This window comes from Protomyctophum parallelum (genome assembly GCF_964188405.1).
Source record: "Protomyctophum parallelum genome assembly, chromosome: 8".
Classification (NCBI taxonomy): domain Eukaryota; kingdom Metazoa; phylum Chordata; class Actinopteri; order Myctophiformes; family Myctophidae; genus Protomyctophum; species Protomyctophum parallelum.
This window is the reverse complement of record NC_139703.1, coordinates 9,006,721-9,150,899: the sequence shown is the minus strand read 5'-3', so window position 1 is coordinate 9,150,899 and position 144,179 is coordinate 9,006,721. Positions and strand designations below refer to the sequence as shown.

Sequence of the window (144,179 nt, the reverse complement as noted above, 5' to 3'; positions counted from 1 at the left end):
GGCCCGGGGGGGGGGGGGGAATCAGGGGGGGGGGGGGGGGGGAATTTTCCCAGGATGACAGATTATAGAGCCCGTCTCACTCAGACGGGCGATCAGGATGAAGCCATGCACGCTTACTCCTGTTTTTAAAATAGCCACTGAATAGAATCACATCACAATCACATCACATCACACATCACAATCACACCACACCACACACAAAAGCTGTGTTTAAGCATGGTTGCAACTGCAAGCACCATTGGGTGGATCATGTAGCAGATGTCTGAAATAAGCACGGCTGGTAAATATTTCTGCAGAGATACACTGGGAAACACTGCGGCGCAATCAAACAACCATCTGTCTGTGTTCTTGTTCTTCACACATACAATTACGCATGCGCCCACGCACGCACCCATGCACACGCACGCACGCACGCACGCACGCACACACACACACACACACACACACACACACACACACACACACACACACACACACACACACACACACACACACACACACAAGCACGCACGCATGTACACACACACACACACACACACACACACACACAATCACAAGTCAAGAGCATGCTTTTGTTACGAGGGCAATCTTCTACTTAAGGCATACAGTATACTGTATGTAAAAAGAGAGACAAATAATTGCAATTGCTCAGAAATCAAGCATATACTGTAGCACCACCAGCATTTCCACTTGAGAGCATACAGTAAGCATTACAGATGCTAGATGTTTTATCTATTAAATCACATAATATAATTATTATTATATTAGTACAAAGTGAGTATAAGACTGTGCTGTAATGAGTGCTCATTACTCTCTCCCATAGCCAGAAGCAGGTGTTATTAATCATGCACACTAATATGTAGGCCTAATGTTGTAAACACAGAATGTTCCCTCCACCATGTGTCAGACGGCGAAACACCCGCCTATATGCACAGCCACTCCAGAACATGCTCTTGAACCCACCAGGCTCCAAAACACGAATTGGACAGAACATTTCTCCACAGTCCACACTACTGTCCGAGTGCAGGAACAGCCTACCTACCAGAGCATGTAGTAGATTCCATCACAGACAATGGCCTTCAAGCCTTTAAACGCAGAGTTCATAGACATCTCCTGGGCTGACCACCCCTCACACTGACTGTTGAGCTGCAGTGAATCGTATGATTGGCCAGTGGATATTTTATATATTATCTTACTTGGCTATTGTTCACAATTGCATTGAATACAGAAAAGATGTAGTGGAGAAACATGTATAAGTCTATAAGAATACATTGGCCACAAGATGAAACCAGGGGTCATCTCCATGCTGGCTTTTTTCCCTTTTTTTGCCACAGACATACAAAATGAGACAATAATATTAGAAGAAATACCTAATACCTGGTATCCAGCTTACCATACAGTAGGTCCCATAATAGTTTCAAATAGGGGAATACCGATACCAGTGTTGTGAACTCATGCTGTGTTTATAGCAGACTCCTCACTCACATGTGCACTTGCAGTTTGGGCAACTCAAAAACAAACTCCACATGCCCCAACATTTTATTTACCTGGCTGACATAGTGTCAACCCCTTATCCCTGTGTCGGATCGGTGGCTAGACTGGCATATTCACCGATACCGATATGACAAATAAGGGCCTATCCGATACTTTTCCCGATACCGATACAGTATCAGGACATCTCTAGTTTAAAATGTACAAAATATTATTTAGATAAACTGTTGTTTAGGCTATGATTCATTGTTTACCCATCTCTTGAGGCTCTGCACGGTTCTCTCCGCGGTCTATGTGATTATTTTAACCCATTCTGAACGGGAAGGGAACCCATTTCGGTGTTAGTATCATGTTATGCTTTAGCTATTGAAAAATAGCAGATCTACAAGCTCATAGCGCGCCACCGAGTGGCGCGCTACGAGCTTGTGGGTCTGCTTTTTTTTTTTTTATCGAAGAACGACTGACATTTTTTTAATCTGATCTCAGGTCAGAATGGGTTAATCAGACCAGTGTGTGTCCAGTGGAAACCTCGTATGAATCTGATCTCAGGTCAGAATGGGCTAGAGCCCAATAAACAAGTCCAAGTCGCTGTGGATGAAATGCCTAAATGATGCTAATTATAAAACAGTCTGTGACGTCGTAGCCCGGAGTCCCACTGTGATTAAGCCAGCTGGGTGAATGGCGGTGCCAAGTCAAATATGTGTGTGTCATCTTCTGAGACGCTCCTCATCCGGCCTGCGCAGGGCTGAGCTGGGAGTGAGAGCTGCACGTCGTCAGAATAATCCCAATAATGCAGGGCGCTGTATCGTTTTGGCAACACATCTAGATAATATCCACGGTCAGGTGGGCGGTATTATCTCTCGCAAGCAAGTCACGTATTTTACCATGCAGTACACGAGCCTCCAACCAGGATTAAACCACGCATTGTGAGGGGGTGGAGGGGAAGCGGGGGTGGGGGAATGCTGATTCATTCGCTCTGCAATCTCCTTTCATGATTGGCTGGCATTATGAATGGCATTATGATGATGAGCACAACAGTGGCTTGGCACCGCAGACACAAACACCGCCTATTATGGGCAAGTATGAATGTGTGCCGTGCACGCAAACAGAAGCATGATCTCCAACTATTTATGCAGAGAAAGAATTAAAGTCTGCAAGGGAAAAGGCAACCGGTACAATAATCAATTCCGTTCTTTTTGCTTCATTCATTGCCTACTCAGTAAAACCGTCCTTTTGACTGAGAGTATGTTGACATGGACCAGAAACCCTTGTTTTCATCTCTGCTCCATATCCTTGATTCTCTGACTGTGGAAGTAAGAGGAGCCAAGGTCAGTTCACCGTGTTGTTGCTTGGCCTGACTGGCGGATGGCTGGCCACGGGCACCAGGCAGTGGCCTGTGGCTTCAGGCTGTCAGCGGTGCCACGTGGAGGCTGCCCGCGAGGTGCGAGGTGCAAGGCATTGTCTCCGGCTGTCTCGTGACATGCTCGTGTGCGTGCATGGGAGCAGAGGTCTGGTGACTCACTGCAAATGTGGTTTATTTATAGCGCATAGTTTCATCCTGTCACTCTGGCTCAACTCCCACCGTGCACAGCAGGAGAGGACACCCCTCGGAAAGGTGGGGGGACAGGACAACATTACAGTAACACGGCCACAGACGTGACAGCACACAATAGGACTTGAAATGACCAGACAATGGAGGGCATATGGGCGGTTGAGCACATGAGGCATGAAGAGAAGGGCAAGAGAGGAGAGATGTAGGGCAAATGTAATGAACACACTGCACAGAGAAGCAGCGGAATGTTGCTGGAAGTTTGCAAAAAGTAAGGGAATTGCAGCACAAGTGAGTGGTGTGGGAAAGAACTAAACAAATCACAAGTCAGGGGATATAGACAGATGGTTAGGTTATTCCAGACATCATTGGACTAAATACATGGTACATGGAATGGATGCAAACAGTTCAAGGCGAGGATGATAAGGGATATTCCTCTAGCGAAGCAGCTTACACGATTGATTGGAAGGATTGATGTGGAGAAACTGTTTGTTTTTGATTCTGGCATCATTCACAGACTTAAATGTGTCTCCTCAATGTAGTCCAAAAGTCCAACCAAATACAGGCCTGTATTCTGTGACCGTAGTATAGTAAATAAAAATATTACGCACGCACGCACGTGACGCACACACATGACGCACGCACGCACGCACGTGACACATGCACGCACGCACACACATACACAAACAAACACTATAAGGTCATTGAGTCAAATGCCTAATGAAATGGTAAGTGAAGCATTTATATAGCAGCTTTATCCAAAGCTTTACAATGTGCCCATTCATACACACACACACACACACACACACACACTCTCTCTCTCTCGCTCTCTCTCTCTCTCTCTTTCCAGGAACCAAATTGCTCATCAGGATCAGTTAGGGCCGAGGTCTGTATCTTGCTCAAGGTTGAAATCTGTGTGTCACAGCCCTCATCTTCTTTAAAAGTGCCCTTGAGAGGGTTGTGCGTGCGTGCGTGCGTGCGTGCGTGCATGCGTGCGTGCGTGCGTGCATGTGTAATCCTCCCACTGCTACTATTTCCCTGGGCTTTAGCTGTATGAGGAAATGATGCAGATTGAATACTGGTTGAAATAAATGTACACTGATAGGTTTCTAAATTTACATATATCTATACAATATCTGGTTGTCATCGTTAATCATTTTGCATTCCCTGGTGAACACAGATCATGTCATAACATGTCCATTCATCACATGGAGTGACCTTCTGTCACATTGAAGTATATTTGAATCTACCACCCCTTCCCACCACCCGTGCACCCACAGACGCACGCATTGTCAACAGCATTTATTAATGCTATCGATACCGATAACCGATATTTACCGATGTCGAATATGTTAATAATACTTTAACAAGTTAAAATGTATTCCAACTTGTTGACTCTTTTTGAAAGCTTATACCCAGAAAACACTGAGTGAATCTGCAGCCTTCAACATCACAAAATGCATTTTCAGCTTTTGCATTTGTAGAATCAGCCTAGGTCTTAATGGGGATGGGAACCCCTTTTGGTGTTTTAAGGATTATGTTATAGTTTAGCTATTGAAAAATAGCAGATCTACAAGCTTGTTGAAAGATTGTGACACGAATCTTTGAATATATATTCTTTCAGAGCCAACATTTTTAACTCAAATCTTTGCTTCTGGGGGGTCCCTGGAAAAACATATTTCCAGATGGGGATCCGTGGCCAAATGCAGATAATTCTGGGGGTCCTTGACATGGAAAAGGTTGAGCACCATGCACTGACATACAAACATAGGGTTTTCAGAAAACTGTTAGAAGCCATTTTTTTAGAATCAGCATCAGGTCTAAATGAATGCAAGATTAAAATGTTTTAGAAGCAGTGATCTAGAAGCCTCCCTGTGGTCAGTTACCACTGAAGCTCCAGTGAAGATGGATGCTGAACATTGGACATGTCATGAAGGTCGGCATTGACAGCCCAGGAAAGCGTCTAATAGGCTGGTTGATATCAATGGTGTAAGTGTGGATAATGGAAGGTAGCGCCGTCTCTGAGTCATGTGCTCCGAGCTCCTGGTGACTGAGCATCCTCTCTCACATGGGGAGAGAGAGAGATGCATGACAGGAAAAATACAGTCATTCAGCTGAAAATTCAACGCACACAGTAGTAGGCACTGTAGTGTGGTGTGTGCATGTGTGTGTGTGTGTGTGTGTGTGTGTGTGTGTGCGTGTGCGTGCATGCGTGTGTACGTGCGTGCTGCACTGCTGACTGCATCACATGCCACAAAGCAACCCATTCCCAATCCCATTCCACTGACAGACAGGACTTCTGAGCACATACAGCAGGGTAGCGGCTTAATAATGATAAAACCTCTCCACCCACAGTTGCATTGAACACAAAGAAGTCAAAAGCACTATGGCTTCAGTAAATCAATCTGAGTGTCACTGCTGCCACAATTATGTTGTGATTATTTTTTAGTTTATGTTCCTTATTCCTTATGTGATTTATTTGCCCAATTTAATTTGGTTTTGAGTTAACAACTGTGCCAGAAGAGCCAATGTGAAAAGAGGAAATGTTTCATTTATGCCGGAACGCTATATATTATAGTGGCTTTATCACCGTGGTGGCATGACATCATGTTGTAGTTTTCAGTGGTCACCTTATCACCTAAAACTGAGGTATGAATAGGACTTTAGTGTTACGGTTCATTCATAGTCTGGATTTTCGGTGGTGAGGTGACCACCGAACTACAACATGACGTCACGAGCCACGGTGAAGAGTAAACGACCGCCACCGCCAGACTATCCAGACTATGAATGAGCCTTTACACTTCTGTGCTGCTGAGCCAGCCTGACGGCGTGCCGCGGGTTCGACTCCAGATCCCGCCGACGGCCTTTGCTGCGTGTCTTCCCCCTGCATCTCTCTCCCCATTTCCTGTCAAATTACTTTCAACCTATCAATAAAGGCAGAAAAAGCCAAAAATATATATCGTAAAATATCGGGCGGCAACTTCCTTTTCCCTCAAACCGATTTTTCTCAATAAAAAGCTACAGGCTACGAGAGCTTTTATTGTTATTCTTCCGGTTTGAGGGAAAAGGAAGTTCCGTTTGATTGTTCCTGACTTTACATGACGTAACGATATCATCCGCTCCCGACCGGACTATACAGAGACCAGGCTTTCCTCCGAGGTGGTGGAAAGCCTGGTGAGGCGAGGCTAGGCCCCACCAGGCTAATGCAGCAGTGCCAGTGAGGCGTGTTTGTATTTTCTTTGTGTTGTTTTATTTATTGTTCGATATTTGTTATATTTCTGTAGCCTATGTTTATTCTAACCTGAATGTTTGTGTTTATGCTTTCGTTTTGTTACTAGTTTGACATTGGATTATGTGTGTCTCAAACATCGGCCCATCTCAGAATACCAAGATCTTGCAATAATGTAGGCTAATGCAAGTAATGAACAAGTAGTGGCATGCCATGATTTGTGACAAACACTCCTCTTGCTAAAAATGCATTGCTCTCAAAGGGACATTAATCCCAAATGGACGGCTGCTGTATCTAAGATAAGTATGGGATTTGAAACCAAACGCCTGGAGTAAGGATATTTTATACCTTGAACAGGTCATGATGGGGAATGGCCCTGCCTGGCTATAGCAGGTCGCTCAATAATCTAATGTAATAAAAGAAACGGTCAATCAAGCCTCCAGACCAGACACAGGCTTATATGTCTTTCTAGTCTTGCGATTTGACCATGATATTAGATTCTTAGAACAAAGTCACTGTAGGGGGCTTCATTTTTGTGTGCATTGGCCCACGGCGTGAAACCCAATAATTCACTTATTGTTTTCTTTTCATTCCTGCAGAGGTAAACCAATACCTGCCGGCCAGGAGACCAGGAGAGGGGTATAGCCGTATAGCGTATTATAAGATAAGTTGATCAAATTGAAGAGGAGCTGAGTGAATCACTGTGCCCACTTAGCTGTCCATTAACTCTCACATGACCATCATGGAAGTAGCATGCAGACTTGAGTTAGCACTAGGATATCAATCAACAACAATCCTGCCACATAATGAAAGTGGGATTCTGAAAGATCATATAGAGATAGAGTAATCGGTTTACTATAAGTCGTCCGTTGCAGAAACTGAAACAGCCAATGATTTGGATTAAGAAATAAAACACTGAAGTGATATCCAATGTGATTGCAACATTGTAGGATGGATTCTCGCCCACTTCACTTGTTGCATACTATTAAATCCATATAGAATCTGTAACAACTAACACGATCTATAATTGCATTACACATGTGGCCACCCACAACAAGCACACTGCACACACAACAACTTATACTTTTGTATGCGTGAAAAACACAAGCTTTTATGTTCAAAATACCAGATCAAGAGCTCAGAATGCCAACTCCGGCTGAGACCGGATCAGTCTTTTGAGAATGTAATCAGTGCACTGGAGTGGAGTGAGGTCAGACTTGCAAGCAAGTATAGAGAATTAAATATATGCAGCACAGACAGAGCATAACTGATCATTTCAGCTTATCAAGCACTGCATGCAGCAGTCAGTTCAGTTCCACCTGCTTGCCATAAGTCCCCATGTGAAGGAGACTCCTTAGAAGAAGATCTGTTTTTTCTTTTTTCTTTTTCAGCCCATGGATTCCCTGAAGGCTGAATCGAGCAACTAACTGGCAGACAGGAGGACTATATCCTCATGATGACAAATTGACAATGTTAACGCATGCATTTTTAATGGTCTCATTCATTGCTTCCACAATTAACAGTGGTGTTTGTTTGATGGCCTGTTCCGCCTTCATAAAGCACCTGAACAGTGAGAATGAGTCATGGCTCATGGCCAATGGGGGAGGCTTTAGCTATGGGTGAGTGGCCATACTCCATAGTATTCATCATCCATTTTACAACTGGCAGTGACCGGGGAATGGGGGATATATAACCATGTATGGAGTTCTTTGAACATTATACATTACAGCACAAAAAGGAAAAAAAATCAGTAGCCTAAGTAGGCCACTATAATCATTATATTGTACAAAAGATCCTCAACATCAGATTGATGATCGTGAGATCGTCCTAAATGGACATTCCAGTCGACACCTGTATCCAAGCAGTTAAGTGGTAGGCTACGCTACGCACCATCATCAATTGCATAATGTAAAATTAAATTCTAGGCTACATCCTCCTACCCTACAAGCCGGGATTCAAGCATCTTATGCATGCATGGGCAGCTGGCTCTGAGCCTCGGAGACGGGCCAATGGACAGGGTGCAACAGGGTGCCACCGTGCCAGACTCATTAGCTGTATTATTGTGAAAACGATGTAATTTCTACCCGTTCGTTCCAACGAGGCTTGAAAGATGAACGCCGGCTATTTTGCCGCTCGGCAGTGATCAAACAATAGCTGTCAACGCATTTTGTTCCACAAATGATATAGGAGGACGCTTGTGTTATATATCTGGCTATTTGCCTCGCCTCGATCTCCACCAACCTATAGCCTATACCTGGCTGGCATCGGGGGACATCACCTTGATCGAGCTTGACTGAAACCGTTATCTAGCATGCCTTTTGCTTTCATGCACAACGCAACCGTTTTCCACCTAGGCTTTTACATTTCTCCGTTCCTTGGAGAGAAAAAAAAGAGATTCAAAAGTTTTGCATTTAGCTAAAACGCGAGATGTTCAGCCGATGACGTTAAAAGCTGACCCAATCGTGCACGAGAAGAACCATATCGGAGATCGGGTCGAGTTTATAACGGCGGATCTATATATTCTTACCAGGTCTGTCTGTCTTTCCTCCCCAAACTCCAAATATCTCCACACGGATGATGATGATGATGATGATGATGGATCTCCTCTCTGGTTCTTACTTGGGCTCGGTGCGCCTCCACTCCTCTCAGCGCCACGACGGGGTCCACTCCGTTCCGTTCCGCTCCGCGTTCCCTGCTCTAAATTGCAGTGTAAATGTCATGTGTGTTCTTCACCAAATTGTCCTCATCATAATCTGTTCAAAGTGGGACGTCGAGGCGAGGAGGGGTCCAGGTTCCGCCTCCCGTATGGAGCTACGATCCAATCAATGTATTCTGTCGTTACAGTAGGCTATAGTCGCGCGCACAGGCAGCTCTCGTATTATCTGACACGCGCCCTACTATAGTAGTAACCTTCATCCCAGATTCCCAGGCAGTGTCGTTTATTTATTTTGACCGTTATAGTTTTTTTTTTTTGTAATGGTTCAGCGCAATAAAATACAATTTCAAATTCGTTCACTTCACTTCAGTTTAGTTCACATTCACAATTTTCCTATTTTTTGTACATTTTTTATTTGTGTATATGGCTATATGATCGTCTCGTGCGTGCATACAGGCTTGATACACGTGCCAGTCTAGACAAAGGGAATGACACTCACACACTACTATATAGTCGTATATCTTATGCAACGCACTGCATGCGGTCACACAGGACAAAACAGACAATGCACGTCCGATGAATTAATACATCGAACGGAATCAACGGATCCAATATGTGTTGCCACTGACAGGCAATCATTCAGCAATCAAATCAGCTGCTGCTGCTGTGCTGTCACCTATATATATATGCCATCCATCCATGCGTCACAAAGACCACCCTCCCTGTTTACGCACGTAAAGCACCCGTTTCTAGGTCATTGGCTGGAGCTGTTTTGATGTCACACTCACACCGCACGACACGAGGACGGTATATTATATATCTCCCGTCCCTTTATCTATATCTCAGAGTTATTATAGGCCATCTAAACTGGTTTGTAAAAAATAAATAAATAAATGTTTAATTCAAATTTGATTCCTTTGTTCGAATCATAATTTATGCTTAATCTCTTTGTTATAAATATATTTTACAACAGACCCTCACCTCTCTCTCTCGCGCGCGCACGCGCGCGCGCGCGCGCACACACACACACACACACACACACACACACACACTCACACACACACACACACACACACACACTGTAAATCTATTCTGTATGATGTATCATCATTTACATATATCATGTAAAATCTACAGTACTGTATGGATGGAATAGGTTAGCGGTATATGTGCATGCAGTAGTAGTAGTAGTAGTAGGGTATGAATGTTTTGGGGTATGAATTCAAAGCAGATCGAGACATTCTAATCTTTCCCCCAATTTCTTTGATCATAGCGTTGACCTTCCAGTACATGGAGCTAGGGGTTAGCCACCTGTCAGTTTCCTTTGAAGAGAGTAGAGAGTGAACCTCATCTTGGATGTAGAAGCACAGCATCTGCACAGAGGAGCTGACCCAGTGCATGGGGAATGGCTGCCCAGGGGGGAGGCATGAAGGGTTATGTATGGTTCAGAGATCACCACCAGCGGAGCCCCACAGAGGACATGATGACACAGACAAGACACCTCCTTCTTGTCCATTTCAATCTCACAGGTTGTTTTACTAGTGAAAATGTCCCGATTAGGGCTGCAAATCTTTGGGTGTCCCTCGATTCGATTCAGATTCTTGGGGTCACGATTCGATTCAAAATCGAATTCTAAAGCATTTTCTTTCCAGATTCAAAACTATTCTCTATTCAAAATGATTCTCGATTCAATACTACAATACAGCTGTGCTGAACTGAAGTGACTTGAAAATGACTGAAGACATGATGGTTATTGTGATTATAGGGTAAGCTTACATTTCATAACACAAACACCATGTAACTCCTGTAACTGAAAGCAGGAAAAGAATAATATATATATATATATATCGATTTTTGGAAATTATGAATTGATTTTGAATCGTTCATAGAGGGAATCTCGATTCTAATTCGAATCGATTTGTTGGGACACCCCTAGTCCCGATACTGTATCAGTATCGGAAAAGTATCGGATCGATCGGCCCTTATTTGGTCATATCGGTATCTGCGAATATGTCAGTCTAACCACAGATCTGACACAGGGGTAAGGGTAAGGGGTTGACACTATGGCAGGTAAATACAATGTTGGGGCATGTGGAGTTTGCTTTCGAGTTGCCCAAACTGCAAGTGCACATTTGAGTGAGGAGTCTGCTATAAACACAACAAAATATATAGCTATAAACACTATTCCCAGTCGGTGGACTTCAAAATAAGATATTTTTTCTTTTTGTATTATTATAAATATTATTCTCTGGTATCGGTATTCGGTATCGGTTAACACAGAAATTGTGGTATCGGGATCGGATCGGAAACGAAAAAAGTGTATCGAGACACCCCTACTGCTAATATAGCCAATAGTCATGAGAAGGAAGAGATGAGGAAGTAAGAAATCTGTCAAACTAAAGAGGCGACACGTTCACACTTGAAAATAGCATACATCTGGTTTCAGACATGAGAAACCGACTCAAACTCAAAACTGTATACAGGACAGGCTAGAACAGGATGAACAACTAGTGAATCCAAACAACTATATTTTAAGAAATGGCACAGAGAATACATTTGTGATATAAATATACTACATACCGTAACAACCTTTATTTTTTTCTTCTTCTTTTGTGATATTTTCTTTCATGTCAGGATCATTAGACTAACCCATCTCCAGGACTCCCTCCCCAGTCAGCCAGCCAGCCAGCCAGCCAGCCAGCCAGCCAGCCAGTCAGTCAGTCAGTTTGAATGAATGAAAGTCGAATTATGTGCAGGATGTAATTTGTATAATGCGAGTGGACTTCATTTATCTGACGAAACTGTTTTTGAATACCGTATTCATTTTTTTAAAGAAAAAAAAACCTCTCATAAGTGTGCCAGTGATAACCCTCCCCTGTGCCAAGGTTGCCTAACCCTAGTTTAAAATGAAGATAATTGCAAATGTAGGAAGTGGGATTAGTGAAGCAAGAGGGAAATGTATTCAGTATATAAGATAATTCATAGATATTATTTGACACCGACTATAGATTACTTAAAATGGGAATAGCGGATAACAATACATTTGGAAATGCAAGAATAAATTGGCACATGTATATATGCATATGATATGGGACTGTCGCATACCCTTTCTGGTGTAAGGTACTTTCCTTGAGAAATGGGTGGGATTCACATTGCCCAGGGATCCGCAGCTATCTGTCTATTAGGGGACAGGATTGTTGTCCCTGCCATATCTAAAAATGATGTCACTGTTATAAAAGTTGGACTTGTTAAGTTGTTACAGCTGCCAGAATACTGCTGCGTAATTGGAAGGTCCCTAGAACACCTGGGCTTAAAGCAGGGGTTCCCAAACTTTTTCATGTCAAGGACCCCCAAATTGACACTAATTAGCCCTGCGGACCCCCATTTGAAACGATATATGCCAGGGACCCCCATAAGAGAAGATGTTTACGGCTCTAGCAGTGATTCTCAACCCGTTCAAGGACCCCCCCAGTTTGACATGCATTAGTCTACAGACCCCCATTTAATGGCATTTCTATCTCTGGGACCCCCAATTTATATTGTAAAATCAATGTTATTTTAACTCTGAGAAATGGAACCATTTGGTTCCATTTGTCCACTCTCAGAGTTTGGTTCCAGTTTGGTTCCAAACTATCATTTAGCTGGGGACCCCCTGGAACTCCCTCAGGTACCCCTGGGGGTCCCCAGACGCCACTGGCTTAAAGAATGGAATGAAGACATGTTTAAAATCACATCATATGAATATATGTTGGGCAGGGTGAATGGGGAAAGAGACATGGGACGAATTTTGGATGTACATGAATCATGAACATGAATGAATGATTTTTTTTCTCTTATTTTTTTCTTCTTTTGTTGTTTTGTTTCTTGCTGCTGCTGCTGCATTGTATTGTACTAAACTGATATGTACCATTTTGGAAAATAAACAAACTTTTGAATAATAAAAAAAACAAAAGATGAAGATAATTAATTACTTATTCGGTCTTAACCCATCAAAACAAATATTCTTCAAAGCTGGCCTCAGTCTTTTTTGTAGGAAGAGCATCTCTGCCAAGGAGCTTTCCCCTCAAGCAGGGAGATGGGCAACCTCCCGTGTCCCCTCGGCCCGTATGGACACAACCATCCCCATAATGAGAGGTGAAGATGGAGAATACATTCCATCACAGATCACTAAGCCCATTCAGTTTGTTCTGCTGGAAGATGCTGTGATCCAAGTCAATTAAGGCCAACACCCCATAATGGCCCAGTGGTCTCGGCAAGTTGGGGAGAGAGGCAAATTCCCTCTTTCATTATCACGAGCACGGTCGCAAGGTCCCACCATGCTGTGGACAATTTGTGGGGTTATGCAATTGTTCGGGATTTGAGCTACATTTTGGTGAGAATTGGCTGCAGTGCATAATGTGGGGAACTCATCATTCCTGTGGAACATAATAAGCACTAACGCTGGTAACACGTGACACTGTCTGTGGTGTTTTGACGGATATGACTCACACGTACCATTACTGTAGGTGTTGAAGAAAATAACTTCTAAGAAGTTGTTTTCTTCTTTGCTGAGGTGGTCGTGTTTGGCAAAAAAGTTGAAAGTTGTGATTATTCCGTAATAATTATGGTGATGATAACACAAACAAGAAATTTATTTATTAGTGTTCAGAGTTATTTTCAACTATTTCCTTTTTTTGTATGTGTTTTTTTGCGGCTTTCCATTTTATTTTATATTTTTAATAGAGAGACAGACAGTAGGCTGGCAGGAAATGAGGGAGAGAGATGGGGGAGTCGAACCCGCGGCACACTGCCAGACTCTGACTATCGGCCAAGGTGCCTGGACCACTGAGCCACGGCCCAGGCTTCAACTACTTCTATGTTTCTTAGGTGAATATGTATAATCTTGGATTTTCCATGTATTACTTTACATTTTAGTCTTGGACAACATCATATTGAAATAAATCAATATAAATCTTGATTGATATGTTAATAATAACATTCAATTCCATAATAATAATGACTCAATAATTCATGTGGAAGCAGCGCACTTGTGTGAATATGAAAGGTATTGTATAATTCTGTAAAATGTCTCTGATCAACAGACCGTATTACATTATGCTATGCATGGCCATAAAGTATGACACGGTGTTGTTTTGTAACATTTCCAGTGATGTTTTGATTGACATCAGTCAGGGAATGATCCTTGTGGATGCCTTAATTGGACCTTTTGTTTTCTTTCATTTTTATCCCACGATTTTGTAACCCCTCAATTATCTAATGTGATCCTGGCCTCTACACACCCTCCGCCAACCTGGGGAGAGCAACAGACTTGAACTCATGCTTCCTTCATGCATGAGTGTCCAAGTCGCTCCTTACACCTGACAGGGGGGAGTTTCCCTGGTTGGACGTAGCGCGTGGAAGGAACACGTTATTCCAACCAGTTCCTTTCCCCTCCATCAGGCGCCCCGGCTGGCCAGGGGGAGGTAGTTTAGAGACCAGGATTACTGCATATCTTTTGTGAGGGTACCTACCCTCAGAACATGCAAACTCCACACAGAAAGGCCCTTTCGCCAACGCCGCCTCGAGTATGGGCACTGACGACGCAAAGGAAAGGACAGCCGCCAGCGCCCACAGCGTCCCGAGCGGGAATGGAACCCAGGACCTTCTAGCTGTGAGGCGACAGCACTATAACGACTGTGCCACCGTGACCCCCAATTGGAGCTTTTTGAGCCACCCACATACAAGACAGCCAGCGATTACTCACTTACTGCATGTGTGCTGTATTAGTCCAACGTCAATAACATTCACAGTCATTTTTAACCTCCTGAAATACAAGTCAAGAATGTTTCCAACGTACTGTACGTGTCATGGCAGAGCATTTGGAGCACTTGGTGAGGCAAACGACAGGATGCAACACAATGAAGCTATATAGCGCTTGTGACTTTTTCTTACATAACGCGAAACGAGTCAGACGTGACCACAGCAATGAGGTTCTGAAGTCTCTATCAAGAGGAGACATCTGCCATACCGCTAAGATGCTTGTTTGTTATTCTCCCCGGACTTCAATCATCGGAGAACGTTTGTACAGGACAAGTTCACAAAGCACCCCCTCTCACACACATAAACATACATGAGGACCGCCTGGCCCATTCTCCTCTTTTGCCATCAGAGAACCTACGATGTGTACTGGTAGGCCTATATATACACCCCCCTGAGCATTGTTCCTCGCTGTGGGAGGAATTCCTTGAAGGAACGGCCAGGTGCCTCTCCTCTCCAGGAGAGAGTGGCCAGAGGAACAGGGCCCCAAAAAGGGAGGGTGGGAGATGACTATGGACATCAAATATCATTCACGGCCATTGCCGAAAAATGCAAAAGACAAAATCTCAGACATACCATGGATAGTTCTGAATAAATGTTGTAGTGGCCTAAAACGGATGTTACCAAACCGGTAAGGCATGCCATGTCTCAAAATGTCTCTGCAGTCTTTGAGGATTAAAAGACACTCATGTCAGTTATTTTGTGTTACTGATTTAAGTTATAATAGGTAGCATGATGCATTTGATTGATCTGACCCTTTCGATTACTTTGTCTCAAAAAGCTTAAGAATGAATGGTTAAACATCAAATGTACTGTCTGGCAATAGGATTCTGTAGGTGTGCTCCACCCTTGTCTGTAACTATCTTTGTTTCATCCGTACTACGGTACTGCTATGAATTAAATAGTTTTGAACATTGCTGGCCTATAATATCCTACCTGACCTGTCGGAGACTTGTGCTCCGAGGAGCATGGGTGGCTGGTATCAATGGGCGAGTGGGGCTCAGACCTCCCTCCCTACCTTATGGAGTAGAGATGAGAAACTATTATAATATATATCTTTAGAAGAGATACTTTTATATGCTGGTTAAAGCAGCAATAGCATCAAATAGTTAAAAGAAAAAAATCAATTAAATTTAAATTAAAATAATTGTGCGTGTGTGTTTTCAACAAGTCATCCCTTTTTCCAGTAAAACAGGAATCTGAAAATCCTGTTATAGCAATAAATTCCCAACCATTCCACGTAGGCCCACTCATGAGAAATCCGGCACTGCAAATTCACTGGATTGCTCTCACCTAGCCTGTATGACCCCACTAACCCCACTATGACCCCACCATGCAAGAGGATTCAGTGCATTGCACTCACCTAGCCTGTATGACCCCACTAACCCCACTATGACCCCACTAACCCCACTATGACCCCACTAACCCCACTATGACCCCACTAACCCCACTATGACCCCACTAACCCCACTATGACCCCACTAACCCCACTATGACCCCACTAACCCCACTATGACCCCACTAACCCCACTATGACCCCACTAACCCCACTATGACCCCACTAACCCCACTATGACCCCACTAACCCCACTATGACCCCACTAACCCCACTATGCAAGAGGATTCAGTGCATTGCTCTCACCTAGCCTGTACAGCTAGTATAGCCTATATAGTAGATGGGTAAAGCTTCATACTGTAAAGTACTACACATTGATCTCAATCCATCCAATTATTGTTAATGTCCTGAGGTACTGTAGCTACAGTATGGTCAAAATGATAGGGTAGGGTCACGTGACAAAACCGAGAACTCTCAAGTAGCAACTAGCAATCTCCCGTACAACAGAAATGAACTCCTCATAGTTCCGCTAAACAGCTTTGAATCAGCAAACAATTAGGGAGAGAGTGTGTGTGTGTGTGTGTGTGTGTGTGTGTGTGTGTGTGTGTGTGTGTGTGTGTGTGTGTGTGTGTGCACGTGTGCGTGCGTATGATGGTTAGAGGAATGACAGCTGCTGTGTGTTCAATAGTATTATACTTTTTATTTTTGTAAGAGCACTTTCAAAGGCTGTGTTGTTGACTTTAAAATATATTTATAAAAATGTTGTGTTTGGCCTTGTGTTTGTTGGCTAATAATGAGCAAGAGAAGCAGACAGCTAATCAACCTGAACAAGCATGCTCAAATGTTATTAAGTTAGAGGGACAAATATCTGCAATATTTGTTTGAGGGATCAAACAAAGAATTCTGATGGAATACTCCTGAAATACCTCGTTTTATGAATCCGAAAAATTCACAATATAGCTAAACCCTTTCTAAATGAACGTTGTCTGCTGTATGTTCTTCTGCGGTTATTAACTTCAGCTGTCCTCTGTTTGGACAGCTGGCCCAAGCATTAAAGGACTTGCTTGCATAAGTCGAGTGTATTGCCGCCAGTGTGCGTTATTCTGTTTGTCGTGCATCTCTCCTGAGAGTCGTCTTAGAGGTACTTCAAATCCAAGAGGAAAAGTAAAACAAACATTTCAACAGTGACTGCATGTGCAGCTTGACAAAATCTGCTTGGCAGTGTACGTATATGGCCACAATGTTTCATGTTTACATAAAACTTAAAAGTTAGGACTTTTTAGGAAAACAGTTTGTCCAGATAATGCTCCATGATCCAAAGTCATGGTCAAATTAATTGGATATTTCTGCTGAAGGAGACTGAGAGCTTGTCAGATCATGGATAGGCTATATTAGCAACAGAAGTATGGCGAATTGGAAAGTTCTCATGAGGAGCAACTCGATGCCCTGTTCCAGTTTACCCACATGGATATTTTTACTGCATAGCTGTCATATTGCTACGTCTGAAAATCAGTACAATCAGAGAGGTTATACAGTACCGCTACACTGTGAAATCCTTGGTGTTCATTTAGAGTGTATAGTGTACACATTTTACCAAATGGACCTGTAAGGGTACACTCTCAGAGGTTTAAACAACAAACTGATTATTTAATTTTTTTTTATCCCACGATCTTTGTAACCAATTTTTCACCCAGTGCCAATTGCCTATGAAGCTGTAATCCTGGCCGCTACTCGACAGGTTGAGCTCTGCAGGATCATTGCAGTTCACCAGACCGGGAATTGGCCTTTGTAATTTGTATGGATCCACGTCACTGACACTGTAACAAACCAAGAGACAGCTAGCAATTACTGCTAGAGTGTTGTCTAGGTAGCGTGTCATCTTGGAGTGAAAAAAACTTTCCTGTGGTTGACATGTATCAAGTATGCTGTTTTAAGGGCCCACGTTGGTGGACTTGAAATCATGGGTTGTCGATCTGCAAGGGGTGTAGATTCTCACGCCCAAAACTTTCTTTCTTCTAGCTCACAAAACCACAAGTAGGCTAAACAGAGCTATAGGCTACATCTCATTGCAGTCTTCAAAGATCAGTTAACAGTAATCTGAATAAATTCAGACCTCATGCCATATAGTCTAGTTTGTTTTTAATAGTTAGTGAAGTCAGTGCATGAGCTTTTGATGTTTGAAAACGTCTCATCATGCAGTTCTGTGGATCAGCGGAAGTGCAGATCAGCAGAATTAACTCCTGTTCAGATTGCAGCTGTTCATGCACAAGGGATAAATGTCTATCAACCACATAATCTGAAATATTATTTATTTATTGTATAATGATGGGAATGGATGACGATGATAACAATAGTAGCTGTGTGCACTCTGTTATAGTAGGTCAATCACACAGTTTCTAGTAAAGCTGATGTTTTATCAGTCTCCCAACAGAGTAAGCATTTACAACGCACTTTTATTTTTACGGTAAATAGACGATCTGCAAGTTCACATCACATGACATCGCGACACATGAGCTTATACATCTGCTATTTTTGAGACCTTCTCCTTAAAGAAGGTTGAGCCCAAAGGGGAACGAAGGTAACCTTAACCTGACTCTGCCAGATGGGGGCGGTATTGAGTAACCATGTTCCCCAAGACTGTGAAACAAAAGTGTGTAGCAAGCTTCTTGGATCTGGCAGCGTCAGGTTAGAAGGAAGGCCCTATACGTTCAAGTATAAATTAAGTACTGGTGCATGGTGGGAGCTCGTGCTCGTCCTGCACAAGTGCTAACATTTTTAAGTGGTGCAACCACTCCAAGGAACAGCAATGTCCGTGTTCACCTATGTGCCTATGTGTTGGTTAATGAGCACCAGTATATGACTATGAGTACCAGTAGGGGAGATGTTGTGCCAGAAACAGAGAGAGGGATAGTGCTGAACTGTTGCCTGCTAATGAGAGAGAGAGAGAGAGAGATGAGGGGGGAGGGGGGGAATTGCAACACTCAGTTCACACGGGTGTGATTTTTACAGAAGGAGGAGAGTCATATGATGACTCTGATGAAGACCGCATAGGTCGAAACGTTAGTCTTTTTATATATACTAGCAGCTAATACAATGCTTAAAATGTCTGTGCTGCTCCAGTGTCCTCTCCTTCTTCCTTGTTCCTGTGATGCACCGGACCAGCCGTTCCAGGCTTGAGGCGTGTTGGTAGACTCCCTTTGTTGCTAATATCTTTACCTTTAAACTAATAGAGCCGACCTGCTTGCTCTGGGGATGAATTGAATCTTGACCATCAGGTCAAAATGTGTGTCTAGATGAGACTTGACCTTTGACCTGTCTAGATGAGACATGACCTTTGACATGCGCAATCAAAATGTCTCAATAGAAGAGCAGGGAGACAAAATACAAGTTGTACTAACATACTCTATCATACAGATTGGACAAAATGTAAAATGTATTCATAAAATAATAAGTTACAGTTACTTTAAGTCTATAGTCTGAAGACATTGCCGTACGCATGATAACATTTATTCAGTACAGTTTGGATCAGTCTGAACACCCACACGGCATTAGGTGAGAACTGGCGCATCCATGACTACCAACAGCAAATGAAAATAATGTGGGTGTGCTCGCTTGCCAGAGAGCCGACTAAAAACACAACAAATGGTCTAATAATGGCATGGCTTCCCTGTGCAATCTGTAGCTATAGCAAGTGACGAGGTGTATAGTTTGTGAACGTCATATGAGGTCACCCCAAAACAGCAAACAACTACTGTATTGTCGTTGACAGATTTGAAAAGAAAAAAAAAAGGCTACTGAGTTTCTTGTCCTGCTGGCTGCATGCACAAGACAGTTGATGCCTATTTGTGAAGTGGCATGCGAGTTTAGCTAAGGCCTATGGACATGTCACACAATTTGGGGCGACAGACCGGCTCTAATTGACACAATCCGTGGCCTAGCTGTGTACTTGGAATCCAGTCGGGGGGACAGGCTATGACCTCAGGCTATGATGTATCTTTGACAACCAGCCAGTCACTTTCATTGTTAAATATTTCAAAAAAATATGAAATGTGATTATTATTTCTTTTTTTCTTTTTAGCAAGACAAGGTAATTACATTTACCTTAATGTAATTTAATTTTACCTTATTTAATACTGGATTTATACAATGTTTTTCTCCTGGTGACTTTTATAGGCCAGTCATTATCCATCACTGTACCAAATATAATGGATACTGCCCCCTGGTGATCCAATTATCACATCACACACAGAGGTCACTCAAGTCAACCACTTTGTAGTTTGCACACAGAGATAAAACACTGCTCGATGACACATCTGTCAGTTTGCATGATAAAAGTCCAATCTTCCCAGTAGCAGCAGTGCCAGTCAAGACTTGTGGTGTAGTAGGCCGTAGTTTATCATCAAGGAGTAATAATTAGCCCACGGACACCCCATTTGAAAAGATATGCTGTTTAATTTCAAGGACCCCCAGTTTGACATGCATTAGTCTACGGACCCCTTTTTTTTATATATATATTTTTTATCCCACGATTTTGTAACCCATTTTTCACCCCTGTGTCAATCATCTAATGTGATCCTGGGCTCTACACACCCTCCACCAACCTAGTCCCCATATATGGGGAACAAGGGGTGGGCAACGGACTTGAACTCATGCTTCCTTCATGCCTGAGTGTCTAAGTTGCTCCTTTACACCTGACAGGGGGGAATTTCCCTGGTTGGACGTAGTGCGTGGAAGGAACACGTTATTCCAACCAGTTCCTTTCCCCTCCATCAGGCACCCCGGCTGGCCAGGGGGAGGCAGTTTAGTGACCAGGATTACTGCATGTTTTTTGTGAGGGTACCTACCCTAGGGGACACGGGGAGAACATGCAAACTCCACACAGAAGGGTCAACTTGGTTCCAAACTATCATTTAGATTGGGACCCCCTGGAACTCCCTCAAGGACCCCTAGGGGTCCCCGGACCCCACTTTGGGAACCACTGGTTATAGACTGCCACAACCATGGCAACATATTCCACAAATGTGACCAACTGTTTTACTTTGTAAATCTGTGACGTGACAATAAAGCTATAATTCTGTTGATGATGGTCAATGAAAAAAGGTTTGCAGAGGATGGACGTTGCATCATGGTGAATCCAAACAAATCAACATAATCAACCATAGGATAACATAGTACAGGGGTGGAAAACTTTGACGATGGAGAGGGCCACTATATTTCCACATGCACTCACTCCAGAGGGCCGCATTGCATATTACTGTAGCAAAAATAGCCGATCTACGAGTTCAAAACGTGACACATTTTGAGCTTGTAGATCAGCTATTTTTGCTATATTTTAATTGAAATCCTGAATAATCTTTTGCTATTCTTGAATTGGAATCCTGAAAAGTAACCTTTTTATTTCATTTCAAATGCATTTAGTTATAGTTAACTTTTTGAACTAAATACATTGGACATAAAAAATAATTAATATTAGTAATTAGCTGAAATCAATACTGTATCAGTATTCCGATATTAACCCATGAGGGCCACATTAAGTGCACGGGGCCGCATGTGGGCCCCGGGCACCCAAACATGAAAGATTTTCTAATGGTATTTATGAGTGGGACAGTTCAGAAACATATGAGCCCATTGGTCTGTCTGTGCCCGAGGCTGAAGCAGGGGCTCAGGCTGGGGGATAAGGACAGGTTTCATAACGGGGGGTACCGCCTGATCCCTCCCCTCCAGGACCGATTTAGACCCTGTGTGGGTCCACATCTCAAAAGGGATAGATTAATGTGTGGAGACCGACCATGACACAAATTGTAATGAGCAGCTTTAAGAGATCCGACGATGACTAAATGGGGTCGGCGGTGACTCAGGGGTAGAGTGGCCGGATGGTAACCGCAAGGTTCCCAGTTCGAAACCGGACTCCCACAGTGTTAGTGTCGAAGAGTCCTTGAGCAAGACACTGAATCCCCTAATTGCTCCTGATGTGCTGGTTGGTGCCTTGCATGGTTTCTGCCGCCATCAGTGTATGAATGTATGTGAATGGGTGAATGTAATGCACAATCTATGTAAAGCGCCTTGGATAAAGAGTAAGATGCTATATAAATGCACCATTTATGTACCATTTCAGAAACATGATTGCGAATAGGCCCCATTGAAAGTAACCACAATTATATCTCAATAAAGAAAATTATCAGATATGTTAGAAATTCAATATTTCTGCAATATCAGCTATTGGAATAACTTGGAACAACCCAGGTTACAGTATGCACTTGTAAACAAATGAGATATTGTATTCTTATTGATTCTAAGTAACACAACAAAAACCTTGAGCAGTGGAAATCAATTGTATTTATATATAACCTTTATTTACCCAGGAAATCACACTGAGATTAAAAACCTTTTTTACAAGTGATACCTTTCCAAAACAAGGTCAAAGCAGACAGCATACTATACAACAATAAAAGTATAGAACAAGTACATAAAAAAAACCCTCAAAAGGATAAAATACATTTTAAGTGACACAGCCACTTTTAAAGGGTACAGCATATCTGCCTTTTAAAGTCAGGGACCTTTCCCACATACAAGCATGAGTTTTGCCTGCAAATCATTTCATGACGATTGACCATTTGGTCTCTTTATTTTATGCACACAAGACTACAGTAACTTTTGTCTTCAGTGTACTGTGCAATTATAGATGTCCTACAAGCACAGGAGGGCGTCGGCATACTTCTAAATGTGAACCCAAACCCTCCTGTACATTGACTACTCCTTCTAGAAATCTGCTGGCCAACTTCTAAAATTCAGAATGAAGTCATTTCATTGACTAGTCAGTCTGTACCCTGCAATATAAGATTCCACGGTTGTGCAATATTACATAGTTATACTTTTGTTTGTCTTGGGTTTTCACTTTTTTAAAGGACCACTTTCATACCATTATAGTATTTGGTTCTCACTAATGCTCACTAGGACAGCAACATGTGCATCTACTCATTGTGTCTCAGAGAAGGGCTGTGAACCATTCAGAAACATGCCCCCATCAGAAGGTCAGCAGGTTTGGCCATTTCAAACTAAGATATTAAACTTTCTATTTAAATGAATGTAGGAACAATGGCTTCCATTGCAGCATGCCAACTTTCCATAAAGCGAAAAGCTCTAGTTTCTATTAGCTTGGAATCCCCAGATGTCTTGATGGTTTCTGAACCGTCCACAGCTCACCAATGAGATGCAGAGCGAGTTGATAGAAAATGTTATAATAATATGGACATTAATGAAAAACACACATATGAACGTTTAGAAATGGGCGAATTGCTCCGTTAAGCTTCCCGGTAAATCCAGGCTTCTATTGTTGGCCAAAGGCCATTGAGCAGCTAGACTGGAACAGTTCAATGTGTTGTTCAAGGGAACTTAAAGGGCTGGTACTGTTTAATAGTACATTATTATTACTCTTATATACACACACACACACACACCAGAGAAAACATCATGAGCACAATGTTTATCTTTACTATAACAACAGAGGAGAGCTCAAAGGATCACATTAGTATTCTGTACAAATAACCATAGTCAGTGTACATGGTCCACTGTACAAAAGAGAAGAAAAAAAGAAAAACTTAAATTTATATACAATGAGAAAATAGAAATACATACTTGAGCCATAGAGAAAAGAAATATATTCACAGTATCATCAGTGTCTGTTATTTCATTGATTTTTCCTATGGCAATCATTTGTGAAACTGTACACCTCCCCCCCCCCTCCCCTCCCCTCCCCACATCCCATCCCTCTCCTTCTCTCAGGCATATTCATTCGATTTCAGTGAAGCGTGCAAACATGGCTTTCCGGACAGCGTCCTTGTAGGTGTCGGATGCCGAGAGCTCATACGAACTTCCTTTGATTCCCAGGCCTGTGCCCTTGGTCCTTAACGAGGCCTGGAGCGAGATGGGAAGACGGTTATTAGAAGAGGTAGGTTTGGCGTAGGTTTGACATGGGTAGACCCCCCGACCCCCCCCCCCAACCTCTAGCAAGTTGTGGATAATACAGTGTTCATTGCCTCGACTAAAACTACAGACAAATTAAATGAAAACTAAACTAATGATGACTAAAACCAAATAAATTGACAATTGTGTAAAAAAAAAAAAACTAGACTAAAATGTTAGGGAGGGACTAGTGGAGAAGAGATCCAGTAGAACGAAGACAAGTCATTTTATGATTTTCAGATGACCAAAACTTTATATTTTATTCAAAATCTGCTGTCAAAATGAACACGGTCAACTCACTGCGATGGGAGCGGTGATGCCTTGCTGGTGACGTCCCAGACCTTTGCCCTCCTGCCAGCCCATGGCCTGCAGCATCTTGTTCCCAATGTTATCGCTGGTCAGACCGTCTTTGGTGGGCTGCTCATAGTTTCTGTGTGAAAATCATTGTTATTATCGCTGGTCAGACAGTCTTTGGTGGGCTGCTCATAGTTTGTGTGCGCAAATTAAGATTCCATACCGTGAACAAACGTCAGCTGTGTTGGCAAATATTGTCAAAGCCCCTTTGGATATTGTAGATTGCATGGTCCGATTGATGTCCGGAAGTTAACCAACGTTCATGACATTAATCGGACCATGATCTTCAAAGACCCATCACTGCACGGCGTTTGCAACAGTATCCTTTCAGAGATGATTAACGTTTACTGATGCGGCGTTCTATAATAGTGCTAATAATGTTCAAGATAAGGAAATACATTTTGTGACTGACCAAATTTAGCATTTCGAATATTTGGGGACCCCCAGGCGTCCTTGAGGGGGTTCCAAGGGGTCCCCAGCTAAATGACTGATAGCTAGGAAGGAACTAAAGGAAAATACTCTAACAGTGTACAAATCAGTGGTGTTTCCAGGAATTACATTTTGGGCAGGCAAGATGTGTTCATTGTCGTCGTCCCCGCACACATCAGTAGCACTAAAGGTTTTCAAAGAGATATACCTGCCAGACAGTAGGATACAAAGGCTGAAAGGCATGCATTTACATTCCAATGGGTGATTGAGGGTCGCACTCTATACGCGCAACGGCCAATAAGCTGTCCACTAATAGTTCTCAGGTCTTGTTTTTGGCCAGGCAGAAAATGGATTTGGACAGGCGGACACCTGTCCTCGCCTTATTGTAGATACGCCTCTGGTACAAATGGACCGTTACAGCTCCATTTGTACGCAGAATTGAATAGCCCAATGCATATCAAACTGGGGGGGGTTCTTTAACCCATTCTGACCTGAGATCAGATTCATACGAGGTTTCCACTGGACACACACTGGTCTGATGAACCCATTCTGACCTGAGATCAGATTCTAAAAATGTCAGTCGTTCTTTGATTTTTCAAAAATAGCAGACCTACAAGCTCGTATCGCGCCACTCGGTGGCGCGATATGAGCTTGTAGATCTGCTATTTTTAAATAGCTAAAGCATAACATGATGCCAACACCAAAATGGGTGCCCGGTCAGAATGGGTTAAATGAAAAAGGTCGTGATTCACTGTCTTACACTGTGGGAGTGGGAGGCTGGTAGAATTTCTTCTTTTTAGGAGCGGGTGGTTCAGGAACACCGTACTTCTCCCTTCTCTCTGCAGCTCGGTCTCTGTACTTCAGCTGTAGGCAAATGGAAAACAAGCGTGAAATAATGATCTTATTAAGCATCCCATCGACCTCGCAGACGAAGAAGAACAGATTTGGATCAAAATACCTCCGTCCTTTCCAACTCCTCCAGCTCGGCTTCCGATAGCTTAGATCGCCGCTGAATTTCCAGGTTTTGCTGAAACAATTAACAGCGACAGATTAAATTCTCTTAACAACGTGACCACAGAGAATTGTAAAATGGCCAATTTTAAGTGTGCAGCATTGCAAAAGTCCCGTCTCAAGGGACTAATCCCGTGCCAAGGGACTGTCGGACGTACACCCCTAGCAGATGGCAGATCCCAAAATATGCACACAGTGACGGTGTCGCTCAGATTCAGTGCCCTACTGTACCTTGTGTAGGTCGGAGAGCTGCTGGTGTCGCAGAAGGGCCTCTTTGTTAGGGAACTGCCTCCGACAGAGCAGACACGCCATCTTTGTCCAGTCGGTCAGAGTGGCAGTTTCCTCCTCCGTCTGCTCTGAGCCGGCACCTTCCTCTGGGTCACTGTCCCCGTTGTAGGCTGCGACCAGGCCACTCTGCTGCATTTACAAATACATGAACACATTTAAAGTTATTTCAAACGATTCACTCTGGGAAATAAACATCTACCTCATGAATACATGTACAATTTAGGGCATTCACTTCTAGTCATTTCTACTAGTTGCCTAGTGCTGTCTTTCATAGTCCGTCGCCTCACCTTTGCTGCCAATTCTTGTTGTTCTATGATCTTCATGTGCTCATGCATAAAGGCCTGCACCTCAAAGCCGCCATTTTGCTGAAATAACAGAAGTCGTGTCATAGAATGCATAGAAATGTTAACATGTACCGGGTTCCAGGATATACTGTATGTGTTCACGGGCTATCAGATAATACAGTAGAGCTAACCTGGAGGCCATCAAAGTCCTGTTACTATATCAACTTTCCGAACAAACATTTAAGAGTTGTTAATAAGCCAACAAAAACATTTCAAACAATTGGAGTTTCTGACTCTCTCCACACACAAACAAATGAGTGGTGTTCTCTTCTAGTCACAGAATCGCAGGTCTGTTTGTGTACACACACTCCCTCCCCACTCCCCTCTGTGGCTACATTAATTTAAGCACTTTCAACCCGGTGTCCCCATTAGGGGAACGACCTCTCCTTTCCATTTTAAAGTTTATCTCCCGTGGTCAGCAGAGCACCTCCCTACTCTTGGTGTGCACTCCTACCCTCTTTGTTTGCAATGTCACTGCAGGTGAAAGTTTCACAAAAATATAAAAGATAAATCAGCAAGCTCATGTTATGGGATGTTGTGATGTGTTGTGAGCTTGCAGATCTGCTATTACACATTTGTCCTATGACAAAAGTACTGCCCGGGAAAGCATCCGTGTCATTTTAGATTTTAGCGTTGGCTATAAATCTATAAAGTGTGAAAACTACTGAATTAGAATCCATTTGTAGAATGTGTCTTAATGGGTTATGGATTAAGCACCTTTTTCTCAAACAGGGTGGTGAAGCCTGCGTCTGCTGCAGCAGACTCTCTGCCCTCCTCCTCCCTGGACTGTCCCAACGCCGGCTGGAAGCTACTCTTGAAGCTTTGAGTTTCCTTTTGCTTGTTCAAGGTCTTCGCCCAGCGTTCCATGTCTTTAGCGATCTAATGGGGGAATAAAACGGGGAATGCCAGAATTTATCTCCAAAAGCTCTTCAAACCCGAGAGCACAAAACAACAACAACAAGCGAGTTAAAACGTTTCCCGTGACTGACCTGCTGCGCAGACTTGCTCTTTGGTTTCTCTTTCTTCTCCTTGGGCTCCTTGTTAGCCGCGGTGGCTGAAGTGGCGGCGCTAGCTGAAGTGCCCGCTGCGGAGGCCTGCTCCGCGCCCATGTCGGGGGCAGGGACATACATGTGTTGCTCGCTGTCCCAGTACAGGTACTGCTGAGTCTGGGAGTTGTAGTAGTACTATTGACAACAACAAGGTAATGTTGGAGGATTAAAATGGCTTCAAGTAGAACTGAAACGCAACTGAAAACAAATAAAATAAAAACAAACGCATAAAAGGCCATACTTGGCTGTTAGCATCATAGTACAGCCCCGTCTGTGGATCATAGTAGTAACCAGAAGACTCATCGTACTGGTAAGTGGATGTGTCAGGGGCAGCTGGTGACAAAACAGAGCAGTACGTGCATGAAATCATTTCATCCATTCACTGTAATGTTCTATCCTGTGGATACAACTATTGTGTGGTCAACTCGTCTTACCAGATGTGTTTCCATCAGCCGAGGATGCCGCCAGTGCCGCGGTGCCGGCCTGCAGCGCCACGTCTATTTCCCCGACAAATTGGTGCGCCTGAGGGGAGGAGAACAAGACAGAAGACAAATCGGTGGGCATGGCTTTGCCTTTGAGGTTAGTCCAAGTGCCCTTTATTTGTATAGCACGCTACAGGAGTTGATCCAAGACGTTTTCCAGTCGAGGGAAGACAGCATCAATATCAAGAAACAGTGTGGGCTCAAGTAGCTCTCTATTTGATGATGTTGTATTGACCCACATGACGTCCCCCCTTCCCTCCGTGTTCCTATTGGTTGACCCACATGTCTTTAAGTCTAGTTTGAGTCTAGTGCTATTGATGAAGCATCTACCTGTATCGCAGACTGGCCGATAAGGAGTGGCTGGTAAACCTGGGCAGGCAGAACCCCTGAGACTGCTGGGATCACTCCTGGAGCAGCTGTGTGGACAGGAACAATTATTTGTTGTAATAGTAATAGATGTCATAGATGGGTTTCATTTAGCACGTCGTTCAACACAATGACCATTACTAGTTTCTACTATAGTACCTCCTAACAGTCCGTCTCCTATGACCGGTGCCAATGCTTCGGGCTGCTGGGGCCACAGCTGATAGGTCTGTAGGAGAAAGTATGAAGCCGCTGATTAAACGTTATGCAATTCCATTTAAAAATCATTCATGTGACGCGGACATGATTTTTTTCACTGACCTGTGTACACTGAGCATAGTTGTCCTGCATGGAGTCAGAGGTGGCGCCTAAGCCCTGCTGCAACTACAAGGTAGAAACTTATATGAGGAATAATAAAGTGCAGGTCAAACCTCTAAGGTCAGGTGCTTAGTAGAAACATATATGATCTGTAAACTGTACTGTAAAGTACTGTATTAGTCGCATTCCAACCGTATTGAAGAATACGGTTGAAATGTCACAAATAAACAAGGGAGCTTTCATTTCAGGTGTTTTTTCACTTTTTGAACAGCATACCAGAAGCTATCAACAAAGCAATATTAGCAAAATACTACAAAGAGTTTTGATGTTAAAGACGCCATGCGGCATCAGCTCCTGAAAAACCATCATTTTACTGAAGAAAAGGATGAAAGACACCACTCCACAAGCTGTACCTGGCTGGATGACCACTGAGCAGCAGCGATGGCTGTGCTGGCAACAGATAGAGCATTGGCTCTGATCCCGTCAGCCTGCACCGAGTCTCTGTGAGGGAAGGGAACAGGGGAACAGGGGTTGAATCAAGGGGTTGTATCAAAAGTCAAAACGTGACGCTACTAGTGTATACAGTAGAATTTGCGGTGTTATTAGTGAAGCTTCGTGTGGGACCAATTTGTTTGAAGTACATCAGTAACTGAAAAAGGGGGTTTAATTATAAGTAGCCGATGAATGTGTCACATAAAAGTAGAGGGAGGGCAGAATCCATTTGTACCGGCCGGCCCGTCGGTCGGTCGGTGCGATAGGTCGGCCGGTCCGTGGATAGGTCGGCCGGTCGTTTGATATGTCGGCCGGTCCGTGGATATGTCGGCCATTCGGCCATTTCTCAACCGTTTTGGATGGGGGTGGGCTCTTTGGAATCGTGTCGCCCACCCGGGGGCGTCTTTGGGGGTCTCAAGGTTCGGGGACCCTCAAGGACCTCCAGGGACCCCCAAATGGTAACTCTGTCATTCCTCTAGCGTTTTGGACGGGGGTGGGCTCATTTGAATCGTGTTGCCCCCCTGGGGGCGTCTTTGGGGGTCTCAAGGTTCGGGGACCCCCAGGGACCCCCAAATGGTAACTGTCATTTCTCTACCGTTTTGGACGGGGGTGGGCTCATTTGAATCGTGTCGCCCCCCTGGGGGCGTCTTTGGGGGTCTCAAGATTCGGGGACCCTCAAGGACCTCCAGGGACCCCCAAATGGTAACTCTGTCATTCCTCTACCGTTTTGGACGGGGGTGGGCTCATTTGAATCGTGTCGCCCCCCTGGGGGCGTCTTTGGGGGTCTCAAGGTTCGGGGACCCCCAGGGACCCCCCCATGGTAACTATCAATTCTCAACCGTTTTGGACAGGGGTTGGTTGGAATCGTGTTGCCTCTCTGGGTGCATTATCGGGGTTTAGGAGGTTCGGGGACCCCCACATGGTAACTCTTGACATTTTCATGATAGATCTTTATTGATGGGAGGGAGACAGAGAACCATTTATATTGATCTGCATATTCTTCTTACTATAGCTCTCTCTCACACACTTTTCAGATATCACTTGATATGGACATTTAACCAAGCTATTTCCCGATTCACACGATTCAAATGAGCCCACCCCGTCCAAAACGGTAGAGGAATGACAGTTACCATTTGGGGGTCCCTGGGGGTCCCCGAACCTTGAGACCCCCAAAGACGCCCCCAGGGGGGCGACACGATTCAAATGAGCCCACCCCCGTCCAAAACGGTAGAGAAATGACAGAGTTACCATTTCGGTACAAAAACAAACCGACCTATCCACGGACCGGCCGACATATCAAACGACCGGCCGACCTATCGACCTACCGGTCGACGGGCCGGCCGGTACAAATGGATTCTGAACTTGCTGGAGGAGTACCGGTAGCCAAACATTTACATTTATGAATATCTCTTTTATAATATTGTCCCAATATAATATAATCCCAAAATTCAAGGTAATGGAATAACACTGTGTCTTCCACAACGATTGTATATGGGATATATTTGCACGACATCGGTGTACAATAAAGAAATACCGTAATTACTCCCCCTCATGGGAGGGGGGGGGAAGACGAATGCAAATCTGACCTGAACTGGAGGATAATTACAGTATGTTTACAATGACTCACTTCCTGGCGCTCTTGGCATAATCCACACCAATCGTCTTTCCGTCGAGTTTTAAAGGTGGCTGGAGGCTTTGGAGAATAGTGAGGAGCTGAGAAGCCTCCTAGTACACACACACACACAGGGATTTGAAGACACTTAATCTCAGATATGCATGCATTGTAGGTCCAGCCTCCTCAAAGAAAACGTCATTATTATGACACTTTCACAACAAACGTGTACATACCAACGGAGATGAGAGCTGAACAAAGGCGAAGCCTCGATTCTGTCTCGTCTGCTTGTCTTTAATGAGGCGGATGTTGCCAGCAGACAGGTTAGCATAGGGTGCCAGCAATATCAGAATGGCATCGACCGTCGAATGAGGGGCAACATTTCTCAAGATAATTGCTGGAAATTATGAGAGAATTGGGAAAGATTTGAGGATCTCTTCAGGTACAATACATGAAATATAAGATCCGTATATTTGCGTACCGGTATGTGAAAAGCGGCACTCACTGTCGCCGTTATAATCCCCTGCATGTTGAGCCTCTGAATTCACACCGCCTGCAGTTGGACCAGCAGGGTCCCCCTCTGTGTTCAGTAGCAAAATGTGTTCTTCAAGAACAGTGCAGAAACACTTGGATTAATTTGACAAGCAGCAACCATCATGTCAAATGCCTGGATTATTTGATGTATTACTTGGCTTTGTTGAAGTAAAACATTCAGTGAAAGATTCTTATAGACAAACAGTACTATTTTTAATCTTCGATTCCCATCTTTACAGGACTGTTAAAATACTTACCAGTTTTGACAGCTCCACATCTGAAACACTTCAACCTCTTCCGGAAATTGTACAGGCCACACTGTAAACAATATCAGTTTTTCCTGTTAGTTACAAATTTAACAAATGTGTTGACAACGTGACTTTTGAAATGCAGTGGTGGGGGGGGGGGGGTCACACAGCAGTTTTCATGAAACTCACAGCATTGCAGAGCCAGTTTTCAAACTTCTGTCTCCTGTTGCTGTAATGCATGGCTATGCTTTTTCCTTGGACGATCAACTTGTTGTTCTGCGAACAGTCAAAAAGACGCAAGTTATTTCCACTTCCAGGAATGCCACGTCAAAATTGGCAGGTTGAGGTCCAGCCACTATGCCCACCCAACGAGTGAGCACAACTGGAACGGGAAAAGAGTGGCTACTAGGCGGCGTACGCTCATTTACGGTAGCCTCACTCAGTGAATACAGGGAGCAGTAGCCGAACGGGTGATAGAAGGAAATTCAGAGAAAGAAAAGAGAGCTGTAGGTCTGTGTATGAGGGGGGGTTGAGTGCTCAAAACAAAATAAAAAGCTACTGGTATTGTGTGTTTCGGACCGGAGTGCTGCCAGCTCGTCCTTGATCAAATCCCGTCTTCGGTTTTTAAATGGGGATGAGCAAAGAGAAGAGGAACCGAGCTGGAGCAGAGTGTGCTATGAAACCCTAAGAGCAGTCGTGACTATAAAAACAAAAACAAAAAAGGACCACTTGGGCAACTCAGATATAACAAAAAATCCACAAATTGAACTGAGCCGTTAAATGGCCCATGTGTTGAATGGCTATTAAATACATCGAACAGTCCCAGAATGACGTCAACAGATATCAGAGGATATGGCTCAGATATCAAGTTTTTAAATTACAACTTAGAATACTGTCCTTTAGTTCTGTAAATTGCTTTTTTTTTCTCCTTTCAAAACTCTCAAAAGATCAGTTGAATCTGTTATTTGGGGGCTCTAATCTCCAAGACAAATTTTAGACTTGGTGATTGTTGAGGCAACCTGATTGGTCTCCATCCATCGGGTAGCATCTTGCAAGTGATAAAACTCCACGAAGGCGAAACCTCTGCTTATACCTAGAGACAGCATTCAAATATAGACGGGAGGTGTGTTAGTTAGAATGCTTTGGACAACATTCAAACTCTGTCACAGTCGGCTGTATAGTGAGTCCAATTCAAATTAACAACCGAAGTAGGTTGGCAACCTTTATCGAAACATGATAAATTTCACAAAAACAAAGACTACACATTAGGGCTGCACGATTATGACTACAATATTATCCAGGTTATTTCTTGTTTAACCCATTAAAACCGGGAAAGAATCAATATAGATTTGATTTGATACTTTGGCTATTCAAAAACAGCAGATATACAAGCTCATGGTGCGTCACTAAGTGACTTTGTGCCTGAGCTTGTACAGTAGATCTGCTATCTTTGAAAAATGGTGAAAATGTGCAAATCTTTGAATATACATTTAGAGCTAACATTTTTAACTAAAATCTTTGCTTATCGAGGTCCCTGAAACAAAATATTTTCAGATGGGGGTCGGCAGCTAAATACATAATTTTAGGGGTCCATGAAATGAAAAGGTTTGAGCACCATAGATAGATTTTTTTTTTTTGATTTATAAGATATTTGTAGAATCGGCCTCAGGTCTTAATGGGTTAATGACAATTATTGATGATGATGACAATTTGTGGTGGGTAAAATATGCTTTATCGTTTCCTGCATTTGTTGCCCTTACTGGTGTCATATCTTTGGTCAAATCAGAAGTAATGCCCTCTGGATTTATTGTGCCCCTGTCAGCTTGATGGACGTGGAGATGGGTTGTATAATGTTCTGGTTAACATGTGTGATGGTGACGAGACAAAGGCAAGGTGCAACAGTGAAACAAAGGCGTTTAAATTAATTTTCCCAGGTCCGCGAAGCACGACTATACAACTGAAAGCTATCACGATTTGTGATTAATTGTGCAGCCCTACTACAAAGTCAACAACTACCTTCTTAGTACTATATCCTAAATCACATAAACGTATATATATATATATCGGGCACAAAAGGGATGCTATAGCTGACAGCTGTAGAATGGGAAATTATGTCATAGCGGTGATAGATAGATAGGGCAGGCAGGTTGCATGGTGCGAGTATGGAGTAATATGGATATGAAATGGGAGATGCCCCGGCCTCTTGAACCACGCCACTCACCAGTCCTTTTCTTCATCAAGCGGATGTCCACAGGTTGGGGGCCCTGCAGCTGCTCAAGTGCAGTCCGGATCTGAACCAAAGAGATCAAGAGGTTCAATCCAATTTGTTAACCCATTCTGACCGGGCACCCATTTTGGTGTCAGCATCATGTTATGCTTTAGCTATTTAAAAATAGCAGATCTACAAGCTCATATCGCGCCACCGAGTGGCGCGATACGAGCTTGTAGGTCTGCTATTTTTGAAAAATCGAAGAGCGACTAACATTTTTAGAATCTGATCTCAGGTCAGAATGGGTTCATCAGACCAGTGTGTGTCCGGCGGAAACCTCGTATGAATCTGATCTCAGGTCAGAATGGGTTAAAGAAATACATTGCCATTGCCTCAGTCTTATTTATACAATTATAATTGAAATAAGGCTTGGCCAACATACCTCATCCTCTGTGACATGGAGAGATAGACCTCTGAGCATAATAGTCTTGCTCTCCTCCTCGTCCTGCTCCATCTTGTAGTCCTGGTCTGGATCTCCATCATATTCATCGTCCGACCGCTCACTGGAATGTCGCTTTCGCCCCCTCTGTAGCGTCATGCATAGAAATACAATCTGCGTTGTCACAGCCACACAAGAACGACACGATAATAGGGTGTTCCGTGCTCTTTCACCAGCTTCGAATGTCATCAACCGATAATCACCAGTAGGTTACTTATCAATGACTGCCTTTATACTGGGAGCCTACTGGGAGCCTACTGGCTGCGATTAGGAAACACGGAAGTGAAACTGTATACTTGGCCGGTTGAGACTGATATAAGACTGATATGAGGTTAGGGGACTTACGTGGCCGGTTAAGACTGATATGAGGTTAGGGGACTTACATGGCCGGTTAAGACTGATATGAGGTTAGGGGATTTACGTGGCCGGTTAAGACTGATATGAGGTTAGGGGACTTACGTGGCCGGTTAAGACTCTGTTAGACTGAGGTTAGGGTTAGATTTAGTCCGACAACACAACCAACTAATCGCAGCCAGTAGGCCCCCTGTATATATGCAGTAGGTTGATAAGATTGTCTCGATAAGTAACCTCGATAAGTAAATACAATCTGCATTGTCACAATCCACAAGAATGATGTCCAAATAATAGGGTGTTCAGTGCTCTTTCCAGAGGTCTATAACTTAAATAACATAGATATCCTCCTCAAACAGCCGTTATTCACTGACCTGCTCAGGACTATCTCGAGTCTCTCGACCTCTCCGTGCATGATCAAATCTCTCTCTGTGCCTTTCATCGCCCCAGCGTCGATCACAGTCCCTCTCTGCATCGCGGTTCCTTCTCTCATGCCTGTCTGGATTATTGTCTCTAGGCCCATCTGATCCTGATCCTCCATATCTTCCGCTCCGTTCCCCACGAGTCAGTCTGCAATAAGGCCAACATGCAGAGAACAGAGACTTCCATGGGAACATGTTGTCTCCCAGTAACTTATGTTTAGCACCAAAATACTTGATACACTAGAGGCGAATGCCTATTACTAATAGCATATTCTTACCTTTTATCTCTCATTTGCACCGCAGAAAATACTAGTTCCGTCAAATAATTCTGAAAAAAAGAATAAGAATTCCTTAGATTTTCAGAGTCTTTTACAGCAATATAAGAGGTATTTGCCCAATTTTTGCCCCCCAATTTTTGCCCCCCAATATTTGCCCCCCCCCCCCCCCCCCCCCTACAGCTACATTTAACCAACTACTAAGAAATAATGAAATCGTGTAATAGACAAATTATACATAGATAATGTACTGACTATTTCTGATAGGTTTCACTCTCTCCACTGTCCCACCAACCATGATGGATTCATAATCACCCGTCCCTACTACCGTAAGAAATGATTTAAATGGTGGCCCCGCCGCGACCAATATTTTGCGGCCCTTGACCTTACATTTTTCACTAGTCACGAACATATGTTTATAGGCATGTTTAACAGCATTATAGACCAACCGATGATATAGTTACTAACTTGCTCTGTTTACATTTATACAATCAGCATAGTAGTTTAGCGTTAGCTCACTAACGTGAACTAAACCATGCAGCCAGGCTTTACCACGAAAGCACCGATATTATAAAAGACAGACACTCCTGTGCCGTTTCACGACTTACCAGTAAAGAGTGAAGTCCACAGTTATTAGTTAACTAACCAACGTGCATCAAACAGTGTGTTCGCGGAACAACAACAACATGGTAAAGTAACTAGTAACTAACAGCGGTGACATTAGCTAAGAAGGCTAGCTGCCTAGCTTGCTGGCTGCTCATTTCCTCTCTCTGTACCAGTGGCCCATCCCATCCCCCATTGGGTGAGGGAAATACGTCATAAATTTCCTTTATCACGTTGTTGTTACAATATATATAATATATACAATATATATATATATATATATATATATATATATATATATATATATATATATATATATATATATATATATATATATATATATATAAACCTTTATTTATATAGCACCTTTCAAAACGAGGTTACAAAGTGCTTTACAGAAAAATAAGAACAAATTCAGTGCACACCATAAACAACAGTTGACAACAAATAAAGAACAGGCAATGCACAGAAATGCAGTAGGAGTAGGACATATATATATTCTTTTTTTAAGAGTGTCTAAAACTCTTCGAGAGAGTCATAATTATGACTCTGGTTCATTCTGGTTGTTACTTGTTAGTTGTTACTATTTAAAGCCTGTTTAATACACAAGTCTGGCAATGTGGATTGTGGTGTGGTCCGTGTGTAGGATAATGGGTATGCGAATGTGTGAAAAAATTAAATAATACATTAGTTGCCATTTATTTTCCTTTCAGTCAGTCAGTCAAAGTGTAGATGTATTTGTTTATCAAAGGACAAGGACATTGATTGATTGAAATATTTATTAACAGTTTGCAGAATTACAGTACATTTCAAGCACAAACTCAATTTAAAAGACTGTTAACTGTGAGTGGACGACCCAATTAAGCATTACACTTGTTTACAAGAGGGTCCACCATGTTCAATTCATCAAAACATTTAGAGACGTACAAATAGACACTTCCATATAAAGAACAGAACAGGAATTCATCATAAAGGAAGCAAAAAAGAAGTGAGGGGAAAGAGGGGGGGGGCGATGGCAATTTAGCTTTGTAACGAAAATGAATATTGGATATGGTTTGCTCCTTGGATATAATTAGTGGACATTCCATCACCACCAGGCGGCGCTGTACTTCTCTCAGCCAGTTGGATGCGGGCTTTATGGGCGCCAGGCTGGAGAAGGCTCCGTCTTTTGAGCTAATTTAGAATTTCCTGTCTGAGAGCTAGCTAATTTAAGACATCCGGTTGCCTTTGTCGTGTAAATTCAACAAGTACACTCATCTAAACTGGACTAAAATAGACAAAGTAACGAAGAGTATAGACGGTAAACTCTTAGACGGTCGGATGAGGAAAATCACGCAGGCAGAGAGATGAGCTGAATATCCATCGATGTATTTATTTGCAGTAAGTCAGACAAAGACAGAGGGCTTTCCGCGGCCCTTGAGTTGAGCCGCGGAGCCCAGGGCACATGACCGTACGGTCACACTGCCCCCAACAAGACTAACTCAACATTGTATTTACAGACATATATATAGTTTTCATCAAACAGTTGAGTTCTGGGAGGGGTTGGGATTTAACATAAAGATCAACAACGTGCATAGGAATAGCAGATGGCTGCTACGTGTGTTTTGATTCACACCTGAGAGAAGCTTCAAAGGAGTAATGAACAATGCAGAGTACTTGACTGAGTGATTGCTTTCAAACTTGCAGACAGACAGACTAGACAATCAACTTAGAGTTGATTATAGCATGCTATAGTACAGAATTATCGAGTCCAGATACGACACCTTCAGAATAAAATAAGGTTATTTAATTCATAATTATTACATTACATTATTAGTATTATTATTACATTACAGTTATTGTAAAGACACACATTATGTTTCTGTGTACAAATAAGTAATTAAATAACATCAAAAAGTTATCTAAATGGATAAATGCTATTCACTGGAGTGAATATTCTATTATATTCTAAAAACGACTTATAAATCCTAAAGCCTTGTTTATACTTCACTGTGCAACGGTCCTATGCTGGACAATAGCAGATATGCAAACTCACAGCACATCTCATTCAAGACACTGAACTTGCAGATCTGCCATTTTTGAACACACTATAAAGTTAACCATTTATCATGCTGCTCTACGTGGCACTGCATTCTGTGACATTAAACCAAATGGCATTTTCCACTCTATGACACTACTGTTCTACATTTTTGTCTAATAAAATAGGCTATTAATTTAATCAATCAAACTGCATTAACTAACAGAGATACTACTAACCAAGCTATCCATGTCAACATGCTCTATAGGAGTCTCAATAACAGGTATAAGTAACGTTTAATGTTTAGTAATGTTTAATGTAGCAGAAGAGGCCATTCATTGAACAGAGTTTTGCACAATTTTAACATCCCAGATCGATTGAAATATGAATCTACTGTGCTGTGCTACACCATGATATATTAAGAGTACAATAACATTCCATTGTGAATAAAAACCTATTAACCACAGTGTAATGCTAAAGGTTTCATCACAGGGCTGTCTGCTTCATGTAATATCATTAAAAGTGTTGTTGGTGACAGTTATATGAGTTGGAAGCATTAAGACCCATTTTAACCCTCAATGGCTTCCTTTCTGACAAATAACGTTATTGTAAAAAAAAAAAAAAGATTCACGCGTTCATATGTAGCTATTTTGCATTAGAAGCGGATGGGACCAAGGGACCCGGATGTAACGTAGGGGCAATATGACTACAATATGACTACAATAGATCTCGCGGGCGTGGCCTCACACCGGAAGGAAGTGCCGCCGCCCTCAAATACGGAAGAGACGCGTGGAGGTAGGTTTGGTCAGTGTTTGTTTGGAACGTGCCACGTCACCATCGCGGGTCCGTCTTCGGAGCAAGTAAGTGATTAAATGTTATTTAATACTTAACGCTGTTGTTGTTTGTGTGTTCAAACGTCTATCACTTGAAGTTACTTGTTATGATGTTTATATATGATGTTTGTACGAAACTGTAAAACAGTGTTTCAGTAGCCGAATGGTTAGTGTCGAAGGTTTATAAACAACTTAGCCCTCCAAGCAGAACCCAAATGCTACTGAAGTTTCTGACATTTGTTCGACCCAGTGCATTGGGTCCTGTTCCTCGTCGTCCATGCCACCTGATTAAAACATTTACTGGCTCATGTTTACATGTTAAAACGCCTCCCCGCGGTCTTTGACGATATTCTTCAGTATGAGGCTTTCTGAATATGTAAAGTATAAGTACACATACATACCTTTGCGAATATCTCCTGTGGCGCGGAAGCCGTTAAGTATTTTTAATATATGTTTGCCCGATTTGGAAGCTTGGATTCTTCTTGTTTATTGACACCTCATTGTACCGCCTATCTGGCTAGCTAGTGGCGCTATAGCTATGACACAGCAGATCAGAGGCAGGGACGTAGCCTCACAAGCCAACCGCACACCGGGAGGCGGTACAATAAACGGTAAACAAACAAGAAGAAATAAAGCGACCAAATCGGTCAAACAAAGATTAAAAATACTTAACGGCTTCCGCGCCACAGGAGATATTCGCACCGGGATGTATAGCTACTTAAAGTTACCGAATTCAGAATAACTCAAGGAAAATAATGGCGTCACATGCCGCGGGGCCTATTTTAGAGAGAATCTCCACATCCGCATTTAGGAATTTCCATACGAAAATACAGTAGCGAGCAGGGACCCAACGTAAAACTCAACAAAATATCAAAAAAGTTTTACGTAGGGTCCCGAAAGGGGCTATAAACAACTATGCCCGGCCTCAATGTTTACTAACCGTCGACAGTACCCACTCGACTACCGAAACACGGCTTTAAAGAGTAGTATTTACATATCTAAACACAACAAGTAACTTCAAAAGTGATAACATGTTTGAGCCACGGACCACCATTTCACATTAATAGACTCTCACAATGGTGGTCAGTGGCTCAAATGGGTCTGAGAGACTAGATGGCCTCAAATGGTGGTCCGTGGCTCAAACGCTGAATAAATAATCGACTAGAGGTGAAAATAGTATTGTTTGGTAGGTAAAAGGACAAACATTCTGTGAAAATTGGCACGAAGCAACAAACATTCTTTGAAATTGGTGGGAAACGATCCCGGGCACTCATGTTAACAAAGCTCAGTCACTAACCACTATGCTACAATCAGCATTATATAATCAAAGGATCAAAAGTAGCAATCTTCTACATTCTCTAATTGTGTAGTTTTTTTGGAAATTAAGCAGATGCTTAACAACAATTGAACTATTGAGAGTGTAAAGATCTACTATTGGGGTCAATTTGGTTACCTAAATTAAATTGCTCTGTATTGTGACAGTAATCATTGCTATAGTGTGTGTTCAGTAACAGTGTTAAATAGCTCTATAGTGTGACAGTAATCATTGCTATAGTGTGTGTTCAGTAACAGTGTTAAATAGCTCTATATTGTGACAGTAATCATTGCTATAGTGTGTGTGTTCAGTAACAGTGTTAAATAGCTCTATATTGTGACAGTAATCATTGCTATAGTGTGTGTGTTCAGTAACAGTGTTAAATAGCTCTATATTGTGACAGTAATCATTGCTATAGTGTGTGTTCAGTAACAGTGTTAAATAGCTCTATAGTGTGACAGTAATCATTGCTATAGTGTGTGTTCAGTAACTTGCAACACAGCAGCCAAGTATATGCAGAACACATATACACGCATTTGACATAACACAAACAACAAGACAATTTACATACATAAAGACATGAAGAAAAGAGCAATATCCACCGCTTAGATTATCCTGTGGCTACTACAACTCCTGATTAAACCCTTTTCTATTTATTAAAGAGCTGGAGAGACAGGAATATTCCTGTTACTGAACACACACTATAGCAATTATTACTGTCACAATAACTTTGTACTTTTGCTACTGATGTTTGTGTGCAACATTTGAGCTGGTGTCAAGTCACCTTAATTCAAGTGATAGATTATATACAGGGGCATGCCATATGGTCTACCTGCACAGCCTTTGTGATTACTGGTAGATCACGATGTACCTTTTGGGCACCCCTGCAATACAGGATTCCTGTCCAGAATTGTTTTTTATTAAATATAGAGGGTTTAAGTGTAGGGTTTGTCATGTTGGTGTTCTCTATAACTTTTCGTCCTGGGCATGACGTTAAACTGTCCAGTGTAACTCCAAGTTACATGGGGTGGGTATGGTTTGAGAGTTTGTGATGCTCAGTTCTTTTTTTGCGTCTCGGTTCCTCAGGTGGAAGCTGCATAGTTGGGTTTTTGATGGGTTGGGTTTCAAGTGGCTGGTCGTTTGTTTAGATATTGAAAAGGAGGGGGGCGAGCGCGCTACCTTGTGGGAGGCCGTTCTTTTCGGCTTTCCATTTACTCCTCTGGTCATTTAACTGAACATAGAAGCGCCTGTTGTTGAGGAGGCTTTTCCTGACCATTGTGCAGTGTTGGACAGTGTCGTAGGCAGCAGAGAGATCTCTGAATGCTGCTCCAGTTATTTGTTTCCCCTCAAACCCATCCTCAATGTGTTGGGTGAGGTTGAGCTCTGTCCAGCACAGGAGCGGCTGGGACGGAAACCAGCTTGGTCTTTAGTCAGCTTGGTATCTGAGTGGCAACAAGGCGTTGGAGTAGCAGCTTCTCATATAGCCTTGTAGGTGATGCAGAGGGAAATGGGTCGGTAGCTCTTTGTGGATAATGGGTCTATGCCAGGTTTAGGGATTGCAACCACGTTGGCCTTTTCCCAGACAGAAGGGATGGTTTTCTGTGCTATGCATGTGTTCAGCATCCCCACAAGCCAGGTCTTTGCGTTGGGTCCCAGGTGCTGTAACATTTCTGCCAGTAGGTCATCAATCCCTGCTGCTTTTCCGGGTTTCAACTTTCCCATTGCAGTTTCAAGTTCTTCTAGGTCGAAGGGTTTGGTTTGAGGGCTGGCTGATTGTGGTTGGTCTGATACCACTGTGCGATGGTATTCTCCTGTGGGTCGGTGGCGGTCTTGGTCACAACTGGTGGCCAACAGTTGTAACCAACACCGCCACCGACCCACATAGAATACCATCGCACAGTGGTATCAGACCAACCACAATCAGCCAGCCCTCAAACCAAACCCTTCGACTTAGAAGAACGTGAAACTGCAATGGGAAAGTTGAAACCCGGAAAAGCAGCAGGGATTGATGGCATACTGGCAGAAATGATACAGCACCTGGGACCTATCGCAAGGACCTGGCTTGTGGGGATGCTGAACACATGCATAGCACAGAAAACCATCCCTTCTGTTTGGAAAAAGGCTGGAGTAGTTGCAATCCCTAAACCTGGCAAAGACCCATTATCCCCGAAGAGCTACCGACCCATTTCCCTCCTCTGCATCACCTACAAGCTCTATGAGAGGCACTACAATTTCTGAACAGACTATATTTACATCAATATGTCTGGGTCCCCACCTACTCACTCAGGGTTGACGTGTCACACCTGCAGTGATGGGAGGGGCACCAAAATGTGGTATTTTGATTGTTTAATGGGGGCACTCCCTTAGTATAAAAGTGTATGTTTTGTGTACACATGACCTGATGAAGATCAAATGGATCGAAACGCTGTCAGTATTTCAACAAAGAACGTCTTTCTTATACCTGTGGTGTGCGGGCTCCATCCAATACCTACACCAGTTGTGATGCAACAGAGTTTGCTGTGACCGTTGTGAATTATGGGTGGTGTGGTTTTTGCCAAGACGGTGGATTGTGGCCCATGCCTTCCTGCTGTTATTTGACATGTTGGTGTTCTCTATATCTTTTCGTCCTGGGCATGACGTTAAACTGTTCCGTTCGAGAGGACCAGCGACCCTCGAATGTAAACGGCCACGAAAGGAAATTATGTGTGTGTGAGGTGTTCTCTATAGGTTGGGTTTCAGGTGGTTGTATTGTAGTAGCTTGACATTTCTTGGAGGGCACTTTCAAGGACAGACTCAATCTTCTGGAAGTCTGCTTGTTGGGTCGTAATGCAGAGGTTGTCGGCGTAGATGAAACGCTGGCATTAGGCATTGGGTAGTGGCTGGTCGTTTGTGTAGATATTGAAAAGGAGGGGGGCGAGCACGCTACCTTGTTGGAGGCCGTTCTTTTGGGCTTTCCATTTACTCCTCTGGTCATTTAACTGGACATAGAAGCGCCTGTTGTTGAGGAGGCTTTTCCTGACCATTGTGCGGTGTTGGACAGTGTCGTAGGCAGCAGAGAGATCTCTGAATGCTGCTCCAGTTATTTGTTTCCCCTCAAACCCATCCTCAATGTGTTGGGTGAGGTTGAGCTCTGTCCAGCACAGGAGCGGCTGGGACGGAAACCAGCTTGGTCTTTAGTCAGCTTGGTATCTATGAGTGGCAACAAGGCGTTGGAGTAGCAGCTTCTCATATAGCCTTGTAGGTGATGCAGAGGGAAATGGGTCGGTAGCTCTTTGTGGATAATGGGTCTTTGCCAGGTTTAGGGATTGCAACCACTTTGGCCTTTTCCCAGACAGAAGGGATGGTTTTCTGTGCTATGCATGTGTTCAGCATCCCCACAAGCCAGGTCTTTGCGTTGGGTCCCAGGTGCTGTAACATTTCTGCCAGTAGGTCATCAATCCCTGCTGCTTTTCCGGGTTTCAACTTTCCCATTGCAGTTTCAAGTTCTTCTAGGTCGAAGGGTTTGGTTTGAGGGCTGGCTGATTGTGGTTGGTCTGATACCACTGTGCGATGGTATTCTCCTGTGGGTCGGTGGCGGTCTTGGTCACAACTGGTGGCCAACAGTTGTAACCAACACCGCCACCGACCCACATAGAATACCATCGCACAGTGGTATCAGACCAACCACAATCAGCCAGCCCTCAAACCAAACCCTTCGACTTAGAAGAACGTGAAACTGCAATGGGAAAGTTGAAACCCGGAAAAGCAGCAGGGATTGATGGCATACTGGCAGAAATGATACAGCACCTGGGACCTATCGCAAGGACCTGGCTTGTGGGGATGCTGAACACATGCATAGCACAGAAAACCATCCCTTCTGTTTGGAAAAAGGCTGGAGTAGTTGCAATCCCTAAACCTGGCAAAGACCCATTATCCCCGAAGAGCTACCGACCCATTTCCCTCCTCTGCATCACCTACAAGCTCTATGAGAGGCACTACAATTTCTGAACAGACTATATTTACATCAATATGTCTGGGTCCCCACCTACTCACTCAGGGTTGACGTGTCACACCTGCAGTGATGGGAGGGGCACCAAAATGTGGTATTTTGATTGTTTAATGGGGGCACTCCCTTAGTATAAAAGTGTATGTTTTGTGTACACATGACCTGATGAAGATCAAATGGATCGAAACGCTGTCAGTATTTCAACAAAGAACGTCTTTCTTATACCTGTGGTGTGCGGGCTCCATCCAATACCTACACCAGTTGTGATGCAACAGAGTTTGCTGTGACCGTTGTGAATTATGGGTGGTGTGGTTTTTGCCAAGACGGTGGATTGTGGCCCATGCCTTCCTGCTGTTATTTGACATGTTGGTGTTCTCTATATCTTTTCGTCCTGGGCATGACGTTAAACTGTTCCGTTCGAGAGGACCAGCGACCCTCGAATGTAAACGGCCACGAAAAGAAATTATGTGTGTGTGAGGTGTTCTCTATAGGTTGGGTTTCAGGTGGTTGTATTGTAGTAGCTTGACATTTCTTGGAGGGCACTTTCAAGGACAGACTCAATCTTCTGGAAGTCTGCTTGTTGGGTCGTAATGCAGAGGTTGTCGGCGTAGATGAAACGCTGGCATTAGGCATTGGGTAGTGGCTGGTCGTTTGTGTAGATATTGAAAAGGAGGGGGGCGAGCACGCTACCTTGTTGGAGGCCGTTCTTTTGGGCTTTCCATTTACTCCTCTGGTCATTTAACTGGACATAGAAGCGCCTGTTGTTGAGGAGGCTTTTCCTGACCATTGTGCGGTGTTGGACAGTGTCGTAGGCAGCAGAGAGATCTCTGAATGCTGCTCCAGTTATTTGTTTCCCCTCAAACCCATCCTCAATGTGTTGGGTGAGGTTGAGCTCTGTCCAGCACAGGAGCGGCTGGGACGGAAACCAGCTTGGTCTTTAGTCAGCTTGGTATCTATGAGTGGCAACAAGGCGTTGGAGTAGCAGCTTCTCATATAGCCTTGTAGGTGATGCAGAGGGAAATGGGTCGGTAGCTCTTTGTGGATAATGGGTCTTTGCCAGGTTTAGGGATTGCAACCACTTTGGCCTTTTCCCAGACAGAAGGGATGGTTTTCTGTGCTATGCATGTGTTCAGCATCCCCACAAGCCAGGTCTTTGCGTTGGGTCCCAGGTGCTGTAACATTTCTGCCAGTAGGTCATCAATCCCTGCTGCTTTTCCGGGTTTCAACTTTCCCATTGCAGTTTCAAGTTCTTCTAGGTCGAAGGGTTTGGTTTGAGGGCTGGCTGATTGTGGTTGGTCTGATACCACTGTGCGATGGTATTCTCCTGTGGGTCGGTGGCGGTCTTGGTCACAACTGGTGGCCAACAGTTGTAACCAACACCGCCACCGACCCACATAGAATACCATCGCACAGTGGTATCAGACCAACCACAATCAGCCAGCCCTCAAACCAAACCCTTCGACTTAGAAGAACGTGAAACTGCAATGGGAAAGTTGAAACCCGGAAAAGCAGCAGGGATTGATGGCATACTGGCAGAAATGATACAGCACCTGGGACCTATCGCAAGGACCTGGCTTGTGGGGATGCTGAACACATGCATAGCACAGAAAACCATCCCTTCTGTTTGGAAAAAGGCTGGAGTAGTTGCAATCCCTAAACCTGGCAAAGACCCATTATCCCCGAAGAGCTACCGACCCATTTCCCTCCTCTGCATCACCTACAAGCTCTATGAGAGGCACTACAATTTCTGAACAGACTATATTTACATCAATATGTCTGGGTCCCCACCTACTCACTCAGGGTTGACGTGTCACACCTGCAGTGATGGGAGGGGCACCAAAATGTGGTATTTTGATTGTTTAATGGGGGCACTCCCTTAGTATAAAAGTGTATGTTTTGTGTACACATGACCTGATGAAGATCAAATGGATCGAAACGCTGTCAGTATTTCAACAAAGAACGTCTTTCTTATACCTGTGGTGTGCGGGCTCCATCCAATACCTACACCAGTTGTGATGCAACAGAGTTTGCTGTGACCGTTGTGAATTATGGGTGGTGTGGTTTTTGCCAAGACGGTGGATTGTGGCCCATGCCTTCCTGCTGTTATTTGACATGTTGGTGTTCTCTATATCTTTTCGTCCTGGGCATGACGTTAAACTGTTCCGTTCGAGAGGACCAGCGACCCTCGAATGTAAACGGCCACGAAAGGAAATTATGTGTGTGTGAGGTGTTCTCTATAGGTTGGGTTTCAGGTGGTTGTATTGTAGTAGCTTGACATTTCTTGGAGGGCACTTTCAAGGACAGACTCAATCTTCTGGAAGTCTGCTTGTTGGGTCGTAATGCAGAGGTTGTCGGCGTAGATGAAACGCTGGCATTAGGCATTGGGTAGTGGCTGGTCGTTTGTGTAGATATTGAAAAGGAGGGGGGCGAGCACGCTACCTTGTTGGAGGCCGTTCTTTTGGGCTTTCCATTTACTCCTCTGGTCATTTAACTGGACATAGAAGCGCCTGTTGTTGAGGAGGCTTTTCCTGACCATTGTGCGGTGTTGGACAGTGTCGTAGGCAGCAGAGAGATCTCTGAATGCTGCTCCAGTTATTTGTTTCCCCTCAAACCCATCCTCAATGTGTTGGGTGAGGTTGAGCTCTGTCCAGCACAGGAGCGGCTGGGACGGAAACCAGCTTGGTCTTTAGTCAGCTTGGTATCTATGAGTGGCAACAAGGCGTTGGAGTAGCAGCTTCTCATATAGCCTTGTAGGTGATGCAGAGGGAAATGGGTCGGTAGCTCTTTGTGGATAATGGGTCTTTGCCAGGTTTAGGGATTGCAACCACTTTGGCCTTTTCCCAGACAGAAGGGATGGTTTTCTGTGCTATGCATGTGTTCAGCATCCCCACAAGCCAGGTCTTTGCGTTGGGTCCCAGGTGCTGTAACATTTCTGCCAGTAGGTCATCAATCCCTGCTGCTTTTCCGGGTTTCAACTTTCCCATTGCAGTTTCAAGTTCTTCTAGGTCGAAGGGTTTGGTTTGAGGGCTGGCTGATTGTGGTTGGTCTGATACCACTGTGCGATGGTATTCTCCTGTGGGTCGGTGGGGGTCTTGGTCACAACTGGTGGCCAACAGTTGTAACCAACACCGCCACCGACCCACATAGAATACCATCGCACAGTGGTATCAGACCAACCACAATCAGCCAGCCCTCAAACCAAACCCTTCGACTTAGAAGAACGTGAAACTGCAATGGGAAAGTTGAAACCCGGAAAAGCAGCAGGGATTGATGGCATACTTGCAGAAATGATACAGCACCTGGGACCTATCGCAAGGACCTGGCTTGTGGGGATGCTGAACACATGCATAGCACAGAAAACCATCCCTTCTGTTTGGAAAAAGGCTGGAGTAGTTGCAATCCCTAAACCTGGCAAAGACCCATTATCCCCGAAGAGCTACCGACCCATTTCCCTCCTCTGCATCACGTCTTTCTTATACCTGTGGTGTGCGGGCTCCATCCAATACCTACACCAGTTGTGATGCAACAGAGTTTGCTGTGACCGTTGTGAATTATGGGTGGTGTGGTCTTTGCCAAGACGGTGGATTGTGGCCCATGCCTTCCTGCTGTTATTTGTCATTATGGTGTTCTCTATATCTTTTCGTCCTGGGCATGACGTTAAACTGTTCCGTTCGAGAGGACCGGCGACCCTCGAATGTAAACGGCCACGAAAGGAAACTGTGTGTGTGAGGTGTTCTCTATCATTTCATTCCAGACTTCACTGTCTATCTCCTGTGTTTTCCATTCATCTTGAGCGTTACACAGTCGTCTGATGTGCGGGGGGAGGTGCCGGCTAGCGCATAAAGGCACGGACGGGACAGGTGTTGTCTTGACCCATCCCGTGATGATGCGACAGGTGTCATTTAGGGCTGTGTCGACCAATTTGGTGTGACGTGATCGGCTCCAGCTTGAGCAGGCATACTCTGCTGTAGAGAAAGACAGGGCCATGGCAGTTGCACGGATTGTTTGTGGGTCTGCGCCCCACTTGGGAGTTCACTAGTTTTCACAGGATGTTATTGTGGGTGTTGACCGTGGCTTTTGTGTTCTCCAGGTGTTTTTTTGAAGAAGAGTGTCCTGTCCAGTGTAACTCCAAGATACATGGGGTGGGTATGGTTGGAGAGTTTGTGACCATCCCAAGTGACGCTCAGTTCTTTTCTCGCGTCTCGGTTCCTCAGGTGGAAGCTGCATAGTTGGGTTTGTGTGTCTTTCTTTTTCTGTCTTTCTTTCTTCGGACGGAGATCAAGGTAGACGCCATAGGAAGTCTCAACACTAGCCGATGCCCCTAGAGATCCATCCCAAAGCTTCCCTCAGGGAGCACAGCAAGCCAGCTAGCCAGCAAGCCTGCCCAGTCAGCCAACGCAGCCAGTCAGCTCCGCCAGTCAGCCAGTGTAGAAAGTCAGGCTGCCAAGCCAGAGCATATCAGCCCTTGCAGTCAGCCATTGCAGCCATACCAGCCTTGCTCAGTCAGCTCAGCCAGGCCTCTCTTGAGGCCTGGCTCTCTGTCTGCCTGGCCCGGTCTGCCCTGCCCTGCCTTGCAGCAACAGAACCAGCCTTTCTGGAAAGCCAGCCAGCTCAGAATGCGAGCTGAGCAAGCCAGTGCAGCAGCAAGCCCAGACTAGGTTACCGCAGCCTTACTGTGCAGCCACAGCCACTCAGTCTAGACCAGCAGGAGCTGGCCAGGCTCCAACCCTTGCAGCGCAGCCTTAGGCCGGACAGTCCCCCTGCCTGCACTTTGTTGCCTTCCTGGCCTGTCTGCCTGCCTAGGCGCCTCGGTCTTCCTGTCTGTCTGCCTTGGCCTGCCAGTCTGAAACTGGTTTAGACTAACTGCGTGCTTGCCAGCTGCGCTGGCTTGCTGAGCTCGTATTCTGAGCTGGCTGGCTTGCCAGCAAGGCTGGTTCTGTTGCTGCAAGGCAGGGCGGGGCAGACCGGGCCAGGCAGACAGAGAGCCAGGCCTCGAGAGAGGCCTGGCTGAGCTGACTGAGCAAGGCTGGTATGGCTACAATGGTTGACTGCAAGGGCTGATGTGCGCTGGCTTGGCAGCCTGACTTTCTACACTGGCTGACTGGCGGAGCTGGCTGGCTGCGTTGGCTGACTGGGCGGGCTTGCTGGCTAGCTGGCTTGCTGGACTCCCTGAGGGAAGCTTTGGGATGGATCTCTAGGGGCATCGGCTTGTGTTGAGCCTTCCAACGGCGTCTACCTTGATCTTCGTCCTAAGAAAGAAAGACAGAAAAAGAAACACACACACAAACTCAACTATGCAGCTTCCACATGAGGAAGGCAGGCAGGCACGCAGGCAGGCACAAGCTGCCTGCGTGCTTGCTTCGCCCTCCAGTTGCTGCTCCAGTTATTTGTTTTCCCTCAAACCCATCCTCAATGTGTTGGGTGAGGTTGAGCTCTGTCCAGCGAAGGACGGGACGGAAACCAGCTTGGTCTTTAGTCAGCTTGGTGTCTATGAGTGGTATGAGGCGTTGGAGTAGCAGCCTCTCTTGTAGGTGATGCAGAGGAGGGAAATGGGTCGGTAGCTCTTTGAGGATGATGGGTCTTTGCCAGGTTTGGGGATTGCAACCACTTTGGCTTTTCTCCAGACAGAAGGGATGGTTTTCTGTGCCATGCATGTGTTCAGCATCCCCACGAGCCAGGTCTTTGCGTTAGGTTCCAGGTGCTGTATAATTTCTGCCAGTATGTCATCAATCCCTGCTGCTTTTCCGGGTTTCAACTTTCCCATTGCAGTTTTGAGTTCTTCTAGGTCGAAGGGTTTGGTTTGAGGGCTGGCTGATTGTGGTTGGTCTGATACCACTGTGCGATGGTATTCTCCTGTGGGTCGTGGCGGTGTTGGTTACGACTGTTGGCCACCAGTTGTGATGCAACAGAGTTCGCTGTGACCGTTGTGAATTATGGGTGGCTCCCTGAGGTCCTTGATCGCCATTGGGTCCAACAGTGGTCATTGAAGCGTGCACACACATGCACACATGCACCTACACACACAGGGGCACATGCGTATGCACACCTGGACCTTTAAATGAACAACAACACAAAAACTAAGGCACTGGTGTCGGACTTCTGGTTTACCGGAACGGGGTTCAACTCCCTGCAGTGCCCTGCTCAATGTGTTGTATTTCATTCATTGGTCCATGGTCTCAGGTCATTGAGCGGCGCGCTATAGTGTGCGATTCTTCATCATTGTTGAGGATTTTTTAAAGGTGAAAATCAAGGAAAAGCAAAAGGCTATAGTCCATGGTCACGGACCGCATACTGGTCAAGGTCATTTATACTGGTGAAGATCATTTACTAGTCTTCTAAAGGTCATTTATACTGGTGAAGATCATTTACTAGTCTTCTAAAGGTCATTTATACTGGTCAAGGTCAATTACTAGTCTCATGAAGGTAATTTATACTGGTCACAGTCATATACTGGTCACGGTCATTTCTACTGGTGAAGGTCATTTATACTGGTCAAGGTCATTTGTACTTGTCAAGGTCATTTATACTGGTCAAGGTCATTTACTAGTCTTATTGAAGGTAATTTATACTGCTCAAGGTCATTGATATTGGTCAAGGTCATTAAGTGGCACGCTATAGTGCGCGATTCTTCATCATTGTTGAGGATTTGAAAAAAGGTTAAATTGCAGAAAAGCGAAAGGCTAAAGTCCATGGTCACGGAGGGCATACTATCGTATGTTGTTTTTCTTTTTTTTGGTGGTGTGCGGGCTCCATCCAATAACTACACCAGTTGTGATGCAATAGAGTTTGCTGTGACCGTTGTGAATTATGGGTGGTGTGGTCTTTGCCAAGACGGTGGATTGTGGCCCATGCCTTCCTGCTGTTATTTGTCATGTTGGTGTTCTCTATATCTTTTCGTCCTGGGCATGACGTTAAACTGTTCCGTTCGAGAGGACCGGCGACCCTCGAATGTAAACAGGTGTTGGGACAGGGTCAGGTGTTGTCTTGATGCATCCTATGATGATGCCACAGGTGTCATTTAGGGCTGTGTCGACCAATTTGGTGTGACGGGATAGGCTTGTAGGTGATGCAGAGGAGGGAAATGGGTCGGTAGCTCTTTGGGGATAATGGGTCTTTGCCAGGTTTAGGGATTGCAACCACTTTGGCCTTTTTCCAGACAGAAGGGATGGTTTTCTGTGCTATGCATGTGTTCAGCATCCCCACAAGCCAGGTCTTTCCGTTAGGTCCCAGGTGCTGTATCATTTCTGCTAGTAGGTCATCAATCCCTGCTGCTTTTCCGGGTTTCAACTTTCCCATTGCAGTTTCACGTTCTTCTAGGTCGAAGGGTTTGGTTTGAAGGCTGGCTGATTGTGGTTGGTCTGATACCACTGTGCGATGGTATTCTCCTGTGGGTTGGTGGCGGTCTTGGTCACAACTGGTGGCCAACAGTTGTAACCAACACCGCCACCGACCCACATAGAATACCATCGCACAGTGGTATCAGACCAACCATAATCAGCCATCACTCAAACCAAACCCTTCGACCTAGAAGAACTTGAAACTGCAATGGGAAAGTTGAAACCCGGAAAAGCAGCAGGGATTGATGACCTACTGGCAGAAATGATACAGCACCTGGGACCTAACTCAAGGCCCTGGCTTGTGGGGATGCTGAACACATGCACAGCACAGAAAACCACCCCTTCTGTCTGGAAAAAGGCCAAAGTGGTTGCAATCCCTAAACCTGGCAAAGACCCATTATCCCCGAAGAGCTACCGACCCATTTCCCTCCTCTGCATCACGTCTTTCTTATACCTGTGGTGTGCGGGCTCCATCCAATACCTACACTAGTTGTGATGCAACAGAATTTGCTGTGACCGTTGTGAATTATGGGTGGTGTGGTCTTTGCCAAGACGGTGGATTGTGGCCCATGCCTTCCTGCTGTTATTTGTCATTTGTCATTATGGTGTTCTCTATATCTTTTCGTCCTGGGCATGACGTTAAACTGTTCCGTTTGAGAGGACCGGCGACCCTCGAATGTAAACAGCCACGAAAGGAAACTGTGTGTGTGAGGTGTTCTCTATCATTTCATTCCAGACTTCACTGTCTATCTCCTGTGTTTTCCATTCATCTTGAGCGTTACACAGTCGTCTGATGTGCGGGGGGAGGTGCCGGCTAGCGCATAAAGGCACGGACGGGACAGGTGTTTTCTTGACCCATCCCGTGATGATGCGACAGGTGTCATTTAGGGCTGTGTCGACCAATTTGGTGTGACGTGATCGGCTCCAGCTTGAGCAGGAATACTCTGCTGTAGAGAAAGACAGGGCCATGGCAGTTGCACGGATTGTTTGTGGGTCTGCGCCCCACTTGGGAGTTCACTAGTTTTCACAGGATGTTATTGTGGGTTTTGACCGTGGCTTTTGTGTTCTCCAGGTGTTTTTTTGAAGAAGAGTGTCCTGTCCAGTGTAACTCCAAGATACATGGGGTGGGTATGGTTGGAGAGTTTGTGACCATCCCAAGTGACGCTCAGTTCTTTTCTCGCGTCTCGGTTCCTCAGGTGGAAGCTGCATAGTTGGGTTTGTGTGTCTTTCTTTTTCTGTCTTTCTTTCTTAGGACGGAGATCAAGGTAGACGCCATAGGAAGGCTCAACACTAGCCGATGCCCCTAGAGATCCATCCAAAAGCTTCCCTCAGGGAGCACAGCAAGCCAGCTAGCCAGCAAGCCTGCCCAGTCAGCCAACGCAGCCAGTCAGCTCCGCCAGTCAGCCAGTGTAGAAAGTCAGGCTGCCAAGCCAGAGCATATCAGCCCTTGCAGTCAGCCATTGCAGCCATACCAGCCTTGCTCAGTCAGCTCAGCCAGGCCTCTCTTGAGGCCTGGCTCTCTGTCTGCCTGGCCCGGTCTGCCCTGCCCTGCCTTGCAGCAACAGAACCAGCCTTTCTGGAAAGCCAGCCAGCTCAGAATGCGAGCTGAGCAAGCCAGTGCAGCAGCAAGCCCAGACTAGGTTACCGCAGCCTTACTGTGCAGCCACAGCCACTCAGTCTAGACCAGCAGGAGCTGGCCAGGCTCCAACCCTTGCAGCGCAGCCTTAGGCCGGACAGTCCCCCTGCCTGCACTTTGTTGCCTTCCTGGCCTGTCTGCCTGCCTAGGCGCCTCGGTCTTCCTGTCTGTCTGCCTTGGCCTGCCAGTCTGAAACTGGTTTAGACTAACTGCGTGCTTGCCAGCTGCGCTGGCTTGCTGAGCTCGTATTCTGAGCTGGCTGGCTTGCCAGCAAGGCTGGTTCTGTTGCTGCAAGGCAGGGCGGGGCAGACCGGGCCAGGCAGACAGAGAGCCAGGCCTCGAGAGAGGCCTGGCTGAGCTGACTGAGCAAGGCTGGTATGGCTACAATGGTTGACTGCAAGGGCTGATCTGCGCTGGCTTGGCAGCCTGACTTTCTACACTGGCTGACTGGCGGAGCTGGCTGGCTGCGTTGGCTGACTGGGCGGGCTTGCTGGCTAGCTGGCTTGCTGGACTCCCTGAGGGAAGCTTTGGGATGGATCTCTAGGGGCATCGGCTTGTGTTGAGCCTTCCAACGGCGTCTACCTTGATCTTCGTCCTAAGAAAGAAAGACAGAAAAAGAAACACACACACAAACTCAACTATGCAGCTTCCACATGAGGAAGGCAGGCAGGCACGCAGGCAGGCACAAGCTGCCTGCGTGCTTGCTTCGCCCTCCAGTTGCTGCTCCAGTTATTTGTTTTCCCTCAAACCCATCCTCAATGTGTTGGGTGAGGTTGAGCTCTGTCCAGCACAGGACGGGACGGAAACCAGCTTGGTCTTTAGTCAGCTTGGTGTCTATGAGTGGTATGAGGCGTTGGAGTAGCAGCCTCTCTTGTAGGTGATGCAGAGGAGGGAAATGGGTCGGTAGCTCTTTGAGGATGATGGGTCTTTGCCAGGTTTGGGGATTGCAACCACTTTGGCTTTTCTCCAGACAGAAGGGATGGTTTTCTGTGCCATGCATGTGTTCAGCATCCCCACGAGCCAGGTCTTTGCGTTAGGTTCCAGGTGCTGTATAATTTCTGCCAGTATGTCATCAATCCCTGCTGCTTTTCCGGGTTTCAACTTTCCCATTGCAGTTTTGAGTTCTTCTAGGTCGAAGGGTTTGGTTTGAGGGCTGGCTGATTGTGGTTGGTCTGATACCACTGTGCGATGGTATTCTCCTGTGGGTCGTGGCGGTGTTGGTTACGACTGTTGGCCACCAGTTGTGATGCAACAGAGTTCGCTGTGACCGTTGTGAATTATGGGTGGCTCCCTGAGGTCCTTGATCGCCATTGGGTCCAACAGTGGTCATTGAAGCGTGCACACACATGCACACATGCACCTACACACACAGGGGCACATGCGTATGCACACCTGGACCTTTAAATGAACAACAACACAAAAACTAAGGCACTGGTGTCGGACTTCTGGTTTACCGGAACGGGGTTCAACTCCCTGCAGTGCCCTGCTCAATGTGTTGTATTTCATTCATTGGTCCATGGTCTCAGGTCATTGAGCGGCACGCTATAGTGTGCGATTCTTCATCATTGTTGAGGATTTTTTAAAGGTGAAAATCAAGGAAAAGCAAAAGGCTATAGTCCATGGTCACGGACCGCATACTGGTCAAGGTCATTTATACTGGTGAAGATCATTTACTAGTCTTCTAAAGGTCATTTATACTGGTGAAGATCATTTACTAGTCTTCTAAAGGTCATTTATACTGGTCAAGGTCATTTACTAGTCTCATGAAGGTAATTTATACTGGTCAGTCATATACTGGTCACGGTCATTTATACTGGTCAAGGTCATTTGTACTTGTCAAGGTCATTTATACTGGTCAAGGTCATTTACTAGTCTTATTGAAGGTCATTTATACTGCTCAAGGTTATTGATCAATATCAATGACCTTGATGACCCCAAGGTCATTAAGTGGCATGCTATAGTGCGCGATTCTTCATCATTGTTCACGATTTGAAAAAAGGTTAAATCGCGGAAAAGCGAAAGGCTATAGTCCATAGTCTCGGAGGGCATACAAAAATGTGTGGTGCTATACAGGCCGTTCTGGAAAATTTGGGACAGAGGTTCATCGTTGGCATCCAGGGAGTGTGTGTGCAAAATTTGGCATCGACCGGGTTAATGGTGCTGGAGATTAGCTGTTAACAAACTGACGGACACACACACACACACACACTCACTCAGAGTGCAAAACATACTCTATCCCCATGGCTTTGGCCTGGTGCCATACCGTTATTAATTATTGCCTACAATGTCAATTGTGAAATTACTTTACCGTTGCAATGCAAAATTTACATTTCAACGAATGGACCTCGTAAAACAAAACAAAAACCAAGGCACTGGTTGTGGTACTTCTGGTTTACCGGAATGGGGTTCAACTCCCTGCAGTGCTCTGCTCAATTTGTTGTATTTACATGGTTCATTTTTATTTTCTGCTCATTGTGTTGCCTTTTCATAGATAACCCCCAGGTTCTTTAATGTGTTTGCACTCCCTACAGTTAGGTTACCAAGTCTATTTATTTATTATTTCTGTTCACTAGAACTAGAACCAATTACCAAAGTAGGCTTTCTAATGACACAACTCGCCTTTGTTTTTATGTGTAGCAAAAACGTTCTTTTTATTTACGCCAAAGAGTAGAGGCTGGTCTGCATTCATGCGAGCGGGGAAGTTTAGAGTAACATAGCTCTAAATGAAACGCATTAGAGCTATGGACCAGAGCTAGTAGTCATAGCACTTCATGGTATATGCATAGTTTATATAGTTTCATTATAGATATATTAAACAGAGAGGACTGGAGTCAATTGGGTTATATTATGTTTAACACTAATTTGAAGCTGTCAAAATCTGACAGACTTCTGGCGGCCATGGCCACGCCCACCTTTTGGTAACGCCCACTTTCGGCCAAGCCCACAAAAAGGACCCCCCATGTCATTTGCCAGGCAGGCTCCACTCTCAGACAGATATTTGGCTCCGTCTTATGAGCTAATTTAGAACTTCCTGTCTGAGAGCTAGCTAATTTAAGACATCCGGTTGCCTTCAGAATAAAATAAGGTTATTTAATTTGTTAATTAAATAATTGTCAATGCCCCAAGGCACAGCACTTTTTTGAGCGTTGACCTCAGTAGAAGGTCTGCTGCCGTGAATTTTACACCTCTCCCACTTAGCGGAGAGTGGGGTGTGGTACAGGACATCTCCCCGAACGCGTGGGTATACTGCATCTACAAGTAGTACAAGATAAATTGAAACCATTGACACCTACTTCGATGGTTCAGTTGTCATCTATGCCGGGGAATTTAGCAGCTCTCATTCAAGCGTTTTTTCAAAATCCAGGTCACACATTTGATTGCAAAACAATCTGTGGTGTCACTCAACAACTAGTGAATAGCATCTTACTTGGCCTTAGGAATGCACAATGACCCATTAGATTTTATACACAAACTAGTAGTTTGGTTGAGTATGTGTGGTGTCCACACAGTTGTTCAAGCAAAACATACAGACATCTGTACATTCTGTGCCTGGACAGTTGAAAGCAATTAACAGAACAATAACGGAGGACAATTTGGAAGAAGATGATGATGATGTGGTTTTATGCAATGAAAGTCTAAATGACAATATGTGTGAAGCTATACCATTACCAATTCTAACATTTCTACAACAGACATCTGCTATCAAAAAATGTCACACACGGCTTGAAGAAGCAGCAGCGCAGGACTCAACATTTAGACGGAAACTTGAGAAATTCAATCTAGCCAACACATCAGTGTCATTAGTGTCTCAGAAATGTTCTAGGACAGAAGTATGCACCATATTAAACAGCTTTGTAGAATACACACTTCGGTCTCCTTTCCTTGGAGATGACCTGCTTTGCCTGAAAAGTCTTAGTCTGTATAGTTGTACTCAATGTGGTGACAAGGCCTTACCATCTACAAAGAACATGTCACAATTCATAGTGCAGCCACTTGACGTGTCACAAAAAGGCATCTTAGACACTATTGCACAAATATTACCTGCTCAATCTGAACAATGTGAAACATGTCAGCAGGAAAAGAGCTTATCAACATATGAAGTAATTAACAGCCCACAGACCTTACTTCTCCTGTTAAGAGCTGGCACAAAAAATCCAAAAACGTTCAATTTATCCTGTCTGTACCACCAAAATGAGTATGCTTTGACCAGTATGTGTGTATTTTTCGACAGGCCACCATATGCGTCATTGTACATCCTTAAAGATCATAAATGGCATATCTGGACAAATGAATCGAATGACACAGCAGGCTATACCTTTGAGCTGATGCAAAGAACATCCGCTCGACAGCACACAAAGACAGTAGTCACAAGTAGTTTCTATGTCGTGTCATACGAGAAAATAAACAGTCGAGAAATAATCAAGTTTCGTCAGGACAAACAAATGCATAAATGCACAGACAGATGCAATCAACGCACACAAGTGACACCCATTCCAAAGCTAGAGGTAACTCCTTGACCTGACTTAGCTTGCGTAGAGAAAGTGATTTCATGTCAATGCCCCAAGGCACAGCACTTTTTTGAGCGTTGACCCCAGTAGAAGGTCTGCTGCTGTGAATTTTACACCTCTCTCTCTTAGCGGAGAGTGGGGTGTGGTAGAGGACATCTCCCCGAACACGTGGGTATGTCCAGATAGTTGCCTCGCGGAGGCCTCTTTGTCCAGTGTCCATTCTGGGTCCGGAAACGGTACTTTTTGTCAGCATTGACCCCAGTATAAGGTCTGCTGCTGTGAATTTTACACCTCTCCCGCTTAGCAGAGAGTGTGGTGTGGTAGAGGACATCTCCCCGAACGCGTGGGTATGTCCAGATAGTTGCCTCGCGGAGGCCTCTTTGTCCAGTGTCCATTCTGGGTCCGGAAACTGTACTTTTTTCAGCGTTGACCACAGTAGAAGGTCTGCTGCTGTGAATTTTACACCTCTCCCGCTTAGCGGAGAGTGGGGTGTGGTACAGGACATCTCCCCGAACGCGTGGGTATGTCCAGATAGTTGCCTCGCGGAGCCGTCTTTTGTCCAGTGTCCATTCTGGGTCCGGAAACGGTACTTTTTGTCAGCCTTGACCCCAGTAGAAGGTCTGCTGCTGTGAATTTTACACCTCTCCCGCTTAGCGGAGAGTGTGGTGTGGTAGAGGACATCTCCCCGAACGTGTGGGTATGTCCAGATAGTTGCCTCGCGGAGGCCTCTTTGTCCAGTGTCCATTCTGGGTCCGGAAACGGTACTTTTTGTCAGCATTGACCCCAGTAGAAGGTCTGCTGCTGTGAATTTTACACCTCTCCCGCTTAGCGGAGAGTGGGGTGTGGTACAGGACATCTCCCCGAACGCGTGGGTATGTCCAGATAGTTGCCTCGCGGAGCCGTCTTTTGTCCAGTGTCCATTCTGGGTCCGGAAACGGTACTTTTTGTCAGCCTTGACCCCAGTAGAAGGTCTGCTGCTGTGAATTTTACACCTCTCCCGCTTAGCGGAGAGTGTGGTGTGGTAGAGGACATCTCCCCGAACGTGTGGGTATGTCCAGATAGTTGCCTCGCGGAGGCCTCTTTGTCCAGTGTCCATTCTGGGTCCGGAAACGGTACTTTTTGTCAGCATTGACCCCAGTAGAAGGTCTGCTGCTGTGAATTTTACACCTCTCCCGCTTAGCGGAGAGTGTGGTGTGGTAGAGGACATCTCCCCGAACGTGTGGGTATGTCCAGATAGTTGCCTCGCGGAGGCCTCTTTGTCCAGTGTCCATTCTGGGTCCGGAAACGGTACTTTTTTCAGCGTTGACCACAGTAGAAGGTCTGCTGCTGTGAATTTTACACCTCTCCCGCTTAGCGGAGAGTGGGGTGTGGTACAGGACATCTCCCCGAACGCGTGGGTATGTCCAGATAGTTGCCTCGCGGAGCCGTCTTTTGTCCAGTGTCCATTCTGGGTCCGGAAACGGTACTTTTTGTCAGCCTTGACCCCAGTAGAAGGTCTGCTACTGTGAATTTTACACCTCTCCCGCTTAGCGGAGAGTGGGGTGTGGTATAGGACATCTCCCCGAACGCGTGGGTATGTCCAGATAGTTGCCTTGCGGAGGCCTCTTTGTCCAGTGTCCATTCTGGGTCCGGAAACGGTACTTTTTGTCAGCATTGACCCCAGTAGAAGGTCTGCTGCTGTGAATTTTACACCTCTCCCGCTTAGCGGAGAGTGTGGTGTGGTAGAGGACATCTCCCCGAACGTGTGGGTATGTCCAGATAGTTGCCTCGCGGAGGCCTCTTTGTCCAGTGTCCATTCTGGGTCCGGAAACGGTACTTTTTTCAGCGTTGACCACAGTAGAAGGTCTGCTGCTGTGAATTTTACACCTCTCCCGCTTAGCGGAGAGTGGGGTGTGGTACAGGACATCTCCCCGAACGCGTGGGTATGTCCAGATAGTTGCCTCGCGGAGCCGTCTTTTGTCCAGTGTCCATTCTGGGTCCGGAAACGGTACTTTTTGTCAGCCTTGACCCCAGTAGAAGGTCTGCTACTGTGAATTTTACACCTCTCCCGCTTAGCGGAGAGTGGGGTGTGGTATAGGACATCTCCCCGAACGCGTGGGTATGTCCAGATAGTTGCCTTGCGGAGCCGTCTTTTGTCCAGTGTCCACTTTATAAAGTCCATGCACTCCAGTGAATAGCATTTATCCATTTAGATAACTTTATTATTATTATTATAAGGATTTAATTACTTATTCTTACACAGAAACATAATGTGTGTCTTATAGCATCATATAGCATCATTTAAATGCTTAATTTGTAGTTTTAATGTGCAAATTAAACTTTTTTTCAATACTCTAGAGGGTACTCTTATTTTGAAGAGATCGTCCACCGGAAGTCTTAAATTAGCTCACTAGATTAGCTCACTAGACGCTGCCGCTGGAGAACCGTCAGAAAATGTGCTTCCCTCATCATCATTCCTTTCCTCCTCCCCCCCTACCATTATAACTCTATGCCCCCCTACACTACAGTACAGGCTAGCTTCATCACCATGATCACAATGGCTGTAGCTGCTAATACCATCTGGTCCATATAGCCTTTTAGCCGTTCATTACACACTGCTGCTGATAGTATTATTAATATCTCCACATTCTGCTGCCTGCTACACCACGGAGATTAAAAAGGAAGAAATTGGTCCTCAACGCTTCCAGAATCCTGTGTGTGGTAAGAGACGAGACTGACTCAACGATCAACCTGCAACACACAATAATGCCAATGAAGCAAAGCAAGCTAGCCCATGTTGGCTAACTATGATTAGCCTGCTGCTGCAAACAATGAAAAATACATTTTTTTTGGTGTGCAATTAATGCTAACCATGCAGCCTTTATTCATCCCAATGCTTGGAAGAAACAACGCTTTCTATGTGCAGAACAATGTTATATATATGTGCTAATTTTACCAACATGACAAGAAATGTGATAATTTGCTGTCTGATATTTGATCTTGTAAACAAGTCATATTGAAACAGTAATTGTCACTTTGGAACAGCATAATTGCACCCCGTTCCATTGTTTTACATACTCTATTACTGCACAGAAATTAGGCGTTTTAAGTGGTTACCAATGGTTACAGGGTGAAGTGAGAAACATCCTGGTAGCCAACTAGCTATAGCTAACCGAGAGAGCCCATCCTTCTATTTCTACGAACGACATCGCCGTGTGTTCAGCCTTATACAGTACTGTAACAACACATTGATTCCGTTATAACCTTATAACTTATATCCATTAACGGCGATCAATAAATTAATAAGCTCAGAAAACAGGCGAACTACTTGGGTAATACCATGGGATTGTCATGGGCTGTTCCCTCAGTTTAGGGAACACACTGAGGGAACATACATATAGCTAGCTAATCTATGCTCCCTCCACACTCACTCATACACCTAGTTTTGGGCCCAAACTCTTAATCATTACTCTGTATAAGTTATGAATGAATAGTTATTATTTACTCAATATTAGATTTCTGATCAGAGATTGCTAGGCAAGAATCAGAATTATTATTGTCACATCACAGCCAGGTTTACATATGTAAAACAGTTGGTGTTACGAAGGCTTTCACGTTTATCTATAACAAAAAACATTGCATGGATGCAACTGGGACGTATCCGGGGTGATCAAGTCCCGATTTGCGTCCCAGTAACTACCCTCGATCAATCCCATTGGGGAAAGACCATGGCCACACAATCTGTTGGAACTACTCCAGAACTACTCTGCCAGGGCTGGGAGGTACGCTTCTGGCACATGGAAGGACTAGGCTCTGTGGGTTGACTCCTGTCGGGGCCCCTCCTACGTCTCACCAGGTCCACTCCTGCTCTCACCAGGCCCAGGACCAGACGAGCAAGAAGGTGATGCTACAGGCTCCGCTTTCGGCTTGAATGGCCCTCCTAAAGGCCTCACCGAGGGTTTCTGGGGCTTCCTCCTCACGGAGGACACAGGCTGGGGCACTAACCCATACTGCTCACCCGGGTGCCGTCTACATTCCGGCTGTCACTGTCTGAACGTACCATTAGAGATGACGACACATCACTCTGACATCACCAGGATGACGTTAGTATAAAAGGGGCAAACCTCCCCTAATCTAACAGATTCCAACCAACGCACTGAGGAATCTCCAACTTCTTCTCAGCACAGGACACTGGACATTGGACGCTGGACAGGACAGGACACAGACCTCTTCAAGACTGTACTTTCAGACAGTAGAGGAACACCTCAACCCAGATATGGACTAGGGTATCTGGCCATACAACCCAGATACCTCTGTACCGTACACCACTCATACACAAGCACATACCCCAAGGTATCTGGGCCTTACCTCTACTAGCTTCCTTAGACCATCTTCTGAACCACACGAGTTAAAGACATCCCGGTTTAAGTTCTAATCGGACACGACTGTGGCTGGTCCTAATCCTAGGCTTTGAATAACAGTCCTTTCTAGTAGTATTTTTCAGTGGGTGAAAATCGTTTTTGTGCAAGCTCCATCGATTTTGTCATTTCCATAAGAGAAAGGGAAGAGAGGGAGAAATCAATAAAAACAAATGATCAGAATCAAATCTACATATTTACTCTGACAAACGCACACAGGCTACAGAGTTTGTATTTACAGTGTATGTGTGGGTGGATTAATCTCGTTCATTCTTTCTTTCTCTCATGCAGAGTGCAGACCTCTCACATTGTTTTTTTCTACTTTCATTGTTAGGTCTGACAAGTTATGGCTGAGCCGGAGCTTCTGCTGGACTCCAATATTCGACTCTGGGTGGTGCTGCCCATTGTCTTTATTACATTCCTTGTTGGGGTCATTCGGCATTATGTGTCCATTCTTCTTCAAAGTGACAAGAAGTTGACATTAGAACAGGTGTCTGACAGGTATGCTAATCGACTACAATGTACAACATGCAAATTACGTAGTACTGGAGAGATCACAATGTCTTAAAAACACATTTATTTATTTATTTCAATATCCAGCCAGGTGCTGATCAGGAGCAGAATTCTCAGAGAAAATGGGAAATACATTCCCAAACAGGTAATTTTTCTGGATGAATTCAAATTACATTGCACTTCATTTAAATTTATTTTCTCCAAGTATTTCAAATATACAGTAAGTCCTGTACAGTGAAGTCAAGAACTGGATTTCTTATGTTATATTCATTTTTGTTACTGTATTTATTACTTTGTTATTTTATGTCTTTCCATTTTAGTCTTTCTTGATGAGGAAGTTCTACTTCAATAATCAAGAAGATGGATTCTTCAAGAAGACCAAAAGAAATGTCGTCCCTCCCTCTCCAATGACAGGTAATATTCTTTCTGGTTATCATGAAAAACTCAAACATTTCTTATAGCCTGGCTCCAGCTCTGAATCGCTAGTCACGCCAATTAAAACTAATACATGAATAATTAAGTGAAACAAACTGAAAATTCAGGCTGAGTGTCAAGCTAAAACATTTCTCCTAACAGTGTGGAACCAGACCTGTCTTACCCACCCTAGTATCCCAGATGCATTAGCAGTTCTAACCAGTGTGCTTGACTTTTGTTGTGACTATGTGTTTGAAGTCGGTCGGTCAGAAGGCCCTCGAGTTCTGCGCAAGACACACACACGCACACACACACACACACACACACACACACACACGTCACACACACACACACACACACACACACTTGCATTTAGATATACATTTATATCATATAGCCTACTTTATAATGATATACATCACCTGCTGCTACACAGCACACACGCAAAAAATGTCAGTCACCACTTCGTTACACCCGTAAATCGGTGATGTGACAATAAAGATTACTCTTCTGATCATCCAATAACTATACTGCTGAGTCTGACATACTGTATACTATGTCAGCATAAATGGGACAGTTGACATTTGAAACGGCGGTTGTGTTGGTTAAGGAAGCGCAGCAGATTTCATGTGTGTGTGTGTGTGTGTGTTATCTGACTCATGATAACCTGGTTTAACAATCTAAATGTCTGGAACAAGAACTGACTCGGCAGCATTCTGAACGTGGCATGCAACATCTGTGATACTGTCCAGATGCCTCTTTGCCCACATGACGTCTTTGTCCGGCCCGCTTATTAGGAAGTCTTGGACTATCCATGATGGTAACAAGACAACTCACCCCGTTTCTGTTTTCCTCCCAGAATTTTCCCCATTGAGGGGTGGGAGAGGCTGGACAGCAGACGGCTGGACTTTGAATTTCTCTAACTATAAACTTTCATGACAGCAGACAGCAGACAAGTAGAAATATAATTTATGAAAAGCTACTACAGTGAAGTCTGTTCACAGAAGTTGTTGTAGGATATGTGGGGATTATCTGACGAGGTACCATTTGAGTGGGCAAAACCTTACATAATACTAAATAATACTAAATTGTTTATAGGGTCAATATAAGTAAATAAATATAAATAATATAGCCTTTCCACAGGAGTATCTTTTTATATTTTTCCAAAAAGAATACAAACAGGCAACAGCCAATAGCATATTACAAAGTTATCCCCCTCACTGGTGAAAATTCCGGTTGGAAAAACGTGCAAGCACCGGCAACTCACCTGGTGAACTCACCGGGTGAGTTGTCCAGTATTCTCCATGATAAACTCTAGTGTAAACGACTTTGTTACAGCTTCATCCATCAGGTCACAGCTTCAGAACTCCAGGGAATTGTTTCAATTGATAGTAAAGACGTGCACACGACGGTTTCCTCAATCCGGCTCCCGTTGGATTTCTGCAATGGTTTCAACTCGTTTGCCTCTCATAGTTTTGTTTTAACCGCCGGCTTTAAAAAAGAAAAAAGAAAAACAACACTTGAGGCAAAAAACTGCTGATCTACAGGCTCACACAACACACTGTTGTTGAGTTGGTATATTTGTTATTTTCTACGAATGTTACCCCCAGAATAGGGATGCTAGCATTAAAGTGCATAAAGCCATGAGGTTCATGAGTTTGATCCCGGGCTCACCCAGAGTTAGTGTCCAAGTGTCCTCCTTGAGCAAGATGCTGAACGCCTAATTGCTCCCGATGTGCAGGTTGGTGCCTTGCATGGTTTCCTCCACCATTGGTGTATGAACGTGTGCCTACGGTATGTAAAGAGCTTTGGATAAAAGCACTATATAAATGCACTGTTTACCATTTATTTACACAGATCCCAGTATGCTGACAGACATGATGAAAGGCAATGTGACCAATGTGCTCCCTATGATCCTTATTGGAGGCTGGATCAATTGGACCTTTTCAGGATTTGTAACAAGTAATGTCCTTGTATACATATACTTTTATTGTTATTATTATTATTATTATTATTCACTTATACCTCTATAAATGTCATCAACTAGTTTGGACTGCTGCTTGAATATGACCAAATGATTCCTATGAGGGGGAAACCAAATTGTTTTACTGTAGCACATTAGAACGTTAATTTTATAATTAAGTTAATTTGTAAATTCAACAGAGGTGGTTTGTAATACTTCAGAACAGTGCAGTAGTTGGTGAATGCAAAATGTCAGTACATTCCTAACAAATCTGTATAGAATGTACCAATACCAATTATGTTTTTTATACTGTTGAGGTATGCAATGTATCAAATTGCAATGTGTGTCAAGCTGATCGCATTTTCTTTGTTCTACACAGCCAAAGTTCCCTTCCCTCTCACTCTACGCTTCAAGCCCATGTTGCAACAAGGAATAGAACTGCTCTCCCTGGATGCGTCTTGGTAAAAAATAACACGTTATCTAATGGCTATCTGTCTGTCTATCTACTGTATACACACACACACGCACGCACGCACGCACGCACACACAATGTAATGACCTACATACTTATTTGGTATTGTATTGTGTGTGCATTGTTCTAGGGTAAGCTCGGCATCGTGGTATTTCTTGAATGTCTTTGGACTGCGGAGCATGTATTCATTAATCCTTGGACAAGATAATGGTAATTCTTATCTAATTTCCATCATGTTTTTTTGTCCCCTTGGGTGTATAGTAACATGGGCACAGTTAAAGCTAATGGTGCCGTACCGTCGTCCTGTGCGCAATGACATGCATGCCTATTTTGATGCATTCTAAACTGATTACATACAGTGCTTGCTGTTTTAAGTGTTGTTATTCATGGTTTTGTGGAAATACATTTTTCTTCTTTAATTAATATTGACATTGTTCGGTCTGAAAAGGAACATGTAATGCTAATGTTATTATACTGTGACCGGCAAACCTCAGAACACCACTGATTTATAATTCCAAGGTAATTACCCAATTTTGGGCGGGAACCTCTTTTGGTGTTTTAAGCATTATGTTATACTTTAGCTATTGAAAAATTGCAGATCTACAAGCTCATAACGCGGCACCGAGTGCCACGCTATGAACTTGTAGGTCTGCTATTTTTGAAAAATTGTGAAAATATGCCGCAAATCTTTGAATATATATTCTTTCAAAGCGAACGTTTTTAACTCAAATCTTTGCTTCGGGGGGGGGGGGGGGGGGGGGGGGGTCCCTGGAACTACATATTTTCAGATGGGGGTCAGCGGCCAATTACATATATTTTTGAGGGTCCTTGACATGAAAATGTTTGAAAACCACTGAAACAACCCAGAAAACTGTTGGTTGACATAATTCCCCGCCCACAGGTGCTGACCAGTCCCGGATCATGCAGGAGCAGATGAGTGGTGCAGCCATGGCAATGCCTGCAGATACAAATAAAGCCTTCAAGGTATAACGTATATTTTATCTTTAGGTTTTAGGGTAAGCAACAAGGATTTACCGGTAGTTAAAAAATATCTTTCTTTTATTGATTTCTTTCTTAATGTTTTGTCATTTTAGGCTGAGTGGGAGGCGCTGGAACTAACTGACCACCAGTGGGCTCTGGATAGTGTTGAAGAGGAGTTGATGAGCAGGGAACTGGACTTTGACGGAATGTTTAGCAAGGATTTGCCAACTGGCATGTTCTGATAGACTGTGACTAATATGAGCCTTCGGTTTGATTGTGGTTCATTGCAAGGTGGGGTCTCTTTTTGAGACGAATTGTGTAGAAATGAGGCTAATCCTTTCACGATATGCAAAGTTTACACTCACTCATACAATCGTCCTCGCGTTTAAGCATCAGGTCAGGTCTGCTTGCAATGAAATTTCAGCTAAACTATATACACTGGTTCTGTTGTCTATTAGGAGACATAACAAGTTAGAAGGCATAACTTTGACAATTTGACAAAAGTATCATGGAAAAGTAAAACAAAATGAAAGACATATTTTTTGCTTGTTGGAATGCATTATCAATAGCTTGTATTTATATGCTACCGTTACTATTAACATGCCATTAGGTGATGAGCTATACAGTATGTGAACTAGTGTTTTCTATTTTAACTCATGCTCTTTTATGGGTTATTACCGTTGTATTCAGATGTCTTGTAAAAAAAACAAGATACAATTACTGTCATTTTACATAGCTGTGTTTATGAAAGTGATGATTATTTCATTGCACTTCCACAATCCTTCCATCAGTCCCGTGTCAGTTCATAAACAGAGCAGCTGCTTCATGTCACCCGATTGACTGATGGACCTGTACTTAAAACTTGCTGGGTTCTGGCAAAGGAAAATGTGTAGTTGTTACAGTTATTGTGTTTTTGAAATATTTATTTAGACAGTTTATTTTGTAACTATTCCCTGTGTTTTGTATAAAGTCTTGTTTGACTACATAATACTGTTTTACCTTTAATTTCAGTGCACCTTCGTTCACATGATTATTCATATCTTCATCTGACTGGGTGGAACTCAGAAACTCTTTATATATAGAACATATTCCAAATGTTTTAAAAGTCAAGGTCTAGTAGTCATATTGTCTTCATCGTTTTCATGTCCCGTATTTGGCTGGTGCCCCAGGGCACTCATGCGATGCCTTATGTGGATAATCCTGCCCTTTGTCTCGGGAACCATAAGAACCATACATTGCTGTGTGCAATAGGACGTTCCTTTCAGTGCTTCGGTGTGCTTGATAATACATTTTAGCTGCAACTTAAAGCAACATTTGTTTTTTGTGATCAACCTTTTTCTTTAAAACATGAATAAAAAGGAACCCCGGTTTAGCACAGACATTACAGGAGGGGGAAACAACGGTGATGTATACGTATAACAATACATGTTTCTTTTTCTTGCAAAACAAACTTTTGTTTGTTTGTGAACCCCCCCTGTCTTGCTGTGGATCTACGGTGGAGGTCACAGCTATGGGCTAGTCTAGTGCACAGTATGTGTATTATGTATTGACAAGCATTGCAGTTCTGTTGATTGCTATGCATAAACTATAGGAAGTATGAACTATATGCGCTGCATGGTGTCTGTGTTGTATAACCTAAAGTGGGCATAAGTCAACTCCACAGTTTTTTACAAGCCAACAGGTGTTTACAATAGGTGCCACTAGAGAGTGCCATTGGATTTTACAGCCAGACCAGATCTATGTACATAGATGCATATCTGTGTATATTACCGGTACATGGATTTTTATACACTGTATGTATATGTGTGTGTGTGTGTGTGTGTGTGTACAGAGTCTCTCACACACACACACACACACACACACACACACACACAGGCCCCTTTTCCACCGGTTGGTGCCCAATGGGAACCGGTTCAGTTCTTTTTGGTTTTTAGTCCATGAGCCAGAGCACCAAAATTGAAACGTTAATCATGAATTGAGTGGAGCAAAACTATACCTATATTAGATTATTGTCACCATGACATTTTCCCCAATTGAGTACTTACACAAAGTCAATGATTTATAGTATTACAAATTTAACATTTTTAAATATGCAAATAGGAAAATATGCTAAATAATCGAAAATAGGATAAAGCTACTACTGTGGAAGGGTTATCATGTATAATTTACTTGTATTGATCCTATAAACAATTTAATATAAGGTATAGTTTTCCCACCAATTTTGGAGCTCTGGCTCATGGACTAAAAACCAAAAAGAACTGAACCGGTTCACATTGGGAACCAACCGGTGGAAAAGGGGTCACAGAGGAGGCGGAGGAGGAGGACGTGACAAATTGATGATGATTAAGCCTATGACACAAAGTATGGATGCAAAGCACACCTAGGATTCCATGCGCGGGCCGCGGACAAAAGCCGCTGTCTGCCAGCGTCTCTTCCAGGTTTTTAGACAGTTGGTGGATGGAAATTAAGCTCCACTCATGTGGCAGATTGCCGCGTCGACCAGATTCCCGGAAAAGCTTGCCCCAGTGGCATTCTGCTGCGTGGGTGGAGCTTCATTTCCATCCACCAGCTGTCTACAAACCACACAGAGGCGCCGGCAGACAGCGGCTGTTGGCCGTGCATGGAATCCTATAGGTGTGCCTGCGCTGTATGGCAGCCCCCTAGTACCTCCCTCTTCACATTCAATAGATCATGTGATCTTTTGTGGACAGATGTAATTTCATGGGGTCTATAGGACTATAGTATAAACAAAGAAATCACCATACATTTTTGTTAAAAATACATAAAAGCCACTTGTTCGAATGCCCCCACCCCCCTGTCAAAAATTGCTAAAACGAAAGAAAGCAGCAAATCGAAAGAAATTAACACTCATCTTTTACTAACCTAAAACATGACCCTTGGTTGGGAAAAAACAAAGTTGTCCTTTAAGTAAAACATTTAAAGTACTTTTTCCAAAACTAGAAAAGACTTGTTGAGCAACACATGCATCACACAACACAAAATCACACCTGTGTGAAGTGAGTGGTGCAACTCTGTGTGGGGGTCTTCTTCTTCTTTCGGGTTTAATGGCGGTTGGCATGCCTATAAAGGTGCATTACCACCACCAACTGGAATTGTGTGTAAACTTTGTATCGAAAATAAAATTTAATAAATCAAACCCCCAACTAGCTCCCCTTCAGTTATTATTAAATTAAAACAGCGCTCAGCAACTCGCTTAAGGGAGATTGCGCCCTCTGGCGTGATCACAGAAGCATTACATCATACACTCACAAACAATGTAATTGGTTGGGTATGACCACATGGGCGCCTGACCCCTCCCTCTCTCACAGGTATCAGGCGCGTCCTACCATGTTGTCGCCATTCTATTGAATCTTCTCACGTGAGAAGGAGCATGCTACAAAGTCTAGAGCTTTCTTAAGTAACGTTTACCGGACAAGAGGGGATCTTGGCACCACAAACAACACTGAGAACAGCTTCTACTTTGCGGTTTACGAAAACGAACTACTACTACTACTACACTAATTTCGTGGCTTTGGGAAATTGCTCGAATTAGTTCTACTACTATCACTTGGAGACGGGGAACGTTGCCATTTGATAGCCCAGCAACGGCAGCGGCCTGCGAAGAGCCATGTCTGATGCTGTTCCTGCATCCAAATCGGCGTCCCGGCGTCGTCGACGGAAGGCTAAATCCGACGCCGCGGCCCCGGTTCCACAGAAGCACTGTGAGAACTGTCCGAGATGGATGTCTGGGGAGGACGCACACGAGGAATGCGTGAAGTGCCTCGGTTTAGAGCATGCCGTGGACGCCGTCCACAATCCTGGGCAATGCTCTATCTGCACCGACATCCCCAAGCCCCGGTTAGCCCGTAGGCTAGTCAGGGCTGAAGCCTGCTTCACGTCACGCAGTGAGGCCTGGCTTCGCGACCACGTGCGGGACATGGAGGGGCTCGCAAAGGAGCGTGAGAGGCACGCTCGCTCCCCTTCCCGCTACTCTGAAAGTGACTACGCTGACCCTCCTACCGCCGAGGGAACCGGTCGAGCAAGCACTGAAGCCTCGGCCGCAGTCCCCGACGATGGAGCAGCGGACCTCGACCACTCCCCCCCCCGCCAGCGAGCGAGGCCCTCGGAGGGCCCGCCAAAGCCGAAGAGGAGACAACCCGACGCCGCTCACGACGCAGGGGAGTCCATGGGAGAGGAGGAGGAGGGCGAGGACGACGGCGAGAGTTCAGGCTCCACGTGTAACAGATCCGACTGCTCGGGGTCTGACACGGGATCCTCTGACTCCGACGGTGACGAGGAGGCGGCGGAGGCCGCGTCTCGGGAAGAGAAGCGGCTCAGAGCTACCCTCCTGGCCGGAATGGAGGGGCGCTCCGCAGCTAAAACTAACACCGCACCTCCGACTGACACCGCGGCTAAGCCACGAGCCGAGGCTACGGCCCCCACCGAAGCACAACCCCCGAGTGCGCCACTAGCCATGGACGCCTCCAGTCTCATGGAGGTTTTCAAAAAAGCCACGGTGAGGTGCAAGCTGAAATGGCCTGCTGAGGAAGCCCCACAAGTGGCGGAGGACGGCACATTGTGGGACGAACTCAACGACGAGGAAGAAAAACCTCGCCAGAGACAGCTGCTCCCGCTAGCCAAAGGCTTCGATCGCATACTCGGGCTATCCTGGCAAGCCCCCAGCTCTTTCACTTTCCCCCCCGAACATAAAAGAGACCTGGACTGCGCAGGAATGAAAGACGCCGGTTTGGAGGCCGTGCCGCCGATGGATAAAAGAGTGGCTAGACATCTCCTCCGCGGGAAAATAGCGTCTCAAAAGGAGGACCCTACATTTGTCCTCCCCATCGACAAGGACATGTCCGCTGTCGCTAAGAAGACATACAAGTCCCTGACCAAGACGGCCAAGGCCATGAACGCAATATCCCTACTCCAGGGATCGGCCACCTACATTCTGAAGAAAGTAGGAGACGCTCCGACACCGGACAACATGGCAGAGCTGAGACGCATTCATAAAGAAATCATGCGCCTCACTAAGTACAACGTTGGTCTGACTGGCCAGGCCATGGCTGGCATCGTCATCCTAGAAAGGTTCCGTTGGCTCAACTATTCTCCGCAGCTCACCACAGCAGAGAGGAACGTTATTCTGGATCAGCCGCTGGTCCAGGACAACCTGTTCTCGGGGACCATGGCCAACCTGACGGCCCGCCTGGAGACGGATAAGACCAAGGACGAGGCGCTCGACGCCTACCTCCCTACGGAGCCCAAGAAGCCGCCTTTCAAATCGCCTGCTGGCCGGACTTACGACCGCGACAAGAAGAGGTCATACGATCGTGAGTCCAGACCCGTCTTCAAGGCCCCCGAGGCGGGAAGGGCCCCCTCTACATCAGCGGGTCGCCACAGGCCCAACAAGAAGGACAAGGGCTTCAGAAAGCCGTCGGCCTCACCGGGCGCCGGGCAGCAGCGCCGCGGAGGAGGCAATAAGCAGGCTGGCAACAGCCAGCAGCGTAAATAACAATCAGCGGCGCCTCCGGGGGACAACGGACGATGTCTCCCATCTACCCCACGTTCTGGGCACGGGACTCTGCGGAGTAGCCACGGGCTTCACGCCGCCGGAGAGAAAAAAGAGAAGGTTGACAGAACAGGACGTTTTAGCGAAAAATGTCGCGTGTCATGCACTTTTCCACAGTGTTGTTGTTGCAAATGTTCCAAGGGTAACTATGCAGAATACTGTATTCCCTCCTGCTCCCGTAAATACAATAAAGATTTGTGTGAAACGAAAAATGTTGTATCATTGCCAGAACATGAAGGGTATGAGTCTACTGCACGGTTGTACGCTAAAGCGTCCCGCGACAGTAGAACAAAGCATAGTCTCGGCGACAAGGCTTTCGAGCCTTGTTGCTGTTCGACGGGGCCACCACGCCAAAATTTATCCCGAGGCTTCAGTAGCAAGGCCTTTGGGCCTTGTTGCTGTTCGACGGGGCCGCCACGGCAAAATTTATCCCGAGGCTTCAGTAGCAAGGCCTTTGGGCCTTGTCGCTGGCCTCAGCCCAGTAGAGGGCAGCAACCTTCCACGGACGTTCTCCGATCGAGGGAAGCTAGGGAAAAACCCCGCCCGGCCGTTGGAGGGCGCCACTCTACCACAAAGCGGTACAGTGACGCTGAGCCCGCTTGCTCGGTGCTTTCCAAAATGGGAAGAATGCAGAGCACACCCCTGGGTCCTAAAGACCATTTTGAAAGGCTACAAACTGCAATTCTCCGCGGAGCCTCCCACGTTCGAGAAAATAATTTTCTCTCAAGCGAATGGGCAGGCAGCCGTCATCCTACGGGAGGAAATACTCTCCTTATTGGACAAAAGAGCTATTCAAGAAGTGACGCCGGACCAGAGCATGAACGGATTCTACTCGAGGTATTTTCTGGTGAAAAAGAAAGGGGGGGGCATGCGTCCTATACTGGACTTACGTGCTCTAAACAAATACCTCAAGAGATTCCGTTTCAAGATGTTGACAAATGCGGCGCTGTTGCGCATGATGCGTCAGGGAGACTATTACACCAGTATAGACCTCAAGGACGCTTATTTCCACATTCCAATCTACCCACCACACAGGAAGTTCCTGCGTTTCGGGTACGAGGGACGGGTTTACGAATACCTAGTCCTACCTTTTGGAATGTCCCTGAGTCCCAGGGTTTTCGTGAAATGCACGCAAGCAGCAATTGCCCCCCTGAGACAGCGGGGGATCCGCATTGCATGTTACATAGACGACTGGGTCACCATGTCGGACTCACAACAACAGGCGGAACTACACACCGAATGGGTGGTGAGTCACCTTATTTCATTGGGTTTCAACATAAATTACGAGAAGAGCGTATTAATGCCGACGAGGTCTATAGACTTCATAGGCATGACACTGAACTCGGTATCGTTCACAGCTCGCCTGTCAGAGGAGAGAGTGAACTCAGTCATGGCGTGTGCTTCACTGTTCCGAGTGGGACGCAGGGTCCCGTTCCGGACGTGCAAAAGGATGGCTGGTCTCATGGCGGCGGCCTTAACCGTTATACGGCTAGGCAGGTTATACATGAGACCCTTTCAGAGATGGATGCGGTCACTGAGGATACCGGAGCACCATCAACATCGTTCAGTCATAGTACAACGAGAATGTACTTTGGCTCTACTACGGTGGAAAGACAGGTGTTTTCTTTCCGAGGGCGTGACCATGGGTCTAGTAGTCTCGAGGAAGATAATCACCACGGACGCCAGCCTGATGGGCTGGGGGGCCACCCACGAAGGCAGAGCTGCCAGGGGGGTGTGGCACGCCAGTCAGAAGGCGGCGCACATAAACTATTTGGAGCTGATGGCGGTTTTTCTGGCCCTACGACACCTCGAACCGCTGATCAGAGGGTGTCATGTCCTGGTGAGGACAGACAACACAACGACCATGTGCTACATAAACAAGCAGGGCGGACTTCGGTCCGACACGCTGCATGCACTGGCTCATCGGCTGACGCTATGGTGTCACAAACGACTGAGGTCGGTCAGAGCCTCCCATGTCCCGGGGGTTCAGAACCTGGGGGCGGACCTTCTGTCCAGGGGCGGGTACCACTACGCAGAGTGGTCCCTGCACGACGCAGTAGCTGCTCAGATCTGGGACAGGTTCGGTCTGCCACGGGTGGACCTTTTTGCCTCGGAGGGGAACGCGAAGTGTCCGCTGTTCTTCTCCATAGCAGGCACGCCGCCTCTGGGCCTGGATGCTCTGTCACACGATTGGCCCAGGGGACGGCTGTATGCTTTCCCCCCTCTGTCACTGATCCCTCCCCTCCTGGAGAGGGTGAGGACCGAGGGTCTGTCGGTGATTCTGGTGGCGCCAGCATGGGGCTCGTGGAGGTCAGAGATTACTCCTCTACTATACGACCACCCGTGGCAGCTTCCGCTACGCAGGGATCTCCTGACGCAGGCGGGAGGAGAGATATTTCATCCCCGACCAGAGGACCTAGACCTGTGGGTCTGGCCCGTGAGCGGATGAATCTCGATGCCGAGGGCCTTCCTCAGAGTGTTATCGACACTATTCAGAGCGCTAGAGCCCAGTCAACTAGGACAGCCTATGATGGGAAGTGGCGCGCATTTGAGGAGTGGTGTTTACGGGAACGGGCGGTCCCTTTTCAGGCGTCGGTAAGAGTCATTTTGACTTTTCTCCAGAGCTTGATGGACAAGGGATTGGCTTTCAGCACTATAAAAGTGTACTTGGCGGCCATTTCGGCCTGCCACGTCGGTTTTGACAATGACACCGCCTGGAAACACCCTTTAGTGCGTAGGTTCATGACTGGGGCTTCCCGCCTCCTTCAAGTACCTAAGTCAGTGGTCCCTACGTGGGATTTGGCTCTGGTGTTGGACTCCCTGTCCAGGCCACCTTTTGAACCGTTGGAGACAGTGGGACTGCAGTTCCTGTCTTTAAAGACGGCACTGCTGTTGGCACTGGTGACTGCTAAGAGGGTCAGTGACATCCACGCTTTCTCGGTGAGCGAGGAGTGTGCTCGGTTCTCTGATAATAGGACGAGGGTGGTCCTCCGGACGAACCCTGCATTCGTGCCCAAGAACCAACTGGCCGATCGCGTGCCAGTGGACTTGGTGGAATTCTGTCCGCCTCCTTTTGCCTCTGTGGAGGATGAGAGGAGACATACTCTGTGCCCGGTAAGGGCTCTGAGAGTCTATATGGATAGGACAGCGACTGACAGGAAGACGACACAACTGTTTGTCTCCTGGGGCCCCAGATCTTTGGGAAAGGCTGTATCCAAAGTGAGGATTTCACAATGGATAGTGGAAGCTATAGAGCGGTCGTACTCGAGTAAAGGGCTGCAGCCTCCACTGAGGGTGAGGGCGCATTCTACTCGTGGCATGGCGACATCCTGGGCCCTTTGTAAGGGGGTTTCCATTCAGGATGTGTGTACCGCAGCAAGTTGGGGGTCCTCTTCAACTTTTGCGACCTTTTACAGACTGGATGTGACAGCAGCGCCAGTGGCGCGTGCGGTCTTGAGTGTAGCTTCTTAGTAGGAACAAGAGTCCCTTGTTTCCTCAGGCTCTAGGTTCAGTTTTTCCTCTCTCCCTCTCGCCGTAGGCAAGGGGATGTGCTGATAATCTCGTTCTATGGAACTATGATGGACTGTCAGAACCTGGAGGGATGTGTTGACACTCCGATGACCTTTGACGTGTTGATGACCGTCAGGAGGTTTTTTGATGTGAGAGGTAGATCTTCTACTCTCATATACCTTGCAAACAGTGGGTCTGGACCCTTACGACTCTGGGTCTGGACTTTGTGATAACAAGAAGGGAGTGCATTATGTCTCCCTTAAGCGAGTTGCTGAGCGCTGTTTTAATTTAATAATAACTGGTGGTTACGAACGTAACCCAGGTTATTTAAATAAAACTAGCGAAGCAACTCGCAAAAACGCCCTTCTTGTGAGCATGCCTCATGAGAAGTTTCAATGTTATCTTGGAATGGCGACAACATGGTAGGACGCGCCTGATACCTGTGAGAGAGGGAGGGGTCAGGCGCCCATGTGGTCATACCCAACCAATTACATTGTTTGTGAGTGTATGATGTAATGCTTCTGTGATCACGCCAGAGGGCGCAATCTCCCTTAAGCGAGTTGCTTCGCTAGTTTTATTTAAATAACCTGGGTTACGTTCGTAACCACCAGTTTCTGTCCATTCCCTACATCCCAGACCCTAAGGCCTGAGATGGTTGTGCCGAGAAATCCTCTCTCAGCACACCGTCCAGATCTTCCCCAGTAACATCCACCACACCCAAGAATCTTCTGGCTGCTTCCAGCACCATCTTTATTCTTTCCGACTTCCTTGTGATTTCGACAGCACAGTTTATCACCATAGCTATCAAAGCCAGGAACCGGGTCTTATCCATACATATACAGATGCCATGTCCATTTTCCCTTCCCTCTTTTTCTGTTTCCCTCTTTTCATTGTGCTTCTCCATCTCCACTCTCTTTACCACCTCTACATAAGACATTTCTTTCATTTCTGCCTTCATCTTGTGTATCTTAACCTCCTTCACTTTCCTCGCACACTTCTCTGACCCAGCATAATGCTCTCCTCCACAGTGCATGCACTTTGCCTGTTCTTTCTCTTCACACTCTCCTTTACAGTTCTCTTTTCCACACCTCCCACATCTTTTCTTTCCCCTACACACAGATGCTACGTGCCCATACTCTTGGCAGCAATAGCATCTGAGTGGTGCTCTTTCAAAAGGCCTAACACGGAAGCTAGTGTACTCAACATATACCCGCTCTGGCAAAACATCACCCTGAAATGTAAGACACATTGACGAGCTGTCCTCCCGTTTCCCCTCCCTGAATCGTGTCATCCTGCGAGCCGCAATAACTCCTTCAATCTCCATATCCTCCGGCTTCATCGATAGTGGCACGCCACTGATTACTCCCCTCGTTTCCTTTCCTCTCAGGTAAAAAGTATTCACTGAGTGATCCTTATAGTACATGATTCCTATTGCTTTCTCTGCTTGGTCTCGGTTCCTGCACTCAATCACCACCAAGCCACTCCTAGTAATCCTCACAGACTTCATGCTGCCAACCTTTCTCTCCACAAACTTTCCCACCGCTTGAGGCTCACTAAAAAGCCCGTCGGTTTGTGTGTCCGAACTCATCCCGACCACATATCTTCCGATATCTTCGTCACTCTCTGAATCTCCACCTTTCTTTCTTTTCTTTGTATTTCCATTAGCTCTTGGATCCTCCAAATTACTTCTTTCATCCTCTGATGATTCCTTCTCCGATTCAAATGCCTCCAGCCCCGCAGAATCTGCTGCACGGACTTGTGGGACACTGATACACTCCCGTCTGAACCCCCTCCCTCGTACTCCCGGGTCGCTCCGGTGACACACAGCGATCTCTCCACTCCATCATACCCGCGTCATAAGCGGTTCTGTGTGGGGGTCACCCGAACATCCAGACCCCCAGGAACGCGCCCAGGGTGCTGGCCCGGTAGGTTCCGGCCATGGTTCCGGCGAACTGCCCCGCGTCCGAAACGGTCGAGAAATGACAGAATTCTCTCGTGGGGGTCCCCCGGAACTTCCAGACCCACAGTATCGAGCCCAGGGTGCCGGGCCCGGTTTCGGCGAGCCGCCCAGCGTCCGAACCGGTAGAGAAATGACAGAGTTACCATGTGGGGGTCCCCAGGGGGTCCCTCTACTGTACTGTAGGCCTACTGTACTGTACTGTCACTGTACTGTCACACTCCCTTTTTGTTGTTGTTTTTCTTCCTTCTAATTATTTGTTCGGCCCAAAAAAACGTGTGACAACAGGATGTATGACCTTTGACATCAAAAAGTTTGAGAACTTTTGGTCAAAAAAACAAAAAAACAACAACACGCCAGGGGGCAGTGGCCGTGGAGGACTGGGCTGCATTGGTGACCAACAGAAGAAGAACCGTCCCAGTGTCGTCGACGTTAAGCTCGTTCAAGAGGCTCTTCAGCCGCGCGTTCACGACGACACCGGTACACTCTCTGCATGATGGCCGAGGGAGGCGGACCCGAGTCGGGTAGCGCGGCCGACTCCGACTCGGAGCCGGCGGTGGTGACCGCTCAGATACCGACACCTTCGACCGAAAACCAGAAACAGACCGTGGGGTCACTTCTCAAAACTACTCTGCGAAAAGGCGACGAATGGTAAGCTAAGGGCTCGGCAACTACCGGGGCTAAATAATAAACGTCAGCCCTCCCTCTCCTCTCTGCTCCTCACACAAACAGGAAATGCTAACGGCTAGCCACCGAAGCTATCAGACAGGCCAACTCATGCAATGATTTCACAAGTGGAATGTGTTGTCGTTAGCTCTATGTTTGTGTGGGACCGTCAACACACGTTACAAACAACAGGGACCCACTGTGTCACTAGTGTGTGCGGGCCGAGACACCCGGCTGACTAACCACCCAGTATTAGCATGGGCTTCACTAGTGTATTTATTATGATGACAACTAAAAACATGAGCTAATGTGTTTGCTACTAGCTAACGTTACTCGGCTTAAAAGGCCCGTTTTCAAATGAAGCCATGTTTGTAAACCAGTTTCCTCCACCCAACTAACGTTAATCATCAGGAAATGAAAGCGAAACTAAATATGTGAAGTTTCCAAGCTACCTTTAGTAACTTGGTTTATATAGCTTGTAGCTAATTGGCGTTAGCTGGCGTATTGTTTGTGAGGGAAGTTATTGTTTATCCTATTTAAAGTGAAGATCACACCGGCCTGGCTGGGATGAATGAAACAGAAAATAACACTTGTTAATTTCAGTCAATGTTAACAACAACGGGCTAATGTTGACATACAAACTTATGAAGGCGAGATAGTGAGCAATCTGACCGGCCTCTGTATCAGAATTTAGAAACCCCAGAGAGTGACATGTACTGGCCCATCTGATTTGATTAGCAACCTACTAGCAATGTGGCTAATTTGTTACACATAGTGTCTTAAATAGACCATATTTGACCTAGAATTGGGTTCATAACAGACTGTGTGAAGGGGCAGTGGCCTGAGTAGGGCATCGTTCACAAACAAAGAATGCAGTGAGTTGGGTGGGTATTTCAGTCAGACTGAGGTAGGGAAGGAAGGGGATCTCGTAGACATGAACTTTAGAGTCATGAAAGCAACGCTGTGGAAAAGATTCTCACTTGTGAAGAGATTAAAGGCAGTCTAGCTTGCTGTTGCTATATCTGTTAATGCGACACAGGCAGGGCACGTCACAGTTTGTTTGTTGTTGCATAATGTACTTTCCTGGCAGAAGGGCAACAATGTTCATGTTAGTTACTGTATGTTGCAATATTGCATTATAGAGTAACACTTCCAAATATGTATTCCATTAAATTCCCATATCTTTATATTCAAATAAGGTAGAAAGAGTCCCCAAAACAAAAACTAACCCTAACTGTTACAAATAAAATGAAATGTGCCAGTGATTGATCACATAAGCCTAATGAGTTTTTGTTTTGATGAATTGAACAATGTGGACCCTGTTGTAAACAAGTGTAATGCTTAATTGGGTCGTCCACTCACAGTTGACAGTCTTTTGTATTGAGTTTGTGCTTAAAATGTACTGTAAATTCTACAAACTGTTAATAAATATTTCAATCAATCAATCAATCAATCAATCAATCAATCAATCAATGAGAAAACATGGAAGTAGTTTGTATTAACTGTTAACTTTCACTGTTACCAACCTGAGCACTTCTTCTTTCCAGGTACTTGATAGATAGTCGGTGGTTCAAACAGTGGAAGAAATATGTGGGATTTGACAGTTGGGACATGTACAATGTCGGAGAGCAAAGCCTCTATCCCGGACCTATTGATAACTCTGGACTGTTCTCAGGTAAACCTTGAGTTGAGAGGTTAAATCAGGGGTCGGCAACCTTTCTTGACATGACATGCAGTTCCATGTTTTTATTTTCTTGATTGTGAGCATGGCATTAATGATTAAAATATTTCCAACTGTTTTTGATTGTCCATAAATATAACAAAGTTTTTATTTATTATTCTGAACTATTTTCTTTCTCATCAGGACATTGTAATGATCTAAAGACTAGGCAATAACCCCACCTGTCTCCAAGACCACCTCCCTAGTCAAAGTTCAGAGTTTGAATCAATGTAGAATGATGTGCATGGAAGATGTAATTGGCATACAGATGTCAGAGGACTCTGTCACTTTATGTCAGTGTGCCCTGTGCCAATGATGGCAGCACCTGTGCCTAACGTTGCCTACCCCTGGATTAAATACTCAAATATCTTTGTTACTATTAATTATAGCATGTTTGAGACGTCTGTATGAGGATCACAAAGATACAAATGCACCATTTTTGTGTTCTCTCCTATAGACCATGAGACCCAAGTCCTGAAAGAGCACCTTATAGATGAGCTGGACTATGTCCTAGTTCCCACTGAAGCGTGGAACAAGCTGGTCAGCTGGTATGGTTGTCTTGAGGGCCAGAGAGCCATCGTCAGGAAGGTAATGCCACATAAGACATCTCACTTTTTGAACTATTCGTCTGATGCGGACTTCTAATTCTGTTAACAAAGTTGTTTTTTTGTTTGTTTTTTTTGTCCCTAGGTGGTTGAACACGGTATGTTTGTCAAGCATTGCAAAGTGGAGGTCTACTTGTTGGAACTGAACTTGTGTGAGAATGACAACATGGACAATGTGGTAACGCGTCATTTCAGTAAAGCTGACACTATAGGTGAGTTACTATTACGTATGGATCCTTAAGGATTTTAACGATTCGCTCTTTGATTCCTTAAGGATTTTAACGATTCGCTCTTTGATTCCTTAAGGATTTTAACGATTCACTCTTTGATTCCTTAATGGTGTCCAATTCCTATAGGGGGTTCCGTAGCACTTGCCCTAGCTCGACGACCTTGCAGATATATGCAAATGCTAAAACTATGTAATTTAGATGGCATATTATGTAGACTTACCATTCTATAGTGTATACATATAGTTTCATTGTACAGGCATTCTACTTTTAGTTATTTACTTGTGATTTTCGATGACTATTTCTATGTATTTTATTTATGTGTTTATGTGTTCTTGCTTACTGTAAGTCGCTCTGCTTTATTAAGAGCATCTACTTGATGCCTACATTGCTCCAAATGGACCCTGGGTTATAGTGCACCTACTAGTAGTATAGAAAGTAGAGACCTGAAGCCTATTTTAAGCCCAAACTACACCAGTTGCAACTCCTTGCAACATAACGGTTTTAAAGTCAATTCTGGTCAACCACACCAGTGCAACTCCTTGCAACTGCCATAGGGGATAATGGTTGCAAAGAGTTGCATGGCGAATCATTGGTGTGGTTGTTGAGGCTTTACACCAGGGCTCCACCGGGCGAGTCAGCGTCGCGTCTCCGTCACCGCCGGGGAATGTTACCTTTTTAATCAATGAAGGGTAGCTCCACTGCCGTGACTGCATTAAAATTGCCCTGGTTCATATTGTTCCCATATTATTAGTAATTATTAAACTTTATTCTGTGGTGGGACAGTTTAGTCGATTTTCCTTGATGGAAATGGTTGACTGTACAGAGAGAGATAATGATTCTATCATAATTGTCATTTGTTGTTGCAAATGCATCGTGGTGCATCCGTCTTTGTCAAGCATCTACACGTCGAACACAATTGGCCTTTTCTTTTTACTTCGCTAGTTTTTAACTGCACTGTGCTCAGATTTGGTTTAAAGCCCACCTACTGTATCCGGTCATTTCCACAACAAAAGTTGTTTGGGCATCAGTTGTTTTGTAACGACAATGTTACAAATCAGTTGTGTTTAGTAACAATGTTATGGATTTGTTCCCCTTCAGATACCATAGAGAAGGAGATGAGGTCGCTTTTTGAAATTCCGTCAGAGAAGGAGACGCGGCTGTGGAACAAATACATGAGCAACACGTACGAGCAGCTGAACAAACCAGACAGCACTGTGCAGGATGCTGGTCTGTTCCAAGGACAGGTAAAAGTACAGCGATATCGCTCAAATAACCTCTGATCTTTGTTTCCGAGAATCCCAAGCAAATCAATCCTCTAGTTCTCACACAATGTATTAATGATGGATGTAAACGGGAGTGTCTGTTTCATATACATTATTGATTATATTGAACCCATTTTGACTATACTGTAAAACCTTTACCAACATGAGATCGGGGACATTCCGACTTCCGAGTAATGTAAAACATTTTGAAACTATTAGCGCTTAGCAGACCTGCCAGCCACATCTAAAATGTACCTACGGTATGAGCCTTATAGCTTTTTGCCTGGTAGTCCCCATCCCCAGCTCATATTCATTTCAAATCTGATCCTGTAATTAAGTAAGAAAGTCGGAATGACTTTAATCTCCCCTGCTTGTCTCTCTCAGGTGCTTGTGATTGAACGGAAGAACGAGGACGGCACGTGGCCCAGACAAGCCTCCCATCCCAAGTAAGCCAAACTCCTGGTCTAGATCAGAAGGCCCTGACGGGCCTGGGCGGTAGCTCAGCGGTCCAGGCACCTTGGCCGGCAGTGTGCCGCGGGTTCGACTCCCGATCCCGACGGCCTTTACTGCATGTCACTCCCCCATCTCTCTCCCCCATTTCCTGTCGGCCTACTGTCTGTCCCTCCTATAAAAAAAGGCGAAAGCCGCAAAAAAACATTTAAAAAGAAGGCCCTGACACACCAAGCCGACACCAGCCGTCTATGAGCATCTGTGGCCCTTGTAGTTCTTCTATTCTAGTGCACTGGCTCCCAAACACTGGGTCGGGACTCGGAGACCCATTTGTCGGTTGTGGACACATCTCTTTATTTTTTGCTTTTGATATTATTTCAAAATACATTCCCATTGTAGGAAAAAGCTTTCGCACACCTAGAAATCAGGCGTATGCACAGGACATCAATGAAAGGAATGAAAATGCACCCGTATCTGCTCGTTTTATTTTATTTTATTATTTTCTTTATTTTAATAAGGCACCGTTTCGGTCCCTCCGGACTGGACCTTCAGGCATCTTTATGCCTGAAGAAGGTTAGCAGATGTAGTGTGCGCCTGTGCGGTGTATTTTCATTCCTTTCGAAAAACATTTATTTTCAAAGCAATTAAATAATAATAAATAAAATAAATCCAAGAAATGCCATAAATTAGAGAACAAATAAGTAGTGAAAATAGCTAATCTATTAGCGCGAAGCATCACGAAAAGTCACAAAACAAAAGTGACCAGAAGGAAGCCATCGACATACTGTATAACGCAGATGAATGAAATGTTGATATGAGAGTACCGTGAAAATGGTGGCTCAGTGAGTAACGCCATCCAAGCATGTTTAGAGAATATATGAAACTCATGGGTAACGTTAAGGAAACCACTTTATGCACATTTAACCAGCTGTGTCTTCTTGAGCCAATAGTGGTTAAATTGCTACATAAACCTACCGTACTTTGAAGTTGTTGGTGATGGTTAAGAAGCAAATACACATTGAGCTGTAATCTTCTGGAAACATTCATAGATGACCGTATAATTTATGGCTTTGTTTACTTCCTGATCTTTAATTGCCAACATAAGGGTGAAAGTAAAACGAGTTAAACACGTCTACAAGCTTCCCACCTCTGTTCTGCTTCAAAAGTGTTGGCAAACTACATATATGCGGAACGTAATCAGTGTTCATTCTTCTTGGCAATTTTATTTCTATTATTCAAAACATAGATTTGGCTATCTTGCCACAACAGCTTGTTGCCAAAACTTGGAGAAAGGCCATATGCATCAAAGTCCAGCTTGGTCGCAGGTCACACATGTTGTGAAGACGAGGATGTGTGATATTTGACCATGACACGTTCAAGTTTGTTTATTCATTCTGTCAGTCATCGGAGTGTCTGTGTTGGGATGACAATAATGAATGGGAAACCCCAACACCCCGGCCGGATTGAATCCGTTTGTATTTAATTTGTTACTATAATGTTATTTATTTAAGTATTCGGCCAGACATTTATCGTAATATCTGTCAATGGCAACACTAAATGACATTCTTGAGAGTTAACCACATTTTAACTTGATAAGGACATTCTTCCCAAGGACAAGTCTGTTGTTTGTGCTGTTGGTATTGAGAAATGGCCCTTGGTCATCTCGGCTTTGGAGTTTGCCTCTTCTGCATGTTAGGGTTTGATTCGGGGCGGCATAGCTGAATGGTTAGTTGTTCCAGGTTCGATTCCTTAATTGAATCAAGTTTTTCTTATGTATATAATTTGCAAGCCAACTAATATTGACATTGGCCATAAAGGATGAGCAGGTAGGATTGGGAATGGGTTTGAATCGAGAATACATTTTTGAATTATGAATAGTTCTGACTCAAAAGATTCACATCCCTTACTCTAATGGGTATGCCAGGAAGACTGCCTACTGCCACCTACTGGTAGAAGACGGCCTACTGCCACCTACTGGTATTGGGATTGAATTCCCTGAAGCAGACACTGATTGCAGTGCGCTCCAGCTTGGCCTTTACCAGAGATGTGAGGGGACTCAAAGCCATATGATCAATCACTGTTAGTTTGGCGGCTTGGTGTGCTGGGTCTTTTAGTTATCAAGACAAGATAATGGTTGTCCTGTTTCTGAACCTCATTCTGTTGCCCATAACAAACATAATAATATATATATACATTTTGTGTATGTAATATTTATTTATGTGTATAAGTTTATTTAAACATGGCAGTGAAACCCTGACCTCACTCTGTAACGTTTGCCTGAAACCTTGCTGTACTTTTGCTCACATTTATCAGATCCAGCGCTGCCACGTCCAGGACTTTCACTACCTCCCCTAAACTCTCCTCCAACTCTTCAGCGACGATCTCCTCGACCGTAACCAATGGAGATAACAGCAGTAACTCCAGTTACACACTGAACAACAGCACTTCTGGCAACCGGTAAGACTCCTTTAATCAGATGAAATACCGTCCCTGGCTCGCACTCGGCAGGCCAGAAGGTCTCGTCCTTGGTGTTGACGGACAGACTTCTCTGTTCTCACATCGAGAGCAGAGTATTTGCACAGCGTATTTCTTTATTTCACAAAATTGTCAATTACAACCTGACTTAAGTTTTTTCCACTTTTATCTTGAGTAAAGTAACTTCTTTTTCACCTTTCTCCTAATTTGTTGTCATTACCTTCAAATTCACTTAAGAGTGGATGAAAATAATGTTTATTTCCATGGTTCCAAATAAGCTTATTTTCTTTGTCTCCAAATTAAATTAAACATGAATGGTCTCGTCGTGAGTCATGTTACAATGACCGTCAGACAGGGTTTTGATACTCTATATCGTTTGCCTGTAATTGCCTTAAAAATGTGTGGGCAGGCCCTATTTTTTTATTTTTACAAAAATGTCATATGAATGTAACAATCATACCCAAATTAGACTCGCATGTTGAGGTGCCTCAAAAACCCAACTCAACTAGTTTTTATGTATTTAAAAGGTTTTGTTGTCTTTCTTCCCCCCCACCCCCCTCCCCTCCTAATAGATTGGGTGGCTACAATTCGTACAGCAGCTCCTACAACTACCGGGAGTCACAATCTCAGCCTGGCCTGTGTGGTCTCAGCAATCTAGGCAACACATGCTTCATGAACTCTGCCCTCCAGGTAAAATATACATGCCGGTGCTATCGGCCTTGGCAAAAACAATACTTAGTTTAGACTAGTCATTGGTTAGACATGGGTTAAGGTTAGGTTTAGGTGTGCTGCCCCGTGGGAGGTGAGGGTTTGAGATAGGTTGTAGTTGTAGGACTAAGGACTGGTCTAACCAATGGCGTGTCTAAACTAAGTACTGCACCCAAAACAAAAAATGTTAAGATATGAAGATATTTTGTAAACATTTATTCAATACTTTCTTTTCTCCAGTGCCTGAGCAATGCATCCCCACTCACCGAATACTTCCTGGATGATCAGTACGAAGCAGAGATTAACCGGGAGAATCCACTTGGGATGAGGGGGGAGATCGCAGAGGCCTACGCTGACCTGGTCAAACAGATGTGGCTCAGCCGCAGTAGCTATGTGGCCCCACGTACCTTCAAAGTGAGTAGTGACCTGGTCAAACAGATGTGGCGCAGCCGCAGTACTGTAGCTATGTGGCCCCACGTACCTTCAAAGTGAGTAGTGACCTGGTCAAACAGATGTGGCGCAGCCGCAGTACTGTAGCTATGTGGCCCCACGTACCTTCAAAGTGAGTAGTGACCTGGTCAAACAGATGTGGCGCAGCCGCAGTAGCTATGTGGCCCCACGTACCTTCAAAGTGAGTAGTGACCTGGTCAAACAGATGTGGTGCAGCCGCAGTAGCTATGTGGCCCCACGTACCTTCAAAGTGAGTAGTGTCAAACCCTGTGTTGACCCATTCTGGGCGGGAACCCCATTTGGTGTTTTTAAGGATTATGTTATACTTTAGCTATTGAAAAATAGCAGATCTACAAGCTCGTAGGTCTGTTATTTTTCTTTAATCGTGAAAATGTGGCGCAAATCTTTGAATGTATATTCTTTCAGAGCGAATGTTTTTAACTCAAATATTTGCTTCTGGGGGGGGGGGGGGTCCTGGAAACAACAAATTTTGAGATGGGGGGGGGGGGGGGGGGGGTCGGCAGCCAATTACATATAATGTTTGGGGTCCTCGACATGAAATATTGAGTTTTGCAGAAAATGTTCATGATTTAGAACATTTTTTTAATTTCAACGTCAGGCCAAAATGGAGTGTTAATTCAGTGTTAACTCTGGGTAAATTTAACGGCCCCTCAATATCTTTTATAGCCTGAAAAAGATTTCTGCCTTGTTGAAATAAATGGACAAAACGGTGTGATTTTATATATTTTTTAAATGTTTCAGACGCAGGTTGGGCGGTTTGCCCCCCAGTTCTCTGGCTACCAGCAGCAGGACTCCCAGGAGCTGCTGGCCTTTTTGCTGGACGGGCTGCACGAAGACCTGAACCGCGTCAAAAAGAAGCCTTACCTGGCCCTTAAAGATGCTGAGGGCCGTCCAGATGAGGTGCAGCAAACTGTGCTTAGGCAACACTTTGTTACATAATGATACTTCTTATGGAGCTTTAGATGTTTGTGCCTTCTGAACATTATTCTGTCCTCCCAACACATCTTTTGTGTTTGATACATTGGATTGAGAGCTTTTTTCCCCCTTCTCCTTATGCTTGGATTGACTATTGTATTGCACTGAAAATGGGTGACAGCTAAGATCACTATTTTGAAGCATTACAAAAGTATTACAACATTTGTGGGCGGCTGTGGCTCAGGAGGTGGAGCAGGTCATCCAATGATCCCTGGGTCGGCGGTTCGAATCCCGGCTCCTCCTGTCCACATGTCGAAATGTTCTTGGGCAAGACACTGAACCCCACATTGCCACCATTGGTGTGTGAATGTGGTAAGTGAGGACGCTTCATCTCCCAATGTATGAATGAACCATTGTAAAGCGCTTTGAGCACTTTGAAAAGCGCTATACAAATTCATTATTATTACATTTTCGAGCAAAAGGTGGGACGTGATCTAAAGCTGCAAATGCAGAAAGTTATACTGTTCACAAATATACCACCAATACATTCCTTGGTCCTCAACTTGCTCAACTGTCTTCAACTGTCCTCAACTTATGTGATTTTTCTATAACTTTCTTTTTGTATTACAGATTGTAGCTAAAGAAGCTTTGACTAATCATCGCTTACGAAACGACTCCATCATAGTGGACATATTCCACGGCCTCTTCAAGTCAACGCTGGTATGCCCAGAGTGCGCCATGGTCTCTGTGACCTTTGACCCCTTCTGCTACCTCACACTGCCTCTGCCCATGAAGAAGGACCGCACCATGGAGGTGTTCCTGGTCCGCTCAGACCCTCAGTCCAGACCCACACAGGTGAGATGATCACATCAGTACCTGTAGGAGTGTCGTGCACATATACGCGCAAAGAAGGCTAAAAGGGTTTTATCCTTGGATTCGGGTTTTTGGATATGCCCCCCAGCCACTGTGTTAGTTTTAGGTTAGGTTTAGGTATAGTTTACTGAGGTTAGGTTTAGGTATAGTTTTACTGAGGTTAAGGTTAGGTTTAGGTATAGTTTTACTGAGGTTAAGGTTATGTATAGTTTACTGAGGTTAGGTTTAGGTATAGTTTTACTAAGGTTAAGGTTAGGTTTAGGTGTAGGCTGTCAATCACAGCGACTGGCCAGTCACAGCGCACCATCTACGTCACACTACTAAACCCGAGGATAAAACCATGTTCGCGCGAAGAAGCAGCAAGAAAGGTGGTCTCTTCCTAAGCCTATTGGTGGTTTAAGCATTATGTTATACTTTAGCTGTTGAAAAATAGCAGATCTACAAGCTCATATGAGCTTAAAAATACAGATAATTCTGGGGGTCCTTGACATGAAAAAGGTTGAGCACCACTGACATAGAAACATAGGATTTTCAGAAAACTGTCAGAAGATATTTGTAAAATCTGGTCTCACGCCGAAATGGGTTGAACAGCTGGTGGATGGAAATGACGCTCGCACGTAGCTTCAAGTTGTAGCGTCGTCAAAGCGTTTCCCTTTTTGCCGACGTTACAAGTTGAAGCCGTGCGAGCATAGTTTCCATCCACCAGCTGTTTAAAAACCCAGAAGAGACGCCTGGACTAGGCGCTTTCTTGCCGCATCTTCGTGTGTACCGTATATGTCCCCGCGCTCTATCTGTAGGTGTCGCTCAACAAAATAAATTTGGCTTTGCCCCTCTTGCTACTAATATATTGAGTACCGGTAGTATCTAATCTTGGGTACTGACATTTGTTGGAACCGGGGACATGCTGATTCCCAGATGTCTTTTCTACCCCCAGTGTTGAAGTTGTAACAGAGTGGCGATTAAATTTAATAAAAGAAAACTGTTTATGTACAGTACATACCAGTGGGTTTAATGAATGAAACTTTATTGACAGCCGTAGCCAGTAGACGACAAACAACAATTTTAAACATACAAAACCGTTACAAATAAATACATTGGTTTATAAAACTCTCTCTCGTAAAAATTAAATCTATAAGAGGCTCTCATACCAATGTTTCCACATCAAAGAGGGGTATCTAACAGTGCTAAACCTAGGATTAATGTTGGTATGTGTTTAACTAATCTACCAATAATGCAATAATCGAGCAGCAAAAATAATTGTGTTGGTCTCTTAGAAATATTTTCCCCTTTTGGTCCATGAGCTTACTTAAATATTTGGATGCATTTCATTACTCTGAAGTACATTCTATAGTAGGACATTAGGACATTAATTAACAACATTAATTCAAATATTTGAAACATACCTTTGTGTTTATGGTTGATGTAGTTTGTATCAGGAGCAATCCACATTTTAATAAAGTGGTTCACTTTCTGATCTATCTCCATTGATTATTCTGTCAGTACCGAGTGGTGGTCCCCAAGATGGGTACAGTGATGGACCTGTGTGGCGCCTTGTCTCGACTCTGTGGATTCCCTCCAGAGAACGTAAGCAACATACCCTCTTATGCTAGCAAAATGAATTCGGTATAATTTCCGTGGTTGAAATATAATGGAATCATGCAATTTTCTACTTTATTTTATTGAATTTACTTGCGTCTTCCTAGATGGTGGTGGCTGACGTTTACAATCACCGGTTCCATAAAATCTACAGGCGGGACGACGGCCTCAACCAAATCATGGAGAAAGATGACATCTTTGTGTAAGTCTCAGTGTGGAGTAAAAGCAGTGGTTCTCAAAGGGGGGGGGGGGGGGCGTTCCAGGGTGTCCCCAGGAAAAGCATTTAACAGTACATAGCATCACAATCAATTTAACCACTTTGTCCATTCATACGTTCGCTATTCAAAAACTGGAAAGGAGTCCCTTTTCGTGTTTTAAGGATTATGTTATGCTTTAGCTATTTTTTTTAAATCGTGAAAATGTGGCGCAAATATTTGAAGATGTATTCTTTCACAGTGAACGTTTTTAACTCAAATCTTTGATTCTGGGGTGCCTGGAACAACATCCTTGACATGGAATGGTTGAGCACCACTGATATAGAAACATAGGCTTTTCAGAAAACTGTTAGGATTTCGATTGGAAGACATTTTTGTAGAATCGTTCTCGGGTCTAATGATTTTGTTTTGTTTTTACGAAAAGGGAAATCTTGAATACTTTTGCGTATTTTAACTAATCTTTCTCAGGATCTCTGGCACAAAACCTTGTTGTCTGAAGCCTAATCCATATCAATTTGGGGTTTCTTGACACAGAAACGTTTGAGAACCTCTGGAGTAAAGGATGACCCGTCGGGGCATGTCGCCATGGCCAACGGTGTGTTCTTTTCTCCTTGCAGGTACGAAGTGCAGGAGGAGGACAGCGAGAAGATGAACCTGCCCGTGTACTTCAGGGAGCGCCACTCCAAACACGGCGGAGGCTCCACAGGCACCATGCTGTTTGGCCAGCCTCTACTCATTACTGTGCCCAGGCAGAACCTCATCGCAGAGGTTCTGTATGAGAAGATTCTGGAGAGGATCGGGTATGTGCAGGTTAATTCTTCCATGGGTTGGTTCACAGAGGGACCTTTGAGTGTTTTCACTTCAGTATATTGGCGATCACGGGTGCAGTACTTGGTTCAGACTAGTCATTGGTCCGACAATCGACCACCTACCTCAAACCCTAACCTAACCATAACCGCAAGCGCGGGAGCAGCGAATGTCGACATGCATGTCGGACTAATGCTCCGTCGGAATTACGTGCGGATCACAGGCTCCAGGCAGAGGTCGTGATAGGATTTCAAACTGCCGACCAGAATGTCCAGAATGATTACAGTATCCCGGACATCTGGTATAAAAACAGCCACATTCATCTTAAAATACCGCATATGTTGTGCATCTGGCTGTGTGTAATGGTGCTTGCTTCATGTAGCATACCGGTATTGGCTTACTGTAACATACAAATCTACATTTTGCATATTCTACATTTTGCATATTCTGTATTCTACAGAATACAAAAGGTATATTATATTCCTTAATCAAATGTTTATTTGACCATTTGAGACACAGGCCCAGGCAATGGCATCTTTTATGATGAATAAAATTAAATGAAAAGTACACTGTCTTGTCTGTCATATCACAAAAGCAAAGACGTTTCTGTGGCTACCAAGGTGAGGGGGGGTGGGAGGGGGGACTTTTTTAACCAGCCAACATGTGTTCCTCAGCCGCACGCGCACAGACGGCATTACATTTACAGAAAACAGCCCAATGATGGAACCGCAGAATTTTCAATTAATTAACTGTTACGTTTATTCAGCTATGAATCCATTTTCAATTAATAGTTAAGATCCCTAGTTCTAACGCTGAATACTCCTAATCGGTGTTGATAAAGCATGGCCGATAGATGGGGACGTCAGAGTGTCGTAACTACTAGTACTGTTCTTTCAATGGGTCTGCCTTTCTGGCCAGGATGTCCGGAGGGCATTATATCATCCAGTGTTTGTCATAAAAAAGAAAACCCAGCCAAAACCGGTAATTACGGGCCTAATGAAATCTCTGGTTCCTGTGACTCCAGATTAACGGTATTTATTTTTCTTGTTTTCTGTGGCCCCAGACGCTACGTGAAGCCCTCTCAGAACCCCTGCAGTGAAAGCAGGGCTACAGCGTCGGCGTCGGCGTCAGCGTCAGCCACCTTCACCAGCTGCAGCCAGGCAGCTGAATGCTCCACGTCATCATCCTCCAGTCACAACAACACTAACCTGGGCGGCTGCGGCAGCCCCTTATCGGACCGGGCCTCGTGCAGTGCCAGCTCCAGCAATGGCAGCAACCACTCGGGGACCTGCAACGGGCCTAATGGGCTCTGTGAGGGTAAGCCACCGTGTGTGGATGGATATGGAATCTATATGTGAAATCCTGAGTGTTAATTTAACCCTGAGGGTGTACTGTACACCCAAGGACCAGACATTGACTGTTTCAGGCTTACGGTACTTAACCCATTTAGACCTGAGGACGATTCTACAAATAGTTTTTAAAATCCTGACCGTTTTCTGAAAACCCTATGTTTCTATGTCAGTGGTTTTCAAACATTTTCATGTCAAGGACCCTAAAAAATATATGTAATTGGCCACTGACCCCCATCTGAAAATATGTTCCCAGAAGCAAATATTTGAGTTAAAAACGTTTGCTCTGAAAGAATATATATTCAAAGATTTGCGCCACATTGCCACGATTTTTCAAAACTCAGACCTACAAGCTCGTAGCGCGGCACTTGGTGCCATGCTATGAGCTTGTAGATCTGCTATTTTTCAATAGCTAAAGTGTAACATAATGCTTAAAACACATAGGGGTTCCTGCCCAAAATGGGTTACCGGTAGGGATGGGTATCATTAGGATTCTTTCGAGTCCGGTTCCGGTTCTGCTTATCGATTCCGGTTCTTAACGGTTCCCTATTTCGGTTCCAAAATGATATAAAAGAGGTCAAATGTTTAACAAAAAAGCTCAATGTCAATTTAAGACATGTAATGAATAAATAGTGTAACATCTCTTCCTCCTCATTCAGTTGAGCCATTTGTGGATAATGTAGTAAAAAAATAAATGGTATAAACTTAAGGTCAATTGTTTTTCACAAAGCTTTGGTTTTTAAGACTTTGATTTAAGACAGATGAATAGAGTATAGACCAACATCCTTTCCTTTAACAGTTGAGCCATTTGTGGATACTACAGTTACCTCTTACTACTACTGACAATGACAACAAATATGCCTGAGAGACTACACAACATAAACATCACTGCAACACAAAGTCAGAAATCTAGAAAAAAATTAAAAGATAGTCTCATGTGGTGCACAGTCTGCATGGCATGTCAGAGCAGAGTGTATACTGTATACTAAAGACATGTATAATGAATAGTATAACATCTTCTCCTTTATTGAGCCATTTGTGGATAATTAGTGATTCTTTTAAATGTATCTCGATTCTGTATTTACCCAGGGCAATAGTGTTGTAGGCTACTTCTCTTATTACCAATAACAAATAAAAGCATGTCTGAGATCTGAGAGCAAAACACACACGATTGACTGTGTAAATTAAGTAGGCTATCTTTTGTTGTTTTTTCGCCACCTCTCGAAGTTAGACTGGGTATCTGGACCCTACGCCGTGATCACACACACACACACACACACACACACACACACACACACACACACACACACAGGTGCGCACTCGAAGTGAGTGCACCAACGCTTTCTCTCCTTGTCTCATGTTGATTCAATGCTGCGTGCTGCGCACGTATGCAATGAAGACTCAGACAAGGTGCAAGATTCCTGTCCCCTCTTAAAAGTTTCCTCCCATAAACTTCACTTGAAAATTACGTTTAAGAAACTTTAATAATGATGTTGCCTCAGTGCCAGGCACAGCGCGTGTCACTGTCTCTAGACTCCTCGACAACTAACTCCATGCAGAGAGATGGCTCCGCCTCTGCAAGCCACAAGCCCACAACGCGTCGCTAATGCAACGCAATGTAGGCTTGTAGATCAGCTCTGTTCCCTGCGCATCTATTAAGGGAAGAAAATAAATAAATATCGTGTGACTGCTTGTCTGTGGGAACCGATAGAGAGAACCGAAATTGAATTATTGTAATGGGTACCCAGGCACGTTCGGTTCGGTACATACTTGGTCCCGAGATTCGGGACCCACCCCTAGTTACCGGTAATTGAATTGAAAAACACAGATGATTGAATTGAGGATGTTGCCCAAGCCTACAGATAACGATTATTTCTAGCAGATTAAAAAAGGTGTAAATCTATCGATTGGTCTTTGTGAATTATGTGCAGGTGAGGAGGAGGCCATGGACCACCAGGTGAGCCCAGAGCCAGAAAATGGCCAGTCGGAAGAGGAGGAAGAGGACGAGGAGACGGAGACGTCCGACTTGGAAAACGGTCCCAAAACCAAGCTGTGCTCCACACCTAAAGCCAAGCTGTGCTCCTCCACACCGCCCAAGCTCTTCACCTTCAGCATGGTCAACTCCTATGGAACAGCCAACATCAGCCCACTGCCTTGTGACGGAAATGTCCTTAAACTGAATCGTAAGTTACAGTTTTAACATTGGAAATGTTTAACAATTTTTGCCACAGGGTGTAAAACGGCTGATAATCGACAAAGAAAAGTGACGTTTGCGCGACCTTAAAAAAAAAGAAAAGAAAAAAGGATTGGCCGATTGACAGCACGTGACGTTGTCTGCAGGAAAGGAAACCTTGTCCGTTGGAACAGGGCAGGACAGGAATCGATAGATCACCACATTCAGTGCAACATTTGGGTCCCTTTCACACCTAAAGTCCTCTGGTCGGATCACTCGCTCGAACAGGCGGAAAATCACTTCATTGCCATAGTCACTCACTGGAAGAAGTAGGAAGAATGAGGTTCGTGTTAAACCGGTTGGGAAAGTGGAGATATTTTACTAAATGCACATTTTCTGCCACTATTTCTCTTTTGACGATTTAGCGTCTTTCCACTTCCTCAGTTGTACAATGGATTGTTGTAAACGCACTACGAATATTTATTTGAAACCGCTCCGGTGCAAGAACAAGCTACAAGCTTATTATATTCTGTTCCATTCAGTGGAGTTTCGATACATATTCTGTTGGACTGTCTTATCATCATGCCTGTGTCACTTCTCAACCAGGGCTGACCTGCTTTAGACATGTGTCAATATGTCACTATGTAAATGCATTATTTTGCTGTCTTTGCTCTTTATGTGAACACAAATTCTGTCCAGATTAATTAATTCCTCTACACGTGTTCACATACTGTAGAGGAAAGGCGGAGAAGCATGTTGCTTATGATTTATTGAAATAATTATGTTTTGATTGAGCTGACAAAAGTTGGATTTATTATGTTTCTGCAGCACATTCCACAGTGGCGATCGACTGGGACTCGGACACAAAGAAAGTGTGTTATGATGACCAGGAAGCAGAGGTCAGTTCTAGTACAGCTACAACACAGCAAGGGCCACCTATCTACCCTGTATGCATGCAATGTCTGACTGCCTCCCTTGTATGTGCATGTTTGATTTAATTTCTGCAAAATCGGCAAAAGCTACCATTTCATCGTAAAGCCGTGGTGCATACTTAGTTTAGACTAGTAGTCATTGGTTAGACATGGGTTAAGGTTAGGTTTACGTGTGCTGCCCCGTGGGAGGTTAGGTTTAGGGTGAGGGTTTGAGATGGGTTGTAGTTGTAGGACCAATGACTGGTCTAGCCAACAACCGTATAGCCCACCCAGATGATGGTATGCAAAAATGTAATTATAAACGCTCGTTACCAATACGGTCCGTGTGTGTGTGTTTGCAGGCCTATGAGAAACACGACAGCATGCTCCAACCGCAGAAAAAGAAGGCCACGGTGGCTCTGAGGGAATGCATCGAGCTCTTCACAACCATGGAGACACTCGGAGAACACGATCCGTGGTATGGCTTTCCTATACGACCTTCAGTCTTGACATTGTAACAAAACCATTCATGGTCATTAACCCCTTTTGGTGTTGGCATTATGTTATGCTTTAGCTATTGAAAAATAGCAGATCTACAAGCTCATAGCGCGCCACTGAGTGGCGCGCTACAAGCTTGTAGGTCTGCTATTTTTGAAAAATAGAACGACTGACGGAAACATAGCTTTTTCAGAAAACTGTCAGGATGTAGAAGACATTTTTAGAATCTGATCTCGGGTCAAAATGGGTTAAACAATAGCTCCTTAGAGTTTGGAGATTTTCACTGTAATGGCAATAATTAATTATGCTATTCATAAATACTTCCGTCTTGTTTACACAGGTATTGTCCCACCTGTAAGAAACACCAGCAGGCAACAAAGAAGTTTGACCTATGGTCGTTGCCTCGCGTTCTGGTAGTTCACCTAAAGCGTTTCTCCTACAACCGATGCTGGAGGGACAAGCTGGACACAGTGGTGGACTTTCCTATCAGGTACGCTGGCATCAACACAGCAGCAGTGAACTGTGAAGGTTAATTTGTAGAGCACATTCCATAACACACAGCTGGCTCAAAGTGCCTCAAGGAGAGCACTTTGGTTCGCCTAACTAGTTGGGCATTTAAAAGGAAAAGGTCAGTGTTTTACTCAGCGTTTTACACTAGAGGGAGTTTGTGGAGCTCAGTGCAGCAGGGGATATTGCCCAGAGGCATGAACAGGGAAGTTCAAACTAAAGCTCTGGTCACACCTTTTGAATGTGTTGCCAAATTCCTTTTGATCTATTGTACTAATAAACGGACGTTCTATCATGTTGACATGTTTGCAGAAGTCTCATTTCCTCATGCGTTTTGTAATGGAGATGTTGCTCCAGAGTGGTACAGTCAGTGTGTAAACTGTAAAGGCTACCTTTTTTATGAATTGCACTCGTAGCCTCGTGTTGAGCAACCTTATCCACTAGGTAACAAGGAAGCAGAACTGAGACGTTTACCGGCACACAAGAGTTCCTTTTCACAGAAAGCCCAGTCATGCTTACTCATATTGCCAGAGACAAAGACCCATCTGTCCTTCACCAAACCTTTTCTTAAAAGGAACATTCCTGTTTTTAAACAACCTGGGCCTTATTTTCATAGTAGTTGGCAAGGCCTATCGGTTAGGATTAGGATAACATTTGACTTGGCAGCTTTGTTGTAGAAATGTGGGACATGATGCAAACTCACTGAGCTTTACAGTGGTGTCCATTTTGGTAAAACGAGTCACATTTAACCCAATTGTACTCTAAACCACTTATTTTGAAGTGAAAAGGAATATGAAAGTATTGTAATGGGCTTGTTGTCATTTCCAAATAAGTGATGTAGAATGTGGTCAATTGAACTTGCTCCTGTGTTCCGTGGCCCCAATATAGATAATAATGTAAAGATGTGGTGACCGTGTCCAAAAATATTTACATTAATAAAGATGGAGAGTAAAATGTCGCCATAGTCATGATTCTAGTCTAAATTTGAGCCATGTTGCAATTGTATTATTACAGCGCAAACTCTTGGTTGTTTTGAGTTGCATTCTCTCTTGGCAGTAAATGCCAGGTTTAGATTTGCTGATGATGTGTTACTGTTTTCTTTCTCAGGGATCTGACCCTGTCTGAGTTTGTGTGTGATCCCAAGGCTGGACCCTATGTTTATGACCTCGTTGCTGTCTCCAACCACTATGGCGGAATGGGAGGAGGCCACTGTAAGTGATCTTTTACCTTCCCACTGTATAGTTAATCTTTTATCTTTAATTACACACGGCAGCCTTCTCCTCCAGTCAAACACACTGCAGTCATTTTCACATACACAGTAGGACACGGCAGTTGACATTACATATTGAAATAAACCCAGTTTATTTTCATTATATCATTTTGTTTTCGAAATCAAGAAAAATGCCTTCCATTTATTTTGATAGCTTTATTGTACCTACTACTGTATTTTACCTACTACTATGTATGTGTTCATCTTTTGTAATGTGACACCGGTCAAAATTGTCTGAGGTGCCCGCCTGCCACGTTTTTTTGTTTTATCCCACGATTTTGTAACCCATTTTTCTACACACCCTCCACCAACCTAGTCCCCATATATGGGGGACAAGGGAAGAGCAACGGACTTGAACTCATGCTTCCTTCATGCCTGAGTGTCCAAGTTGCTCCTTTACCCCTGACAGGGGGGAGTTTCCCTGGTTGGACGTAGCGTGTGGAAGGAACACGTTATTCCAACCAGGGAAACTTTTTATTTTTAAATCTGTTGCATTTCATATTGGCACTTGTTCCCTTCTTTGTGCCATTATTCACTGTGGACTCGTGGGATATTGTCTCAACGGATCATATTATGCGTTATGAAGAACTAGATATTTTTATCAGTATTTATGCATCAGTTGTGATGAAAATGGGCAGAACCCCTATTGGTGTCTTACCCCCTCAGGCCGGGCACCCATATTTGGGTTCTGTACAGTATTCAAAAATGTAACATTTTTGATGCTGCTATATAAATATTTGAAGTTTTTCAGAAACCGGCCTAGAATCGGCCTTAGGCCTAAATGGGTTAAGTGTGAATTGGGGGCTGTACTTGTGGGCATTACATTAACAAATACAACTACATGGATTGACATTGATGGCTCTGCCTTTCTCCTCGCCAACAGACACGGCTTATGGCAAAAATAAATTGGACGGAAAGTGGCATTACTTTGACGATAGCAGTGTTTCGTCTGCCGCAGAGGATCAGATTGTGGTGAGCTTGTACACCTTGTTGTTTTATTCTATTCTATTCAGTCCTGTACCTTAAACCCAAGATAAACCGCCTAATTCATGCTCATGTCCGATGAGACCTCTGGGCCCTCTTGTCCTTGGCATCGGGTGACAGTGTTTGTAATCTCATACGTCTCCTCTTTCCGCAGACTAAAGCAGCCTACGTACTGTTTTACCAACGCAGAGACGCAGGGGATGCCCCCTCCAAGCCACAGCCCTCTGCCTCTTTAGGAGGAGCCCCCCAAGTAGCCGACGATCACATGGACACCAACTGATAAGCACTGTTGCAAAAAAAAAAAGAAAAAAAAAAGGACACGCACTGAAACTATTATGGCAAACGGAGACATTTTGATGCGCGCACCAAGCTACTTCAGTGACTGGAGACTCCACAGAGTCGCTATTATTAACCCCTACCCTCCTTGTGTTTTGATTTGTCTCGCATCTCATCCACTAGAGCCAGAAGCCTTGACAGAAGGGTGGCCCGAGAGACTTTTCTCCCTGGAGCGGGTGGCCTGCTGAATTAGAAACATAGTTTACTAGTCTGGAAATGAAAAGGGGGAATACTCTCACTGGACGAACAGAATGTTAGAAGTGCCCTCAAATCTATAGATAAAGGTTTTCTGTCACCCACACAGGGAACGTTTTCTGTTACCCACACAGGAAACGTTTTCTGTTACCCACACAGGAACAGTTAGAAATGCAAACGAAAACAAAAAGCCAAATGCACATACTGTTTCAACCAAAGCGTTCCAAGTTGTACATGATAAATCAATGTACCAGCTGTTTTGACGATGGGCCTACTACGGGAACACTCCTCTCCAATAATCTTTCTGCAGTGAGGGTACATGCAAAACTGTATTGCCATTACGGTGTGCACAGTGCGGCACACAGACATGGATCCTATGTCATTACGGCGCCTATGAACAGTAGATCCATTGAGAATAGTTTACAGACGGTGTTTGCTCTGCTATAGACTGGCTCTCCACTTGTTCCTGGCCTGCAGAGTCTGTTGAAATTATTCAAACAAACAAAATAAATGTCTCATTTCAAGATTTTTCCTCATCTGGGCCCTGCCATGAGATGTGTCGGAGCCTGTTTTGTAGCTTTGGCTCTTGTGCGTTCACACAGGGTGCGATTATTTTGAGCAACGCAATTCGATCCAAGTTAATGTAAAGACGCAATATCAAGCATTATTTTGCTTGTATGCCCAAAGTGACGCAAATCGCGCAAATTGAAAATTGTTCAACTCAAGTGATTTTTGCTGAAGCACAGCAGCCGGTGTCTGTGGGTGGCAAAGCAAAGCACTGCTTCAAGCGAAAATGTTGTGTCCAGTGCAACAGAGTGACACTATTCAAGCAACGTGGTTTATTTTTATCGTATCCGGTGTGAATGCATCTTCAGGCCATCAGCGCCGCTGTCAAGAGTCGGCTTCCCCATGGCTATCTGTTAGGGGACTTCTGTCCTGCTAACACTCTTTTAATTTCATTTTTCATTGTTACACAATGCAAAAGCGGCCTTTTATTTCTGCAACCCGATTAAAGGAGGGGGAAAAAAAGAGTCACTTTGAACTTTCCAATAATTCATTCTCTGCTTCTGGTCTAACTAGAAATGGTTACAAAAGGATGGTTTTGCCTTAGCATCGGGCCCTCGATCTGTCATGCTGCAGTTCCAGGTCTTTTAATGTGGTGTTTTCTTTTTAAACATTTTTGATTGATTGCTGCCTGAGTGGAGACCCCTAGCTCATCTGCAATGGCTTGTCCTTAGTCTTGTATTCTTGCAGCTCTGTATTGATATGGCTGTTATTTGATATCTTCAAAGCACACTTGAGTGAAGCAAAATAAACCAGTATAAAAGTGGTGCTTTAATTTATGAAACTTGAATTAGCTGCTGATCACGATAAGCAATCTACACGTTATCAGACTTGGTGCAGGACAGCGCTAGTGCAACAGCCTAATTGTTTGAGGAGGGCGTTGGCAGGCATTTGGAACTATGCGTTTCCAGTGGATTCAGTCAACTTTGCTCAGCTCTTAAATAAAACAGTACGGCACATTCTTCCATAGGTGGGAGAAATCGAGGAGTCTCTAGTAATCCCTTTATTCATTTAAATATTTGAGTTACCGATTTGTACCTAAAACTCATCTTGACACTGAAAGGTGCCTCATCTAAACGATTAATCTTTAACACCTTTTAATGTGGGGGTTGAATACATTATAATCAAGTTAATATCAAAAGGACTTGTAAAACCAGATGCAACATACAGTAACTACTTTATGGATACGATTCCCATAGGATATGCTGCATTAGTTTTGTGCTTTTTCCATGTGACACGACAGCATGTAAATGTCAATGGGACTGAAAGTGTCCTTTTTGCTGGTTGGTCCTGCCGTGATAATGCCCTTCTGACATGAGTACATATAATCATATTTATGCCAATGAATAGAAAAGCTTTACATATCTGTAAAACCCATCACAAGAGCAACTCCAATTCCACATAAATCAATTTGCTGAATAGATGTAAATATTCACACTATTTCAAATAGTTATATTGTGTCCTAATATTCATATTGCCAATATCTACAATATTTGTTTTTAATTGAGAAATATTTGGATTGAAAATACAATAAAGACTGGGAGCCTAAACGAGATCCTTTGTTTGGAGTCCAAAGTGGTGTGAAAAGGGAAATTAGTCAATACGTTAGTGTATTCTTGGAGCATGTTGTGGATATCCTCTTGTAAATTCTTAGGAAATGTAGTCTCAGTCTAGACTCTGATTATAAGACGAACGGACACTGATTTTTCAAGACTCATTTGTGGGGGAACAAATGACATTTAACCCATTTTGACCTGAGATCAGATTCTAAAAATGTCTTCTACACCCTGACAGTTTTCTGAAAAAGCTATGTTTCTATGTCAGTGGTTCTTCGATTTTACAAAAATAGCAGACCTCGTAGCGCTATGAGCTTGTAGATCTGCTATTTTTCAATAGCTAAAGCATAACATAATGCTAACACCAAAAGGGGTTCCCGCCCAAAATGCGTACAATGTATTGGTATGGTTCTATAACGATGAGAATATTTACCTGCTAAAGACAAAGAGTGTATGGAGACCTGCATCTTAGGAAAAACCAACACATTTTATTGAGCCACGTTACTGTGCTTTACAAGAACACAATGCTCCAGGGAAGTTAAGACTTTTACATTTCATCGGTTATCCCTCTCAATATTGATTTTAAAGGATGCCTTCATACAGTAAAAGTTCAGAACACGGCAACATTTAGCACAAGAAAAGCACAGGTGGGTTCTTAAAACACGTTGCACACGTACGCCAACCTTACAGCAAGCTATTTATAGGACATTGGAATTTGGAAAGCTGACAGGCATTATTACTAGGACGGTTTATTTTGCCAGGTTGAGGAGTTTCTTGATGTCTGCCTCGATGTCGCTGGTCAGGAAGTGTTTGCTGTAGCGCTTGAAGGGCACTCCGTCCGGTCCAACGAGGAACTTCTCAAAGTTCCAGGAGACGTCGTTTCGGAGCACGGGGCTCCACATGATGAACTTGGGGTCGTCCATCAGAACCATTGAGTCGTGGGTCGGCAGCTTCTCCTTCAGGAACACGAACAGGGGATGGGCATCCTTCCCGTTCACGTCCACCTTCTGAAGGAGCTGGAACTTGGGCTCAAAGCCATTTCCTGGACGGATGTATTTCAGAGACTGGAAGATCTCCTCGTTCTTGCAGTTCTCCTGCAAAGGGTTAAACCACACACCAGACATTCAAGTTGAGATCAATAGTAGAATCAGAGATGAATTGGCCTTGGATCAAGACGGTCATCTGTCATAAAAATACTATGACAGTCTGACTCTTCAAGGCTATTGTAGAATCAATTAGGCTACAATCAGCTTTATTTGTCACATCACAGGTGTAATCTTAGAGACAAGTGCAAAGGGCTTTTTAGCTTGTAATAATGAATTGCATTTTATAGCGCTTTTCCAAGTGCTCAAAGCACCTTACAATGCTTCATTCATTCATTGGGAGGTGAAGCGGCGAACAGTCGACGCCGCCAGCGTCCTCACTTCCCACATTCACACCAATGGTGGCGAGCTCACACCGACCGACTCATTGGAGGCAAATGTGGGGTTCAGTGTCTTGCCCAAGGACACTTCGCCATGTGGACAGGAGGAGCCGGGATTCGAACTGCCAACCCAGGGATCATTGGACGACCTGCTCCACCTCCTGAGCCACAGCCGCCCATAATAAGACACACACAAACAAGTCTAATTGATTTAGTCCATTATAAAAACCACTTTGATTTCTTGATATATAATATAATCCAGATCAATTCAAAAGTATTCAAAAGTAAAGGAAAGAACTGCACCCCTCTTTCCCCTTTCTCCCTCCCTCTCTCTCCAGTCCACTCTGTGTGATATCTCGCCAAACCCCCTCTCCCTTCTGTCCTGTAACCATGTTCAAGTAGCCTATATCTTACAATAAATGTACTCATGTTAAACCTGTCTGAATTGTCCTATTCCCCCGACGGTGGCCTTCTGACCATTAACCAGACACTACAATGGTCTGAAAAAAACAACGGTAACAGGATAGGTGGGCAGTCTGGGCACCAAGGAGCAGACTGTCTGTCTGGGCAACCTCATTTAGTAAAGTATAAAGTATAGCCTACATGAATATAACACCTTACTTAAACATTCGACAATTAACTAAGGAGTAACATTTCTACAATTACTACAAATTGCTACAAAACCTGTATATCACTTGTCATTTATTTAAACAAGAAGTTGAACTGGGATACAATTAAAGTCTAATAATCATGTACTGTGCCTGCATGTTCAGCTTCACATCATTTATACTTTACATTACATTTACATTTTTGCAAACATTTTGTACAAATTTTACAACGAGGTGTCCCATGTTCACGTCTGGGCGCCAATACACTACACACCTTTACCCAGTCGTATAGGCCTATAGATCACAAAATATCAAAATATGAACTGATGTGCATAATGTATTTACCTGATGGCCGAACTGGTTGCAGGGAACTCCCAGGATCACAAGCCCCTTGCTCGAGAACTTCTCGTGGAGCTCGTTCATCTGGGTGTAATCCCTGGTGGTCGTACCTCAGAGAGACGCGACGTTCTCAATAAGGACAACTTTGCCCCGAAGGGAGGAGAACTTAAACGCCTCTCCGTTTACGAGGTTGGCGGTTAGGTCGTGGAAATTTACAGCCATTGTACTTTTTAGTGATTTATTCGCTGTCTTAAGGTGCGTATAGTGTCTTTCCTCCTCGTTGAAGAAGATGTCCCTGTGTAGTGAAGTGATGGGTAAGTGTTCTGTCTCTCTAGTCTCTACTGTACTTCAAGTTCACTGTCATCTGCTTTTGACAGTGAGGCAAAGGAGGAGGTATCAAGTGGGCGGTACAACCAGTTTTGCCAGATTTTGCGAAAGAGAGCAACCAGGTCTATGAAAACAAGGGCAAGAGAAAGGCACATGGATGGATGGATCACTTCTATCTAGTTGACCAATCTACGCGGTCTGGGCTTGTAGAATTTGGGGAGGGGGGATATTTTAGATTATATATTTTTTAACAACACAAATCTGGTTTTGGGGTACAAAACATTTTCAGATGGGGGTCTGTCTGCACTGCACAGCACTACACTACAGACAATTTGGGAGTGCCTTGATTATTATTGCTTAACAACAATTAAAACATTAGGAAGCAAGCCCAAATAAGCAAATGTATACACTTGTAACTAGAAATAAGCCCCCCCCCACCTATTGTATTACAAATACAGTACAAGCAACTTTACAGAAAAACATGGCAACCCGGTGTACACCTCAGGGACCGTCAACAACTGTGAATTCAAGAGCGCTCTCATAACATTCCATTATTCCGGCGTGCGTGTGTAATATGTTTTAGTTATTAATTGACATGGTGAAACAGAAGTATATTCTCCACAACGGGTTGTCCGACGGTCTATAGATGTAGACACTTTAATTTGAGCTATTATATTTTAATTCACGTGGAGGTTTCAGCACGCTGTTGACACTGGTGTGAAGATCCCTGAGGCTGAGGGGAGCGACGTCACGGCGCGGGAAGTCTTGTTGTGAATTTGATCCTGACTGCTGTTCTGTGTCGTCTTGTCTATTTTAACCTGTAAACACTACATACAGTAAGTTCCACTTTGCCATTCTTTTGATAAACATCTAAACTGGAACGTAGTGTGACATCTAATGTATAGTGGGGCTTATTGTCATTTTAAACCCACATCAGTTTGTCATTAAAGTTAGCATAATCAAAACAGCTTGCTATACTAACACTGCTATGGTACCACGTCCACGTACCTAGAATGGCTGCGATAACAGTTATATTATTTCATAGATTTAATGTGTGCGTGTGCATGTGTACATTGCTGCATTTTATTTCATGTGTACAGTCAACAGTGTACACTGTACTTGAAAGTTGAAATGATACCACCATGGTTTAGCCTTGGATCATAAGAAGATGGTCATGACTCATGATACATGTTGACATGTATCAAGGCTACACCATGGTCAAGGGTTTTGGATTAGGATGCATCTCTTCACTGAGTAGGTAGGTAGGTTTACCACTAGCCCCACAAGTCAGAACCCAATGGTACTGAAGTTTCTGACATTTTTGAGACCCAGACCATGGGCTCCTATTCCACCGCTACCCTGCTACCTGGTACGCAAACATAAATAAACATAAATACCGTCGTTTCTGCGCCGTTTGAGGGCTTCTGTTCGTTTGAGTGTTTCTGATTTTGAGAACTCTAGTTTACAACGGACACCGCTGCGAATTTTCCTGTGCCGCGGAAGCCGTTTGATTCATCTCTTCCTTCCTTATTTATTGACACCACATTGCGGTGTCCGTTGTAAACTAGAGTTCTCAAAATCAGAAACACTCAAACGAACAGAAGCCCTCAAATGGCGCAGAAACGACGTATCCGACGGTATTTATGTCTGCGTTCTATAATTTACATACGAAAACACATTAACGCACAGGGACCCCATGGTCAGCCCGCTTCGGCACGATAGATTGGGCTGACCCAGGGGGTTCCGAGAGAGGCTAGTTTACCACTACCCACCAACATGGTTTTCTGACAGCCTGGGTACAACCTAAGCATGGTTTTGACCAATGACAGGATTTTGGATAGATCCTAGCTCTGGTCCATATAGCTCTAATGCGTTGCTATGGACCAGAGCTAGATACAGTAGATCCCTAACCCTAATCCTTAACACAGCACAGGGGTACCACTACCACCACACCTGCACCAGTTTTGATTGATTGATTGAAAAATGTATAACATTTGTAGAATGGGTACAGTTCAACGAATGTACAGGTTAATAATACAACATCTGCCAAGAGGATAAAACCAGAAAAATCACTAAGACTTGTTTACATAAGGGTCCTCCATTTTCAATTCACAAATAGCATGTTGTAGCACCAGCATGTTTTTCTGACAGGTTTTTGGTTAAATCTCTTCCCCCAGATGATGCGCAGGAAGCGACCCGGGTCGTCTGTGGATAAAGGCGAAAGTGCTGCATCGCATGACACATCCAGTAGTACGTTTATACATTATAATATTTATACATTATATATCTGGTGTCAGTAGTCAGTTGCACTGTCATGTTCTGCTTCCTATATCCGCTCTTCCAGAATCAAAGAAAAGTCGTGCCAGTAGTCGTGTGTCCAAGGCGTCTGTCGTCCAAGAAGAAACCAATGACTCTGTATTTGCTGTCTTTCTGCGAGAGGCTGGTGTCAGCTTGAGACAAGGAGGAGCATCTAACGAGATTGGTAAGCACATCCAATCCATCCAGCTCATGTTGAGAAACGCCTGGGAAAAGTGATCAAAATGTTCTCATAGAATTATACCTATAACTTATTCAGTGATGTAAATACTGGGTTTTTAATGTAATGGGTCCCTGGACCCATGCATGGTCTTTTAGATGGGTCCCATGGACATTTTATGAGTCCCACTTCAACGACTTTAGGAGTCATATTTTGTCATTTTTACAAATTGCAGCATTTTAACTCCCATTTCATCTTATATGGTTATAATATGGTTATATTCATGTAGAAAATGTCTCTGAAAGAAATAAACACAATTCTAAATCTGACAATTGCAAAGAGTTATGCAAACAACAGTGCAAAGTATATGCAAACATAAAGTAAATTAAATAGCACCAAATTACAGTACAGTGCTGAGTACAGTAGTGCGTCCATGGGACCCCCAGTCCCAGAAAGGTATAATAATTCGCATTTTGGGATGCAAAATGCACCCTATTAGCATCACTGCTTATTGATTGGTACCTTTGTTTTTTCCCCCCACCAGCCGTTGACCAAGTAGTGTTCCAAAAACGGATACAGCAACAACTACTTAAAAGTCAGAGGTACCCTGGTGTGAGTATGAACACTGGGCTGAAGACAACACAGTTTTAAGAGGAGAACAAGGAACTGCCTTGAAGTTACAAACTATTTATTCCCTTTCAGATTATCCAAGAGTTCGTCACTGGAATGGAGTCCTATATTGAGGATCCTGAGAAGTTTAGGAATTGCCTCCTTCCTTGTGTTCCTCGGTTGCCTGATGGGGACTCTAGGTATTATAAAACAAACAAACCAGAATGAAATAATGCGAGCACAACTTCAGTCAAATGGTACAACAAAACTTGCCGAGTGCACAGCTCCAAATTAAGTCCAATAAAATAACACATTATGTTATGTCCTTCAATAGGCACTCAATTTATTTCAACTCAGGACGTCAACGTGACACAAACGTGATTCAGCACTATGGCTTGTTTTCTATTATTAAACAATGCACACATCTAACTGGGAGAAGGCTCCTAGATTAATAATGATTTATATTTATGCAACACCACTCGACTAATGTCAATGGATGTCTTTTTAAAATATAATAAATAATAATGCCAGACCAGTCAGCTCAATTATTTTTTCCTCCTGTGTTTTAGTTCTGTCAGTTCGTTCCAAGAGAGTCTGCTACGTATGCTGTTGGGGATTGAAATGCTACAGGTACAAATTATGTGACTGGTTGGCAGAGACTGCAAGACATTTGCATTAGTAGGATTATAAAGACATCAATATGATGATTTGTTGCCTGCTGTTTGATATCCATCCATGGACATGTGTACTACTGTATAAACTAGAAGAGGGATATTTCAACTGCAACACAGATTCCTAATCCATCTTTATATTCTTCCTTGTAGACTTTAATCATCAATGTATTGTTTGAGAAACTCCCTGAATTCATGTTAAACAGGTCAGTATTATGTGTGTGTGATCACAGTTTTACTGTATGTCAAATGTAACGGTATTACAAATGTGTGTAATTTTATATTATATACTATACTATACTATATTATATGCTGTCATCTTGTTCTGTATCCCCTACAGTGCAGAAGATGGACTTAATGTTCCACATGTCATAATCAACCAGTTCAAATGGCTGGACAGAGTAAAGGACAGCACGGTAACCATTTCTGACTAGTTGGTTGTAGCATACGTTTACCTTCTCTTCTTTCTTTTAAACTGATTTCAGCCATTATTTATCTCATCTCATCATGTTCATCCATTCCATATCGCCCTAAGCGGCCTTATTTGTAATGGCGCTCTCTCTGCGATCTGTTTCATCACGTAGGAACTGTCCGCTAAGCTCATGCAGCTGGTCTCTGTGGCGCCCGTGGAGATTCAGCGTGACATAATCACCAGCCTGCCTGAGATTCTGGAAGACTCCCAGCACAATGACATCGCCAAGGATCTCAAGTAAGTGTCACTAATGCTGTTAAGCCCCGGGATGGCGGCGATAAGTATAGAGCACCGAAGTCCTGACGTAACTCGCTCATCCCGACGATTCCCCTGGTTCACGGAAGTAGTTTCTCTATGGAGAATAACATGGGGTGATCTTAATATCGTCTACTATAAGCGTTGTGGTCCAAAAATAAACAAGCTGTCTCGGCGTTATTGTCAGGGAGGTGTCTCTGTATCGTTTGCAACAGTCAGTCACTCATATATGATACAGTCTGCTTCTAGCGAAAATCTAACTAATTCAGCAGCAGTAACATTAGCGTTTTCTCTCAGTCAGTTGATTCTTCATATCCATGTGAGTGAAGCGGCCGGGATGACATGTTTATTTTTCAAACACAGTTCTTATATGAATCAATCTAAAACTCCTCCTATGGTGATTTCAATGCAACTAAACAAATACATGAACCTGGGGACTGACGCCCTCTACTGAAAGTGACGTCAGACTTCGGTGCTCTATACAGCTGCATCATAGTGACGTTACAGTTGGAAGTACAGCTGTGTCATGAGGTTGTTAAGGGAAAGGGATGGTGGTGGTGGTGATAAGAACAGTTGCACCACAGAGAGATATGATTAAGGACGGGTTGTTACAGGATGAGTGTCATAAGTACAGAGTGCAGTGCAATATGTGGTATGATATCATATGAGATTTATTTAGAGTTCCTGCTGTGTGAAAAACATATTACAAGTACAGACTGGCCATTTGTACATTTTAGAGTGAATAGCACGAGAATTCCAAAGGTTACTGGCAGATATAAAGGGCTGGAACGAAGCCAGAGGTTATGCAATTTATCTACCAACAATCGAGTTGGGGATGAGTTCCACTTTCTGTTTGAGTGCAAGAGTATTAGCATTATAATATTAGAAAAAAAATACCTGCCAAAGTATTATTTAACTTATCCACATAAAGTTATTACTGCAATTTGATAAGCCAAAAGTTATTTGTAAATTGGGTGCTTTTCTGACAACGTTCTTCCTCTGCTCAAATAATGCATGCCATGCCGTTTGCTACGTCTATACGAATATTGTTGTGTACTGTTTATTTATGAAGTTGTGCTCTATACCAGGGGTTCTCAACCCTTTTGGCTGGTGACCCCCGGAAATGCTTTGGCCATGTCTCGCGACCCCTGCCCCGCACCCCCTCCCCACTCCCAATACAAACTGACTGCAAAGTGCAAAGTTCTCTGTGTGTGTTCTCTATAGTTCTTTACTGCAGGAGAACACCCAGTTGACCGTCCCTATCCTGGATGCCCTCTCTAGTTTGAACCTCAGTGCCTCATTACTGACTGAGGTAAGATGCACATACCTTTGACAATGTTATCCATCCATGTAATGCTGGGCAATTCACTGAAAATACGCAGAAACCGACATTTAGAACCTCTTAACTGACATAATCTTTCTCATTTATCGTTAATTGAATAATTAAGATGCACATTTTTTGCACAACACATAATACTTATACTGTAGGTTGAAATAATCTTGATATTGATTTTAAGTCCTATCGTCAAGCCCTAAGATCATGACAACAGATCCAGCATAATGTAATCTTTTTACATATCATCACTGTGTGAAATGACCGGAAACTGCACCTTTTGACAACAGACCCACCGTTTCACAACAGACCAAAATGAGACAACAGGCAATGAGACAAACCTCAGAAAGAAATACAAAACATAGCACATGCACACACGCAGTCACACACACACACACACACACACACACACACACACACACACACACACACACACACACACACACACACACACATTTTTGCCGTGTAGAGTAGACTAACTTATGTTGTGCCCAACATCAGGTTCGTACAGCAGTTATGGCCACCTTGGCAGCAGTACAGCTGGAGGACCTCCCTGTGGTTGTCAAGTTCATCCTGCACTCCATCTCTGGCCCTGATGCGTATGAGGTCACAACTTCAAATCATTGTTCAGAGTATAATTCTGCACCCACATCACCTCAATACAAACCTCCAGCTAATCAGAGTACAATTAATTAAGAAGTGCGCGTTGATGAAGTGTAAGGAATGTGTCCCCTTGTGGCAGGTGGTGAACGACCTTCGTAAGAAGTTAGAACTGGAACTGTGCGTTCTTCCTCCAGTGCTTCTCGCCTCGCAGATCCGCATTAAGAGCAAGGGAGCAGCAACGTAAGCATTCCACAGACCACAACACATTTCATCATCACTCAGCATTGACACATACAGTAGGCAGTGATGTAAATAGGTTTTCAATGTAATGAGTCCCGGGATACAGGGATGGTCTTTTAAGTCCCAGGATGCAGGGATGGTCTTTTAGATGAGTCCCAGGATGCAAGGATGGTCTTTTAGATGAGTCCCAGGATGCAGGGATGGTCTTTTAGATGAGTCCCAGGATGCAAGGATGGTCTTTTAGATGAGTCCCAGGATGCAAGGATGGTCTTTTAGATGAGTCCCAGGATGCAGGGATGGTCTTTTAAGTCCCAGGATGCAAGGATGGTCTTTTAGATGAGTCCCAGGATGCAGGGATGGTCTTTTAGATGAGTCCCAGGATGCAAGGATGGTCTTTTAGATAAGTCCCAGGATGCAGGGATGGTCTTTTAAGTCCCAGGATGCAGGGATGGTCTTTTAGATGAGTCCCACTTCAACGACGTTAGGAGTCATATTTTTCTTTTTTTTTTTTGTTTTTTTTTACAAATTGCAGCAATTAACTCCCATTTCAGTTTATATGGTTAGAATGTTCATGTCAAAAACAGAAGAAGACATGATTATTATAACTAAAGCTAGCAAAATAAACTAGAATAAAAAACAGTATAGTAGTGCATCCCATGGATGCAGAGGTCATTGTTTTATTGTGTCCCTTAACTATAAGTAACAGTACAGTAAAGAACCTCGGGGTCATTATTGATTCTGAATTTAATTTTAATTCACACATTAATCATGTTATCAAGATTGCCTTTTTTCACCTTCAGAGCCTATTTGTCTTTGGACGATGCAAAAACGCTAATCCATGCCTTTGTTTTTTCTCGGCTTGATTACTGCAATGCACTTTTTTCAGGACTGCCTAAGGTCGCATTCATACCAGAGAGCTTTGCTGCGATTAAAACGAATCCTGCTGCGCATTGTCAGAAAGTGCGCTTCGTTTGGCAGGTGTGAAGGCTCATTCGAATCCTAATGCGCAGCAAATAACCGCATTTTACTCCGTCCAAAAACGTGGGTTTCGCTTCGCTTCGAATCGCACTTGACTACGATTCGGTGCAGGTGTGAATGCAATCCGCAGTAAATAAAGGAAATGAAGCAAACATAATGTGGCGGGTGAGGAGCTGAACACAGTTGGAGACGGTTAAGGCATATTTTACGCAGCGCAAAGATGTCCCGTTACTGTGGATAGACGTGGTCGAATAAGGAGACTGAAGCCCTGATCGAAATGAGGACGTGTAGGCTACATTAATCAATTGCTTAAGAAAACACATAAAAACACTGCAGTGTATTATAGCCTACATAATATTCTGTCTGTCTGTCTGTGCATGCCGTAAACATGGAGTGCTGTCACTGTGTGGGACTGGGGAGTTATATCAGTGCGCTCATGCAGCGCTGTGCCTCCATGCCCAAAAGAACAGTGTGTGGCGGCTGCGTGCGTAGAGAGAGAGAGAGAGAGAGGGGGGGGGGGGGGGGTCCCAGGCGGCACGACACACGCACGTTATGAGTGTAATTTTATCACCATAGATTTCACTGTGTAGGCTATAGTTTATGAACGGAACACATTGATAAAGGTCCCCCCTGCTGCGTTTCCAATTGCTGCGAATGACACTGTGAAGGCAAACCGCAGCCAATTAAATATGCAAGTATCCCCTTTCCCCGCCCATACGGATCTGAGTCTACCGAAGTATTAGGTGAGAATGTGACCTAAGAAAACAACTGACAGATTACAACTTGTCCAAAATGCAGCAGCCAGAGTTTTAACTAGAACTAAGATGAGAGAACATATTACTCCAGTTTTGGCTTCACTGCACTGGCTTCCGGTTGTTTTTAGGATTGATTTTTAAATTATTTTACTTGTGTATAAAGCTCTCAATGGTCTCGCACCTTCCTACCTACATGACTGCCTGCCTAAATATGTCCCAAACCGCCCCCCTAAGGTCTTCCACTGCTGGCCTGCTCGCTTTGCCTAAAAAAATGGCAACTAAAAAATACGGGGAAGCAGCTTTTTGCTTCTACGGGCCGTCGGCATGGAACAAGCTCCCACTGTACCTTCGTCAGGCAGCCTCTGTAGACATTTTTAAAGCACAGCTCAAGACCCACTTCTACAACATTGCTTTTAATTGATCTTTTAGTTTTTGTTATTCATGTCCTCACTGTATTGCATTACTGCTTGTTTTTTAATGTCGTTGCCTTGCTTTTCTTTTTTTTATCCATTGCTCTGTAAAGCACTTTAAGCTGCATTTCATGTCATGAAAGGTGCTATACAAATAAAGTTGTATTATTATTATTATTATTATAAACTGCGTTTTGGGATGCCAAATGCACCCTATTTTAATCTCTGCATAGGCCGACAGTACCTCCTGGGAAGTGTTGTTGTTTAGTAATGATGTTAATTGTTCAACAGGTCCTCTGCCAGCAGCAGCAGCAGCAGCAGTCAGGACAGTGTTTCCTTGGTGTTGGATGGTAGTAATGATGTTAATTGTTCAACAGGTCCTCTGACAGCAGCAGCAGTCAGGAGAGTGTTTCGTTGGTGTTGGATGGTAGTAATGATGTTAATTGTTCAACAGGTCCTCTGCCAGCAGCAGCAGTCAGGACAGTGTTTCCTTGGTGTTGGATGGTAGTAATGATGTTAATTGTTCAACAGGTCCTCTGCCAGCAGCAGCAGCAGTCAGGACAGTGTTTCCTTGGTGTTGGATGGTAGTAATGATGTTAATTGTTCAACAGGTCCTCTGCCAGCAGCAGCAGTCAGGACAGTGTTTCCTTGGTGTTGGATGGTAGTAATGATGTTAATTGTTCAACAGGTCCTCTGACAGCAGCAGCAGTCAGGACAGTGTTTCCTTGGTGTTGGATGGTAGTAATGATGTTAATTGTTCAACAGGTCCTCTGCCAGCAGCAGCAGCAGTCAGGACAGTGTTTCCTTGGTGTTGGATGGTAGTAATGATGTTAATTGTTCAACAGGTCCTCTGCCAGCAGCAGCAGTCAGGACAGTGTTTCCTTGGTGTTGGATGGCATCAAGTCAGCAGTGCGCTTCCAAAAGACCATATCTGAGGCTTGGCTCAAGGTAGGGAGAAATTGAACCATTTTGTTTAAATGTTAATGTTATGTCAACTAGTTATGTGTCAGTCAGACATCACTTTACGTTGTACACACCTCATCATACAGAAATGACCTTAAACTATGAAATTAGATCAACTTGCCTCCTATATTAGTTACTATGCTGTTAGCCTGTTACGGTATCTACATTATCTTTTTGACGATGATGCTGTAACTACTTTACTGTCAATATATTATCCTACTCTGATTGCCCCTGGAATATTGATTGATTGATTGAAACCTTTATTTATTCTCAAAAGAGCAATTGAGGTTCTCCCTCATTTTCAATGCTGACGAGATTACATTACATACATTATATAAAACAATTTAAAGACATGCAGGTTATATACACAAACAAATATTCATGTAAGGCAAAGACATATAATATAGATAGACAATGAGACAAACATAAATTAAAAACAGTTACATATTGAGGTAGGGAGGTTCAGAAGCAGGTTGTTAAATTGACCATAGGATATTGGGGTATTAATTTTCAATGTTTGCGTGTGTTCCATGTGGTTGGGGCATCGAAGCAAAAGGCTGACTTTCCTAGTTCGGATTGTATTGATGGGACCTCTAGTTTAAGCCATTCACTTGAACGGGTCTGGCGAGTATTTGTTTTCCATTTTAGTAGTAATGTGATGTATGATGGTAGCTTTCCATCAATGGCTTTAAAGATGAATTGTTGCCAGTGCATGGTTCTCCTTTCAGAGAGGGAAGACCAACCTACTTTATTATACATTTGGCTATATTTGATGTGCAGTCAGTTTTGCTATGTTTGTTGCCTATACAAATTTACCCATTCTGGGCGGGATCCTCTTTGGTGTTTTAATATATAACTATAACTAAGCATTATGTTATACTTTAGCTATTTTTGAAAAATCGTGAAAATGCGGCACAAATCTTTGAACGTTTTTTTATTTCTACGTCAGGCCTGAATGGGTTAAAGAACTGGTCTGATGTTGGCCATAATTTAGTTAGTTATGCATTTGAGTGATGAGTGAAAAAGGCAGTGTTGCAGGTCTGATCCACTTCTAACATGTATTTCTTTCCTGCGTTTTGTGTCCATGTGTTTTTCAGGCTATAGAGAATGTTGATGAGGATCATAAGGTAAACAAACACAGTGTTCATCACTTCTCCCACTTGGTTTAGAGGCCACAGCTGTGTTTGTGGTGTAGTGTGGTGGTGGCTGACATGATGACATCCCTCTGTGTGTCTTCCGCTCTGTGTTTCTGCCCTGCGTTGCCAGGTAATAGATCTGCTGGTGCTGTTTATCCTCCATTCTACCAACGCCAACAACAGCCGGCGAGGAGCTGAGCGAGTGCTGAAGCTCAAAGTGAGGATGGGACAGATCCAGGAAACTCTGCTCCAGAAGACATTCCGAGGATATACTCAGGTCATATGAGGCAAAAGACGTTAACACCTGAGGTCGATTCTACAAATCAAATGTCTTTCTGAAAATGTTGCTATCATACTTTTTGATTTTTGATAGATTTTTAATTGGCCACGGATCCCCATCTCAAAATATTTAGTGCCAAGGACCCTCCCAGATTTGAGTTAAAATGTTCGCTTTAATACTACATATAGTTTATTTTACATCAAAGATTTGTCACAAATCTTCATGATCTTACAAAAAGCAGATCTACAAGCTCATAGCACAGCACAAAGTGATGCACCATGAGCTTGTAGATCTGCTATTTTTGAATAGTAAAATAAATATAAAATGACACGAGTGCTTTCTTGGCCTCAATGGGTAAAATAATGGCATACATACCCTCTAATGAAGTTGATGATGATTGCGATTGTAATTGCAGGTGATGCGAGGGTATTTCCCATCCATCCTGTCCCTGGCTCAGAGTTTGTTGCGCTCCATAGACTCCTGTGTGGTGCCCTTTGGTGGACAGCTGTACAGACACTCCTTCACCGCCTTTGACACCTACTGCCAACAGGTGGGTGCTGAAAGTCTTCAGTGCGCACAAGGATATGGTGCCTATGGCTTGCCTAGTCACAATTATTTTTACATAATCGTCAATCGTTTCCATGTTGTCAAATGTCATTCGTGATATATGCCCTGTGCAATTTGTGATTACGAAGCCTAAAAGGCAAACAGAAATACAAACACAATTAAATCGTAATAATCTGTGCGACAATCGTCAACTTAAATTTGTAGTGGTGGGCTCTCTGGTCACCCATGTATCTCTCTGTGTGTGACAAGTGCGATAGACCGATTGTGCGAGACCGATTGTGCTAGACCGATTGTGCGAGACCGATTGTGTGAGAAATTTGTGCGAGACCGATTGTGCCAGAAATTTGTTCGAGACCGATTGTGCGAGACCGATTGTGCGAGAAGTTTTTGCGAGAAATTTGTGCGAGACCGATTGTGCGAGAAATTTGGGCGAGACCGGTTTTGCGAGAAATTTGTAAAGAAAACAACAAAAATAGGAAAAAAAAGAAACAAATAAGAAAAAAAAAGAAATGAGAAATAATGAGAAATAATAAGAAATGAGTAGAAATGAGAAATAATAAGAAATGAGAAATAATAAGAAATGAGAAAAAAAATAAGAAAAAAAACAAAAACTTGCGCTAGGAAAAAAAAAGAAAAAAAAGAGGAAAAAAACAAGAAAAAAAACAAAAACTTGCGTTATGAAAAAATAAGAAAAAAATAGGGAAAAAATAAGAAAAAAGAAGAAATGAGAAATAAGAAATGAGAAATTTCTAAGAAATGAGAAATAATAAGAAATGAGAAAAAAAATAAGAAAAAAATACTCGATTGTGCAAGAAATTTGTGCGAGACTGATTGTGCGAGACCGATTGTGCGAAACCGATTGTGCTAGAAATTTGTGCGAAACAGATTGTGCGAGAAAGATTGTGCGAGACCGATTGTGCGAGAAATTTGTGCGAGACCGATTGTGCGAGACCAATTGTGCGAGAACTTTGTGCGAGACCGATTGTGCGAGAAATTTGTGCGAGAACGATTGTGCGAGAAAGTTGTGCAAGAAAGTTGTGCGAGACGGATTGTGCGAGAAATTTGTGCGAGACCGATTGTGCGAGACCGATTGTGCGAGACCGATTGTGCGAGACTCATTGTGCAAGACCAATTGTGCTAGACCGATTGTGCTAGACCGTTTGTGCGAGAGACCGATTGTGCGAGAGACAGATTGTGCGAGACGGAAGTGCGAGAGACCGATTGTTCGAGACCGAAGTGCGATAGACCGATTGTGCGAGAGACCGATTGTGCGAGAGACCGATTGTGCAAGACCGAAGTGCGAGAGACCGATAGACACCCATGTATCTCTCTCTGTGTGTGACAGGAGGTGGTGGGCTCTCTGGTCACCCATGTATGCAGCGGTGTGGGAGGGGAAGTGGACGTGGCTCTGGAGCTCCTCTGTGGCCTGGTAACAGAGAAACCCTCTGAAATGGCCCTGTATGCCGTCTTCGTTAAGGTGAGGAGATCTTAATCATAATATAGATAATATAATATATATATAGAGCCATAACCAGAGATACTGTACAGAGTAGAAAATGGTTATTTTGAACTGTACTGCATTTCCATTTTATGTGCCGTTAACCTCAGAGCTTAAAGCATAATTCAGGCTTCGTTGCTCACCAACACCAAAAACAAACGATTTTCCAAAATTGAAATTTGATTGTTTTCGGTCGGGGACTGACCCTGAAGCCTTAGCCCCTTCAAGGTAAGTGTCTGTGTTAGCGTTGGTGTTTTGTTTTGTAAGCTAACTGTCGTGTTGGACACAGGGAATCCTGGACTACATGGACAACCTGAGTCCTCATCAGATCCGACGGCTCTTCCACCTGCTCAGCAGCCTGGCGTTTGGACAGGAGCAGCAGGGCGCTCACATCCAGGTAGCACGCAGTCCGTCAAACAACACTCGCATTGCCCCCAGTACGTACTGTAGCACACTGCTGTCGTACTGTAGCACACGGCTGCTGTCGTCGTCAGTGATGTACAGTACAGTATACACCAGAGTCCTTGCTATCGTTCCTCTGTTGTTCTGATTCTTTGTCTTGTCTCAGGACGACATGCACATAGTGATCCGTAAACAGCTCTCGAGCACCATGCCCAAGTACAAACGCATCGGGATCATCGGCGCTGTCATGGTGGTGGGCAGCATGGGCGCCCTGAGGTAGGCTCTGTTTCATTCTCATAATTACTTCCCAAAACTGTAACTTGTGCTCGGTTACTTTTGTCCACGCTCTTTCTTTTGTTGATCGTCTCTGTTGCTCATTCTGCTCTCTCTTTCCTTGCCCGCCTAGGCCAAAAGTGGAGGATTCACAAGAGGAAATATTACCACCGGAGACATATAGACAGGTGAATGCACCATTAGTATATCAATGTTCATGTTGTAGAACAGACCGAGTTAATAACAAGAAGCAGCAGAGATTCACATTGGTCGATCGACCATCGATTAGTCACTCACTAATAATTAATTGCATTTGTATAGCACTTTTCCAAGTGCTCAAAGCGCTTTACAATGGTTCATTCATTCATACATTGGGAGGTGAAGCAGCGAACATTCGACACCAGCGTCCTCACTTCCCACATTCACACACCAATGGTGGCAAGCTCACACCGACCAACTCATTGGAGTCAATGTAGGGTTCAGTGTCTTGCCCAAGGACACCTCGACATGTGGACAGAAGGAGCCGGGATTCGAACCGCCACCCCAGGGATCATATATTGTTATATAATGTTTCCCATGTAGGTGACAGCCTTGTTGGAGCTGGTGAAATCGTGCAGTGAAAGCTCTCCTGAGGCTGCTGCTCTGTACTATGACGAGATGGCCAACCTGGTCCTCACCTGTAACCTGGACCCTACCGTGCAGGTGTGTTTGAGATACAAGCTTACTAAAGCATACGCAATTAATTGGTCTATTCGTGCGGCACGGCACCTCAGAGAGCGATTTGTCTAGAAGAGGGTCTTTGTGTGTCACAGGGCTAAGTAGCGGCACATATCTTGTGCACATTACCAGTAGGCCGTAGGGCATAGATGACTGACGTCACATTACCAGTAGGCCGTAGGGCATTTTTGACCGACGTCACATTCTGAGGCTGGCCTAATGAAGTCTGACATTTCGTCTCTGAGATGATTAGATCTTTGATTCATAACCTCCTGTGAGCTGACATTTTAAATCAGTCTTGTAGATATCAGACTGCACACTGACAGAGGGCAGCTGCTGCATGATTAAGCACTTTATTCCTGTTCTCTGTCCAACAGGAGTGGATAGGGAAGAGTGTACTGGATGACTTCCAGGAGGACTTTGTGGTGGATCTTGGCCCAGACATCAGCAGGTGTGTTATTACTGTAACTATGCAACCAAAATGCTGGTTGGTGTTTTTTTTTAGATCACTGGTTCTCATCTTGCATTTAAAACATTTTACATTTTACAGTTTAGAATTGGGGTCCTAGAGATAAACAAATTTGTTTCAAATGAGGGTCTGTGTGGCCTAATTATGCATATATGCATGTCCTTGAAATGAAATGGGTTGTGAATGGTGGTGCACTGGTTTAGATCAGTGGTTTTCGACCAGTGGGCCGGGGACCACCAGTGGCCCTTGTTTCCTTGAAGGGATTCCAGGTGGTCCCCAGCTAAATAATGGAGAGTTGGTAACCCAATGGACCCTTATAGATCTTTAACTCTTGAGAGCGTAAAATGAAACCAAATGGACCCATACATAAGGGTCCATTTGGTTTCATTTTACACTCTCAAGAGTTCAATTATGTTTAAACGACAGCAACATATTTAAAGTTTAGAGGCTAAATCTCACCACATGGTGGTCCGTGGCTCTAGTGCCGAATAAATAATGGGCCTTGATATGAAAAAGGTTGAAAAGCAGTTGTTTAGATCATTAATTTTGCTGTGAGGCCCTGTCCCTGTAATGACCTTCCTTGTGTCTGTGTCACAGCTCCTCGCTCCTCCCTGCCTGTGTGCTTTACAACCTGGATGAGGATGAGAGTCAGGGAGGAATCGCCATCAACCTCCTGCCTCTTCTGGCTGAGTCAGAACGACAGAACTGGAGTCAGAACGACAAGGCACACAAGTCAGTCACCACAATGTCCCTCGTGTGTGTGTGTGTGTGTCTCCCTGTTCTTCATGGTATGTCCGGTGTCTCCTCTGTGTCTGTCTCCCTGTTCTTCATGGTATGTGTCTCACAGGCGGGTGTCTCTCTGTGTCTGTCTCCCTGTTCTTCATGGTTTGTGTCTCACAGGCGGGTGTCTCCTCTGTGTCTGTCTCCCTGTTCTTCATGGTTTGTGTCTTTCAGGCGGGTGTCTCTCTGTGTCTGTCTCCCTGTTCTTCATGGTATGTGTCTCGCAGGCGGGTGTCTCCTTTGTGTCTGTCTCCCTGTTCTTCATGGTTTGTGTCTTTCAGGCGGGTGTCTCCTCTGTGTCTGTCTCCCTGTTCTTCATGGTTTGTGTCTTTCAGGCGGGTGTCTCTCTGTGTCTGTCTCTCTGTTCTTCATGGTTTGTGTCTTTCAGGCGGGTGTCTCTCTGTGTCTGTCTCCCTGTTCTTCATGGTTTGTGTCTTTCAGGCGGGTGTCTCTCTGTGTCTGTCTCTCTGTTCTTCATGGTTTGTGTCTTTCAGGCGGGTGTCTCCTCTGTGTCTGTCTCCCTGTTCTTCATGGTTTGTGTCTTTCAGGCGGGTGTCTCCTCTGTGTCTGTCTCCGTTCTTCCGGCTGCTCAGGCTGTGTGAGGAGAAACGACACCAGGGAGACCTGGAGGAAATCGACGCCTTGCTCGGTGAGGAAGAAAGGCCTTATGATGAGCAACTGCTGCGTTTGATACCAGTTTGTTGTTTGGTTTGGAATGAAAATAAATTTCCGTCTTGTTTTTTTTTTTGTTAAATACAACATGATTAGAATACTTGGGCTATCTACAGTAAGCCATGATTAGAGAAGAAAAGATATTACAAAAAATATAATTAAGTCATCTGGTCCATCAGAACAGACTTCAGTCCCAAAGTGTGGTACCTCCTGTATTTAATAGAAAACTGACCATGACTCGTGTGATAAAGGGGTGGGGGGGAGGAGGGGGGGTGTAGCCTGTCATTGTTGTCATTGGCACAGCTATAAGGTAATGTGTTGTGCATCACAGGCTGCCCCCTGGTGTTGACACATATGGACGTAATAGAGAAAGTGGAGAGTCTGTCCAAAGCTGAGAGAGAGTTCCTCTGTACGTTGCTCTTTCACACCATCAACTGGTTCAGAGAGGTAATTGCACAACATTGTGTGTCACAATTGCACTGTTGTCCAGTCACAGTCCCATTGTTATATTTCAGTGCCACTGTACACACGCATGTGTTTTGTGTGTTCTATGCAGGTTATAAATGCCTTCTGCCGGCAAAAAGAGACTGAGTTGAAGATCAAAGTGATGACTCGCCTACAGAACATCACCTACCTCCAGAGTCTGTTAGAAAAAGCGTTGGCAGGTATAATACGTCTCTGAAGCAACAGACCAGCAGCGCTGGACTGGGGGATGTGGAAATAATGAATTTGTGTTGACGACGACGTACCCTCTATATTTACAGTGGTTCCCCGGGACCCAAACTAGTGAAAATAGCAGATCTACAAGCACACAACGCATCACATCGCACCGCGTTATGAGCTTGTAGATCGGATATTTCCTTCCTTCTTTTTTCTTTTTCTTTTTCTTCTTATTTATTTATTGAAATTATTTTATTTTGTTATCAAATACTTTTGAAAAATATTGGAATTGTTTTGAATTGATGAAATGTGATTTTATTTTTCGTTTTAGGAAAACTTTAAAATATATATATTTGTTTGGGAAACGATGCTCCATTAATTTGGGCGGGAACCCCTTTTGGTGTTTGGTGAAAAATAGCAGATCTACAAGCTCATAGCGCGCCACCGAGTGGCGCGCTACGAGCTTGTAGGTCTGCTATTTTTGAGAAATCGAAGAACGACGAAACATAGCTTTTTCAGAAAGCTGTCAGGATGTAGAAGACATTTTTTCTCAGGTCAAGATGAACACATTTGCGTTTCAGCGACACCCGGCTTCATTCCCCCTCTCGCTAACTTTGACGGAGAAAGCTCAGAAGGAGTCACTGTCCCCGCCGCCTCAACAGCTCCTCAGAGCAAGGCCAAGAAAGGTAGCCCGGCTCATTCGACTCTCCGTGTAGACATAATGCTTGCATGTACCTTGCACATATCTTGTGCATTGTGGTCATGTGGTGAATGATGTCCTGGTAACGCTGAGAACGGGGAAATAACGGACAATTGTGTGTTTCTCTCCCTTTTTTGGCTCTTTTTAGAGAGCAAGAAGAGGAAAGCACCCGCTAAGAATTCTCCGGGAAACGGCAGCTCTCAGCTGGAGGAAGGAACCGAGGTGGATGAATGCCTGCAGGTAAACCTTTTGTTATTGCGTTATTTATTTATCTATCCTTCTTAATGCTCATTAAACGTGCTGCTACATCCGTGCTCGTTGTGCCTCTCCAGGAGCAGCCAGAGAAGGAGAAGGAGAAGGAGGCCCGGCATGGGGTCAGTGGCCTGGCAAGCTACCGGCCTTTCTTCAGAGAGCTGGACGTGGAGGTGCTCAGCGTGCTGCAGTGTGGCCTGCTCTCCCGGTCACTGCTGGACAGCGAGCAACACACCAACGTAAGGCCACGGAACCCCCATGCCCGTTTAGAAGAACCACTTGTAATTACCATTAAATCCTATGGCTGCCTCCTTCTTCTTCTGTCTCATGCTCCAACATGTTGCAAAACACACAAGCTCTCTTCGGTATCTCCACGTAAACTTTGCTTTTCGGTTGCCGTCCAGGCGCGAGAGGAAGTTCTGCTGGGTCCCTCTGAGCTGCTCTTCCTGCTGGAGGACATGCTTCGCAAGCTGGAGTTCAGTCTGACGGCCTCGCCGGCCAAGAGAGCCATTTTCTTCAAGGTACAGATGCAAACGGTACCGGGCCAAACAGGCTGCTTCCCTTTTACTGTCTAGTGTTGTCTTCGTCGACTAAAACGAAAACAAAAAATGTTCGTCGACTACCTTTTTTTACTGACGAAAACTAAATGGAAACTACATGGAAACTAATCTATGATGACTAAAACTAAGACTAAATATACTGACAATTTCTTCAGCAAATAAAAACTAGACTAAAATGTTAGGAAGGGACTATAGTGGACAAGAGATCCAGTATTTTACATTTGGTTGCATGCTGAAAAAGCTCACAACGCAACGCGTCATTACGACGGCATCAAGGCCCGCCTAAACACATTTTGTTCGACTAAATCAACTGTAGATTTAGTCGACAAAAATCTTATGATATTTAGTCGACTAAAACTATACGGGTGACTAAAATGTGATTAAAACTAAGTGAAGGACTAAACTAAAATCAAAACTTGCTGCCAAAAACAACACTGGCTGACCGTGATGTGGCCTTGTTGTTGTGCAGGTGAAGACAGACAAGAGTGTGGGTTTCTCCCACCTCCAGCAGAGGAGCTCCAAGGAGATCGCCGCCTGTTGCGTGGAGCTGCTTCCCACCCTCTGTTCACACCTGGAGAACTGCCACAACCACTTCCAGGTACACCTCCCTGGGCACCGTTCCATTTCTACTGTGTAGCCTCCCTGGGCACCGTTCCATTTCTACTGTGTAGCCTCCCTGGGCACCGTTCCATTTCTACTGTGTAGCCTCCCTGGGCACCGTTCCATTTCTACTGTGTAGCCTCCCTGGGCACCGTTCCATTTCTACTGTGTAGCCTCCCTGGGCACCGTTACATTTCGGGTTTATGAACCGGTCGGGAGCGGATGATATCGCTACGTCATTGTTTTGTAGTCATCAATCTTCCGGAACTTCCTTTTCCCTCAAAACGATTTTTGAGTGGTGCAACCACTCCAAGGAACAGCAATGTCCGTGTTCACCTATGTGTTGGTTCACCTATGTGTCCGCCTATGTATGTGACAATGAGCACCAGTATGACTATTAGTACCAGTAGGGGCGCTGTTGTGCCAGGCGCTGTTGCCTGCTAATGAGAGAGAGAGAGAGGGGGGGGAGTTGCACCACTCAGTTCACACGGGTGTGATTTTCTCAATAAAAGCTACAGGCTATACGAGGGCTTTTATTGTTATTCCTCCGGTTTGAGGGAAAAGGAAGTTCCGTTTGATTGTTCCTGCCTGATGACTACAAAACAATACTACAACATGACGTAACGATATCATACAATTTCACATTCACGCACAGCGTGCGTGTGGCAATGTGTATGTGTGGGTTTAAAAGTACCACAGCACCTGTACGGTGTGCATGCGTGACGTGTGTGCGAAGGCATCTGCTCAATCCGGCAGTCAAAAAGCACTTGCTTAACTACTAAAAATAGTGTTGGCGTGGTGGTGCTGTGCCACTGTCGTTTCTTTGTATTATTAGAAATGTATATTCTGCATTGATGATAACAGACCCTGCTCACGAACAACGACGGCGTGGTGGACGGCCCGTCTACAGACGTCCAGGAGCATCAGCTGCTGTCCTCGGCCTACAGGCTGCTTCTGCAGATCCTCAACACCACGTTCAGCTGGTGAGGAGACGTACTGGACATTATAGCATTGGAGTTGTGTTCATTTAAATGAGCATAATGTTGTTGCTGTCCGATTTTTTTCATAAATCAATGCTATTGAAAACCACCTAACTCCATTGGATCCTCAAACTATCTGCCAAACCAGCTAACTCCATCCGTTTAGCCATCTTTTTTTTTTAATCTTCAGTGCCATTGAACACCCTTTATGTCTGTGTGTTGGTTAAAATATATATTGAACCAATGAAAAGCATTAAATAACGCTTTGACAAAAACCTCCTAAATCCACTTGAGCAGGATGTTTTTTCATATCCTGAAAAATTAACATTTTGGTGGTTTCTTCCAGACAGCAGATATAGTGTATGTATCAATGATGTGTGTGTGTGTGTGTGTGTGTGCCTCTCTCTCTCTCTCTCTCTCTCTCTCTCTCGCTCTCACTCACTCACTCACTCTCACTCTCACTCTCACTCACTCACAGGTCTGGGTTTTCCCAGCCAGGCCAGCGAAGCTTACTGAAGAGTGCTCTGGGAGTGCTGTCTGGACGACTTAAAGAAGTGAGCTCTGAACGGACCCTGGAGCAGCTTATAAAGTGAGTGATGAAGGTCTGAACAGACCCTGGAGCAGCTTATGAAGTGAGTGATGAAGGTGTGAAGTCCAGAGGATTATGTATCATGTACTGTACCTGGTCTTACAAGCATACATTCCAGCTGTGTTAAAAAGCAACATGGAATGAATGCAATTTACAATTTGGGCAGACGCTCTTAATCCAGAGCGATTTACGGTAAGCAAAGAAGAACACATGGTAATCAAATACATACAAGTCATCAAGAATCATAAGCTAGCTAAGAACCTAACAGTAGAATATCTGTACAGTGAAGCTATGAGTAAGACTATAGAGTGCTATGTCTACATAAAATGCTATGTAAATGACATAAGTATAGCCTTTGCATACACCTGTGAGGTCGTCAAGGCTAGGGAAAGTGCTACAGGCTAAGATGGAGTCCGAACTACGGAAGATTGGGAGTGAGTCTGCAGTTCTGATTGAGGAGTTCATTCCATCGTTTTGGAGCCATGAAGGGAGAAGAGTCTGGGACGTGTCCCGGCTGTTCTAGTGAACGTTCTGCCTTCCTCCCTGTGTTGGCTGATCTGAGCGAGCAGGGGAGGGGGTTGTTAACCTGACTCCGCCAGATTGCGGCAGTATTGAGTTCACAAGTTCCCTCCTCCTGCCTGGATCTGGTCTCTCTCAAGCAGAAACGATAAACCGGAAGCAGTGGGACAAAAAGGATGATATCTCCATAATAATTTCGAGTTGTAGTCTTGTTAGGTTGTGTTTCCACTGTGGCAGCGCTTCAATACGTCACCAGTATCGCGTTGATCCCGCCTCTAGCGGCCGCATACGGCCACATATCTCTCCGGTCAGAAATGGTCCGGAGTACATCGTCTCTGCCTGAGAGGGACCAGATGGGAGCAGGAGGAGGAACTCACTGCTGCCACCAGCTGGCGGAGTCAGGTTAGGGGCTCGTAGGGTTGGATCAGACTGAAGATATGGGGTCCGGTGCCATACCTTTGGTTGCTTCGAAGGCCAGCATCAGAGTTTTGCAATGCCATTAATAATGCATTGATACTCTACTGTATATCAACTCGAATTTCGCGGCCGCTCATCCCAGAGTTACTTTGCCGCGCACTATGGGAAGAAGGAAATTGCGAGAGTTGACTCCACATGTAGTAACGGATGGGTTATTAGTTATTATTATGTGTCCTTATTAGTGTAGTGTAGTTTAGTCAACACGTTATGGCTCATACACACTGCCCGGTATTTGCTCCGATTATGCTGTCGGGGAGCATTTTTGGCGCTGGCCGACAAAACCCCTGATCTGACGTTACTGGTAGATCGTGATCTACCTTTTGGGGACCGCTTAACTCAACCTTTTCATAGCCTAAAAATCTCGGAGCACACCTAGATATACGGTTTGTGTACACTGTATATATACCGGTGTGTATATATAGTAAATATATATATTATATATATATTATATAATATATATATATATATAAATATATATACATATAGAATATTAGTGGTCCATGACATGAAAATGTTTGAGAACCACTGCTGTAAAACAACATTGGACAATGATGTTTTACAGTCAGCAATATTGTTGCTTATTCTAGATTTATTTTCTGACTTGATCTGGCCTGTTAACATTTTCATAGACCTGGTTGCTTGTTTCCCTCTCAGTCAATGTGGCAACCCTGGTCAATGCCGTGTTGACTGTTCTGTATGATGATTTAGCTTAGCACACAACAGCTAGGAGGATGCAGCAGGCTGATGCCGTCATGTTTAACAGTATTTTGCACACACACACACACACACACACACACACACACACACACACAGCTGATGTCCTCTCCCACCGACGTCAGCTGTTCATTTATCTCCTTATTCATACACGCTTTGAGCTGAGAGAAGCTATAAAGCGCCTTTTAAATATGACAATACTGTATATATATCAGCTGCACAGTTCAGGCAAGTGTCTGTGGCATATGTAACTTTAACAAAATAGTTTTGACAGCTTAAATCCGCGCGGCAGTGTTGTGTGTGTGTGTGTGTGGGACAGGGGGTAGTGTGTGTGTGTGTGTGTGCAATCAGAAGTACTGGCAGTAGCGAAATAACAAACGCGATCTGTCTAATCGTAGTAGTTAGGTACAAACCAAGTAGTTTCTAAGAACAATGTTAATGTAACTAAGACATTCGCTGAGCGACCTATATTTTAAATGCAGAGATTTAGAAGGAATAAGCGAAATGGTGAGGCGACTATAGGTAAGGTTTCTCTGCGGAGTGCGGAGATCCATAGGGGAGATCACATTACAGCAGCCAAAGAGGGAGGGGCTGAGAGCTTTATGGGCACATCTTTTCATTGGCTAGTGGCACATCTTTTCATTGGCTATGCGCACATCTTTTTCGCACGTGACAACTTTAGACTTGTTAATATAGATACATCATGAACAAATCTTCAGCGTTGTTTAGACTAGTAGAGATTAGTATATGCAGTACCGTAATTTCCGGACTATAAGCCGCACCTGAATATAAGCCGCACCAGCCAAATTTAGGGAAAATCCCATATACAAGCCGCACCGGACTATAAGCCGCACCGGACTATAAGCCGCAGCTACGTTAGCTCAGAGCCTGAGATGGCTCTGCGTTAGCTGTAAAAATCCATAGATTAGCCGCACCGTTGTATAAGCCGCAGGGTTCAAATCATGGGTAAAAAGCTGCGGCTTATAGTCCGGAAATTGGATTTTTCTGTCTAAAGGTCTTTTTTACACGGGGAGTAATTGATGTGCTTAGTAATCCATTTTCACTGCCTGCCTGGCACGCTGCCAGAGTTGAACTGAAATTGATGAACGATACGTTGTGTGAGCGCCACACACTCTGCAGTCCAGCTGTGTGAACCTGTGTCAGAGCACACACACACACACACACACACACACACACACAGAGAGAGGGAGAGAGATCTCCGTCTCGGTGCGAATACGATTTTTGTATAGCTCAAGTGGCAAATCTTTAAAATACCAGAAGCAAAGTGTTACCCAAATCAGTGTAATCTTGATCTCTGTATGTAACACAACGATCTTTCATTTTAGCACTATAGTATGATCACATCAAATTAACGTACTCTTCTTGGCAGTTGCCCTTGTTTTCCATAAATATAACATACCGACCGATCTGTATGTACCTTCATATGTGTTCCCTGCTGGCTCGATGCTGCTGTTCATTATTATCACATTATGCATGCTGGCATTGCTTGTTTGCTTTTGTTTAGTTTTTTTGCCTAATAACATGGTCTTATTGTGCAAAGGGTATATATTTTTCCCCATATGAACTCTGCTATTTAGGGTTGAAACAGTGGGGTGGGAGCTATCTTTGGGAGAGCTTTTGTTTTGTCTTGTTTTGTTTTGTCCTTTCTGTGTGTGTGGTTGTACTGTTGTATTGCTTTGTGAACTGTATTGTACAATGTATCTAGTGTGTTGAGGACCCCCTCTAAAATGAGATGCGGCATCTCAAGGGGCTTATCCTTTCAATAAAGGTATATAATAATAACATCCCTGCTGTTTCATTATTATCGCAGTAATGATGGACTTGTTTGTGCTTTTCTTTAGGGACAGTTTTCAGTACCTGCTGAACTTCCGCAGCACGGTGCCCTGTCTGAGCACAGCGCTGTGTCTCTCCCGGCTGCTCTCCACGGTGGCGGAGAGAGGAGGGAACCCCAGCGCCTTCAGAGAGCAGACCGGTCAGCATCACACGGCCACATGCTGCTAAATCCACTCACAGTGTATCATATACCACATGCTATTACCTCAGCTAAATCCACTTATCTAAATCCACTTATCCCATTTTGGGCGGGAACCCCTGTTTCAAGCATTATGTTATACTTTAGCTATTGAAAAATAGCAGATCTACAAGCTTTGTAGGTCTGCTATTTTTGAAAAACATTGAAAATGTGGCGCAAATCTTTGAATATATTCTTTCAGCGCGAACGTTTTTAACTCAAATCTTTGCTTCTGGGAGGGTCCCTGGAACTAGATATTTTCAGATGGGGGTCGGTGGCCAAATACAGATAATTCTGGGGGTCTTTGACATGAAATAGTGTGAGAACCACTGATATGGAAACATAGGTTTTTCAGAAAACTGTCAGGATTTAGAAGACAGTTGTAGAATCGTTCCCAGGTCTAAATGGGTTATCTAATCTTCTGCTCGCCGATGGACTGTTAATTTTACCACGATTGATTTTTTTTCCTGCCGCCGCAGCATCCCTGGCACGGCGTTTCCTGGGCCAAGAGTGGGTGACCGCCGGCGGGGAGAGAGAGCGAGGAACCAAGTTTAACGAGGGCCTTAAGACTCTGCTCAGGTGTGTTTTCTAATCTATATCTGTATCGGAGAATACCCACCGCCAAATGACATTGTCCTCAAAAGTGGACAATGTCTTATAATGCTACATAGCACAAAAATGTGTTGAGTTCAAGGGGGGTTTTATAAGTTGGTAAGAATACGAATGATTTGAAGGATAATTGTGTCATGCCACCTAGTGGCCCATCCTTTTCAGCAGTCATGACATTACTCCCAAGTACATTTTTGCAACCACTCCCTTACGGAGCTATGTGTGGCTGGCTAGTTGGGTGGGTGCGTCTCAGCACGAAAACAGCATGGTTGTTTTTCACCACCTGTGCGCATCCTAACACCCACACAAACACACACGCACATATTAACTGTATATATTTCGGGTGTGCCAGTATAGTACAGTACAGTGACAGTACAGTAGAGGGTACAGTAGAGGGACCCCCACATGGTAACTCTGTCATTTCTCAACCGTTTCGGACGCAATTCTTTAGTACATACAACAACACATACAGTAGTTACAGGCATTGCTGGATGTATGTATACCGTGTATAACGTGATTATGAATTAATTACTGAATGAATTCTGCGAGGGCCTGATAAACCTGTAAACACAGATCTGCTGAATAGAATATGTCCACTGCACATCGCCTCCTCTTTCTGTGTCTTCTAGTATCTACCTGGAGCACACGGACGATGTTCTAAAGGCCGTGGAGGAGATAGCCGGAGAGGGCATCCCCGAACTCATCGACGCAGCCAAAGACGACTGCTCCAAAACCTGGCCCACTCTCAGCAGGTACAGAACCTCTGCGTTATCACCCTGTTTATAATATATTAGAAGCTTTTTTTTTAATCAAGAATTGATCAATGTCACCATGGTCCACAGTATTTTACAGTGTAAAAAGATAAAAAGGGTACATTGCTGTCCAGAGGGCTAGGGCAGGTGGTGCTCTAGCACCCCCTAGTGTCTTATCTGTGCACACCACTGCTCAGTGGGGACTTTAGGAGACCGCTGGTCCAAGCTACAGTATGATGACTAGCGTCACTGTTGGACAGAAACCTTGTATATACATTTATTTTTTAAATTAACAAATGCCTTGTTTTATTCATCATATGATAGTATCATGCTCCAGTAGCTAGTAGATCTACAAGCTTGCATCACAACAATACGATGTGAGCTTGTAGATCGACTATTTTAGTTATTTTTGGGAGATTTCGAAAATTATTTTGCCTATATAAAGACATGCCCAAAATAGGGATGCCACTTTGAAAGTGATTAAGTCTGTCTATGGGTTTTAGAAATATTTTTCCAATTAAAAGTATTCAAAAGAGCATGTGACTAAAACAAAACAAAAAAAACTCAATACTTTGTATGCATTAGATGATTAGATGGAACACATCTACCATTTACCATTTCCTGGAAAGTAGAGGTTTATTATTAAAGATGGAGTGCCGTGATTTTTTTCCACACTTAAACATGATCATCAGGTGTATTTAGGTGTATATGAGGTATAATTTTTTCAAAAAAGTGTACAGTATTTGTTAAAATGATGGTTTTATGTGGACACACCCACCAGTTCATTAGGTATGCGTGAGTTTAACCATAGCACCACCCACCTAATCCAGTCCCTCCGCCTCCTCCTTTAAGACCACCCACTTGTCCTAGTCCCTCCCCTCCTTATAAAAGGACAGCCCATGGCTCTGCCCTTTTGTTTACAAAATGGCAAATTGGTGTCTGTAATGTAACAAAAACTCATGTTTTTGTGAATGTTAGAAGTGAACACTTCCCATATTTCTGAGATATCGTATAGGCACCATTATGCACTTATACTGCCACCATCCATGTATAGGCATATAATCCATGCATCCATACCATATCAGATCTGTTTTTTCTGATTTTTTTATAATCATTTATTTATTTCCTCCAATTATATTGACCCTATTGTCGCAATCAGCTCAGCTCATCATCCAATTCGATCATAGTTTAACAGCAGAAACAATTAGTTTGATAGATCATTTAGCCTACAATATATTGTAGGTTATTGATTTCCTCCAGCTAAGCACCCTGGCATTAAAACTGCCCTTTATCTGACTGCATTGAGTTTCAGCAAAAGTCGCCAGATCTAAAGAAACAAGCGGCCAGGTCCACAAAAATAAGTCACAGAAATTGCAGTGAATATTTATGAAAACGTTTCAACAACACCAATCCTTTTAACAACATATTAATCTGAGGGTCCTTCACATGAACCATTGGTCAAGTCAACCACATCTCCCCTGAAAGTTACTTATATGAAAACAAGCCCAAGTCGCTTGTAATAGCCAGACATGGCAACATGGCTTCCAGCGCGACACAACATACTTCTAATTCTTGACTTTAAAGTTTACACTCAGCCTCGTATAAGTATTAGGACCTACATACATATTGACTACAACAGCCAACAAGAATGCACACTGTGACACTACACTCTGTATCAAAGCCCGACCACTGTGATTATAAAAGAAACAACCTACTCCTTGAGAACAACAAGAGCAACTATACAGCAGAGCAGGTAGGAGGCTGGTTTGTTGTGTTTTCCTTGATTAATCCTGAGGACCCGACGTGAACATTTACTTGCTTAGTTGCTTCCAATCTAACGAAAAACAGTCTGCTCTGCTGTGAACTGGTAATGTGTGAAATGACTGTTTGAAAATCTGCCACACAGTTAGACACACACAGAGCAGCAAACTGGCTGCGCTGTTCAGTTCACACGTGTGTATGTGGCAGGCAGCTCCGCCCACAGAGGTTGTCGTATTTAAAAAATATGTATAGAGGGGGAGGTGCGTGTGTGCGTGCAATATTTTTACGTCACACTATCCGTGTTTACTTCATTGGCCCGTTTGACCGTCAAGGGTTCAGCCTCCAGGAAGAAACCCTAAATACAAAGTTATTACACCATTGGACATAAAAACGACTCCAGGGTGTCTAATGAAGTACTGTCACCCCATAGACACATGAAAAGCTGGAAAAATACAAAAATTGTGGCACTCCATCTTTAAGGTTTCCACCCGACAGTGGCTATATCCAATTCACCTGGTCAAAGATTTCGTCATGCACTCTCGCTTTAATACAGTCTATACAGCCTACTATGGAGGGAAAATACCTACATTACTTCGGTTTATGTTCCATGAGTCTCATAATGTCCACCGCAGAATTTGCAGAAGTAAAAGGCTCATGACCCAAAAATGATAACCAGACCTCTTTTAACCCATTTAGACCTGAGGACGATTCTACAAATGCGTTTTATTGAAAAACCCATGTTTCTATGTCAGTCGTCTATTTGGCCGCCGACCCCCATCTGAAAATATGTTGTTCCAGGAGCAAAGATTTGAGCTAAAAATGTTTGCTCAGAAATAATATATATAAAGATTTGTGCCACATTTTCACGATTTAAAAAGAAATATCAGATAGCAGGTCTGCTATTCAATAGCTAAAGTATAACATGATGCTTAAAACACCAGTTTTGTTTTTTTGTACTTTCACTTTCTCCCGTCTTTCATCAGGCTGACGTTCGTGGTGTTCTATAAAGGCATGATGACGGAGCTGGAGAAGGCTGTGAGGAAGATTCCTGCTTGCAAGAACAGCGATAGCACTGAGGTAAAACCACACGACGGTGGTGAGAATGGGATTGTCTTGTTGCTGTGTGTGTATACGTAAATTAATCTATATTGGACACTAGACAATGCACTCAGTAGAGCACAGACGACAATGTTTTGGAATACCATTAACACTGACACGACGCGTTCATTTTTGGGGGAAAAGGTTCGACTGCAATTTTTACAATTTGTAATTTGTAAAGAAAATGTCGTCATGGTTAAAATTCTTAGCTGTATATAGCATCTTTTATACGTTTTTATTACTATCCATGACAAGTGTAGAATAATTTATCATTTGATGAAACTGGCAAGTCGGCGGCTTCAAGTCGAGACTGATGAAGCCGCTTTTTTCCCCCCGGAGATATTCCAAACACCAGAAGTGGGCATACTGTACTATAGCCCTGCCTGGGTATCGGCCAGTGAGTTGTCCACTCTGAACAGAGTCTGACGGCACCCCACAAGGCCCCCCTTTGGAGACATTAGCAAAAGAGGAAGTGGGTACTGGCCTGTGTGTGTGTGTGTGTGTGTTTGCCTGAAGAGTTGCCGGATCAGAGCCAATTCCAAATGACACCCCGTTTGAAGACATGCAGCTGAAACTGCAGTCGAAGACCTTTCAGTAAATTAATCGCTCCCTAACCCCATGACAAACCATTCCTCAAGCATTCCTGTTACCGTGAATGTATCCTAAGATGGGTGCCTTTTTGTGATGGACCTCACCGACTTTAATGAATCAGTTAATCCGGTTTTCCTTGGCCCATGACCAAACTTTCTTTCCACCAATGGCTTTCACACCATTTAAAAAGAATTCTGTCAGTGTTGGGGCGAAAACTGGCGTAAGTAATGAAATGCCTTTTCTGACTGCAATGTGAAAGCCCCATTTCGAGTTGTAATTTCAACACAGTTAAGCTTGCACACTCCATGCATTTAATGTACTCACAGTATGCGATTGCGTGTGCATGAGCACTGTGTAATGTGTACTGTATGTGTGTGTGTTATGATTACATTTTCTTGCTTCTTCCAGGCCCAGAGTGAGAAGTTACTGACATGGAATCTGGCTGTCAGAGACTTTCACCTCCTGGTCAATCTAGTTCAGGTGCATTTCTTGTTACAGTAGTTGTTGCAGTGATCAGTGTGTGTGTGCGTGCGTGCGTGCGAGCGTGCGTGCGTGTGTGCGTGCGTGCGTGCTTGCGTGCGTGTCCCACTAAAGATCTCTGTGGTCCATGTCTTCTCACAGGTATTTGACTCCAGGTCAGTGGTTAATGTGTGTCTTAGGGTGAGTAACCTGCCTCTCCTTCTACAATTAAACAGATATCACGTCCTGCAGCAGCAGCTGCTGTGGCTCCATACTAACTACTGTACGTTTCTAATGTTATTTCTGCTAGTATGGTCGTCTTTTCCTGGAGTCTTTCCTGAAGCTGGGGATGCCGCTGTTGGACTATAGTTTCAAAAGGCACAAGGTACAAAAAAAACATTATTTGTTCTCATCCGCAAGTTAGCTGCGTTCACATTGGCACGTTAACAGTGGGTCAGGACACATTATTATAGGTTGCAAGTTGCGACTCACGTCTAAGTAAATAACTCATTTTTTCAGATTCCTACATAAAACATAAATTAATCCATAAAAAATAAAAGTATTGAAAAAAGCAGATCTACAAGCTCACAACGTGACATGAAGTGACACGTTGTGTCAAGCTTGAAGATCTGCTATTTTCACTGGTTTGGGTCTCAGGCAAAGTGGAGCAACATTTAATTTCTTGAGCTAAAACGTTTGGGAACCATGCACTGATGTCCAGTAAATGACATAACTTAACAATGATGTCACCTTGAAACTGAACATTAATCTGTACAGTATGTTGTTACTACAACATGATAGCCCAAGTAGTGTTACCAAATAATCTAAATGTTTCCACAGATCATCAGTAACAAGTAGCGCTACCTACCACTAGCAAATAATCTTATTATCTAGTATCACATGATGTGTAAGGTCATTTTCTCTTTTCTTTCTTTGGTTTGAATTCAAAATAGTGAACAGACAGACAGACCACCAATAGAACACTGCATTTCTGACCTCTTTATGGAAATTATGTCAACAACACTGTGCTGCTGTGTTAATTTTGACAACGCATTTTGACTCAGCTTTATATTTAACTTAAATTTAGTTTTAGTCATATTTTAGTCATCTTAAATGTTTTAGATTTAGTCTAGTTTTAGTCGAGTTTTAGGCCTTGATTTTACCCATGCTGAAAATAGCCAATGACAACGTGTTGCAAGCTCACCGTTTGTGAGTGCTATTTTCAGAGCGCAACCAAACATAAAATGACCTGTCTTTTAGTTCTACCATTGCTTATCCACTAGTCCCTCCCTCCCTTAGTCTAGCTTTTGTCAAAAAAGGTAGTCGACAAACATTTTTTATCATAGTTTTAGGTTAGACTACGAAATGGTGTGCTCTATAGATATGGTATATGGTGTGCTCTTAAGTCCTTCCAATGGCTAACTCTTTGTAATGTGTGTGTTTCAGGAGGATGTCCAAGGTCTGCTGAAGATCATTCAACTCTGCACCAGGAAACTCCATCACATGTGTGGACACTCAAAGGTAGCTGCCTGTCATATGTATCATTATGAAACTCCATCACATGTGTGGACACTCAAAGGTAGCTGCCTGTCATATGTATCGTATGCCATGGGGCTGTGGGTCAGGAGGTATAGAGCAGGTTGTCCAATGATCCGTGGGTTGGCGGTTCGAATCCCGGCTCCCTCCTCTCCTGTCCACATGTCAAAGTGTCCTTGGGCAAGACACTGAACCCCATATTGCCGCAGTGGTTGCTGTGTGTCAATGTGGGAAGTGAGGAAGCTGGCGTTGACTGTTCGCTGCTCCACCTCCCAATGTATGAATGAATGGACCATTGTAAAGTGCTTTGCCTCTGTCACCGTGTATAGAAAAGCATCGAAAAATGCACTCCATTATTATATTATTAATAATAATATGTATATAATAATAATAAAACTTTATTTGTATAGCACCTTTCATGACATGAAATGCAGCTCAAAGTGCTTTACAGAACAATGGAGAATAAAAGAAAAGCAGTAATGCAATACAGTGAGGACATGAATAAATAAAAAATAAATGATCAATTAAAAGCAATGTTGTAGAAGTGGGTCTTGAGCTGAGCTTTAAAAATGTCTACAGAGGCTGCCTGACGAAGGTACAGTGGGAGCTTGTTCCATGGACTTGAAAATGTGGCGCAAATCTTTGAATATATATTCTTTCAGAGCGAACATTTTTAACTCAAATCTTTGCTTCTGGGAGCGTCCCTGGAACAACATACTTTCAGATAGAGGTCGTGGCTAATTACATATCATGTTTGGGGTCCTTGACATGAAATATTGAGCACCACTGACATAGAAACATGAGGTTTTTCAGAAAACTGTCATGATTTAGGAGACATTTTTTTAATTTCGACGTCAGGCCTAAATGGGTTAAGGTGATAAATCTGGTTGTTTTGTGGTTCAGATTCGTCAGGACACGAACCTGACCAACCACGTGCCAGCCCTGAAGAGGAGTTTAGAGCTGTTTGTCTACCGAGTCAAAGCCATGCTGCTTATGAATAACTGTCAGGAGGCGTTCTGGATGGGCAACCTCAAGAACCGTGACCTGAAGGTATGCTTTCTCCCTACTGATTGGACCCAAAGGTATGTGCGTGTGTGCGTGCTATAGGGCACGCACGACTATTCAGTCGACTATTCAACTAGTCGACTAGTAAATCCACGTACTCGTCGACCTTGTTGGTACTAGTTGACTAGTTGATAAAATGAAAAAAAACTATTTTTTTGTAGGCCTCAAGATCAGGTAGATTATAGTTCTAGTCACCAATGTACACCGTTTTTAAATGTACAAATATTTAAATATTATTTTTTAGCTAGTAAACTACGTAGTAAAAATGACTAGAAGTGAATGCCCTAGTGCATGCGTGTGTGTCTCGTGCCGTGCATTATTTATAGCACATGACTTCTACCATTTAACCTACCATTTATCCAAACATGAATAGTATCACAAGATAGATTTTCATAGATTCATAATGTTTGGAGCCCTATGTGTGTGAGGGACTTTTTTTTATTAGCTTCCCTTAAAAAGAAAATGGTGTCCCTGAGACCGCGACTAGCATTGGATTGACTTGGCTGATTGATGTCTCCATGTTTCAGGGTGAAGAGATTCTTTCTCAGCGGGCCGAGGGAAGTGAGGAGGAGGAAGAGGAGGAGAAAGGCCCAGAGAACCCGCGGCAACCGACTGAGGATGAGGTGCTTTATTCATGTCATTAATTTAAAAAGGATTGTGTTAGAAACATGTACCTGGTTGGTTCCTGGCACAGGAATACCACCGTCATGACATTCCTCGAAATATGTGACCAGATTTGACTGAGAGACTGCCATCGCGCAAATTACAGCTTTTCACCAGAGGAGAAAACCTTTTTTTATTTTTTTCAAAATGAGTTAATAGCACAGGCAGACTCTTCACATACTAGAGCATGTCTGAAATCGACATGTAAATATGAAATAAATGCTTAAACATGTAGCTAGGTGTAATGTTAGGGACCACAGAAGTGAACCTTTCAAGCCTGTTTTCTCAACTCGTTGTTTTCTGCAAGCCATATCTCCAAAACTGGAATATGTCAATTTGAAGCTATGATTCCCTACTTTCATATGACATGAAAAAACAAAAATTTAAAAAAATCCAGTCAAATTTAGTCACATATTTTGAAATGAGAAAGAAAAAAAACATTTTCCAGGACTGGAAAAGGTTTGGAATTGATCAAAGGTCCTTGGAAAAATATTTGGATATTATTATTTTTGACTATTGATTTAGTTAGGCAGCAGATCGACACATACTGTAGAAACATAATCGTTGCGTGGTATTTATAGGCAGAAAGTGGATTTACTGGTTTAATGCAATCAGAAGGTGCTTTTCTGTTTCATGAATGGGCTGTCAATGGAGGGTATTGCAACGTATAGATGCAGGTAGCTTTTATAGCATCTAAGTTGCTTGCAGCTAACTTGTCATGGTACCCTTACTTGCATCGTGGAAACAAGTGTGCTTCATAAAACTGTTTCCAAATTAACTATAGCACAGTAATAATCTAGTGTCTATTTGAATGTGTGTGTATGTTTTTTTTTTTACACAAGTCAAACTCTTATCTCTTAAACCCTTGGCAATGTGAGAAGTGTGAGTGGCTCCACGTAGGGTTAACAGGCAGTTGAGACTGAGAACGGCAGTGGGGCGATAAGATAATGTTGTGTTTTGAGCTAATCATTCCTGGCTGGTACAGTTAACAGTTACCAACACAAACGGCTGTTCTGGTTCACTTCTCAGCTTTACTGAGCAGGCACGTCCGGGACACGCTGCCAGGCATCAGAGTCTGTGTGGTATGGCCCTTTTTTGAGATTTAGTTTTGCAAATGGACTTATTAGGTAACACATTAAAGTCGGGAAAGCATCTGTCTGTGTTATTTTAGATTTTTAGCTACAACATATTTTATAATATATTCAAAAATAGCTTTTTTTTTTTCTTTTTTTTTTCCATGTTGAAATTTGTGCAAATCATTTGTTTTTCAGAAAACTGTTAAAGATTTAGAAGACATATTTTGTAGAATCGGTCTCAGGTCTAAATGTGTGCTTTAATTCCAGGATGCGGTAAGTGATGCTGGAGAAGGTAATAATGGACTCGGAGAGGAAGATGAAGAGGATGAAGACTCAGACTAATAATCAGATCTTCTGAGACCAACAACCAAATAAACCTCTAAATTAATACTTATTTTAGTTGACCAGGGTCTTCCCCTTTTTTCTCTCACTACAGTACAGTCTACACACAACAAATCTCGTAAGCGAAAACCGAAACCGAAAATAGCCAACACTGCTATTTTCAATTTTCACATAATAGGCTACAGGATCATAGACACAAGCTTCGGGTGGTTAATTTATATATCCCCGTGCATTGACGACTGAAGGAAAAAAAAGATTGTATGATGTATTTAAATATTACTGTCATTCTTTATTTTTGTTTTGCTCTTTTAAAAGACCAAGCAGGCCTTGTATTTTCAGTCCTGTGTTTGGTGTCTAATGTTTTTTTGTGCTTTGCCAGCCAATTAAAATGTATGTATATAATTAATAGTTTTTTGGTCTGATTTAATTGGGTTAATTGGGTTAATTGTATCGGATATAAAATAATGATGTAAGGCTGTTGTGCCACTGGTAATGCAGTAATACAAACTGAAGTGCCCAGTCTTCTGCTTACAGTACACCATGATGTCATTAATTGGTTTGTTTTGGATTGGATGGAACTGAACTTTTGAGACGATGGAAACATGGATGAGTTAAACCAACACTGCTGTTGTGTAGTACTTTTATAAACTTTATTTATGTAGCAACTTTTTGTTACAAAATGTTTTTGAGATAAAGGAAATACAGGTACAATAAAATGAACACTAAATGAGCACTAGGAGATCTTAGTATAATCCGATCGACAGTAGGAATTGGCTTTAAAAAACTGTTCTGTTCTGTGATGCTTGTTTCAGAACATTAAAAAAAATCTGGATAATACTCCAATTTTCTGGTCAGGTACAGTAGGTTATTTGCGGGCCAGCAATATTAATGGAATATGAAATTGGACAGATCCATCTAGATCACACGACTAGATATACTGTAGTGTGTACCAATTTGCAGGATGTTACTTATAATAACTACTCTGGTCCCAGCAAATCAGGCACAATTTGCTATTTTATTTTACAGATTATATTATATATAGTATATGTATGACTAGCTCTCAATGATGACGTAAGAAATATGGTCATGCATGTAATCTGGTCCCAGCAAATCAGGCACAATTTGCTGTTTTATTTGCATACGCATCAAAAGTGGCGTGTTGGCTGGGACGGTTTTTGGCGCAAAGTAACCACAGTATACCGCTAATCAACTTGATCAGAAATGGAGTTGGAACAACTGAGGTTTGACCAAGCAGAAGACAACCAATCACCACTCACCAACCACTGTCAACTCCACCCTGTGCCACCCATGCCAACCACTCACCCACCTCCAACCAGGCCGACCACTCCTACCTCACCTATCACTGGGGCCGCACACACACACCTCAAACCATATAACAATATGAATGTACATCTGATGCACAAGCTTGTATATCGGATGCCATCAGATGCCAAGAATATGACGTATGACCTCTTCCCCCAATATTAACCTTCATCATTCAACCTCTGTTATTTATTTGTCCAAAGACTGACATAAAATAGTTAACATATACTACTCACATGCTTTATCCTCAGGATGGCACGCCATACAGCGATCCAGGTACTGTGACATGAACTTGAAGTAACTGGGCTGAATGTGTACACTGCTTACAATGAATCTAAAATGTACCTTTGCATACTTCATATTCATATTTTATAGAAACAATGTAGTTAGATATATTATATTCCTATAGTATTACTTCAACAGTGAACAGTTAATTATTCTATTGCAATATTTTGGCTATGAAGAGAAAACACTTTTTATCTCCTCAAGTGGTCCCTGGAGTCTGGACCACTGGTTGAAAACCACTGCTCTAGTGAGAACATAGAAATAGAATATGTTTGCAGCTGAGGGACATGGTCATGAAACATGACCCCAAGTATAGGCTACATCAACTAAAAACAACACAATCTCCATTCCCCATACCTTCTCTTTAAATAGAACATTGTTGCCACCTAGTCTTAGATACATACAATGTATTATTAGCCTATATGCATATTACATGTATCACTCCCAAGCAGAGTTGGACATAATTTCTGTTTTAGTTTAGGCCTACTAAAGAGCTGGAGAATACTCATTCCTTTGTCAATGTTCTTGGATCTGGAAACCTCCTTTACAACTTGAGCAATTTTTCAGTGAACCTTTTTTAACCACCATAACCTTCACACAAATGACATTTTTCTGGATCCCATTCCCATTCTATTGTTCTATTCTCTTTCAGGGCGACTCCAAACTGATGAACTACATTACCTTGTCTCTGCGTTCTCTGCATTATTCCACCAAACATGTTGAAAATATGGGGGACCAATATTGAACCACCAGTAACATTTCCTGAAAAATGAACATTTTGGAGTTTCCTCCTGACAGAGATATAGTCCATATAGATGACACCATCAGTGGCTGGCGACATGAAGTCCACACCATTAGAATTAATTTGGCACCCTAGTTTTTGAGGGGTGCTATTCCCTCCGTCATTTGGCTTTCATTACATCATCATGTGGCAGCCAAGTCTATGGACTTTTAACATTAATGGGTTTGAGAAACAAGTTAACTACAGTATAGGGGTGAATAGAATTGACACTGTGCCACATGTGGAATGATCAAAATGGTGAATGGGTAAAGAGGCCACCTGGGAAACCGAAGGTCTCCAGTGCACCCCTTGGCTCTGGTCTATGGGCCCAAGTGTCTGTGAGCAATTACTTCTCCCCCACATTCTGTATCATGAAAGTAAAAAGTACTCATTATGCAGAAGGTCCCGTTTCACAGGTTTTCAAATTTAAAAGTTTTTTAAAATGTCAGAGCTACAAGCTTACTTTGGCAATTTGAAAATAGCCGAAGTGAGATTGAAGATCTGATCAGAGCTAATAACCAAAATCTACAAAGTAGCTATAACTAAAGTTTTCAAACAATTAAGATCATAATTTGTATCACTCCCTCAGTCCAAAAATGAATCAGTTGTTCTGCATACTGCTGGATTTATTGAAACCAACGTTGAACTGATAACACAAAAATACGGTACACAAATGCTTAGACTAACATGGCATAAACATAAATTAAAGAAAATACATACAAAACATTTGTCAAGTGACAGGCGTGCACCTATGTCTACCCGACACCAGACGGCCATATAAAGGGTTCCACATTAGCCAAAACGATGGCACTTCCGGCCCAACTTTGACATGCATTGAATAAGCATATATGAGCAATAACTGAAATTAAATACAAGACAAATTACAGCAGTTACAATTTGCCTCCGAGATGTAGTGGCTGTGGAGTAGAAGTAAAATACTCCGTAAAGTAGAAATAAATTGTGCCCAGTTAGTACAAATTAAATTAAATGTGCCTAGTTACATTCCACCACTGGCACCTGAATTGATCGCAATAGAATGTAATAACAAAACCCTAATAGTGTAAACCGTTATGAGGTTTCCTCCCAACAGCAACGATATGTAGACGAGCAAATCGGCTAACCAATCACATATTCAGTTCAATGAAAGGATAAATTAGGTCGTATGTGCCTCAATATAACAAATTTGTGGCAACAAACATTAAATGCCATTGCCAATGAAGGGAAATTTTACATCATATGTATTGTAGACTAGCAAATCAGCTAACCAATCACATAAATTCAGTTGTTCATGAGCTGATGTATAATGATAAGAGCGACCCTCACTTCACACAGGTGTGATTTTCTTTAATGATTTAGTTTAGGTACCCAATGAATAGACCCTTATGTGTCTGTGCCTCAGTGTACAGTGTGTACACACTCTTGAAGAAATTGACAGAGGATTTCCCATTAACCCATTTTGGACGGGAACCCCTTTTGGTGTTTTAAGAATTAGGTTATACTTTAGCTATTGAAAAATAGCAGATCTGCTGCAATATGAGCTTGTAGATCTGCCATTTTTGAAAAATCGTGAAAATGTGGCACAAATAACACCAAATGGGGTTCCCACAAAAAATGGGTTGAAATACAATCGAATTCTCTCATAGAAGTTAAAGTGCTTAAACTTTACATGTAATCCTCTCATGAAAGTACTAATAAAAGCATTCTGTATTATTCTATATGTCTAATGTATGAAATAAAAATGTCTGTCCTGATTCCACGCCAGATCGTGGAATCCTCGTCCCCAGCGATGGTCATGTCGTCATGGACATCTCCAAACACGGTGGGCTGGATGGCCACGCCTCCTCCACACATCAGCTTGGCTCCCTCCTTCCCACTGCAGATGTAGCGAACTGCTCCTCATCCACCTGCAAAGATGTTGTGGTTCATATACTGGCTCAATACATTTCAACATTGTCATGCCTCAAGTCAAATCATTCAGTGCATAATCAATACTAGTAGTTCGACCTGACATTTAATTTAGAACAGTGATTCTCAACCTTTTAAATTTCCAGTTTGATGAGCATTCAGCCACGGACCCCCATATTATACAACTTTTATTGATCAGTTCCCAATCCATCTCGACATTACTAATTTAGTGTGACCGTCTTCTCATTAATCCAATAGCACCCGATTCTACAAATCTCTTCTAAATCAGTAGTTCTCAAATTGATATGCATTTGGCCGCAGACCACAAATGTTCAAGATTTGTCAAGAAATTTCACAAATGGCAGATATGAGCATGTACATCTGCTGATATCCAAAATTACACTTTTTTTTGGGCGGGAACCCCTTTTGGTGTTAGCATTATGTTATGATTTAGCTATTGAAAAATAGCAGATCGGTGGCGCGCTACGAGCTTGTAGGTCTGCTATTTTTTAAGCCGTCAGGATTTAAGACATTTTTTGAATCTGATCTCAGGTCAAAATGCGTTAAAGAACCACCATTCTTCTGTGTGTTAGAATCTGATCTCACGTCAGAATGGGTTAACAGTGCCGCAGTTGTGATTTACCTGGGGTCCTTGCTCAGTGTGTTGTAGAGATCTCCCAACGCCACCACACCTCCTAGCATGCTCCACGGTGGTGTCTCGGATACCCTTGTGGTGATTTCTGTAACACAGGTTTGTTCTATCTACGGATTGTCCTTAGTTGATCCCTTACCGTTTGAGCTGTCCGGCATGTAACTGCCATAACCAGCTCTCTGGGTAAGAAATACATAAGCTCCTCCGCCACGTCAAGGCGTCAATCCATGGGAGGAGACCAATTTAGTCATCGCCAATTCCCAATTGCCCCAAGTGTCCTCGAGTCCCTGTGGCTGGCACCACCACCCCCACAGCTGGGGAGGTATAAACTACTGTGTGCATCCTCCCATACACACTTGCAAGTAGCTTCTGCAGTGCAGCAAAAGGGACGGTCACTTGATCCGTCATCAGATTAAGTTCCCACCCGTAAACACGGCCAATTGTGTTTGATGGAGCGCCAGGCCAAGTTGGAGGCACTGCAGTTAATGCTGCAGTGGTGGGCGAGTACTTTACCTCTTACCACACCCAGACGCCCCATAGACAGACGTTTCTAAACGCTCAGGCGCAAGACGCAACCTAGAGCCTGGCTCCGCAAGACGCCAAAGGCCAGTGACCATCACAGGGTTGAAGGGCACCTCAAGCCAGCCCACCAGACGCGAGGCCAACTGACTGGTGACGACTCCGTCAGTAGAAACCTGTGGACAAACTAGACATAGTTAGTGCAGAAAACAGACAGGCAAACATACAGACATTACTTTTTTTGTTGATGCAATACTGCTCCATTCTGCTGCTCTGTGGAGAGAGAGGGGGTTTTATTTATTAGTTTTTTTAAGATATTTTTTGCAGCTTACGCCTTTTATTATTATACGACAGTGTCAAGTTTCTCTGTGAGGCCTAGCACGTGGAGGAACATGGAATGCCTCCAAGATCCACTTCCTGCTGAAAAGGCACAAAACCAACCTGTACCAGAGGTCCTTAAGAGCTGCTTGTCGTCTAGGAAAGGTCACTTACCTGGTCGATCCTCTCATGAAGTACTACTAAAAGCATTCCGTATTAATCCACACAATTCTATAAGTGTAAGGTATGAAATAAAAATGTCTGGCCCTCAACTTAGCTGCATGTCCAGAGATAGACGGCTCCTTGATCAACTTGATGCACCCCCGTAGGAAAGGAAAGACCCTGTGCATGCAGCTGCTACAATGACCAGTGCACCCCAGGTCTGTCTGAGTTACAGTCTTAGACCCGTCTTGCTTCGAGGAGGGCCTCTGTCGATGCGACCAATATCATCGACATCGGT

The 144,179-nt window shown here is 43.9% G+C and overlaps 6 protein-coding genes across 7 annotated transcripts in view; 3 read left to right on the top strand and 3 right to left on the bottom strand.

Moving 5' to 3' along the window:
• LOC310863529 (sodium-coupled neutral amino acid transporter 3-like) overlaps positions 1 to 9,046 on the bottom strand; it is a 54,827-nt gene extending 45,781 nt beyond the window's left edge. For both annotated transcript variants that reach the window (XM_083771940.1, XM_083771941.1), the window contains exon 1: positions 8,797 to 9,046. The gene's annotated coding sequence lies outside the window, so the exon portion shown is untranslated. The remainder of the gene's footprint in view (positions 1 to 8,796) is intronic.
• A 14,479-nt stretch (positions 9,047 to 23,525) lies between these two features.
• LOC310862779 (RNA-binding protein 5-like) lies at positions 23,526 to 126,087 on the bottom strand. Its single transcript, XM_083770845.1, has 26 exons — positions 126,073 to 126,087; positions 35,908 to 36,055; positions 35,303 to 35,352; positions 34,977 to 35,172; positions 34,195 to 34,338; positions 33,765 to 33,834; positions 32,563 to 32,636; positions 31,733 to 31,819; positions 31,553 to 31,613; positions 31,267 to 31,365; positions 30,998 to 31,158; positions 30,777 to 30,874; positions 29,071 to 29,158; positions 28,661 to 28,723; positions 28,502 to 28,568; positions 28,307 to 28,392; positions 27,929 to 28,016; positions 27,736 to 27,827; positions 27,435 to 27,629; positions 27,163 to 27,324; positions 26,389 to 26,466; positions 26,045 to 26,230; positions 25,761 to 25,829; positions 25,563 to 25,666; positions 24,320 to 24,449; positions 23,526 to 23,971 (listed from the first exon to the last, which is right to left on the bottom strand). Exons 3-26 carry the CDS (start codon positions 35,314 to 35,316, stop codon positions 23,846 to 23,848), a joined length of 2,538 nt encoding a protein of 845 aa, XP_083626971.1. The 5' UTR covers positions 35,317 to 35,352; positions 35,908 to 36,055; positions 126,073 to 126,087; the 3' UTR covers positions 23,526 to 23,845.
• Positions 60,001 to 67,530, top strand: emc3 (ER membrane protein complex subunit 3). The gene is made up of 9 exons (XM_083770467.1): positions 60,001 to 60,233; positions 62,265 to 62,431; positions 62,531 to 62,588; positions 62,764 to 62,857; positions 64,715 to 64,819; positions 65,200 to 65,281; positions 65,423 to 65,502; positions 66,194 to 66,276; positions 66,387 to 67,530. The coding sequence occupies exons 2-9, from the start codon at positions 62,277 to 62,279 to the stop codon at positions 66,513 to 66,515; spliced, it is 786 nt and encodes a 261-aa protein (XP_083626593.1). The 5' UTR covers positions 60,001 to 60,233; positions 62,265 to 62,276; the 3' UTR covers positions 66,516 to 67,530.
• On the top strand, positions 77,775 to 100,642 carry usp4 (ubiquitin specific peptidase 4 (proto-oncogene)). Its single transcript, XM_083771467.1, has 22 exons — positions 77,775 to 77,960; positions 79,523 to 79,650; positions 80,153 to 80,283; positions 80,386 to 80,512; positions 81,629 to 81,774; positions 82,177 to 82,238; positions 84,556 to 84,699; positions 85,290 to 85,407; positions 85,666 to 85,839; positions 86,638 to 86,796; positions 87,442 to 87,666; positions 89,185 to 89,268; positions 89,388 to 89,482; positions 90,113 to 90,295; positions 91,366 to 91,619; positions 93,583 to 93,834; positions 94,653 to 94,723; positions 95,098 to 95,213; positions 95,574 to 95,723; positions 96,848 to 96,951; positions 97,894 to 97,982; positions 98,149 to 100,642. The coding sequence occupies exons 1-22, from the start codon at positions 77,803 to 77,805 to the stop codon at positions 98,272 to 98,274; spliced, it is 3,096 nt and encodes a 1,031-aa protein (XP_083627593.1). The 5' UTR covers positions 77,775 to 77,802; the 3' UTR covers positions 98,275 to 100,642.
• gpx1b (glutathione peroxidase 1b) lies at positions 101,114 to 103,367 on the bottom strand. Its single transcript, XM_083771468.1, has 2 exons — positions 103,022 to 103,367; positions 101,114 to 101,739 (listed from the first exon to the last, which is right to left on the bottom strand). The coding sequence occupies exons 1-2, from the start codon at positions 103,235 to 103,237 to the stop codon at positions 101,395 to 101,397; spliced, it is 561 nt and encodes a 186-aa protein (XP_083627594.1). The 5' UTR covers positions 103,238 to 103,367; the 3' UTR covers positions 101,114 to 101,394.
• Positions 103,969 to 138,282, top strand: fancd2 (FA complementation group D2). The gene is made up of 44 exons (XM_083770844.1): positions 103,969 to 104,178; positions 105,520 to 105,592; positions 105,687 to 105,824; positions 106,363 to 106,430; positions 106,521 to 106,627; positions 106,997 to 107,057; positions 107,252 to 107,304; positions 107,439 to 107,514; positions 107,683 to 107,807; positions 109,050 to 109,137; positions 109,660 to 109,764; positions 109,901 to 110,001; positions 112,990 to 113,092; positions 114,205 to 114,234; positions 114,374 to 114,520; positions 114,939 to 115,073; positions 116,436 to 116,567; positions 116,878 to 116,985; positions 117,157 to 117,266; positions 117,397 to 117,451; positions 117,846 to 117,965; positions 118,358 to 118,431; positions 119,047 to 119,181; positions 119,778 to 119,878; positions 120,233 to 120,348; positions 120,458 to 120,566; positions 121,143 to 121,247; positions 121,410 to 121,501; positions 121,594 to 121,752; positions 121,918 to 122,034; positions 122,543 to 122,671; positions 123,538 to 123,656; positions 124,132 to 124,242; positions 127,815 to 127,945; positions 128,464 to 128,563; positions 129,223 to 129,345; positions 132,090 to 132,183; positions 133,204 to 133,275; positions 133,417 to 133,455; positions 133,565 to 133,639; positions 134,701 to 134,775; positions 135,694 to 135,840; positions 136,383 to 136,478; positions 137,862 to 138,282. Exons 2-44 carry the CDS (start codon positions 105,520 to 105,522, stop codon positions 137,934 to 137,936), a joined length of 4,329 nt encoding a protein of 1,442 aa, XP_083626970.1. The 5' UTR covers positions 103,969 to 104,178; the 3' UTR covers positions 137,937 to 138,282.
• Positions 138,283 to 144,179: the final 5,897 nt, after the last annotated feature.

Bases quoted from the DNA above. Each gene is read 5' to 3' on its own strand.
- usp4 (XM_083771467.1), top strand. From the start codon at position 77,803: ATGATGGCCGAGGGAGGCGGACCCGAGTCGGGTAGCGCGGCCGACTCC. The intron at 89,269-89,387 runs GTAAGCAACATA...GCGTCTTCCTAG, and splicing joins GTGGATTCCCTCCAGAGAAC to ATGGTGGTGGCTGACGTTTA. The intron at 95,214-95,573 runs GTATGGCTTTCC...TTGTTTACACAG, and splicing joins CTCGGAGAACACGATCCGTG to GTATTGTCCCACCTGTAAGA.
- fancd2 (XM_083770844.1), top strand. From the start codon at position 105,520: ATGATGCGCAGGAAGCGACCCGGGTCGTCTGTGGATAAAGGCGAAAGT. The intron at 107,808-109,049 runs GTAAGTGTCACT...TGTTCTCTATAG, and splicing joins GACATCGCCAAGGATCTCAA to TTCTTTACTGCAGGAGAACA. The intron at 110,002-112,989 runs GTAAGCATTCCA...ATTGTTCAACAG, and splicing joins AAGAGCAAGGGAGCAGCAAC to GTCCTCTGCCAGCAGCAGCA.
- emc3 (XM_083770467.1), top strand. From the start codon at position 62,277: ATGGCTGAGCCGGAGCTTCTGCTGGACTCCAATATTCGACTCTGGGTG. The intron at 62,589-62,763 runs GTAATTTTTCTG...TTTCCATTTTAG, and splicing joins GGAAATACATTCCCAAACAG to TCTTTCTTGATGAGGAAGTT. The intron at 65,503-66,193 runs GTAATTCTTATC...CCCCGCCCACAG, and splicing joins AATCCTTGGACAAGATAATG to GTGCTGACCAGTCCCGGATC.
- LOC310862779 (XM_083770845.1), bottom strand. The intron at 29,159-30,776 runs GTGAGTCATTGT...CTTCCCTCACAG, and splicing joins TATGCCAAGAGCGCCAGGAA to AGACTCGGTGCAGGCTGACG. The intron at 26,231-26,388 runs GTGAGGCGACGG...TTGTAAATGCAG, and splicing joins AACAAGAATTGGCAGCAAAG to CAGAGTGGCCTGGTCGCAGC.